This window comes from Chlamydotis macqueenii, chromosome 2 (assembly GCF_036417535.1).
Source record: "Chlamydotis macqueenii isolate bChlMac1 chromosome 2, bChlMac1.mat, whole genome shotgun sequence".
NCBI lineage: Eukaryota > Metazoa > Chordata > Aves > Otidiformes > Otididae > Chlamydotis > Chlamydotis macqueenii.
In genome coordinates this window covers 100,490,197-100,634,375 of record NC_141557.1, presented here as the reverse complement: position 1 = coordinate 100,634,375, position 144,179 = coordinate 100,490,197, and the positions used below count along the sequence as shown (strand labels likewise).

General features: G+C 43.6%; 1 protein-coding gene across 2 annotated transcripts; it reads right to left on the bottom strand.

The window, feature by feature from the left end:
* Positions 1 to 30,412: 30,412 nt before the first annotated feature.
* ZNF516 (zinc finger protein 516) lies at positions 30,413 to 140,705 on the bottom strand. Of its 2 annotated transcripts, XM_086740539.1 has the most exons (6): positions 140,583 to 140,705; positions 94,146 to 96,176; positions 44,746 to 46,224; positions 40,247 to 40,351; positions 39,279 to 39,346; positions 32,469 to 32,769 (listed from the first exon to the last, which is right to left on the bottom strand). In XM_086740539.1, exons 2-6 carry the CDS (start codon positions 96,049 to 96,051, stop codon positions 32,710 to 32,712), a joined length of 3,618 nt encoding a protein of 1,205 aa, XP_086596665.1. In that variant the 5' UTR covers positions 96,052 to 96,176; positions 140,583 to 140,705; the 3' UTR covers positions 32,469 to 32,709. The 2 variants fall into 2 exon arrangements, with proteins under 2 accessions (XP_086596664.1, XP_086596665.1); XM_086740538.1 differs by lacking the exon at positions 39,279 to 39,346 and having other exon boundaries at positions 30,413 to 32,769.
* Between the last annotated feature and the right edge of the window lie 3,474 nt (positions 140,706 to 144,179).

Genomic DNA, 144,179 nt, shown 5'->3' with positions numbered 1-144,179 from the left:
CAGTTTTTAGCTGGAATTTGAACTTTCATTACAGATAGGTACTTCCAGGTTAAACACATAAGCAAATGTCCTTCCCTCCTCCCTCTTCTGTGCAGCCTTATGGGACAGGGCATAGCCTAACCTTACTCCAATTTCTCTGTTTTCAACTGCTGAGGGACAGTGAACAGATCAGGAAGCCTGTTATTCCAAATCTGAAATTCCAAGTGCATTACTTGTTCAAATTAAGCCATGTGATACTGGTTTAGTTCATTGATTTGACAACTGTGACATTTAAAACAATGTTTCTGATACAGAAACTGCTGGAAAAGCAAATGAAAAATGTCCCAAAAGCAAACCATTGTGGAAAGTAAGCACAGCTGGACCGTCATTCTTTAATAAATTGGAATGAATATTCCCAGAACAGATTTTTAGTATTTAGCCATGTTTTTAAACTGCAAGACTTCTGAACTTGCATGACACCTGGAAAACATACCATCCTCACTCTCTCCCTACGCTGACTGTTTCAAGAACTTTTCTTGTCTGTATGAAAGAAAAGTCTGTAAGTTCAAGTATGATTATCCCTATTTTTAAGCATAGAGTTTCAAGCTGCAATACACAGAACTTTGAAATAATTGAAGCATCTAATAGTACAAATTTATTTACTGAGATTTTCAAAACTACAAAAGCAGCTTAAAATCCTCCAAAGGTGCCTTTTAAAATGTTCTTGATTGACAGCTTGCATCTCTACTTTCTATCTTTCCATCTCCTGCCTTCTCTTGTCCCATTTTCTCCATTTCCAGTCTGTCTTCCTTTGCTTTCCTCCAAATGCCAGACTAAAAACCACTTCACTGCTGCTTTTCCTAGCACATTGATCGCACCTTCCCCTGCATTTCCAAGACCATTAAAATACACGCAGTCAGTGAGGGATACTGTCATACAGCTTGATCACGTAAGCAACAATGGTCCAGTGTACCTGTACAATGCAAAGACAGCAGAAAAATAGAGGGGAAAAAAAAAAAGTAGTATTTTCATTCCTCCTAGGTGAAGGAAAAGCTTGGCATGTAAGCTCAGTTTTCAGACTCTCCCAGCCCAATTTGTTGGCCAGCCTGCTCTTCCTTCCCCACTCATCCGTGAGGAGTTGAAAAGGGCAGAAGCCAAGCAGCACGAAATGGGAGTGAGACTTGTAAAGACAATGAAACAAAATGAATAGACATAGGTAAAATAATCCTAAACCAATGACAGCTCTCTTTGTTGTAAAAACTGAGATGATAAAACGGATAGTAAAACTTTTAATCGCCTCTTTACCGCACTGTGCAAGACTGCTGCCGTCAGGGTCCTGCAGTCAAGTCGTGGCCAGGCTGAGCAGGGTTTTTAGAGTTTCATTCTTCATCCACAAATTTCAGGAATGAAAGGATTGTTCCTAGGAGAGGAAGTTAAAATTTAAATTGCCCAATTTCTTCCTTAGGCTGGCATAAATCAAAAGTATCAGTAGAGTTAGGCTGGTTGGAAGGAGCTGAATATCTGGACTGTAATCTTTAAAAGAAAATGCATTTCTATTGAACATTACTGGAAAATTAATTTTTGTTGCCTCCATTATACGAACATAGGAAGGGAAGTGATAATAAAAAGTTCAAAGTACTGTACAAGGTCACATGGTCTCTTTTTGGAGCATCAATCACTCATCAGTCCTAAGATAAGGTCCTCCAATGCTGCAAAAGACTCCAGCTTTTAAGGAATCCCAAAATTGTGGCCAGAAGCCCAGGGTCCCAACAGCTGACCAGGAAAAAAGGGCAGGCTTCCACCACAAACCTGTCAAACTTGAAACTTTGCCATGAAGCATTTCAGGTTAAACTAATGGTCCAGTTTTGAGTTTTGTCCTGGCTCTACTCAGCTGGCCTGTAGTGGTGCCAGCAGATTTCTGTAAGTGAAGAACAGGAAAGCCTGAATCAAAACCTTCCAATTTTAGATACAGATGATGTGCGAAGTGCTGTCAGAGCCTAGCCTGAGGGGGGTTCCAGCTCTTCATTTGCCATTTATAATTTTTTCCCCTACATTTATTTCAAAAACACAATCTTTCTCCTCTTTCAGTCTTGGATACATTTCATGAACTGAATGCCAGCTGCCACTCCTGCTGACTGACTGATGAAGCTTGCATCTATTTCTAAATTAAAGCTGAGAGTAGACTACAGCATGTCTGAGCCAGGCTAGGATGAGAGGGATGCTTGAATGAGAGGGATGCTTGAGGTAGAGAAGGGACAAGTTAGAGATTTAGGCTCTGTGCTTGTTCTCAGGCTGGTGATTTGGGACAGACCACCCTGCCTTTTACGAAAGAAAGAGGAACAAAATTACCCTTCTCCCTACTGGTCTGCTGCTCCATAACACAGGAATGGGGGAAAGAGAAGAAGGTATTTGGTTGGAGCACCCACCCACCCTATAGATCCTGGAGCCCACACCCCTGCGTTACACCCAGGCCATGCTGTGACATCCCAGTAGCAGCCCTCCTGGGAGCACAGGGGACTCCGGGCTGCGGGTGTAGGTCTGACAGAGCTGGTAAAGTAAGTAAGATTGATTTGAAGCTTCTCCTCCTAACACAGCAGGAAAAAACATTAAAACAAATGGGCAACAGGATGACTCGTACAATCACTGGCAATAGCAGCTGTAATAGAGTCAGCCTCGGAGCGAGCTCCGGAATGGTGATGTTGCTTTATTCTTAGTAATGATCAGCATTAACTAATATTTGTCTGCAGAATGCCTACAGGTCCTTGTCAAGGATCAGGCCCCCGCTATGGCTGGCTCTGAATAAAACCTAATAAAAAGCCACCATCCTCCAGAGCTTGAAATTGAAGCACAAGTCAGAAGACAAGAAGTGAATTCTGCAAAGAAACAGGTGGACCCCAGGGTAAGAATGAGACAAATGTGTGATGACATGGCCTGAAAGTGGCCAAACAGTTACATGCGAGAGGATGAGAAAGGCAGCTATTTCTGTTAATTTGAAGAGTCTCTCAGACAGTCTATCCGACTTAAAGTTGCCAAGTATTTTGATGCTTTTTCAGAGTTGAAGTCACCCTCCTGGTAAGCAGCTGTCAGGGAGGCAGGGAAGAGGTAGCCTCTCTCTCTCGAGGTGACGTGAAGTGAATGTAGGAACAGCAATGTTGATACCTAAGGCTAACTCTCTATACATAGTCCATTTGAACTGCATCTTCCAGAAGCCAAACCAGACTTCCCAGGCAGCTAATAAAAGGGATTTGTCTTCTGTACAAACTGGCTTCTGCCAAATGGCCACTGCGGACCGAGCAACCGGTCCTTCCGCAGGCTCGTGCTCTCTGGAAAATAATGATGGCTTTGCTGTCTCTGCTGACCAGCTCTGTACTGAAATGGGAAAGGCTCCATACATGTAATAGGAGCTCAGAGACCATGGTAATGAGTGTGGTATAAAAAATGATAGATAGGTGGATGGACAGATATCTCTTTATCGTTTCTCTGAGCCATCCAATTTCCCCAGGCACAGAGTACACCCCGGAGATTTGGGTTTAAGGCAGAGAAAGCTTTACACGATGGATTGAGTGTTGTGTAAATATGTAAATAAAGAATAGCTCTTTAATTTTTTATGAGGAGTGCATTTTAAAGCCCTGTTTTGGCCTCCTTACTCAGGCAAAATTGCTACCTAACAAAATGGCAGTCATACCTGAACAAACATAACTATGATCTGCACATAAAACATCTGTATTAAAAATTAACTAATGAAAAAATATTTGGATAATACTAAGAAAAGGAAAAAACTTGTGCTGAACATCCAGTGAAAGATTCCCAGAGTGAAACGTGCATTAGGCTATGGAAGATTCTCTTTACAGGCCACATGCTGCGTGCTCACATGCTCAAATACCAAATAAACAGGCTTTGCACGGGGAAGCTCATGGGGTTCAGGGGCAAGTGGGGTGTCAGAGTCGCCTTACCATCATGCGTGACGTGCCTTGAGGCAGTCTGCACACAGCAGCGTGTAGTGGTGGCACCATACAGGGATGAGCATCTCAGCAGCAAAAATGGGACCACAGCATCCCGAAGATGCTGGGCCCTCAGTATGCCTACAGGGCAGGACTGGCAAGAAAGCCTGAGATGAGGTTTAAGAAGACCAGCTCCCAGACTGGAAGCTGCAGTGCCCCACTGGCAGAGGGAGGTGGAGGGCTAATCCCCCCTCCCGAGCACCGTCTCAGCTGGCCTTATGGTGCTGGGTCCCAGGTGGGCACGTCCACATCTGGCATCTCAAATGGCCTGTGCCTTGGCACGCTGTCTCAGAGATCTCTGACATTACCCTGGTTTTTGTGGTTGAGTATACCCCGTACAACTGGTTTCCTCTGCCGTGACAGTGTCCCCGCACAATCCATTCTGCCAGCGTTACAGTAAGGAGACCTACATGGCTCAGCTCCCAGCTGCGCAGAGGGGCCAGCATGCTCCTGCCTGCCTGTCTCCCCGCATCCTGGTCTGTCCTTACACCCTGAAACTGGGAAGGGACCGGAGCCCTGCGAAGCAATAAAGGACATCTTGCAAGTGATTCGTGTGAAGAGTGGGTAGGGCAAAGCGATGTACATGACTGGGAACAATCTTGAGCTGGCAGGAGCACAGGTAAGAGGAGTCTGCTCATAATTGCTCTATTCCCCCTCCAGGATCTCCAGCAACATGTGAAAAGTTTCACTGAGTGATCACCGTCATTAAAAATAAATCCTTTTTTTTTTTTTTTTTTTCAGAGCTCTGGTTCTGGTTGCATTTACAAAAAAAAATCTCAGAGCTGTTTTCCTGAAAAAAAGTCCAATCATCCACCAAGAGAGACTCTCTGCCACTGAAAACATCCTTGTTTTGTTCATACCACCAAAGACACAGTGTTCTGCCTAACTAAAGGTCAGAAAACAGCAGAAATTTGAATGCTTCTATCAGCAATCCAAGAGACTTCGCATAAAGTCTGTAACCCATCCAATAAACATATATACATACATACATACATATAAACAGATGTTTATACGCACACACATACATATCATGAAGGAGGAAATGTTGCCTTTCATAACATGACCTTGTGTGGTAGCACTGTTTAAGAAACGGGTTATTAATGAAGTCAGCAGAAGCGCAGCAGCGTGCGTTAAGGCGGCAAAAACACCCTTTCCTCCTTTTCCAGCCGAGCGGAAGCCCTCGCATACCATCCACGCTCTTGCAGTGTTTAGGTGTGAATAACACCCGGTGTGTACAAAGCTCCCCCTTTCATATTCATTACTGTCATAGCTCTGAAAGGAAAAAAGCAGAGGTCATTTATTAGAGGTTACTTTTCATGCAAAACACCCTGTGGTTGCTGTCACTCAGAGCTACTTAGTCTACGCCCTCAGTCATCTATTAGCAGGGCTTCAGGTCATAACCTTTAGTGGCATTTGGAATCCCAGAACCTCTGATTAGTGCAGGATTTACATATCCTTCAGTAAAAAATGCTCCGCTATAGAAATGCATGAAGTGTTGTAAATTTGTTTGGCCTTTTGTCTGGAATACATATGAACTCTGCATTCAAAGTAGGGTGCATTAAACTATATTTGTTTGTCATGTTATAGCTCCTCTATTAGCGTGGCATCAGTTAACCCATTAAAGACGAACTGCCCTTTCAAAATGGACTCATAATTGAGCACAAAGAGGAGGTGAACGCCGGTGCATTTAATAGCTTCAGATTACATGAGCAACCGCTAGTGCTTCTTTAGGCCCGTTGTATTTTTCTCAGAGAAGTAGCCATGCCTGCACCAAGTTTGATTTCATGGTCTCTGCTGGAATCCATATCATGAAATTTTACTGGAAGGTGCGAGAATACTACGGAGTCGTTGCCTCGGCAGATGGTAGCAAGGTGTAACCACTCATGCACCTTTTGAGTTTCAGTACCACTGGATCATCATTCATTTACAATACAGGATCAATACACGTTATTTTTTTGTTGCTGGAATTTGGATATTAAGCCAAATTACACTGTTCTTCTAACAGAAATGTCATTAACAAGCATTAGCATGACTAATTGGTTGATTTAGCTCAGCAGGGATGATTTGTCAAACAATACTAAGCTGGTTTGCCAGATATGCAAGTACTTGGGGTGCTCTTCTACACTGTCATGAATTTCAAGGAAAACATTTTTAAAGGGTATAACATTCACGGTGCATGACTAGAATCATTCATATGTGCATCTGAGAGGACCTCAGCTGAACTGAAGTTCTCCAAGTCATACACAGTGAGAGACCATCTATGTTTTATTCAGGTTGGTTATGACTCTCTTACCTGGACGCGAATTCTAATAGCGACAACAAAAGTGGTAGTCTGGTGCAATAAGGGCTCCTCTGTACCATCACAGAGCTTCGCCAGGACGTCCTGACCTTTGAGTCAAATGAAATTCCAGCTGGAAGATCATTTAGCCTGTGGTCTTCCTGCTGAGGTAGTTAATTTGGATGTCAGTGAGTGCCAGTGAGGACACAGCAACCAGAATACTTGACAGGGGTATTCTCCACACACACATTTCGACTTTGGGTGGTTATGTATTCCCTCTAGCTAAAGCTTGAGACATTTTTGCACTAAATTTTCCAAAATAAATATTTAGGGTCTACATCCTTACACTAAATGAGTACATGAGGATGATGATGGATCTTTGGTCCCCAGTTCCTTTCAATTTACAACCCAACTGAGAGATGACATGCTGAACTAATTAAAAACAGTGAAAGGAGATGAGAAGCCAAGAGACAAGCAAGCCAGACACATAACAAACAGTGGTTAATGGTTTTAAGTGTTTCTTGCACCTATAAGTCAGTCTTAAAATGTTTTGTTCAAAGAGCAACCTCTGCCACCTGCCTGCCAAATCCAGCATTATTTCTGGATGTCTCAGTGTTTCATAAACTCAGATGTGAGAGGAACTCCTTGATGTCCTGCAAATATCAATGGGAGACAAAGTCTGGGGTGATGCTCCCTGCATGGACGGAGCTTTGGCAGATTGATCCGTGGTCGACAAAGCAGGCGTCACTTCTGCAGGTCTATGCCATATCTCAATGTACAAATGACTGTCCAGTTCTGTAGGTACTCTCTGACCTGCCTGCAACTAGTTGAGTATGTCTGAACGGCCTGGCCTTCTCTTAGCATATAACTTGGCTTTTGATGTCACGGCTGTGAGTTGTTTCTTCTGGAGGCTGCAGTTCTGGAGGAAAGAGGTCAAGCATTAGAACGTATCTCCTGGTTTAAATCAAACTCAGTCATAAAGGGCAGAGAGACTCCACATTTGGGTGATTTGCTGGAATGGCTTGGAACAAACCCACCCTCCAGGGGAGCAGAAGTACACAATCATCTCACCTGTAAATTGGCAGTGATGGGGAAAGACTGCCAACACATGAACTGTATCTCAGGTGATAGTACATTTGACTTTTTCAATTCAAGAAAGTATTTCAAGGCATTAGGGGCTGAAATTGAGAGCACAGATCTAGTCACACCCCAATAAGAAAACCTGACCCTTTGGTTCTTACCGCAGAGGAGCAATACCTTTTCAGTCATAAGAGACATCAAAAAGCCTATCTGTGGCAGGCAGAAGGCTGAAATACTTACTTAGGAAATGTCATTTTCCTGCAACATCAGGTTTGGCATGGGTACCTTTATTGATCAGGCTTCATAAGCCCCCAGGGTTACCAAACTCAGCTGGTGGCATTGCACATGCTTCATCTTATTTTACCTTTCACATATCCAAGTGCACAAGAGAACCAGAGGAAAGGCAGATAGCAATTTTCCATTCTGCAGGGTCAGAAGAGGGTATGACACAGAGCCAACAATCACATGAGCTCAGGAGCAAAGCTGAGGACATTTCCTATGAGAACCTGAGATGGAGAATGATCAACCACAGGACATGCTGAAAATAGCACCAAGGGTCTAGTCATGCCTCCCATTCGTGTTTTGAAAGCCCAAAATGCTACCAATTCTCCAACATTGTACTCAGAAGTCATAGAAGGCAGGACACTGCCAGGTGAACATGATATCTGGTACCCCTGACCCACACAGACAGAGCCTCAAATGCACAAGGAAGGCTCTCCGCCATTCTCACACAGATGTAGCACTGCCCCAGCACACATGAATACCCAGAGTAAACAGCATAGAAAAAGTGCATTGGTAGGTGTTAGGGTTGCTCTACGGGGATGCAGATGAGAGCTGGTTTTCTGAGCTTTCATGAGATTTCAGAAAAAAACTCATCAGTCATTCCCTGATGACAACAGAAGCTTCATGCATGGGGACAGTGCTCACCACCCGCAGAATAAGAGCCTTGGGGGACATATCAAGGGTAAGGAAGGATTAATAATGGGAAACAATGAAAAGTAATAGAGAATAGAAAGTCAGAAGCAGTAAAAGACGTGGAGGAATGGGATCAAAGCAGTAAAACCACTTTGAAAGCAAACTTTCTCACATGGTTGATGGAAAAGAACAGATGGCATACGGACACCCCTTAACTTATGAAGCTGTTTGTCAGAGCAAGTAAGAAGGTGAGCCCACAGATACCTCTGAGCCTGACAACTTCTGGCTGCCTGTGGCATGCACATTTATTCCAAGTTCAAATGGACAAAGGGAGCAGCACTCCAAATCAGAGATTTTTTTTTGTAATATAAAAAAAAAGAACTGGACTGACATTACAAAGTCTGTTCCACATGGGCCAGTGATGGAAAAGATTACGAGCTCCAACAATTTGTAAGGAAATTTGCTTTCTTCTACTCATTCAGCACTTAATCCTCATTATACCAACTTTAGGCTGTTGGACACCAACAAGTCTCTAGCCCACCTTTAGTTAAGCTAGAACACAAATTTTATTTTGCTAAAGTGAGACCCAAAGAAAGTGTCTGTTTACACAGAAATCAGGGAATGCTTTGTGATCACCTTCAGTGAGAGAAGACTGAATCCCATGTTGCATGGTTACAAATTGTATTAAAATATGAATTTAATTTAGAAATAATTTTATTAAGGTAAATGCCCTATTTGTGATCTCTTCTTCAAGTAAATCTTCTAATCTTTAACAATTTGTCTCAAAAACTGGTTATATGAAACTACAATATTCAGGAGAATATTTGATATATTGTTCACGTTTAAACTGAAGATGATAAATACATTCAAGAGCTGATTGGTCTCTGCTACTGAACGGGAGGAGCCGCTGTTGAGGTCAAGACTGAGACAATTTGCCACCCTATCCCTACCATATCCCGTCAGTTACTCATGCAGTTTTGATGTGCCAGACACCCACTGTGATTTAGTTAGACGAGATGTTTTAGCTTCTGTTGGAACCTGAATCACATATTCCCAACTAAATAAGGAAATAAAATGAAATATAATTTTGGTCAACTTTATACCATAAGTTAAAGTTTTGTGTCTGTATATAGACACATAGATGTCCATACAGGCACATGGGGTTTGGTGGATTATTCTAATTTTCTGCCTTACAGCTGCAGCACATTCTCTGTGTTTAAGAATGTGGTGACCTTCCCCTGTATAGGAGACTGTGACTGCAAGAGGAGGAGACACATCCGTATGCTCTCCCCTGTACTTTTCCCTCCTCTGCTTCAGTGCTCCCCCATGTCCTGACACGTGCCGAGACAAGACGGTCTGATATTTTTCCCACTTCGCAGGCTAACTCAGTTTATTACACCAGCATTCTTCAAAATCCGCCACCCCTGTCCATGTTTGCAGTGCCTGCGCCTTCAAATATAACTCTCTTCTGTCTCAGGTGCTTGTGCGTTGACCTTATCAACTTCCCTTGGAACGATGATTATCAACCGCAATTTAAACACCAGATTTATTTAAAAATGAAGTGATCAAGTGAGCACAGCACGGCCAGGGCTCAAGGAACGTGATTTTTATCTCCGGCTCTCTCACTGACTGGCTGCTAAGACTTCAGGCAAGTTACTGAGTTTCTCCGTGCTTACGTTCAGCGCTCAGACACGTCTCTCTTTAAACCTCACCGTCTCAGGGACAAGGACTGTCTTTTACTCCAGGTTTGTAAAATGAGCGGCACAGTAAGGCCTTGTGAATAGCTGGGATCTGTAGCTATTACGGCAATATCGCAAACGCTGTTAACATTTTATAATCAAATACTGCACTGCAAATGTATTTAGCGCCTGGCAGTCCAATAACGTAACAGGTCCCTGTCACATAATCAAGGTCAGATTTCACTTAAAACAGTAACACTAAAAAAGGCATCTGAGCATGGAAACTGGGGCAGACCTGAGATACATCCTCCGTGGTATTTTCCTGGCTTACACAAGCATTTTCTGCCTTCCATCTGAGCTGCCATGGTGTGACGTGCTTGCCCTCCCAGCAGACCGGCGTGCGGGTGGGTTGATCGGTGCCAGACAAAGCAGTGGCTCACTTGCCTGCCACGGCAACGAGCCCAGGCTCACGGTAGCCACGGGGCCGTTGGCCAGCCCAGTATGTGGGTAGCGTGGGTGCTTCTGCCTGAAAAAGGAGTCGTGTAGAAATAGCCTTGCATGGCAGATGAGTGAGAGGGAAGCTGCTCAACAGAGCAGGGTCTAGCGGAGGTGAACGAATGGAGAGAGGGGAGAGGAAATCACCGTCACCTAAACTGCCTGCAGTGCTGTGTCCGGCTGGGACTCTGCTGTCCCCTCCCGCAAAGAGGAGGTTGCAGCAGCGATGCAAATGTCTACCGCCCTCACTTCGAAACAGAAACCTGCAGCAGAGAGAAAGTAGGTGAGAAACACCAAAGGCATGATTTCTCAGATAAATGTATTTATAATTTGTAGGTATACACGTACGTAGTAGTGCAGAACATAAACAATTCATGTGCATTGTTTTTTGCACTCGACTCAAGCTATTCAGCTCACCTCCGACGTATCTTAGCAGAAATTTTTAAAAACTACCATGTGACATGAAGTTAAAAATCCCTGTTGAGCTGTCTCTTTCACGAGGGCCTCCACCTCTCTCGACTTTCCCAGTAAAGCATCCATGAGAAACACAATAATGCCACTTTCGATCATTGTCTTGTGTTCCAGCTGTTGGTAATGGACACACTTTGCCTTGGCCTGTAATGGTAAGACTGAAACCATGCTCTCTGTGTTTATAGGTCTCTGCTCTTTCCAGTGGTGACACCTATGCCCAAGTAGGTCTTTTTGACTACAGCTGAAAAAAAAATACACCAGTAGGCTGCTTAGCTGAAATGTATTTTGTCTCAAAGAAGCAAGAAAGATTTTTTTTTTTTAAATCCCCTAAACAGAATGGTGTCTTTTTATGATTTTTTTTAAATACTAAAAAAGCATTTAATTTATAAAGAAAAGCAAAAAAAAAAAAATCCCAATTCTATACTGTGTTTGGTCTTTCTGTATCATAGAGTGAAAATTCCTTAAATCTGTTTTAGCTGTAGGTGCTGCTCAGTGAAATATCTTCTAGAGTGGGTTGTTTGGGGTTTTTTTTGGGGGGAAGGGGCATGAACCCAGCAAATCCAGCCAGAACGATGCATTTACATACTGTGTATGAGCCAACCAGTGCTGTTGGGACTGAGACTTGTCTGGTGAAGACGAAGGAAAAGGCTGCAGCCTGCAGTGGGGAGGGTCCCTCTCTTCTGTTCCTGCGAGTCTCACACATTGCCGTGAATGACTGTCTGAAGGCTCTTCCAGAAGGACAATCCTTGATTGACAGACAGTAGGTGGCATTTCAAAACGGAGAGATGCCACGGTCCCAGCTCGATGGGCTCCAGCAACACAAGGCTGATGGAAGAACCCCCTCAGTTACTGGGTTGCACGTGTGACTGCCCTAACTTAGACCAGTAATGAACTCTCTCTCTCAGTGAGCCAAGATTTGGGAGACCTCAAAAGACAGAATGGAGTTGTTTCTGTTTCTGCCCCAGGGCTCCATGTCAAATGATCCTTGGCTGGAAGCCCCCTATCAACTTGAATAATTTGGAAGGTGTGCTACCCACCAGAGTTACCCCCTATAAACACTGATGCTATGGTTATGCCTCCTTGTTTCACTGCCCACAAGAGCAAGTACAATGAAAAACTTCCAACTCCTATTCAAAAGCAAAGAGCGATAATACCCAGGAATGACCCCCCACTTTGTTTTCCCATCATTATACCCGTCACAATGTGGATGACCGGGAAGTGGGGATGGGAGAAGAGAGAGCAGTAGATGTTTCCAGAGCTCCAGGCCAAGCTGTCTGGAAGACATTTCACATCTGGGAGGGAAAACATTCATGTATGAACTGCGGTAGCTACTTAATCCCTATACCCACAGAAAATTGGAGAAGAGTGTAAAGGCTGAGCTTGTTCCTATTGAAAGCCCCCGTTTTGGCAACCCAACACCAAGCCTAGGCTGAGATGTACCGTTTCCTTCTTACCTTGCCCCTCTCTCCACTCCCTCACCCCCAATTTAAAATGGAAACCAGTCAAATGTTTTTCTTAGGCCTGCAAGTCTAATTCTTTCTAGGTTTGAGTTGTTGAGGTTGTTTTTTTTTTTTTTCAAATTAAAATACCTAGTTATGTGTAACACATGGATTTTATAAACGTGGCTATGTATTAAAGGTGAAACAGAAAAAGAAAGAATGAAGTTTATTATTTTACACAGTGGAGTGGACACCCTATATGGCTAATTCTTGAGTTAAATGAGTTTTCCAAGAAAATGTTTAGTCTTTCATTGAACAATTATTTTAAATACTTGGCCACCAAGAAAGTAAGGCAGTGTAAGTTTTATGAACATATATTTTTTTCCTTTCACGGAAACATTTGCTTGACTGATCCCTTATAGTTCCAGAAACAAATATGGGTGCATTTGCTTAAAATAACAAAACCACACACAATACTTAACTCATTAGGATGATTTAGTGGTGGTTCAGTATTTCTTTTGGCTGCGTGCTCTGGATGAAATCCCATGTATACAGTCTTGTATTTTACACCAATACTTTTACTTTGGGTTATACAGCAATCTCTGTCAAACGCTGTGCCCCGAGTACAGTATAAAAAGATATCTGCTTGTGGAAGGTCTCTGCCAAAAGGTCATGTGCAAAATAGATTTTAAAAATTAAACTTGTTTAATGCATTACACTTTATGGGTGTTAAGAGAGGAGAATTAACTGAGATAGTAAACTCAGACTCCCCACCGCTTAAAAGATCAACACAGTCGCTGAGCAGAGGATATATTCACAACTATGAGGAAAAAATTTGCCTTCATTCTAGAAAAACTGTCTCAGATTGTCCTCTTTCCTTGTCATGCATAACACATGTAGAAATAAAATCTGTTAAACTGTAAATTTAATTAAAAGAAACCTCTTAAAATATATTAGTACAATGTCTATGAATACTCCTCTGTACCAAACTTTTATTGGCTTTCGTTTTTATGCACTAGAATAATCCTTTGTGAAATTTCTCCTTAAATATCTTTAATTTATATCTCTCTGCCTGGTGAGACCCACACTTAACACCCCTGTGGTATGGAGGCAGTTGACTGTAGCCTTGTGCATCGGGTGTTGTGGTGCAAGCTTTTCCTGTTGCTTGTGACCATTTCAGGACCAAATCGTTACTTTGCCTGAGGAAGGGTGACAAAATCCTGCCCTAAAGAGAAGCAAGCATTTGCGGGTCCCATTCTGCCATCCTTCTGCAGGTTTCCTACTGGCTTAATTAGAGCTGCAGGGGAGCTTCTAATTTTTCTGGTCACACTTTATTATCCTCTGATTACAAGCCATTAGTCTTCATCTTTCTCAAGGGTTGCTTGTTTTGGTTGTTGTTTTTTGTGGGGTTTTTTTTCTGTTTTAAAAACTAAAATTTAAAAAATGGCCAGGAATGAATTATATGTTGAAAATCAATTTATCCTTTTGTCAAAGTAATTGCTAGCTAGGATGATAATTTCTTTGTTCGGAGCAGATACAGAACTGTTGTCTTGGCCTTCTAAATTGGTACGCCATACCCCATGCTGTCTGCCAGTATCAGTATGGAGCCATGCACAGTAGATGCTGAATATACTATATAACGGAGGTGTCCCTGTCTAACAAAAACTAACTCTTTTTTTTTTTTTTTTTTTTAAGGGAAGAGAAATAATGAGACAACCGCACAGCATTTTAGTCCACATTTCTCTATTTCCTTCCCATAAAAGGTCTCAAAGAAATGCAAAGCACCATTGAAGAGTTCAAAGACATACCTCAGAATGTGACTGCACATTCAAGGCACACTGACATATTCAAGACTGGATAGCTCTATTGGAGGGGGGAAAAAAAAAAAAAAGAAAGAAAGAGAGAGAGAGAAAAGAAAGAAAAAGGCTCAGCATACAAAATACAATACACAATATCTAGTTCTACTGTGTGAAACTCACTGCATTCATTTTGCTCGCTGAGCAAACTAGGTCCCAGAGTATAACACATACAATAAATCTAGCCAATTTTTTCCATAGGAGCTGGTTTCTAGAGAAGCTAAAAATTACTTGGTGTAAATGATGCAGAGGCTGATGTAGCTGAATTTATAAATTGGGTTGAAAAGTTTGACATGCTGAATTAGATTATACCGTGTAATGCATCACTAAGTAATTGATATGTACATTACGTGCAAAGAAAGCCCCGCTAACTCAAGTGTAACTTTTTTTTTTTTTGCATTATTGTGCAACTTGGCCATCAGCTCATTGTCAGTTGAACAAATTTTCAAAAGGAGATTTAGTCCCTTATGAGCGGAATAAAAATACAATTTTGCTACATTCTTGTATTCTAAAAATAAAATTCAGGATAAAGACATTTAAAAAGTAGAAAAGAAGAAGAACTGTATTAGAGCATTTCAAGCCCTTTATGATGGCTTTTTTTCATTTTTTAGGGAAGTTTTCTCTGCATTTGTTCAAGAAATGTAAAAGTCCAGATGAAAGATGTGCAATACCAGCACCAACTGGAGAGGTGGTGGGAAGGGGCAGGGAAGGGAATGGAGACTATACGATTTGCTCAGTTAAAAGCAAACAATGCAATACAGAGTTCACAGGGAGGCTCTGGGAGCACAACAGAAATTTTTTTAAATCCTACCAAAAAGAAATCTCAGTTTTGTACTAGTTGTTCAGTATATTTCCAGTCTTCCACTGATGATCTGCATTTATTTCACGGAGATGAGAGCATTTCCCTCTGCAATTACCAGCATATCTGCCCTGATCCAATGCTGATTACAGCACTGGGTCTTAAATCTCTGTAATCTGTCTGAAATGTTATTAAATATTAGATTTCAGTGTGATTTGTTTTCTTATCACTTTACTTGTAACTTTACTGCCATTCACCGCCAAGAGACCTTGAACTGGAGGCTGCAGCTTTAATCTCAATTTGTTATACTAAAATGCAAAATTAAAGAAAAATGAAGAAAGTTTAATATTACCAAGGAATGTGATTGATAACATCGTGTCATTTTTGAGTTTTAATCTTATAAACTGAATTTTATTATACTCTACCCTAATAGTGACATATTTTAACATTTTAAGACTGGATATAATAATTTTATGGGACAAAATGGGTATTGTTAGAAGATTATACAGTAGTACTTTGTCAAATCTTTGTATATTAAATACCAAAACACCATGATAAAATAATGGTAAGAGTCTCACTTCTTCTCAGAGAAGAAAATCCATCCTTAGGTCGCGTCTCTGGTCAGTGAGAAGGGCAGCGTGCAGCACGTGCCACCGCACCTTGCTGCATGGGGGTAGTGGACAGCTCACATTTACAACGTACTGGCAGTTTTAATTTAAAAATGTAAAATAGGGGCATTTTTATATCCTGACAACTTCTACTTTGCTTAGAGGCAATTCCAGTTCAGGAGATGCCCAAAGGGCGCACACCGAAGGGAACAGGCATGAGTGTGCTTTCAGACAGCACAGGACAGCCAGGAATGGATCGCTTTGTTTTTCCTCCAGTGTCTGACCAATTCCCAGAAAAAGAGATCCTCCCTTCCGTATCACCAGCCAGGCTCAGACTTCCTTACACCTAAGTCGCTCGAATGCATTTCTGGCACACTGCTGATAGTGATGCTTGTTGATTTGTATCACGTTCTTCTTCCCGTGTTCTCTTTCCCTGACCCCTATCTGCCTTCCTCTCAGCTCATCCTCAAGCTGTACAGAACTTGGGATACAAAGGAATAAAATAGAAATAGAAATCCAAATCTGTGTTTAGAACGAGATACCTCACTCGAGTGTGGTAGGACACCACATCAATTGTAATGTTGGTACACATCTGTCGTAGTAAAAGACAGTGACATTCTGGATTGAGAAGAGGAAATTATTCCCTGCTATCAGGAGTCTGAAGCTCAGGCAATGTCCAAATCCACAATAAAAACAAAGGAAAAATAACTTCTCGATAGCAATATTAGGTGGTTTGCCTGCAGTATGCGATACACAAACGTCAGGAACTCTGGAGATGAGATATAATCATAGGTGCAGATGTACAAAGTGGGAGGATAGCAGAGGAATTGCAGCCACGGAAATCTGCAGATTGGGATATGAACCAAGCAATTCCATTGTGCTTTGTCTGCCTGAATCACTATTCAGCATCATCTAAGCAATGTTCCTCCTTAACAGTCTATCCTTAAAGTGCGTATAATAAAATGAGGCCGCTGAGAATTGTACATGGCTGGCTCTCTCCGCTGATTTTAATTCACTAAGTAGCAACGCTGCACAAGGTCAGTTTATGTGCAAAAATCCGTATCAGGAGAGGCAGACGTTGACCCTCCTTTCAGGAGGAAATGATGGGATTTCAAATTGGGTTTCCTGTACAGATGAGTAGGGCCCCACAATGAGAAAGGTGTCTACAGGAAAGAATAGCGACTGACATTTTTTAGATATACATATATAAAGGCTTTGAATAGCGGTGCCACATTTTTGTTGTGTATGTAGGTCTCTTTGGGGATGTATAAAGATTGTGCATTCACAAAAATTAAACATTTCAGAGCTGTCAAATGAAAAGTGTCAAATAAATGAGGTCTGGAGGCGTTTTCAAATCTGCTCTAACTCGGGGGAAAAGAAAGGGGAAAATAAAAAAAAAAAAAGGCTTATACTTTGGATGTCCCTAAATAAGAAAAGACAATCTAGCTACATGTGGTGTTCATAAAGGGGTTAATTTTAGAGCTGACTGCTCTGGAGGGTGTTACAGTTCTGTCCAACAAGCTCTGGGGCCAGCGATGTGGGCCCCTAAGCACGATACGTTATTGCTTAAATTTGTCATCTCTTACTGGTGAGATCTAGGGACAGAGTTCTTTCCCTAAATCCTCCCCACTAAATGCAGGTCAACAAAGGTCTTACTAGCTGGTGTGTTTTCTTAGCTTGCTTTCAGATTCACATGCAAGATGAATAACCTAACACCTCCACTGTCTTTGTCCCTCTCCCTCCCTGCTTGTTGCGCTTACACACAAAGTGAAACACTCTCCATTTCAGTTTGTCAGAGATACGGATTTTTTTAATTGTATTTTTTAATTCTAGCGAATCCCAGGATAGGCAAACTTTAAAATAAAATTTAAGGAAACTCAAGGATACCGATCTATAGCAAGAGAAATAAATTAGAGATGAGCTCCTCTGTTGTATTCAGTTTAAACCTATTAGAAACTTTCACAAATACTAATGACAAACTTAATCCAAATCAGAATCCAAATCCCTCCATCCATGGACAGTTCTGGAAAGAAAGGTCATGATTGTCTTCCAAGGGGAAGATGATCACAATATCATTTCCGAGATGTTAGTTTCAAAGAAACGTTGATTGCCCTGCCTGCAACATTTTCCCAGGGCTCTGTACTGAAGAGAAACGTTTATTTAAACATGCCAGCTTTGTTCAAAGTGAAAGAGAATTCCCCTAAAAATACTTTCAAAACAGAAATTAAGAGCAATTCCCCTCCAAAAAAAAATATATTCAGTCCACATTTATGGAACGAGAAGAGAAATAAAATCTGTCTGATCACACTGAAAAAGTACGTGCATGTTTTGTAGTACGAAGCAGGGAAGTGAAGCTGCATAATTTTCTCTGAGCTTTGCCCTTTTTCGTCTTGAAAAACAAAGGCGCCAAAAAAGAAACAAAAACCGGGGGCTGAAACGTGAAGGGAAAAGGAAACACCGGCTTGCAAGAAGACTCTAATTCCACCTTCAGCGGTGTCTGCAAACATAAAAAGCTGTGCCGGTAGCAGGACAAATCATTACCGATACCAGGAGCCCCATATTTTGCACCAGGCTGAGGTGCCAGGGGAGCCGTAAAGCCTGAGGAGGAGCAGCCGGTGGCACCGCCAAGGTTTCACTGCCCGGGACCAGGAGGGCAGCACGGGCGCTGGAAGGGGCCGGGGATGGCACCAGGCTGGGTTACCCATCTCAGCATAAGGGCGCTGCGGCAAAAGGCAGAGGACTCTGTGTACTTGCACGCTGTGGGATGCTGTTCTAAAAATGACTCTTCCCGACGCGTGATTGCTGTGACTTGGCTCGCTGCTCTATCAGAATAGAAAAAGAAAAAAAAAGATAACAAAACAAAACAAAAAAAAAACCCAACAAAAAACACACACTCAAAACCAGTCTTCTAGAAAAATTCTGCTTACATTTCAACCTGGAAACATATTAAGCAAAAAGCCCAAACAGCTAAGAGGTCTGTCGCAGAGCCGCAGCACCCCAGCAATAACGAAAGGGAACATTTTTTTATATTATGGCACAATGCAGCCTGGGTGTTTGGACTTGTCAAAACAAACAAACCATATTCAGCAAAATCTGCTGCACAAAAGAGCTAAACAAATTATGGGGTAAAGGCAAATGTGGCCACACCATCAGCATTCAAGACCTGAAGAAAAGCGTGGAAACTTCCAGGGTCTGAATGCGGGAGTGGAAAAGCTAATTGAGCACAAATGAAAGGATCTATTACGGCTGGAAGAATAAGTGAGAGTACAGGCAGGACAATACTCTCATTTATGATTCAAATATCCACGGATAGTGGTGTACAGCTTTAAATACAATTTACAGCCTTGATTACAAATGACTATGTGCATCAACTTGGAAAGAATGCGAAGACTGTGAGTGAGAGCAAGAGCCTGCCGCATCGGAAAGGAAGGAGAAGGGGATAAGCGAAGGCAGAGCGGGGCTGGATGCTCAGCAGCAATTGGAATGTGCAAAATTATGAAATAGGGCTTTTAAAAACCTGAAGATGAACTGATTAGTGGGCAAGAAGGCTCCCATTTAAAAGAACCGAATTGCCCAGTGATAAGATTATAAAGGGAGATTTATGCTAGATAATCACAGTGAGATCGGGGGGAAGGGAGTATCATTCTGTCCCTGTGTCTTCCAAAAGCAAAATATAAAAATATGAATGCAGTAAAAATAATAAGTACTGGAAATGAAGAGCAAGGGCAGGCTCCTACTTTTATGGAAAGCAGCAGCCGCTTTTTCCCTTGGCCTACAGGAGACCCAAACCCGGTCTGAAACCACCCAAGCTATGAATTACTTTCTACCCAGAAACCACCTGCATCCTCACTGTACTTCTTTTTTTTTAAAGTGGTCTTATGTTTTATGGACCAATCATTACCTCTGTTAAATTGGCAATCATATTTTCCAAGAGGCTGAAAATTCTAAAAATCTTATGAAAATTATAACGTGTTTGGGCAAGAAATTAGCACCAGCCCCTCATGGATGGACACTGGCACCACAGAGCACACACCCTGAGGCTGCCCAGGCTGTGTTCTCCTGCTCTCTATCCCACATTCGTGCCAAGCTCCTAGGGACGTTATGTACCACAGCAGCCAGCAGCAGTCAGGAAAAAGCCATCAGCCCTCCATGGGTCACGGCTTCCCAGTTCTCCCAGAGCCCACCTGAAACCAGCAACTCGCTAAAAGGCAATTGGTGGGAGCTACACCTCAGCAAGAAGGAGATAGGCACAAACTGAAGCAAACAGCTGGATGCGGTTGTGATCTTCACATCTGCAGGACACCAGTACCTGAGCACTAAGCCCTCCTACACTCTTTACTGGGATGGGCTATACAGTAATGCTAAGCCCATGGTAAATGTCTGTACATTTACCTCTTTCCCTAGGTGGCCCCAAGATGTTGTTTCTTCCAAGTGGAAATCGCTTACTCAAAGTGATCTGTGCATCAATGACTGTCAGGCTTAATTACTGGCAGTGCACCACACGCTCAGGAATGAAACCTAAATGTAAAAAGCCTCCATTGCTAGCAGAGGAATGGAGCAGTCCCTCCACTAAATAAAATTAAAGAACTGTACGTATCCCTGCAATATCCCAACCGGCTCCCACCCAACACTCTTGAGAATCGGTTTCCTAAATTTGCAGGTAGTGAGAACGATCAAACGTCAGGAATTCCCTCTCCTCTCGTAACCAAGAGCCGCTAGCTTCATGATTATGTGCATGGGAATCTACCACTGTGCAGCGAGGAAGAAAAAAGGAGAAGCTCCTTGATGACTAACTGAAGACAACAGAGCCCTCATCTATGAGCCCTAAAAGTAACCAACAAAGGACAAAACCAAAGTCTCCTCTGTTTTCCTCATCGTAACCATCCATTGCAGAGCACAATGATGCTGGGGCAAGCGTGTGTATTTTCACTTCTTTTGTAAGGGTTCAGCTGGCACCTTTCTCAAGCAAGGCAGTTAGCATGAGTAGCCAAACACAGTACCATTTCCCCACAATTATTCATTTTTTAAGGACATTGTTTTCGAAACGAAAAGAGAATGAAACTATATGGCATGTGCTCCCAGTCTCGGATTGGGTGTGGAAGAAAATAATGGCCACACACTGCTATACAATTAGGTCTGTCTTGGAAGGGAATTATACTGATGTTTTTCTAAGCAATGCCAGGTGGTTTATTCACCAAATAATGAGATACTAAATGGATCTAAAGATTCTTGGCAAGTGGTAAATGCTGACCTTGGACTCCTTAGCCCTCTCTTCAAGAAGTGGTTTGCTTTTCCCAAGAGTTTTCTTAAGCAGCTCCTCAGCTGTGATTAAAAGCAAATAACAGCAGACTGAAGGTTGGTTAACTTTTACTTGTTCAATGATACAGCTCAGGGAACTGTGAGGGCACATCAGATGTTTCTCATTGATTCAGTAAACAGCTTCAGCCATCAGAAGACCTTGTTTTCAAAGTCCATGATTCTCTTCAAAAAAACAAAACAAAACAAAACCGTTGTGGTTAACTTTTCTCTACTTGATCTCTGCCCCAAATCCTCTTAAAAAAAAAAGAAAAAGCGACATTATCAGCAAGAGCAACAAAAACATAGAGTCATTTTTCCCTGTGCTGCAGGAGGAGGGCAGAACCTGAGCAGCAGAGCACTGCTGGGAGCAGGAGGTGGCTGAGCCTGTGCCTCCGGGCAGTGTCACAATGAGGACTGGTGGTGGCCGTGGCCGAGCATGGAGGATCAAGGGATCCAGGCTCCTACCTGCCTCCAAAGGTGAGTGAGAAAGGCTGCATCTCGACAGGCTTATGGCAGCCTCCCCACTCTGCATCGACAGCAAAGCAAATCTCCTCCACATTGGGGAGGAGGACGTGAGCAGACCCAGCTCCAACATCTGCCCAAGCCCAAGCACCACTTGTGGGGCAGCCAGAGACCTCGAAGACGACGTCACAGAAACTCTTGGGGCCATCCCGTGTCTGGGGGCCCGTCTGGGGGCCCAGAGAAGCACCAGCTGAACCACCCCACTGATCACTGGGAAACATGGTGTTTCAATGACAGCTCTGTCCCCCTGTAAGTCCCCCTGCCCTGTGCTGCTCTGTCTTTGAGAACTGGAAAGCAAGTGCTCTAGCTGAAAAAAAACCCCTGACCTGGGAACGGTGCAGCTTGTGTATATATACAAAGCAACATAAGGAATAAAGCTGGGGCTGCCGAGGTCAGGGTCAAGTGTGGGCTTCTCTGTTCCACCCAGCACAGGCAGGGGTGGATAAGGTCTCATGGGCTGGGCTGGACATCAAGGTTGGGAGAAACACCAGCACCTATCTGGTAACAGCAGCTGGACATCACTCAGGGGAAAGGCTTTGCAGAAATGTGCTGTTTTGTAGCTACCAGCAGATAGCAAATCGATTAGCTGATGAATTTTGCTTCCCTTTCTCTTTGTCAATTTAGGGAGCAAAGCACGTTATAAAAAAATTAATGATGTAAAAAAAATGCTGAGAATAATTCTTCATTTATGGTTTCTCCTTCAAATATTTGGTATTTAGAATTAGTATTGCTTTGGCCATCTCTGTCCGAAGATCGCTCCCATTTCAAGAGATGACAATTCACAGTCAGCGATTCAAAATTTCATTGATGTGAATACAAATGGATATCTATGTAAAATCCTACGTCTCCAGTACATCTACTTAAGAGTCATTTTCTAGAATATTCCACAGAACTCTAAACATACTGAACACTGCAAGGCTTCCCAAGAAGAACTAATTACAATGCCCAAATTAATATTTGAAGAAAATCTTGAAGCAATGGCTCTGTTCTCATTTAAATATGAGACTACTGTCTTCATAATATGCAGAGCATTATAACCATTTATATATGTTCCAAGTGATATATTGCCGAGTTGAACCTCGTTTCCCCTTCTTTTGTTCTGGGTTCATAACCTTACTGTATTATCTTCCATAACTCTATAGCTTGCTAATGCATAATTCAAGCCTCTCTTATTGACAAAAGGCGGCAGAAAGAAAGAATATTTCAATGCCACTTTCCCACGTAGATAGTATTGCTTTCACTTCAGCTGGTATCATTTCCATACTAAAGCCAAATCTTTTAAAGTACATTAAGTATCATTTTCATTGCTTCTTCACAGTTGATTCACTGGGACAACTACACCTGTTTACCTCCATCTTCTGAGACTACTTTATTGCAAGTTTTTTGTTTGGTTTTTTTTTGTTTTCTTTTTTTAAAAAGATGGGTTTCTTGCTAAAAGAAGAAACTTCAGTTAAAATATTATAAGCTAATGCATGCCATCAGCTTCTCGCTGATCTTTGATTTAACTAGAGCTTGGCTTTAGGACTGGTGTCACAGTTTCCCCAGATGTGTGTAGGGAGCAGGACCATTTTGCAATCATCCTGTAGTCCCTGTTCTGACCCCTTCCCTTCACAAAATAACTATGCAAATAGGCACATATCAAATTTCCGTGCATCATTGACTGGAGGTCAAATTTGTCCTCAGAGTCAGGCATGCAACTATGCAAAAATCCCACTGGTGTTAATGCAGTTGCTTCAAATTCACACAGGTGGGGAGGAGAAGAGAGTTTGCCCTTTCTCCGTGTTGGAGAAGGATGGAGAGAACTCCAAAGGCTTTCAGTCTCTTCTCAGAAACAGCTTGCATCCTTCCAATGGTACAAAAGTGACATGGACTCACGGACAGATGGAATAATTAAAGACAACAATTAAAGGCTCTGCAGAAACAACAAAGTATCAAACTTTCCACATTGTTACCTCGGCAGGCTAAGACTGTCAATTTCTTGTGCCTCCACAGACCCTCAGCTCCACGTCCTCCCATTAGAGCATCTCTTGGAAGCATAAAAAGGACACAACATCTTTATTTACAGAATGATGTAGGGCAGTGAGCAGCTGCTCTACCTTTGCTCCGGCCCAGTGGAGAGATGGTCACTGCGTCCTTTCCAGACTCGCTGCTGTCTGAGGCTCAGTGTGCCGTACTACAGAAGGAACAGCAGGGTGAAGCTCCTCCATAGCCTCCCTGCACACCTGTGCGTTCACCTGAGCTGTGAAATTCCACTCACTCACCTCTAACCTGCCCTGGTAGGCAGCCTGGCCTCGGCCTGAAGCCAGAGCACTACACATTCCACGTGCCCTCGTGGCAAGCAGTGTCCATCGCCCAGCCGGCGTTGTTTGTTCCATATCTTGGTTGCAGTGAGAGAAGTTCAGGGCAGATTGATGGAAACCAGGAGTGCCAAGGCCCATCCCCATGGCAGGTGATGCCTTTAGAGCACCGTGTGTCCCCTCTGCGCTGCACCTCGCTTCTCAAAGCAGCAACTAGTTTGTCTGACAGGCAGATTGGAGGCACTCAAGCAGGTAAGTGAGGTGGGCAGAAGGTGAAGTTGCCCTCAAGCCCAGCTCAGAGTCACTTCTGCATGGCAACACACATGCAGTTTTTGCATCAGAAAATGTCTCTTACTGTACAGTGCCCAGCAGAGAATGGACACCAACCTAAGAGGCCCTTTATATAATAAAGGAAATTCTAATCTTACAAAGAAAATTATTCTGCCAAAAATAGTATGACAAATGATCAGAGGCCCTACAGAGCACCTGCAGTCCTTGGAGTCACATTTACCAAACCAGCCTCTGTAATAATGCGTCCAAGCCAACATCTAAGTAGGTTTGCAGCCTTGGTGTTTCTTCCCATGTCACCAGTTCCTTGCAAGTTCAAATTCCTGAAGCACTGTACTTCTGGCTACAGTCAAAACAATTTATCTAAACTTAGGAACTTGTTTTTCTTTTTCTAAAAACTCTCAAAGTCTTAATAAAGACTCATTTTCTGCAAAATACTCAGAAAATACAACTTGAGAAGCAAAATTCAGGTGGGTTTAATGGTGCCTCCAGCTGTGCCTCATTTTAGTCACTGTTTATTTAACAGAACCAATGCAAAGGAGAACAAACTCAGTTACCAAATCATTTAATGTCATGCTCTGAAAAAGCAGCAGTTTAGGATAGCAACACTGCTGCTGCTTGGACTATTCCTCTTCTACTTGCCTCACCTTAAAAGCCGTGTAATTTCTCAAATCGTGTGCTGTCAGAGAAGACAAAAATAACTTAAGTAACTTTGTAGGGTATTCCTTAGGTGTTTCTAACCCTGAAAGCACTAAAACTTCCAGGGGTAGTGTAGGAAATGGAGTAGCCCTTAAACAGTGTGCTGTAGAGTAAATCATCAGCCTCTCCAGCAGCAAGTGAAAAGCCTACGTCATTTTTGACACTTGCTCACTACCTGTCCTCCCAACCCTCAACTGGCAAACTGCTTTGTGAAACATCACATACAGCACTAAGCGAAGAACCAGATCTATAAAAATCAGCCATTAGATTGTCTCCAGCGATAACAAAGGGTGAATTCACTGGAATTCTCTTGGGTCTAGCGTTGCGGTCAGCCTAGCTCAGGAAGTTCCTTCGGGCTTCTCACAGGTCACTTCTGCCCATCAGTGACCTCTGGCCAAATGCTAGGGAGCCCTTACTTCCTAAGGGTGAACACAAGAGTTGCAGTGAGCCTTTCCAGAAGTCATTGCCCAGAGTCTGAGTCACTCACCATGCGTAGGGTCCTCCAGGGAGGCCTAGAACATCTCCCCAGCTAAAGGAGTTTGGGGTTGCTGGCTCCTGGGCTGCTCCCATTGCATGGCTGGTGCAAAACAAAAAAGCCAAAATACAACTGTGCCAAAGCAGAGATGCCCTCCTCGATGGCAGCACTCAGACCAGTCCCAGCTGTGTCCTCATGGCTCTGTCATGGTGGATGCGGCTCATCGGACGTGAGCGAGCAGAGCTTTCCCCTGCTTGCTGGCTGTGAACTGGAAAAGTAAGCAGGTTGGGGAAGGGAGCCCAAGGAAGAGCAACACACGTGTGTCACTGCTGAGGAAGTAGCAAGTGCATGGCACCCCACCCCCTCACCACCCCAGGGCCAGCCCAGGACAAGTGGTGGGCAGACAGCCTTGCCCTCTCAAGACAGGAATGGTGGGCAACCAGAGATGGAGCACTTGAGCAAATTTCCACATAATTCCACCTTCTAGTTAGTAAATTTCCACAGATCTGCCACTGTAAAGAGCTTGCTGGTAGACCTACAGTCCCTATAGATATAAAACATGCTTAATAAAATGCGCTTAGGTCTTCCAGTACCCAAAGAGGGCTTATAGGAAAGACAGGGAGAACATCTTTGGCAGGGCCTCTTGTGATAGGATGAAGGATAATGGTTTTAAAATAGAAGGAAGCAGGTTCAGACTGGACGTAAGGAAAAAAATTTTTACAATGAGGGTGGTGGACCACTGGAACAGGTTGCCCAGAGAGGTGGTGGATGCCCCATCCTTGGAAACATTCAAGGGCAGGTTGGGCGGGGCTCTGAGCAACCTGATGTAGTTGGAGATGTCCCTGCTCCTTGCAGGAGGATTGAACTGGATGACCTTTGAAGGTCCCTTCCAACCCAAACTATTCTATGATTCTATAATACCACATCTGCATCAGCCTTCCTCCAGACTGGCTCTCTAACAATGCAGTCCAGGAATGCTCTCTACTCTGTCAATATTTGAAAAAAAAAAAAAAAAAACAACCACTTGGGAAAAAAGCAATCATTCCCATATCCACAGCAAGCTTTTGCACATCATTGGGAGCACAGGCGCACAACTGATCTGCCATTTGACAGGAGAGGTGGGGAGGAAACCCCAGCAGAGGGGACAGGACTCTCGGCAAGTCCCTGATGTGCATTTCTTGCCACCAGAAACTCTTCCCAGCTGCCTGTTCCCACCACTGGTCTGGAGATGTCACCTCCTCCATGGCACAAGCAACCACCTGCATCTGTGCTCTCTGAGGGAGAAGGAGAGGAACAAGACACAAAGAAGAAAAGTCTGGGAAAACAGCAGCCAGCAAATCACTTACCATTTAAGTCCATGGTCCTCTGTGGGTGAGCTACCTGCAGTGAGCTCCCACCGCTGGCTCCTGTCTGGAAGAACAGACCCTGCAGCATCAGCATGACTCTCATGAAAACTTGTGGCAAAAGCAAGAAATGGTTCAGTCTGCGACCTGCCTTCGCTCAGGGAGACCCCTAGCAGAAGCATGTTTATCAGAGCACCACTCCAGCGCTCTGTGGCAAGCCATAGGTCTCAGAAACCACTAGTGGCTCGTTAATTGTCCCAGGCAAGGCACAATAGTGTCCCTTTTATTTTATGTCACACCAGACCAAAGAGTATTTAGAAGTTAAAATAAATCATTTTTCTCTGCTTAGAAAAATCTTCTAAGATTCCTGTGGTACTTAGGCTGATGATGATGAAATATGACATGCAGAGATTTTCACTTACGGAAAGAGAACATGGGTACCTCACATTTTTCTAAACTCTTGACAAGTAACTCACCTTTGTAGATAACACTGATGACACAGGAACAAACAAATCAAGCCATGTTTACCCATCTTACATGAACCACAACTTAAACTGGAGATACAAAGGATTTCACAAAGGAGATAGCCAAGTGTCTGAAGCCATTTTAGTATCGGGTATTTTTTCTTACCAGCTTTGAGCATCCCCAGCTCTTTCATCCAGCATACTATAAGGCATCTTAAAATATTCTGCATTAGAGAATGCTATCTGAATGTACCCTCTAGCATCCTCAAAGGATTGCTGCAGTTCAGCATCTGCTTGAAACACTATGCCTTCTCGCCTGCCTTGTTTTTTTATTCCCTTCCTGCTTGGGGCTAATCAGTCTGCTTGTTTCTCGAAAAGAGCAATATGCTTTTCAAAACCCCTTGGGTATTGGAGAGACCCCTTCAGTCCAGCCTCAGCTACTCATAATTATATTCCTAACCCTGGTTCATCCATCAGTCAAGATACTAAAGATCTGAAAAGGCATACCCTTATTTTCTGTCAGAACATCATTCAGACTCATGCCACAGAACATTTTTGCAGAATAAGATGATTCACCAAATTTAAATTATGCAATTATTTTCTCAAGTTTCCAATCTGTCTCCCCAGAAGTTGCCTTCACATCCCTCTTCTTTTCATGCAAACAGAAGCCCTTTGCAACGGGGTCTGCAATGGGCACAGACTTCTTCTGCTTACGTTTCTGCTCCATCTCCACATCCTTTTGATCTCCTTCTCTGTTGACTTTGCCTTTTTGGCAACTTTTCACTCTTTGGTGATTCTCCTACAAACCTCTCGCTCCACTCCCGGGTTGTCTTTGGTCCCATGCTCAGCTTTAGCCTTTCTCATACATTGTCTTCCATCTACTTACTTGAATTTCAGAGGGTCAAAACTTAGCCCTTTACTGATCTTTCATGTTTTCCCCATCTCTTTTTTTTCTCTTGCGGCCCTGTGGGCAACATCCACATCAGTACTCAAACCCATGGAGATGGGTCACACCAATTATCTTGATCCCCTTATTCAAGCCACAAAAAATCAATCCCCTGTTCCATGCCTGCTTCCTACTCCCAACACAACATGCTTTTCTCTACTAACAAGTGATCAATTTGGAAATAATGCTTGTTTATATCCAGCATATAAAAATTCTTTTTCCTATCTGTGGTTTGTCCTTTGTCCACTAGCTTTGAATGACAGGAAATTTTTTTTCTGGGGTTTAGGGTTGGGTTGTGTTTGTTGTGGGGTTTTTTTATTGTCCCAAAACCAGCACTAATGAACCTAAGAAAATACAGGTATCACTCTAAATAAATCCGTAAGAGCTACTGCCTACCTTGAGACAACTGAGGATGTCAAGGCGCGGCTACAGTGTTCCCAGGAATGCCAACATACACACAGCCCCACAGAAAGCAGTTAATAGGGGAGTACATCTATGCTCCCACTGATCTTCAACAGTTTTACATTCCTAGCTGCTCCAGAAACAATTGTTTCATAATTTATAATTAAAAACTACAGTGAAAAGAGTATTTATTTATATTAATTTACTCAGTTTAATTTTAGTTCCTCTCTAAATATTGGGATCAACCAGGCACTCCTCACACTATAAGCTCCCAGTGAATCCACACGAGCTTTGCCTCCAACTACTGGGTTGCCCTGAAGCGTGGGGCTGTCAAACACAGCAAAAGAGAAGGGAGAGAGACGAGGGAAGAGGACTCTGAGCAACTCAGTCCTTTGCACATTACTGCTGGCTTAAAAAATACTGGCTTGCAGGAGGAGTAGGAAATTATGATTGACTTAAAATGCAACCTTTCCTACTTGTAAGCAAAACATTTTATGTAGCAGGGACCTAATAAAGAAGTTACCTCTTGCTTTGTCCCGGGTCTTCCTGCCACAGATTAGTTTTTCAAAGAGAAATCCCTGAATGTGTCGATGAATCCCAGCAATCCTGTTGGAGCTGCTGAGATCTGCTTTGAATAGCTCAGCACAGGAACACAGCAAGGAAGGGGAACGAAACCAAACACCGGCCTGGTCATGGACCCTTTGAGCATGAAAATGAGCAAATGGAAAGATGCACTCCCACTAGAAGGATGTGATTTTTTGGAACAACATCATGCACGCTGACGCATCGTGTGGCAAATGTACGTGTGCACTCCACAGTGTGCAGCACTGCGCAGTACAAGGTGGTGACACATTCACAGAGATTACCACAAAATGTGCATGATGTCGATGCCTAAAAATCCCTCCCGTGACAGATTTTTAACTGATAGTCAGTCAATAACAGAACACTTTTTGCACCAACAGAAGATGCTATTTTCCAAAGAATAACTTTTTTTAACTTCTTGTTTTCATGTAAGCAGTCTTCCATAGGATGGGGGCAGCAATTTACGCAAAGGTTTTTCACTAAGGAGTTTTAAGTGGTTTGGAAATACAAAACTAAAAACTGTTCCGGCTTTCTAATTTGCTTTCCCTTTTGCAGTATGTACCGATTTATTCATAGCATTTCTGACAGAAGGCATTTTAGGAATGCGAACAGCATGATGGCAATGTAGTAGCTGATTAGCTCCGTGGAAAAAAGTTTCTCCAAGTTCGACTTTCGGTCAGTGCACAACATTGAGGATACAAAAATACTCTGGCAAGGAAGGTCTTTCTTTCACGTTAGCTGTAATAAAAAAGATCTTCTACGCTTCAGCTATAATAAACCCAAAAAAACAGAGAGAGGGAGAGAGAAAAGGAGAGAGAGAGAGAGAGAGATGGCAGATACACTGAGAATCTGCAGCATAGATAATCAAACCCTTTATTGTCTAAGTTACATTAGACTTGCAACACCATAAAAACCTGTTAAGAAGAAGAAACAGTAGATTGGTAGAGGTAGTAGAAAGTCCCTGTAACAGTCATAAAAGGGCTTTACAGGAGCATGTCATAAAAAAAAAAAACAAACTTATCACGTTGCTTAAAAGAGCTAATCAAAGCCCGTTGACTAAATAAATAAGGAACACAACTCATTTTAAATACTGTGGCCTAACTAAAATAACAAATCAATACAATACAATGATAAAGAAGAAAATAGAAATCGTGGGATTCACTTCTGAAAACAGATGGTCTTTAAGGTTGGCTTTCCCCCACCCACTCTTATTTCTTGTTTAATTAAGTAAAAATCTCATTTCTGTGCTATACACAGCATATGATTATTTAAACTGATTTCCTCTACTGTTGTTCTTCATGGAGCTAAATTATGATTGTAAACTTTGCTGATTAGTACCCTGGTAATGGCAATGACAGCACTAGCTTCTGTCAGAAAAGCTCCAGAAAGAAGCTTCTGGCTCTAAATATTAACTCAGATTTTCTAGATCAGCTTGCCAAAAAAAAATATAATTAAAAAAAAAAAAAAGAAAGAGAAATTACAAATGTACACTACACTTTCGTGCCATTTTGGGTACAGAAGAGTTTTTAATAACTAGAACACAAGCAAATAGGCTAAGCAACTAGCTTTTGTGCATTCCTGAACTGTCACCATTACTTTTGCTTCATGGAAAATATAACTCAGAAAAGCAACAAAAGTGAAACAAAAAAAACCCCAAAACAAAACAAACCGAGAAAGCTAGTGCAAACCCAAAATGATAATCATTAAGCAACACAGCAAAATATTTCATTTTTTCTTTTTTTTTCTCCTTTTTTCTTTTTTTTTTTTTTTTGGTGTACAATGGAATGTGCCTATGCGACCTCCCTCAAAATAATTTCACAGAACAGTTAATTACAGTCACTTGTAAGTATCTGCACAGACATTCCTAACTACACCGAGACTTACAGAGAACTCTGGTACACATCTGGTGTAATAGCGTAAGAAAAACTAGGTTTAAAAAAAATACATACGAAAGTTAATTTGCATTGTTGCAAGTGTTGCGAAGTAACAAAAACCATCAAGTAATTTAAAACAAGTAACAAGTAATATCCAGAACCAATTACTTACTAGATTTTTTTTTTAAAAGCCCCCCCGCCAACTGTTAGAACAGAAATATCACGCTTTAAGGTTTTTCTGCCTTTTTTTTTTTTTAAACAAATCTTTGTGTCAGAACCCCTTTTCTACAAAAACAGCACTATTCCATTATTGTATTAAGTAAACTGTTGCTCTCACCTGTATTAAAGGTTAGCATCATTTCTGTACATGTAAAATTATTGCTTTTTTGAAAAATATATTTAGCATGCTAGGTTTTTTTTTAACCTATTTCCTGCCTTTACAAAATGTTACAATTTAAAAAAAAACTAGTAAAGCTTTTGCAAAAAATTTCACAGAACATTTTCTTTCAAGGCAGCAGTAACTTTTGATAATGCATAAAATTATATGTGCAAAATCTGAAACTCTCAGAAATATTACCATCACACATAGTGTCACAGCAATAAGAAAAGAAAATATTCATATCTGTGGAATACATTTTTAATTGCTTACACTGCATGGTTTAACAACCTGTTATGTGCCACAACCCCACCTTGAAAACTTGCAGTTAAAGAGTTACTGTAGAAGAGGTATATAAAGCTTTTTTTTTTTTCTTTTTTTTTTTCCTAACACCACCAGTGATCACCAAGTACAAGACATGACACATTTATATGAACGTTAACCTGCCACCACAAAAGAAGTTCCTCGTCTTTCCACAACGTCACGGGGCCCGAGGCGGAGTGGCAGCCGGTCTGCTGAACCAAAGGCAGGAGCAGAGAGTACCTTATGGGCCCAGGGCTGCCTGAACTTGTTCAGTGACACCTTTTCTCTTCTAAACAAACAGATCAGCGGTGTTAGACAGCTGAGCATTTTATTATTTCTTTTTTTTTTTTTTTAAACGTGAAGACTTCCTTTGTGACCAGGTCGAAGAAAGTAGCCCTATTACAAAAAAAGGTCCTGAGAGTAAAAACACAGAAGCCTGTTTTTTTCTTAGTGTTCGACTAGCTTTTCTTTTCCAAAGCTGAATAGAAGCTTTTCTCTAGAAGTGTTTCAATTTCCATATTCACATACTATTAATGGTGCGCAGTCAAGAGCAAGAGCACTAGAAATGCAAGTGGTCCCCAAACTGTAATGAAACAAACCATTGCAGAATGACGGTCTTTCTCTTTAGTCCCTTTAATCCTTCATCAAGCATTGCTTTCTCAGCACCGAATGCCACCTTTTCCCCGCACCCCCCTTCTTCCTCTCTTTTTTTTTTTTAATTTGCTTTTCAGCATGACAGGCAGTGGCAGTTTCATTAATTAATACTTCTCCAGCCCTCGAATCCACTGCTGTTTTTCAAACGTATCAAATAGTCATTGTGAGCATCAGGGAGGTTTTTGTTACAGTGCTTAACTTCTTCATGCTGTCCAAATCACATAAAGTTTAATTTTTCCAGTGTCTCAAACTTCTCTTGATTAATATAGATGCCTTGTGCTGCCACAGTGCTTGCCAGCTCCACTGTTTATTATAAAGGAAATAAGGAACCATGGGACTGATTAGTACGTCAATTTATATATATCTTGTGTAGCATCTTCATTTATTTTAAAATGATTAACAGCGCAGAGGCACCCCCCTCCTTGCCGAGCGCCGGTTTCAGTCTCGCGCAGCGGCTCCGGGCAAGGCGATGGCTGGCAGGGAGGCTGCTCCGCAGCTGCCAGGATGCGGGGCGGCTGCGCGGGGGGCTGCCAGCACTCGTCGTCGGGGTGGGGGACACTGGCATGAAGGCTCCTCTGCCGGGGCTCTAGGTTCCCTTCCGGAGAGGCAGCGTGTGGGTGATCTCGGCACCGCCGTGGTCTCTCCCCTGCAAGAAGGATGACACAGGGAAAAGCTCATTCTCACCTCTGCTCCCACGCTCAAACCTCCAGCAAGCCCTGCTGGCATTCGTTACCCTGTATTAGCATCATGTGCATTCACTTTGGCCCACCACATCAGAAGCTTTTGGGGTTTTTTTAAAGCATCTCCAGTAAGGCAAAGTGTGTCAAGGCCCATATAAAGTCCCTGACGGACTAGATAGCATCTGATGGAGCAGTCCGGAGAAGGCTGAGAACAAGGAGGGGAAGAGGCGGCCTCCAAAAAGCAGAATTTTGAGCTAGCCAAAAGGGATTCGTAGCTAGATCGGCGTTTTAAAAAGGATGAAGTTTGAGGTCGCAGAGGCAGCTAAAAGAAGAAAAACTGAATTCTTGCATAGGTCTATCAAATGCTAAGCTAGCTTTTTTTCTGCCCCTTGTCATCTTCCTTTTATTTTTTTAGCCAATTTTCATGAATAATTACCATGTTGAAAAAAATAGCAGGGGTATTCTAAAATCAAGTGAAATTAAAGATAACATCATGAATAAGTGGAAGCCTGCAGCTCCCAAGAAAAGCTTTAAAATGACATTTAGAACATCACTGTCGGAACAATACGGTTTACAATTCTGATCCTAAAACAACATGGCAAGATTAATCTTACATAAATGCATTATCCTTAAGCTAAAGTCTTGATGAAGTGAAACAGACCATTTTAAATTAATGCAACATAAAATACGGCACCCATGTAAAATTCAAGCAAGTTTCAAGCTGTGCCTATGGCAGCCCTCGAAATAGCTAAAGAAAGCCCAGCTCTGGTTGACATAATGTATTAAGTGCATCTCTTTTGTTAATAGATTTAGAAAATTCCTAATTAAACCTGGCCCAAGATTCATGACATTTACCAGTCAAAGTTTGGTTTAAGTCTGAAAGATTTGCAACAAAATTAAAGAAAAAAAAAGCTGCTGTACAGACGGCAGTATATTTGAAATGTAGGAAACAGTAACTGAATGAGAGATGTGATAAAACTTCCTTAGTTGGATGCTGAATTTCCTGCAGTAAACCAAGAAAGATGCTTTACATTTTTGCACGGCTGCATCATGCCTGAGAGACAGAGCCACAATTCCAGGAGGAGGCATTCATCATTAAAATGTCTCGTATTGAACCAGCTCTACGTACACGGGGGAGCATGGCAGGGTTTTGCCCAGCCAGGGGAGGACAGAGGGAGAGGATGGCAGGCACCTTGCCCCAGTTTCTCTGGGTATGAACTGAAAAAAGGGGTGTAATCATGGGTCTTTTTTTGGGGGATGGATATCCTGTGGGGTGCTGGGTGGTGGAGGCATGCCCTGTGGGTCTGGGCATCACATGCCCATGGACCACAGAGCACTGGGGACCCATGAAAAGGCTAACCCATCCTCCTCCCACATGGCAGGGAGATGCAGGGTGGCCAGGACAGCAGGTGAGTTGGTGGGTGGGTGGTCCCCAATGATGCATGGCCACAATCCTGGTCTCACCAGGGAACAGCACCTCAGCTTTGCGCGTGCCAAAACCCATCCAGCGGCTCACCCCCTTGCACTCGCATCAGCTGAAGGGGCAGTCAGATTTTGAACCAGCTGATACATAGCTGGATTGAATTCCTCCTAAAGGCTGAAATATTTACCATTGTTAAAAGTAGGCTTTCTTCACTTTCAGCACAGAGAGGAAAAAAAAAGCAGAGATTTTTCATAAATGAAACCTACAGCTTCCATGCCAAAAGTTGTTTTCAAACCAATTTCCAGGGCTTTTCACCAGTTAACAGGAAAAATCAGTTTGTGTGCATGTGAATATACCGGAGATAAATTACTGTTTGACATTGAAATAAATCGCAATAATCGGTTTGGAGAACAGACACTTCTCCAGTTTGCTGGCAAGGAGAAAGTGTTGGGACAAGAACTACAGCTGCTCATCCTGTCCATAACGCTCACAAACAAACGGACATATAGTACATGCATACTACTCAAGATGCTGGTACAGCAGCCTCCACGATTCCTTGATTGTTTGCATTATAATCTCCATATGTATGAACGAGACAAATTAGGTTGCCATTTATTTGTTCATTATCTATTATTTTGATTAATGGAATTCTTGTTCTCAGAATAACTATTTAAAAATAACATTTGCAATAATGAGGACTGAACTATTAATCATGATCTTTAGAAGAAACTGCAAGGAACTGGGGCAAGACATTTCATATGAACAAATGTCATAAATAGGACCTCTAACAGACAGTGCTAAAATTTCAAATGCAAAAAAAAAGAAACCACAACCAAACCCAGAAATCGATGGTTTAAATAACTTTTTAATCTGGGATTTATTTTTTTTTCTCTTCTCCTCCCTTTTCTCCAAAGTTGCTTTAGGACAAGCAGAGCTGGTGCTGCTGGACTACAAAAACATTAGAGGTAACAGATGCCCCCAGCCTGTCCTCCATGCCCCTTTGCAATACATACATTGTTTTCTTCATGGTTCATTCCAGTCTGTCTATATCCCAAACTCTGACTATTCACATCTCAAGTACTGAACATGACAAGAAATATTTTAAAATAGTTACAGTGGAAAAAATGAGGTATTATGGACTCCTTAATGAAGGTGGTTTACCCCTGTCACACAGGACCTACTTACTACACACCTTTCTTTTCACTGAACGAGGCCCAAGAACTGTGGTGTCCACAGCTCTTTCACAGAAAAGGACTCTCACTGTCTTCAGCCAGAGACATCCATTATACCAATAGTTCTTTTCTTTTTTTTTTTCTGGGTTTAGCTTTTAATTGATTTCCTGTAAGTAAAGAGCTGTTTTTCCAGACAGGTCAAAGGCTGGAGTTTTGGGTGTTTTGCTCATTTCACTCACGCAAAAGGCAGAGAACTTGGTGTCTCTGGTTCCAGCACTGCAAATATTCTTCACATGTATATACTCTCAACTAGACAGAACTCTTCCTCATTGCCAACCAGTTAATCATGCCTTTTGAACACCCAGTTACTTGTCCCTTAAAATTTTTAGAGCGTACTGTCTGACACAGCACTGATAAAGGATAAACTGTATTCCTCAAGCAGGCCAAGTTTTTATATGTTTTTAAAAACATGACAGAAGTTAAACACAAGGCGTGTGTATCAGAAATTGCTGCCTCTGCTGTCACCATTCTGCGAAAGCAGGCTAGAGACCAACTCCTGTGCCACTGAATGCACTTGGGAATTGGGCTTCTGGCTGCAATGCTGCAGCATCGAGTAGTGTCTCTGGAATGACCCCATGCTTTAGGAGAGCTTTGCTTTCAGAGCTGCAGCGGCTTCGAGATTCATGTGGTCACAAGGACATTTCTGAAGGGAAGCCAGCTTTTGTCTGGCCACGTATAAGCAATCGGAGTGTGCTCCCCGAATTCATGCCGACTAAATCAGGTCTTTGGATGCTGCTTAGTGTATTCCAAATTAAGATACATATTCATTGTGGATAAGCAAGCTTAATTATGGATATATTGGGATATTTAGCATTTATAAAAATATTCAGAATATTCAGTATGTTTAATATGGCAGCGTTTCAAGAGAATATACATGACTTTGCACAGATTGTATTGACTCGGAGTACGTAATGAGCTTTTCTTGTCCTTTAGATAAAGAAGAGTAGGAAATATTCCAGAGTTCATGAGACATTAATCTGATGTAAAAATGTCTTTTTTTTTTTTTTTTTTTAAGCATTCTGGTAGAAGTACGAGAACACAGAAAATCCTCTTATGAAGGAGATGAACATCTTATTTCCTATTTTGTTTATATTTCGTTGGTGCTGAAGACAAAGCATGAAACACAGCCCAGTGCTAATATTATCAAAACTGGGTTTGTATGGTCTTCTTTACATGCCCCTATAGGTGGCCTGCTTTTCAGTGATGCTGAACACCTGCATCTCCAGTTGGTGGTTCATTACCCTAAAGTAGGTTTCTTATTTAGACATCTAAATATAGATTTAGCTGGCTCATTTTTGAAAAAGCCTGGCTGTAGACCTTGCTTTTAACATGCAGAATTAAAACTTTTCTGTGAGAAAACTGCTATAGAATGTAGCAGTGTTGTAAGCTACTATGCTGGGGGAATTTAAAAGCCCTACCTAACATTCTTTCATAAAGGAAACCTTTCGAGATGATCTTCTGGTTGACTACTGAAGGGAATGCGGGAGCTGTGAAATACTAATGTTAATATTTTTACTCTTCAGCACACTACTCAGGGGAAGATATTTTACCTGTAAGGAGGAAACATTATGTAAAGGGAATGATTTCCACTTAACATTAAAAAAAAACACTTTCATTCTCAAGCTACTGTACATGGTAACTATTGTTTCTTGCTCGAAGCATGTGCATGGCACTTCTGTAACTTGAACTGACTTTATACTGCAAACTCTCATGAATAGATCTGTCCCCAATTAAGAAATGAAATGAAGACACAGAGTGACAATGTTTAAAGTGGGAAATCAACGTTACCAGAATGCTGCAGGCATCGTTCTAGGTGCGAGCTCATTTCTGCGCTTCTAAAGGCCCCTACAGCTGGAGGTAGAAATGAGCATATTCCCTCCCTAATGCCCAGGGACCGTGCAGGTGGAGTCTTCTGGGAGAGCACAAAGCCTGCTTGCAATGAGAATGAGCAAAACAGCAGACAACTGAATAACACTAACCGGCACAGACGCTGACAAACTGAGACAAAGGTTGATACTAAGGAGCAAACAAGACAGAAGAAAGGGAACTATCTCCTGGAGAAGTGATCGTACAGCAGCTTCTGTGGAAGAAATACCGACTGGCAAGAGACAAAGTGATTCATGAAGCTAACCCCGACCCAGTATTCTGCTGTTTTGAGAGATGCTGTAATTTAATCAAATACTTTGAAGACAGATTGACATGGACTGAGACTGCAAGAGCAAACTACATTTGCCATGGAAGAAGTTAGTCAATAAATTCTGGCATGGCAGTAGTTTACAAAGACAAGATTATGAGTAAATTTATTATGCAGTAATATAACCCGAATTACAAAAGAGTCCAGATGTGGACTGAGCTGCCACATCTCTTTTTGAATAGATACGGCCATTTCAGAATTTTTTTGAAATGTATTTCCAGCTTTGACCTCACTTTGACTTTCAGAGGAGAAAAGCCCAGATGCCTTCAGAATCCGATCTCAGCTACACATGAGACAAAACTATGAGCATGAAAAGATTAAAGAGCATTTTAAAGATGCTTAGTTTTACTGAATCTACATTACGAAACCAAGGAGAACCAAAGACTAGTTGAGCTAGTTTGCAGAGCTGCAGTGTTTCACTCTGTCACATACTTCTACTGAGAGGGATGTCCTTGCACAATGTTATTAGATAAGCATCATGAGGAGAGCACTTTAATCTAGTTCTGCAACTATAGGATAACTTTGCTGCTACTACCCCACAAAAGCAAAGCAAGCATTGCCCAAGACAACTACTAAACTGCTATGCTATCTTGAAAACTTTATGGGGAGAGTTGTTGGCCCCTCCTGTGGCCTGATGGCAACCCAAGACACTCCTGGGCAGCGGCTGGGTTCCCCACATAGCCTTGTGCCAGGAAGACGGAAGTGCAATAGAGAAGGTGCTAGGAGTTTCCATGAAGGGTGCAGCATATGAACTATCCGATGTGGTGGTGTCCAGTGAGGATGTTTACTGAGCAAGTAGAAACCAATTCCGAAACTTCATGAAGGCAGGACTAACATGGAGATGCATTCTCTAAGCAAGACTGAAACCATCTGAAATCGTTTAGTAAGAGACAGGAGGACAGGAAAAGTGCTGTAGTCAAAATTAAACCAAAAACATGGATGAAAGGAAAAGTGAGTGATGCTGGAGGCAGTTCCACAACGAAAGAAAGAAAACTGCCCATGAGAAGGTGTGCCCTGAAACGCACCTGCCGAGCTGAAAGATGGAATGCGAAGGTCCAGGTTACGACACTGGCCTCCAAAGACATCAGACACATAGAACAAATTCAGTTTAATGGTTTTCTCTGTAACAGGAAACTGTATACTAGAAACAAGAAAGCACTCCGCCACACAGAGTCCACAGAAACTGGAAGATGATAGCCATTCAAAGGCCAGATACTCGATACCAGGGTACAAATACTCTTCAGAAAAATACAGACTATGAGTTAATTGTATTGTGGCAGCAGAAAATGTGTTAGCTGTAAAAGGAAATTATTTCTAGGAATTCTTTATGTACGATCTCACTATTACATATCACTGTGCATTACAGAGCTACCTATCCCACTCACTCCCCAGTAAACAGGTAACATGTTTATTTAAACTCTAACTACCTGCTCTACAATCAACTGACTCTCTACTTAACAAACTTTGATAAAACACTTAAAAATTTAAGAGCTAAAAAATCAAGCAACATCGTTACTATTTATAGATGTTATAAAATAGTCGGCGCTTTAGTGATGAGTATCACTGTGCAACTTTTTCCCAGCTACCACATTAAAAACCAAACATCCAATTAATTGTAAAACATACTTGTTTTGGGGCATCTGCGGAGGTGGTGTGAACTTCAGTACCTCGGAGTCCATTAGACTCAAATACCACTGTGGGAACAAGGGGGCTTGTTAACAGATGAACATTCAAGCTTCGTTAGTGTGTGTACATTATTTGAGACCATTACAGATTAACTACGTTCAAAAAAAGACACCAGCTACTAGCCTGTGGCCGGAAAATACCAATTTACCGTAACACTTACTGTAAGAGAGTGTGCTAATGGCAGCCTAGGGCCACTGCCCTTTTTAATTCAGACTTCGGCACTGAAGAAAGCAATCACTGACAACATTAATTATCAGTGTATGTGTAAAGGGACCCTCTTCTTGCATTACTTACCATTTGGCCTCTGTCATTTTGCATCAGACTGGCTTATGTATGCATCATTCACACTTTTCAGGAGGAACTCACTAGTCTCGCTGTCTCGTGCAATGCTTGGGAGGTCTCTCGACACCGGCGGCTTTAGTCTCCTACAGCCTCAACCACAGACCGCGCCAGGTTAAAAATGGCTGGTAGGGATTTCCCATTTTAGGGCTGACCGGTCTGTGGAAAAATCTCGTTTCCCACAAAAATGTTCCTGTCAACAGCAACGATGAGGCAAAACAAAGCCTTATGTTGTGCTGAAAGGGGTACTTTGATTTCAATTTGTGCTGGTGGCAACAGAATTCATTAGCATATTCATTTCTGAGTACCCTGCTCTCTAATTAAAATAAAACATTTGCAAACAGACTTATCTTAAATGCATTGCAATTTTATGGAGTTCGGGTGGGGATCAGGTAAGCAATATCCAGAGAACAAGAGCAGTAGTCGTAAAAATAAAAAACTTGTCTATTAGATTTAGGTACTGGAATTACTTAGGTTAACATGGAATGTAAAATTTAATTCTTGGCATTTTGTTAGCTGGATCTGAAAGCAGGCAAGCAGGAAAGGGAGAAGCAAGTGTGAAAAGGTACCTGCATGGGACCTCTGATGAGTCCTGAGGTGACTGGGTTGGGTAAAGCATTTTCCACATTCTCTGCAGACGCAGTCTCCTTGGCGTGTTTGTGTCCTGAGCATCCCTGTAGTCGGGAGGGAGGGAGGGAGGGAGGGAGGGAGGAGGGGGTGGCGGGGAGAGGAGAGAGGAAAGTTGAGAAGAAAACATTATGCCAGAAGAAAACATCATTAGTATGTCTAATGTGTCATTATGTGAGGCTACCTTCAGGCCCTGGATGACAACTGTCAGCCTTCATCTAGGCACTGGCTGACAGGCCAGGCACACACAGGACTGCAAGAATGCATAAATTACATTGAATTAAAAAATGCTCCCCATGATGTGCCCGCACCAGGACTGGCATGTCAGGTGTGCGCTTTTCAGAGCAGCTGGATCCACTTCTCAGCCATCACCCAGCTTTGTCAAGCAGTACATCAGGCAAATCAAAGTGACTCCAGCGTGGCGGAGACAAGTCACATGGATAATAGGAAGTGAGTAGGACCAGAGCCCGACTGTCCCCCCCGGGCTGCAATACCTCAGAGACAAATGCAGAGCGAGCGGAGCCATCACAGACTGATCAAACCTTTCGCCCCTGCCTACCTGCCTGCCGGTGCTGCTTTGACCCCGGACCTCTGAGGCACAGACGAAAGACATCTGTGAATGAAAGTGTCATTCCGGACATTTTGAGCTGGTAGCAGCGCAGCAGCCTTCCCCCAGCCCTGGGTAAACATGTTTTCTAGGCCATTAGCATTTGTGGAAAACCACTCAAACCTCTCCTTTTTCTCCAAAGGTCAGTTTACAGCATCTGACTTAAAGGGCTGGTCGTTGTCTTTTTGCAGCTGATCAAAAAAGACACAATTGACTTTTATTGGGCTTTTTTATTATTAAAAAAACATATATGAACATCATCTCTTCTATTTTGGTAAAACGCCCTCCTCGGAAGGAAAGAGTTGATGTTTCCATTTGCCACTGCAATACTTTGGCTTTTACAGAAATTCTCAGGGGGTTGTCAGCGGAAGTGAAGTTTCAGCTCTTCTTTCATTTTTTTTTCCCCCATTACAGCATCTAAAAATAATAAAATTGTGAACAAAAAGTGGCAACAAAAAACCCCTCCACAACTGAAAAATCAACTGCAGGATGCCAGAGAGCTCACCTGAAATACAGGTGCTGTACCTGAAAACAAATGGAAAAGAAGGCGAGCTGCCATTTACTCTGCTGGTACAGCGCCAAGTGTCCTGCAATGGTTTTTACCACAGCATATATTGAAAAGAAATGTCTGGCTGCAGAAAAAGAAAAGAAAAACCCCACGCACAAATTGTTTTCTCTTTTTCTAACAGCACCTCCTGCAGATGGCAGCACAGTCTGTATAATGTGGCTGAACACACGCACTCCCAACAATTAAATTCCTGGCACTCAAATACAAGATCATGATTTAAGGGCAAATCCAGACCATGTATACCCCCTCACATACCAAAGAAAAAAAAAAAAACAAAACAAAACTAAAAAACCCAAACCGGCCACCAGACAGGCAGGGACAGGCAGGGCAGGGCTCTGCTACCCGCAGAGTGGTTCCTGTGGAGCACAGAAGACCTGGGTTCCTCGGGTGGTTTTCTGCCACCTCTGCAAAGTCATTTAGTCTCTCTATACCCCAAGTGTCCTCCTGTGAAAGGTGAAGACGCTTGTCTCAGCAGCCATTATGGGCCTGATCCGACAGCCTTCATGGAAACACTGCTCCTGCTTGAGCCATGCATGAGGCAGGGTTGAGGATGCTGCTGCAAACCAACGTATCCTGTATAAATGCCAAAGACTAGCAAGTTCAGACTCTCATCTAGCCCCTGCCTGGCACTCACTTCATCACAGTTATTTAAAAACAGGTGGAAAAAATGGATTGCTTCCAGGTATATTTGCCATTGTTGCATTTCCTAAGAAGTACCATAAGCCTTTTGATAGTTCAGAGCTTTGAGCTAGGGGCAGCACTGCCGCAAGGCAATACCCCAATGAGTCATCACTCAGGTTTTCCTGTGTGTGTGAACAAAAGAGGGTGGATGACTACAGGTGTCAGTAAATTAGGGTAAATGAACATGACTCTCTGAATGGGAGCTCCTGCGAAACAAATGCTCAAAGCTGGTCTCAAAGGAGCCCCAGGGAAAGAGCGCATCTGCTGCCATAGCCCATCCTTTCCTAAGATGGCGATTCATGTAAATATCGTGAATAAATTAAATAACCACTATTAAATATAACAATTAGATTATCCCTACAAGCATTTGGGAAGACTGGGCTGTGTGAAACAAACCTAGCCTAAGCACAGCAAGCTTTGTGTTTTCAGCTGTACCGCAACAGTACATACAAGTCTCTTTTCCAAGGACACACTGGAATAAACACAAACGTGAAAGAAGGATCCCAGAAATGAATCCAGTCATTCTAAGGGAAGTTCAATACTGCCACACCACACACTAAAATATTCTACTACAATCCAAGATGAGGTAGTATACCAAACATACAAGCAAAGCTTATTGGGAACATTAAATTGGGAAAAAAAACCATGTGACAAATACTATACCTAAGTGGGATTTTTGGTTGTTGTTTATGTCACAATTGCCATATTCACATTGCCATATTAAGACTTAATTGTATGATGCATACTGACTCAGAGGGCTCAGTCTAGGGCTGTGTGTTATTTCAGACAAGGTTCATTTATCCTCCTCTTTTCGCAGTTGGTAGATCTTGTTCCTTTTGCCTGCAGCAGCTTTTTATTTTAGTGCTATGAAAAACAGCCATCATGCCACTTGGTTCAGAGAACCATCAACAACCTGGAAGTTGTATATAAAATAAAAGACAAGCTACATAAAAAACAAAGTTTCAAATTCTGAAAACTTGATTGCTGTAAAACATTTGGACTGAAAGAAGAGATTTCAAAGCAGAGATGGGCACTAAATAACTCCCAGTTAAAGTGTCTCTGGAAATCACTGCCCAGCAAAAACATTTTGGCAGTAAAATCCCTCTTTTAAAAAGCAGGTAAATAGAGACCTCCTTGGAAAAAGCCTGCCTCTACTTTACTTTGGCCCAACAGTAACCATGGTTTTTCAGGTGCCTGCATTCGCTAAGTCAGCTTCTGGTTCCTGGCTTTTACTGTTTCTCTCCATCCCTCTTAACACAGCTGGGAGCTCACCTGCTCAGAGAAATCTTACTGATGATCAAGATGTTATTTAATACCACAAGCTATTTCAGCTGGATTTTGCTTTCCTGTCTTCTCCAAAAGGCCTTCAACCAAGCACTGTCCAAACACTGTGGCTCCTTTCCTGCCTCACAGTTGCCAGAGCGGTCAACTTACACCTTCTGGGCACCAAACCAAAGCTGTTCTTAAGACTACCTGCTTCCACATGTCCTGCATTTCATCCCACTTGCAAAATGGGGTCATAAGCATGCAACACATGCTTCTGAGAAAACAGAGACCATGATGTCTGGTGAGGACACCAGAACATTGGTCTGGAATGTCTGCTCTTTCCATGTGTTCAGTTCCTGTACAACTTCTACAAAGAGAAGCAGCGTATAAAAAGATGAGATGGTTTACAAATTGTGAGAGATCTGGCTGCCGTTTTTCCCCCGCAGACACACACCCCCATCTCAAGAGTAATAAATCAGTGTGATTTTCATTTTCCACTGAGACAAACTAATTCTGGCAGGTAGTTAGAAGAGTATGGTTTCAAATGCAAATACATACAGTCACTCTTTTTTTTCCCTTCTTCTTCTTTTTACGTGGCAGTTGACTGGCCAGAGAGAAAAGGAGAGCTCTGATATATTTTTAGTCTCTGAACTTTTAAGGTGGCTTATTTGCACAACTGCCTTTCCTGTTTATGTGAATCAGCAGGCACATATTTGGCCCTACCTCTTTTTAATTATAAACATACAAAAAGATCAAAAGAATAATTTAAAAAATAAGATAGCAGTCTTTGATACGGACAAGGAAGATCTTAAGACTTCTGTCAAGAAAGACAAAGGACTCTGACAAGTGATTATCTCTCTCTGTTGTCGTAAGTCTTGTTCGCAGACAAAATTGAACAAAACCTCCAAATAACATCACAGATAAGCCCCAGAGGATGTTTATTTTGCCCGAAGCAAAAAGATGATGATGTATGCCAGCACTAGCATATCAGGGGGATCTTCGTGTGACAGCACATCTGTGTAACTCCAGCCTGCTTGAAGCGAGGGGACAAAGGAACAGTAATACTCCAGGTGGAACCAGACACATTTAACCTGCAACAGAAATGTCACACAGTGCATGAGGGGGGATGCTGCAATGTTAGAGATCAGTAAACAAACCTATTCAAGCCTATCCAGAAATGATAAAAAACAATAAACTTGTAATCCCAGCCGTCAAAGGGAGAGAAGAAGGAAACAGTGCAACAGTGTGTCGTGGCTCTGAACAAAGCAGGAACAAGCAAGCTGCGTCCTCAGCTATGGAAGGGCTTGTGAAAATCTTACCTGCATGATCCAGGACAGGGCTGTTGGCACCGCAGGTTTGGTACAAAGAAGCAAGGTCCTTTGGAATGTACGTTTTAAAGATATTTAAAATGTCCAAATGTTTCTCATGCCCATCTGATCCTGGATCCTGTTTGCTGGAGTGCAAAGCCGGAGAAACTCCCACGGCGCTAGGCTGGGGCTGCAGCAGTGGACTCCCTCGCGTTACCGCTGTACAGTTTGCCAATGTCCTCACCTCATTCCCAGCCTTCATGTGAGACTCCCTCTGAGGCACCAATGGCTCTTCGTGTTTAGTGTACTGTTCGCTTTTACACAGAGGATGATACTGCGGCAGTGGGTTGAATTTGGCCTTCATGGAGTCGGACACACAGTGCTTACCTGGAGGGGCAAAACTAGTACTTCCTTGGGGAACCGCGTACTTTTCCACCTGCTTACTGTTGTTGGGCTGTGTGCTAGGCCTGGATATCACCGTCTGAGTAGGCGTTACGCTTCTGCTATAGGCTCCCATTTGCATAAGTTTGGAATTTGCTTCATATTTACTTTTTTGTTGTGCTGCTATGCTGTATGGCTCCTGGGAATGGTTTAACTTGGGCTGTCTGTACCCATCCAGACCTGGTAAGCGTGGAGCACAGTGGCCGAAGGCATGACCGTCCTTTGACTGATGCGTACTCCCAGACTTCGCAGTCACCCCGACAGAAAGAGAGCTGCTTTTGGACCCTGGCGATGCACTTGGCACTTGAGTGCGCGTAAATCTAGCAATGGGCAAAGGCTGGCATTCCTTACCGCCGAGAACAGGAGGGGGGCCGGTACGCCCACTCTTTGCCAGAAAGACCAGGCTGTTTTTAATACTCTTGAATCCGTTCTGTTGAACCCAAGGGGGGACCATCGCATTACAGCTGATTTTGTGCAAAATTCTTTTGTGCATCCACAGGACTTCAGGGTAGTAGGTCTTGTGACTGCAGAAAGGACATGGGTAGACAATTAAAGCACCCTGCAAGGATGTATTCAGATTTTTATTGCATGAATTATCCCTTGTTGATTTTTCACTCAAATCGAGTGGAGCTACCTCTTGAACTTCAGCACCTTTTTCTATCAGAGGATGCTCCCTGTGTAAGTCTAGCAAATTTTCTCTAGCACGACTAGCCTGCACTTCAAGTGACGTTTTTAAGTCCATGACCATGTTTGAAGATGTCTGGCACACATCTGAAGCAAAGCTAGCAATCCGATTGGAGCAAGGAAACCCTTGGCTGTGGTGAAATGCTGCCATCTTTATGTTTGCAGAACCTTTTAGGTCTTGGTATTTCGAAAAAGGCTTCTTGATGACACTCTCCAATGCTGACATCAGGGCAGGAATCTCTGGTTTAGATTCCCTGGCCTCGTTTTCTCTGGCGTTGCGGCTTCCCAGCTTTGGGGGTTCATCCAGCTGAGACATTACTGCTGGGGTTTCCTCTTCAGAAAAGTTGCAGTGGTATGGCTTTTCATCTGAATGGGACAAAAAAAAAAAATCGTTGTCAGTTTATGCAGAAAGATGGCCAAAAGACAAAGCAAAATTCAAGACTAGAATAAGATAGCAGAAGAAAAAGCAGACTTTGGTACTGGTATCGTAATGACATGCCACAGACTAAATGCACTGTATAAGCAAGAAAATCGTGAAATAAGACACAACCGTTCAATTTACTTTTAAAGATTATTGTGAAGTCTGGATAAACTCTCTAATGCTGCATGCTCACGACGTTTTGAAGAAAGAACAATTCGATAATATACCGATGTTAAAATTCTGGGACTGTGAGAAAAATAAACAAATACGCAACCATTTAATGCTTTAACAAAAACAAAGATTATAGAGCCAGATAAGACTGACCTAGTTAAAGGTCTGTCAGCACTCCCATTACAAGCCTCTATTTTCAAAGGGTTTATAACTCTGCAATAAAAATTGGCTCCACGCAGAAACCAGGCATATAAGCAGGTACAGCATACAAAATAAATCGCTCACTTAAGAGGGACTTTTGCAGTGACCAAGTATAAAAGATGAGTTACCGAAGATGTAAATTTTGAATTTTCCATCGATTAGTTTAAAGCAGATACATTTTTTTTTTTAACATTCATTTACCTTTGAGTCAAACTTTAGGAAAATTTTATGACCATTTGATCCACTCAGAGATAAGGAATTCAACATTTTTAGCCATTTAGATTACAGAATTCAAACCAGTCTTTCAATTCTTCTCACTTTCTTCTTGCTTCTCAGCTCTCCAGACTAAATTTATGTACCTAACACATGTCCTGGAAAGGGAACATACTGGGCAGTAATTAAAGCCATTTAGGGGGAAAGAGAAGAGTAGGATTTGTTTTGCTGGGAGCGCGGCTACGTCTGCCTGCTCCCTCGATGCCGATCTCTCAGAGCCGCTGATGAAGCCATTGAATCCCTCCAAATCAGTTCACAAATCGATTCCACAGAGATTTTCATCACAGCAGTAATGCTTACTGCACTGAAGCCATTTAACATGTAACTGAATTGAATCATCTGACAAACTTTCAGTTTCAATTAACATGGAGTTAATGAGCCACGAGCAGGCAAGTGTTAGGAGACCATGCTCCATCTAAAATGTCACCAGTCCAAAGTGATCACTGCATCCGTAGGAGGGGTGAGAATGGGAAAGGAGTGAACTCCTCAAGAGCTGCATATCCTCTCGCATCAACTCATAAAAGCCAGCACTTCAGAAAATCAAGTGCTGTTCGTTGATAAAAGCCAGCACAGAGCAGTGCCATGGGCAATATTCCACACGGCGCAATGGAAGAATCATGTCTTCATCTGGAGTTTCACTGCAAATAAAGTCTATTTAGCCTCGCCTTCAATTCAAGCAAAAAAAAAAAAATCTTAAGTTTTTCTTTAACTCAAGGTAATTAGGTTAAAAATAACCCACAGATTTGCAGCCTTGCAGCGCTGAGTGCTCTGCTAAGATCCTTTTCCTTTCAAACTCTCTAAGGGGGCAGATTCAGGGGGGAAAAAAACCCCACAACCCAGAAACTTGTTTTTCCTGTGTTGCAGGGAGCATGGCTTTGGGAAAGCACATACTAGCCAAATTTACAGTTTGAAACAAAGACACTGCATGCAATGGTGAAATCTGAGACTGCACATCTGTGTTATTTTCAAAGCACATCTGTCAAAGCCCAAAATATTTGTGCTTTTAAATAAGATTTTAAGGCTTCTCTTTACGATCACAAGAAGTGGCTCCTTTGATCATCGTGGTAAATAATAAAGCAAAGCAAAAACAAATCATTTGGTCGTAGCAGCACTTGTCAGAGACCAAACCAACCTACTGGCTATGCCGGGCAAAGGAGGAAGGTGGGGGACCACCGCCAGCCCCGCTCTCATAATCTGGTCCTGAGGAGTTGGGAGGCTTCAGCCACTCCCTGGTCCACTTGCGAAACCATGATGAAGGGGAACATCAACAGACGCCTGCAAGTCCCTGGTCACTCTGCGTACCTCAGACACTCCTTGATGCTAGAAAGCAGAAGCCTTGGTCAGAATCTACCTACCGCGCTGCTCCAGCAAAGAGGACAAAGTCAAACAGGCTGTGAGGTGGCACAGGTTAGGCCTGGGCTTGGTCTTTAGGTCCAGAAAGTTCAGTTTAGGTCTGTACATGAGGAGGGGAGGAGGAAGCTGAGAGACAGACCACAGTCTCATGTGCCCCAATAATCACCAGTATAAAGCCTGGGACTGCAAACCTAGAGGTGGCTACAGTCCTTTCAGCACTATTGCTTTAGTGCAGCCATCAAAGAAAAAGGGGTTTTCCAGGTGGAAAATGTAGCACAAAGTAGGAAAACAATGAAGGCATTTCTGAGATGTATCTAGGCACAGTCCACAGTTGCCACAATGCTGAAGGCATATGCTGTCAGTACAACACATGAAAATTTGTAAGGTTATTACAAAACGTAGCTTCTAACATCTCTTCATAGCATCTTGCTAGATTAAATTCCCCTGATGTCTCACACAAACAGTACTGAACATACTAGGAATTATTTTAAAAGCTTAGATCAGGAACCTCAATAGCAATTTTTGTGTTAATTACTCAAGCTGCACTCCTAGCAAAAAAAAAAAAAAAAAAATCCAAAACAAAACCACATCCCTATCCCCCTTTCCCGAAGATTTGGACTGACAGGCTTTTCACCTGCAGGCCAACTCACACTTCTTCATCAGCACAAAGCCCAGCACACAGCCCAAGCTTCTCCCTAACCCCATCCTGCTCTCCACCAGGGACTCGACGCTCCAGATACCGATGCTCAGGCTGAAACGCTGCCACGTGCCATCCTCCCCGCCACGGGTGGTGGTCCAGGCTGGGCTGCCAGCAGATAACAAAAGCCAGGGGGCGAAAGGGGATGCAGGCAAGATCTAGTTGGAGATGTCGTCCCTGCTCCTTGCAGGGCGGCTGGACTAGATGAGCTTTAAGGTCCCTTCCAACCCAAACCACTCTATGATTCTAAGATTCTAAGAGGAGACGGTATGTGACCGACCCAATAATACAGGCAGAGCCTCTTCAGAAAAACAGATTAAATTTATTTCTGCCGCATCCCAGACACTTGCCCTATCTGGAAAGGGGTACTAACAATCCTTTTAAATCACTGGTATAAAACATGGCTCTAACCAGCACAGTGCAGGCATTTCTGTCACCAGAAACTTTCAAGATTTTATTATGGCCAGGTCAAAGCAAAACGTCATGAATGGGATGCCTTTTGCATGGTCTCCAGGGACTATAACTCACATTCCCCATTGAAAGAGTTGTTGGCTACTCATGCTCTCACTTTCTGTCCTACAGTCCCTGTCATTTCCTCATGTTTGCCCTAATTCCTTTGCTTCTTACCCAAAACTGCCATTTACCTGTTGCACTTAAGAGTGAGAAAGGTCGTTTTACCGCATCCCTGATGTGTTACAGTTTTCCTGTGCCACAGATACCTGGCCAATTGCTGACATGGAGGAATTTTGCTAGGCGTCCAAGTTGGAGGTGGCTGCTTGATGCCATCTCGTGCCTCCAGTTAGGCCATAGCTTCAAATATCAATGGCATTGCAGGCCATGGGACAGCACATAGCACTTCACTATATGGGAAGCCATGGTCTAGAAACACAGGAACATTCAGGGATTCAATCAGTTCTTCAGAAATATATGTAACTGCCATCACTAAGTTACATGTCTTACACAGGCACACAAAAGTGACTCCCTTTCTCCTCACACATGCATACCCCTCTTCTCTCTTTCTCCGCCCAACATGCACCAACTCCACTTGTTTCCTCCTCAGCTCTGTCCTCTCCACAAAACTGAACTTCAGAACAGGTTGCACAGCTGTTTTAATTCATGAGGCTTCCTATAAAGTAAACCAGGCTACAAGCCTGAGGACAATGAAACCATGATTTCTGTTCAGAAGAGCAGAACTGGCTAGAAATTGGCCCCTTTTCTGGCTAGTCTTACAGCACTAGGAGTGGAAGGGAAAGGAGCAGATGTGATGTGTTTGATTTTCGTAAACATTTGATAGTGATTTGCACTTTGCAATGAATGCTGTGGCTGGATTTTAAAACTGGCTGCAAATAAATCATGATAAAAGCAAAGGATAACATTGTGAGAAGGTGCAATATTGCTAAGACCTGTGTTAGGTCCTATTTCACTTGGTATTTTCTTTAATGATCCAGAAGAGACTCTAGACAACATGCTAACTTAAATCTCCAGGAAATAGAGTATTTGGAGGAGCTGCAAAAATAACAGGGACAAGGAAATAATGTGCAGGGACTTAGAGAGAATAGAAATGCAGTCTGAAAATAATCAAATGAGATTCATTCTGGAAAAAAAGCAGGCTAAGACAAGTGAAGGGAAACGATCCAAAAAACCCCATGCAGTGGGAGGGCGAAATCTGGGAAGCAGCAATGTTGAAAATAACAGATGTTACAATAGACGACAAGTTAAATATGAGTGTACTAGGTGAGGTTCTCCAGCTTAGCTTTAACTAATAAAAGTACACCTTATAAAAATAAAACTAAAACTATCCCTCTGAAGAAGACACTTACATGATGGCCATGCTGGTCACATTATTTTTATATATACATATAAAAACCAAAATATATACACCACAGTCATGGGTAGTATGTAAAAGCCCATAGTAAGTACAACTCAATGGGATGCAGCAGGGAAAAAAAGGCAAAAAACAAGTCTGCAGCAGAAAATCGAGGTGAAAGGAAGGTCCAACAAACATACTCCACACCCCTGGACTATCTGTGCAGATCTGCAAAAAAAGACAAGTCAGAAGGAGCTCAAAGAACTGCAACAGAAAAGTAACTGACCAGAAATTAAAGATGGAAGAGTTAAACGCCCCTCACATGGCTGAGGGAAGATGGGAGAGTGACAGGCTAACCGCCTGCAGCCTCCCCAGGAGCACCAAGCTCCAAAAGAGGGAACTATGATGTCCTCAGCACTGGAGTCTATCACAACAATCAAACATAACTGCATGCAGGAAAACTCACGATGAATAGAAAAAACCTCCAATTACGTGTATTTGCAGCTTGCACAATAAATGTCAAGGGAAGAGGTGGAACACCACTTGGACTGTAAAACCTATAGGGATTATCAATGCATGATGAAAATCCATCATTTTCACGGGGAGGCAGGAAGCATGACCTACTCCTTCCCTTTGCTCTACCAGCACAGCAAAACAAAACCCCTCGTAAGGTAATATCCACACATGACAACTGCATGGTAGGCATACGCCAAAACCAGCCTTCGTTTCATCCTAACTCCCTATTTGGCTAGCTAAGGAAAGGACTCCTGCAGCACTCAAAGGTGAGTCCGTGAGCCTCCTTAGCAGCGGGTTTATCCTCTGCACACAGGTCAGGCTGTGCAAAGAGACCTGGTATCTGTTTTGCAAAGGATGATTTGTCTTACACCAGCCTGTTCTAGCTGCTTGCTCACCTATTTTTTATACTACACGTGCTATCCACCACCTCCTCTGCTTTCTGTTCCAGCTGCATCACCCAACAGATCCCCAATGTGATGGCAAAGTGGATGCCAGGTGAGAGACAACTCCTACAAACCCTTTTAGGTTTCTGTACAGCACAAGGCCACATCCTGCAATGAGATACTGGGAAAAAAAAAAGTTACGCTGTTTTGATACAGGATCCAGCTTCTCATCTGCAAAGCTCATCTTGCTTTACATGTTGTTAGATGTTTCCAGACACAGCTACACCACCTCCACAATTACTGAGAAAAAGAGATGACCAAGGATTAGATTGGAGAACTCAGTACTGCAGGATGGGGCAGGCTAACAAGGAAGAGGGTGATGCTGATGGGTAGAAACCACATGAGCAACTAATCTCTCTGCTTCTCAGACTCATTTTAGAATTGGTAGTGAGTGTTTTTGGCTGAGGTTTGAGGTTTTTTAACAGGGCAGAAACCCAACACAGCTCTAGAGGTTGAGATGCTGGCTGATACTGGTTTACCAGTCCCGCCGCCCACAGAGGTTTCACTGCAGCTACGCAAGGGGAAAAGAGGAGTAACGCTGTCCTGCGTCTCAGCACAGGAGTGCACAGAAAACAAGTCCCAGGCGCTCCAAGAAGTCCTGCCTTCATCTGGTCACGAGTGAGGTGTTTCTGGTTTATACTGCACTGCTTTTCCTTATTACTTTTCAGCATTTTTTTTTTCTCCTATCTTTTTTGTGGCTAGATGTTGGGAAGTTACCTTTTCACTTCCACGCCATCAGCTGTGTATTTTTAACACCACTACACTTTCGTCTTTAGCAAATAAAGCCTTATCATAGGAATGCTTAATTTTTCTTAATATCAACATGTTATTTTTAACATTCCTACCAGAACTAGTTTGCATTCATGGTCTCCATTCTCCTTTTCTACATCTAAACCTTACAGATCCTAAAATGACTTCTCATTGACTTTTTAATCTCACGGCTGACAATTTCAGGGCAAAGCTGCACGACGGCCACTGTCAACTTGCAACCAAATACTTCTTGGGAAAGAATGCCAACTACAAAAAAGCATCATCTCACAAGCAGAGAGAGAACTGCAGTTTTGTATCCCTGATTTTTGGCAGTGGGCCCAAGGAGGGGAAATTATTATCTGACCAAAGCAATTTTAAGGCTTTTAGGCACCTTAGAGTAACAAAATTTCGCTTTTTTTCCTTCCATTCTTTTCTTCCCAAACGGTACTACTGTAGTTGCCATGATGACCAAATGACTAATGCTTGGAGCCCTAAATTCAACATTTTTTATGACCGTGACAGTTTTCAGCTGGTTTTCTTGCAGATTTGTTTTCAAACTTCCTTCTATTCCTGGAACAACAACATACAGATTTATTTCCAAAGTCTTATTTGCTTCATTTCACTAACTTTACCCTCCCCAATTTCTACCTCTACCCGTAAGTTACTTTTTATCCTCGCCGCCAAATGCTTAAAACATCACACCGCCATGCCCCGAGCGTACAAACAGTTGAAGGGCCCCGCTGCATTGCTTGTCTCCTTCCCTCTGCAGAACTGGAGGACATGGCAGGGGATGAAAGTAGGACAGGCCAGCCGAGCCCACCACTCCTAACGCTCCCCGGTCCTCATTTGACTAATCTCTCTGGCATTGTCCCAGAGGACACCTGCTGCTTGGGAAAACAAAACCCACTGAGCTCTTACAATCCCGGCAGCAAAAAAAACAGGAATAGGCAACCACCAAACTAATTCAATAAAGTTTCTTCAGTTCTGGATTGCACATGTTGAGGTTTTTGAATTATTTTAGATTATTATTGTTATTTACATCAGAGATGCTGATTGCCTTAGTTTTGCATTTTGGAAAAAAACTGAAAGGTCACCAAAGTGATTGGGAAAAAAACATACAAAAACTTTAGCTGATTAAATTTGAAACTTAACCGTTTAAGATGAGTGAAATCTGAGTCTGAGAACAGTTATGGTATAGCACACAAAAGATCCCTTTTTACAAGGTATTCCCTAGCTCAGTAAAATTACAAATTCCTTTGCACAGCAGAAATGCTTTAGAGTTATGTCACACTTCAAGGATCACTTTTTTTTTTAAAAAAAAAAAAAAAAAGAAGAGAAAGAAGGCTTGAAACCACCCCCCATCCACGCAGCCACAGATGCAAACACCAGTAGGGTTACTGGAATTTCGAAGCACAATCAGAGAATAGGCACCAGCAAAGTAACTGAGGAAGTAGGTAAAAAAAGAGTATCAGGTCCAAAATCTGTCAGGCTGAAGTGCACATTGTCAGGTACCAGAGGCATGATGAAAAACAAGCCTGAAAGTTTACACTAAACTTTTCTTTCCAGCTCCTTGTATATAATTTTTCCTTAAAGAGTACTTAGCTTTGTTGTTATGTAGGGTACCGATGCTATAAGCTTCCCAAAGGCCAAGTCACTGCAAGAGCAGCTCCACGTGCAAATTATCCCACTCTCCCCTCACGTAGTATCTTTTCATCACCCTCAGCTTCGCAGAGGTGCACCTCAAGTGCAAAAAACTTTGTGCTAAAGCCCAAACGCAAACTCTCTTCTACCACCTGGTGCTTTGGGATCTGTCTCCCAGGTATCAGCCCTTCCAGAGCCAGCAGAGACATTATTTGAGGGTGAGGGAAGGAAAGCATCCAGGGCAGAGCATGTAATGAAGTGAAAGTGCACGTGTGGGTAAAATGGCTGCTGCTGGCAGCGTGCCACAGCCAGGACACTTCCAGTGCTCATCACGTCTCTCCGTACGGCCTCGGTGGGATTTTTTTGTAAGTCATCATATACATGGTGCATAGGAATTTGGGGCAGCGGCAGAGCTAGCGATGACTTCTTGACCCTTTCATCTCTGTATTCCTCACCCAGAGGTGCGTGAGGGTAACCTCTGCCCAGCAGTAGGGGAAAAGCCCCATGAAATAATGTGTATTTCTCTGCCAGAGAAGGTGTAGCTCCTGTTATCAGAGTACTTCCAAGTGCCTTTTTCACCTTCATCCAGACCTGCTCGACCCAAAGGTAGTTAAGACTTCAGCAGGGCTTTGGCCAGTTGAGAAGAAGGCCTGTCCTTTAAATAAGGAGCTGCGAGGAGCTGACACTGGTCTGTCCAGCCTCACACAGCAAGGCTACAACTAACACACCTGATCCCTTTGCTGTTGCAACATCCTGCTCACATCCCCACCATGGTCCCTTCTGGGACTGGGGACTGGACTTCCCAATCGTGCCCCACAGCCCCTCTTTGCCCCGTGAGCTTCACGAGCACCACAATGTCGTTCCCATCTCACGTGGGGCTGCTCCAGCTACAGCCGGGCAAAACACAGCACTGTGAAACCGAAGGGAATCGTCCACATTACACACAGCTTTTGCACCTCTGTCCCCACCTCACAAAACTGCAAACCTGCTTTTCTTCCCTTAGGAAACATAACACCGAAGTGCACAAGTGGAAGCAGAGGAAGGGTCCGTCGGTCCCACTCACAGAGGGGGAACACGGGGACTGAACCGGAGCATCGGCTTAGAACATACAGGTATCTTCACAGTCCCGCATCACCATCTCGATCCTGGAAGGTGGGGAGGGAACAGTTGGAATTTATCTATAAACTACTGGGAAAATAGAGGGAGAGATGAATACATACTCAGGACCAATAAAAAAACACTTGCAGCGACTGCCTGCCAAAATGAAAACTACAATTTGGCATTGTCTTAAATGTTGCTGCTCATAATATACTTAAAGAAAATTATGGTATACAAAACCCCTGGAATGCTCTGCAAAATTAGGAAGTGATTAGACCAGATGATACCAATTTGACTCTACACAGTTTTGTTGTAATTCCAGAGTTAATAGCAATGCAGTATGAACCGGTCCAAACCCCAAGCGGAGTACTTCCAGTAGGCTCTGTAGCTGCTACGCATTTCTGTCTGGGTGGCCCTGCCCGTTAAGCTTGGTGCAGGCAGGAGGAGGAAAAAGAAAGGGCATAAGACCATTAACAGAGCAAGATACATAATTAAATCTGAGAGGGCTGGATTTGGGTAGCAGCTGGTGTGTTTTTGGATTTTAGTGGTTGGTTTTTGGTTTTTTTTTTTTTTTTTTTTTTTTTAAGTTTAAGGCACAGTGCAATTGGTCTGCATACATCAAAACTACTTACAGAGAAGATGGAAAATTATGACTCAGATTTTTTAACTTTTTTTTTTAAGCAAGTGGCAGCCTGCCTGTACAGCCACTCCAAACATAGACCCAAACAACTGTAAATCTTCCTGGAGATTTTCCCTTTCATTGCAAGTCAGACTTGCCACAATGTCTGCTCCAGAGCATCTTCTTCACCACCACCTGTTCCTCTTCCTCCAACTGCATTAAGGAGAACGGCTTTCCAGGCCAGGACTGTGGACTGGCAGCCGCCTCATAGAGCTTACCATTCCTCATCCAATATTTCATTTCTCCTGTCTTTTGTTAAGCATGGGTAGCATATTGCCATAGATCATAAAGCTCACTACCAGAGCTGCTCAGTCTAAAAACAGAGGGTACAGCTGTGCTGCAGGCTAGTATGCTGCAGAAATACCTAAGCTACAGCCAGCAAGCCCAGCGTGGTAACAGAGGTAGCACAGCTTTGGAAAAAAAGAGCTCTACATGACCTAATTTACCTTGTTTCTCCTGTTGACGGCCACGCTACCATGGCCAGTGGCTCTGTTCACAGACTTAAGGCATGTCAGCCACATCAAATACGGCGGCACATCACGGAACAGTGAACTTAGATTATAAGTATTATAAGTATTTAAAGATTCACTAGTTATATAGTACTTGGGCAGAAAATCTGCTTCCCTGTGTTAATGATTTTGTTCAGGCTTTCAGAGGAAAGACAACTTTGGAAAGGGAGTAGGTCTTGGTGTTGTAGTTTAGCCTCAGCGAGAGTCAGACTATGCAGTCTCTCTCTCACTCCCCTCCGAGAAAATAGGGAGGGATAATATAGGGAAAAAGGCTTGAGCTTTGAGATAAGGACAGGGAGAAAATCCTTAAAGTTACTGTTACGGGCAAAACAGACTCAACTTGGGGAAAACTATTCATTTATCGCTAAAAACCAAGCAGGATAATGAGACAGGAAACAAGATAACCTCCCCCTTCCCTCTTCCCAGACTTAACATTATCTCTACTACCTCCCTCCGCACTGAGCGGCACAGGGGGGAAGAGGGAATGGGGGCTACAGTCAGTTCATCATACGTTGTTTTATGCCGCTGCTTCGACGTCGGGGAAAGAACTTCACACATTCCTCCTCTGCTCCTTCCTGGGGTCCCTCTCATGGGCCATAGTCCTTCGTGAAACTGCTCTGGCATGAGTCATCTCTTCCACAGGGTGCAGTCCCTCCAGAACAGCTGCCCCAGCGGGCCCTCCATGGGCCACAGCCTCCTTCAGGCATCCACCTGCCCCGGTGCGGGGTCCTTCATGGGCTGCAGGTGGATCTCTGCTCCTCCGTGGACCTCCATGGGCTGCAGGGGGACAGCCTGCCTCACCATGGGCTGCACCACGGGCTGCAGGGGAATTCTGGCCAGGAGCCGCATTACTCCTCCTCCTCCTTCTTCACTGACCTTGGCATCTGCAGCCGTTCCTCTCACAAGAATAATTCTTCAAAACAAGCAAGCAGACGCCTCTCAGAATCTCTTTACATCTCGTTCACATCTCGTCTCCTCTCCACTTCTTGCAGCCAGGCCGGGCCAAGCTGGGCCCAGTCGGCTGCCCGTCGGGAGGCCAGAGGGTGAGGCCTGCAAGGCCCACAGGGCTCACGCCTCCCCCTCTCTGCCCCCGCTCAGCTGCTTCACATCTTCTCCCCTTTTTTTTTTTTTCTGTTTTCCCCTTCTTAAATACGTTATCGCAGAGGCGTTATCACGGAACATTCTGCTACCAATCGGCTCAGCCTTGGCCAGCAGCAGGTCCGCCCTAGGCCTGGCCGAGTCCACTGAACAAAGGGGAGCAACTTCTAGCAGTTTCCTACAGAAGTCATCACCTTAGCCCCCCTCACTAAACAAAACCAGAACACTTGGACAGGAAAAGAAGCAAGTCAGATGACATCCAAGACAAAAGCTGGACAGACCGAAGCATCACCACTGGAAACTAGATGCCCTTGGTGAGGGGTGACATTGCTGGACCATAATTATCACCCTCACACGGTGCCGCAAAGATACAACCAGACAGATATGGGGTTGAGCCCAGCAAGGTGTAGGATGTCAAGAGTTCCCTCGAAGTACAGCAAGGCTCTAAGCTACTCATAGATCACAACAGATTTGAACAGGTCTGTTCAGATAGACCAAAAGGAACTGGACCTCCCAGGGAGGCATGAGGACAGCCTCTGGCCACGTGGCCAAGGCCACCAACTTAGTACCAACTGCAGCTGAACTGTGCCAAACGCACTGGGCACGTGCCACGCAACATACAGCCCTGAGCCAAAGGCCTCGAGAGAAGAGGCTCGAGGTCCTGCCTGCCAGACCCAGCTCCCCTCCACCCAGCCTCCAGCTCACCACCGGTGGCATTTACTCCTACTGACCACCTTTGCTCCTATTGAGGGCGCAGGGCAGGGGTATTTGAAGGCTGGCTAATTGCTAGGTAAGTAGCCTTTCCTTTCCCCTTCCTTTTCTTTCCGGTGTCCTCTCTTGCTCCTTTGTGTAGGAACAGAGGGAACGGTAACAATAACTACCAGAGGCACTTCCAGCAAAGTAAATGGCCTTTCAGACCTGGCTTGAAACAACTCTGTGACAGCCTCACGCAGATCAGTGAAGACATCAGCCATTTACTGGCAACTTCCATAATCCCCTTGAAGAGCTAATAGACAAAGCGGGCTGGAACCTACCGCCACCAGCACGGCTGCAGAAAGGGCAGCTGCCCGCAGGCAAAACGCGCTCTAAAAGGGATTTGGAGTTTTGGCATTTTTCCTGACACTTTTCCTTTTATACTGAAACGTAAATTTGAGAGCTCAAGAGAGCACCAAAGTTACGGGCTTGCTTAAATTCTTGCTTTGTAAAAATGAGTAAGAGAAAAAAAAAAAAAAAAACAACTTTAAATATGTAAATAAATTCCAGCATCTATTCATCTCTGGTGTGTAGGCTTCCCATTTCAAAAAAAAAGAGGAAGCTTTCTGTTTGGGAAGGAAGTCAGATGAGAATCATCCTACAGTGCATGATGTAGCTCAGAAAGGTCAGGAGACAAGGGAGTGTCTCAAAGATGTATTGAAAAAAAAAAAGAACCAGCCGTAAATGTGTTTTAATTAATCTTTCAAATAATAGAACCATTGTTATGCTGAAGGAGGATGGGGGGGAGAAATCAAATCCATTTGAAAACTGCCAATAGCAGCACATCACTTTTAAAATAAGCTTCATAGATAACGAAACAGTAATTCTACACCTGTGAGTCATGACTATTTATATCACATCCTCATTTTAATAAGTAAAAGAGCTGTGTTAAAATGCTAAAATGTTATTAAATACTGAAAATAACTACTCCATGTAGCACACAACTTTTCCAATTAGCACCAAGGCTTAAGCTTTAAATGCAGCAGAAGTAAAAGAAACGCTGAAAAACACTGCCACAGGCTGGCTTAATTTGGAATTTCTCCTTTTCAAAACAATTTAAAAAAAAAAAAAAAGTGAAAAAACCCACATCCAGAAGAGCTGGAAAGTACTTCAGATTTTTTTCCTTTCCTCAGCCCTTATTCTGTTACACACCTTACAAGCAAGTAGGAAACTATGTTTAAGGGCAACTTACAAACTTGGTCTGATAGAAAAAAAGCTTCTGCATGTGTACCTACAGCAGCCTGCAAACACCATTTTGGGCAAAAGGCTCAATTAACCTCACTGACATCTCTTGCCTCCATATTGAGAGAGAGGTGTTAGAAAGCAGCATGAAAAATCTCTGTGCCTGCCGTGGGATTAACAAAGGAATATTTTTAAATGTTGATGAGCAGCTATCTATATGAACTGTCCTTCAACAGAAAGATGCCTGCCACTTTAGTGCACAGCTTTTCTCCTCAGACATGCAAACCTGTCAGGATGGAGGAGCACACAATGGGGTACAAGGAACAAGCTGCATCGGTTCTTGGGTGGACTGGATTTGCGTGGCAAGGTTTTGGTAGCGGGGTGGGGGCTACAGAGGTGGCTTCTGTGAGAAGCTGCTAGAAACCTTCCCTATGTCCCATAGAGCCAATGCCAGCTGGCTCTGGACCCACCACTGGCCAAGGCCAAGCCCATCAGCGATGGTGGTAGCGCCTCTGTGACAACATGTTTAAGAAGGTGGGGGGGAGAACTCTCTGCAATCACAGCTAGAAAGAGGAGTGAGTATATGTGAGAGAAAGACCTCTGCAGACACCAAGGTCAGTGAAGGAGAGGGAGGAGGTGTTCCACGCGCTGGAGCAGATTCCCGTGCAGCCCCTGGTGAGGCAGGCTGTCCCCATGGAGGACCTCCCCCATGGAGGTCCACAGAGGAGCAGAGATCCACCTGCAGCCTGTGGAGGACCCCACGCCGAGGCAGGTGCATGCCTGAAGGAGGCTGTGACCCTGTCAGAAGCCAACGCTGGAGCAGGCTCCTGGCAGGATCTGTGGACCCACAGAGAGAGGACCCCACGCTGGAGGCAGGTTTGCTGGCAGGACTTGTGACCCCGCAGGGGACCCATGCTGGAGCAGTCTGTTCCTGAAGGACTGCACCTCGTGGGAAGGGACCCACACTGGAGCAGTTTGTGAAGAACTGCACTCCATGGAAAGGACTCATGTTTGAGCAGTTAGTGGAGGACTGTCTCCTGTGGGAGGGATCCCAGGCTGAAGTATGGGAAGGGTGTGAGGAGGCCTCGCTGTGAGGAGAATGGAGCAGCAGAGACAGCGTGTGATGAACTCACTGTAATCCTCATTTCCCATCCCCCTGCGCTGCTGGTGGGGAAAGAGGTAGAGAACTTCGGGAGTAAAGTTACGCCTGGGAAGAGGTGAGCGGAAGGTGTTTCAAGATTTAGTTTTTATTTCTCATTATCCTACTCTGATTTAATTGGCAATAAACAAAACTAATTTCCCCAAATCGAGTCTGTTTAGCCTGGGACGATAATTGGTGAGTGATCTCTCCCTGTCCTTATCTCGACCCACGAGCCGTTTGTCATATTTTCTCTCCTCTGTCCAACTGAGGAGGGACAGTGATAGAGCCACTCTGGTGGGCACCTGGTGCCCAGCCAGGGTCAACCCACTACACTGGGCAAGGGCTGCGGCCTGGTGCATTTCTGCAAGAGGCAGTACTGACACCTCTACTCCTGAGAAGCTTAAGTGTTAATTATTCCCCAGCATTCAGGTTTTATGGCAACTTGATTTTTTTGGAAACTCAGGAAGGCCATCTGCTTTCCCAGCAGCACATGATGGGTCAAGTCAGGGCAACTTCAGCAGGCTTAAAGAACACACCGGGGAGGGATGAGGGAAATTGAGGTAACCAAATCACCTCCCCGCTCCACCACCCAAACCCTCTATAAGTTGCAGGGTCTGTTGTTACACACATAAAACTCCACAGGAAAAAAAAAAAAAAAACAACTACAAAAGATTAAGTTACAAATAAAGACAGAGCTCCTCAGATCACTTACATCACTTACTTGCCATTTATCCACACCCTCCTGTTATAAAACACAGGACAGCCCCCATCACAACCACAGCTGACTCCTTAAGACTGCTTCCACACAGAAATAAAACTTGCCTAAAGAAAAAATGGGCTTAAGAAATTAATCTGGTTAATTCAGATTCTTGAAGAGCAGAAAATCATACAGAAAAAAAGATGTTGGCACAGATATTTCCAAAAAGAAAGAGGTAAACAATTGCATGGTGTATTTGTGTGTCCCCAGTAGGACCGTAAAAAGATATACGTACTAAGTACTTACACAACTACTCTCACAACGATACAAGATTAGGCCAATGTCAGGAAAATAAAGCGTTTTGAAAATCCTACTCAAAGTCAGAGCCATTTTACATCTATTCACTAAGACGCATTTAATCCGTGACTTAATCTACCCGCACACCTAACGACGCACAAGGTGCAGGTAATAACCAGTTTTTACAGCACTGACATTGCATGAAGCTGATTTCCATTTTTGTTCTTCCATCAAAAGCGACACACAGCTTCCGAACTGACTCAGAGCAGCGAGGAGAGAGGTTACGCAGCTAACGGAGTGACCTGTCCCCAGGAGTTAAGGAACGCTCTCTCCGCACCACTAAGGCGTACTTCACCTTGGCACCTTCAGCTGCGTACAGGTAACGCTCTTGGTTAAGATCCCGCCCTACAAATTTATCATCACGTGCAGTGTGTTTGACCTTTCCCTGCCGCCAGCTCCTGCATCCCACAGAGCACTGCTACGCCCGATTTTGCCAGTGCGCTGCCCACAAGGGAACGCTGGTATTTTCACTGTCATTGAAGGCGCTGCTGTTTTCCCCGCATGCCGATGTCAGCTCAGCAGCAAGCAGGGACACGGCAGCTGCGGACTGCAGCGCTGGCGAGCAGGCCGGCGGCGGCAGGAGGAGGAGGAGGAGGAGGAAGAGGGGGGCGGTAGGACTCTGCTCCGGCTTCTCCACCCGCGGCCGCCAGGTGGCGCCGCCGCACAACGGATCAGCCCCGTGCCGCCCGGCGCTGCAGCTGCCGGGCCGCCGCGGCCTGGAACCGGTTTCCCAACCCGCACCCCGCCCACCCCTCACCCCCCTCCCCCGCCCCCCCCCCCCCCGTCTTTGCGTTGGGCCAGTCGGGGTGCTACCTGGGCCTCCTGCTCCGAAACGCTACCCGCAGCGCAAAAACACGTACGCACAAAAAAAAAAACAACAAACGGGGGGGGAACCAACCAACCAAAACAAAACAAAAAAAAAACAACCAAAAACCACAACCCACCAAAAAACCCCGCCACAGGTGACAGCACTCCCACAAGGGCTGGTCCCTCCATGCGCGTGCACCCCTCAAGTTGCCATCAGCACCCGTGGCCTCAGCTGGGTCCTCTGCACCGCAATACATCTTCTTGAGGTGGGCGGGGGGAAATATTATTACTACACTAAAAAAAAAAAAAAACTGAAACAAAAAGCCAACCAAACAAAAAGGGCTTATGCTGCGGAAGTACCTATGAGGTACCTGTCCTATGAGGACAGGCTGAGAGAGTTGGGGCTGTTCAGCCTGGAGAAGAGGAGGCTTGGGGACACCTTATAGAGGCCTTCCAGTACCTAAAAGGGGGCCTACAAGAAAGATGGGGAGAGATTCTTCAGCAGGGCCTGTTGTGATAGGACAAGGGGTAATGGTTTTAAAATAGGAGGAAGCAGATTCAGACTGGATATAAGGAAAAAAAAAAATTTACAATGAGGGTGGTGGCACACTGGAACAGGTTGCCCAGAGAAGTGGTGGATGCCCCATTCCTGAAAACATTCAAGGCCAGGCTGGACGGGGCTCTGAGCAACCTGATCTGGTTGGAGATGCCCCTGCTCCTTGCAGGGTGTTCCACTAGATGACCTTTAAAGGTCCTTTCCAACCCAAACCATTCTATGATTCTCTAAGCATCCCTAGGCAACAGCAGTGCCACTTGGGTCGTTGCTCCCAGGTGAAGCAGCCCTCAGTGGGATTCCTCCCTGCTTCACCACCTGCTTGGGGCAGCCCCATTGCTGCACTGAATGTGAGTGGATTACGTGGACCATGCTGGTCGAGTCACTGGCGTATGTGTGAGCGCCCACCACCACACTTTTGAAGGACAGAGATGGAAGCACCTTGCAGCACCAAAAGACAACTAGCCATGGGACCAGTAAGGGACAGCCAGCATCCCACAGATCCTCCCATTACACCTCTCACCAGCTGTGAATTGGGGAAACTTGCTCCCCACTCCAGAGAAGTCTCTGAGCTGAGCTACCCTGCCATCCATAACCAAAACCATACACACCCTTATACCTCTGCGTGACGGGAACACAAGTCATTCAGTAACCAAGTGTGGCATGCATGCCAGCACTGCGGGGCCAAGGGGGGCTCCATCCCCTCAAATGACAAACACTTCCCATGGGACTGAGGTGTGCAAATGAGCAACCCCCCCTAGGTCAAAGTGTTTGTGAGTACGAAGAAAATAAAGAGAATAAAAACGTTCTTACAGCCAAAGCTGTGTCTGGCATGGGGAACTGGGGTGTAATTAGAGAAATACCAGGAACAGAGACAGGACATACTGGATTTTGATGGGCTTTTCTACATAATGTACTGTATTATACCTTTTTTCTTTTTCGTTTTCTTTTTTTTTAACCAAAACTCCCTTGAAATAAATCGGCCCCAACAAGCTAATCTAAGTCACTTTATAGGAAGCACCATGTTCACAGATGGTAGAAAAGTATCCATTTTAGAGGAAACAAAACCTCCAACACAGAGGTTTTGACTTTGGTTCATTGCTCCTGCTATGTAGAAAGATCTCTGTCAAAACAGGCCAGAGTTTGGGCAGTCAGCAGTAGGATGAGGTAACGCCAATCTCTACCTTTCTTTTCAGAGTCGTTCTTGATGCATGGTAATCAGTTTGCCCACACGCATCTCTCTGCAGGAAAGGATTGCTTGAACTTTCCCAGCGCAGCCACTGAGGAAAATACAGAAATGTGGGAGAAGAAAATACAAAGCCTTCATAAATGCAAAAACCTTTGCCTGCCGAGCGCTAATTAAGAGAACATTTCTGAGATTAAGAAAGTGCTGCAGGAGTGGGAGAAGCTTCACTTATAGACAACTAACAGGAAAGTGAACCAACGAGCAGTAACGTGCAGAAGTAAACAGGTGTCTATGGAGATGGTATCCAACATCTGCAACCAGTCATTTTTTAACTACTCCAGACTGCTGGTTTATGGTCAGAGGAGAACAAGCTAAGACGCTTCAGCAACACATTATTAAATTTAAAATATTTAGAGAGGGCATGTGAATAAAAATCTCCAGATTTTGCCAAATGTAGTGAGGAAAAGAAAAGAATACATTTTTATGTTCTGAATTCAACTTCAAGCCTAAGACAAAGACCTGAAGTAGGATAAATGGAGCCAACTCTTTATTCCCAGCAAAAGAAAATCAAGGATTTAGGGGGAGGAGTCTCTGATACAAAGGCCTACGTTTGTTAAAGTAATAAAGGATTTGGGGTACTTTAAAGTAATAAAGAATTTGGGGTACTCCTGTTTTTCAGCATTAAAACATATTTCATATGCTTTCATTCACAGGGCACAGCTTTCAGAAGACATTTTCATCATTCATCACATTCTGAAAAACGTGCAAATGCTACCTGTCACCAGGCACGCACGTACACTTAGTTCCTTGATTGGCACCTATTTTCCATTTCAATCTATCGAAGAATGAGAGCAGACCACTGATTCTTCCCTGATGCTACACTTTTCCATTTAGATTCTTTGGGAGCTGAGAGCAACAGTAGCAAAGTTAGAACATGCAGTTTAAGGATGTTTTATTAAAGTTTAACAAAAAGTGTCACTTTCAAGATAAACACTCAAAAAAATTGCCTGGTTTAAAGATGTAGGTTTAATTCACTTAATAATTCTTCCATTATTACAGAATAAAAGTTCCTTTAAAAAAATCAGAACATAAATGAGCACAGAGCTTACCAGGGACTTTCCAAGCCTCTTTCTTAATTTTGTATATTTGTTGATGAAACATGGGCTTTCCCAAGCTCACTGTCAACAATTTCCCTCCCTTCCCCTCTTTTTTATTTTAAAAAGAGTCTTTAAAGTTTTGTGTATGATTAAGAAATTGTATGCTATGAGACACCTCTTTTAATCTTGTTTGGGGTTTGCAAGCAGACTTCCCATGATAAGGGAATCCTTTCTAGATTTCAGTGGTCTGTGTTTCAGGTCACAGGTGTGAAAGCCACCCTCCATGGCAGCATGCAGAATTCGGCAGCAAGTGCCTTCCACCAACTATGAAGCAGAGTCAGCCTTTCAATCTCTCCCACAAAAGGACTTTACCCTAACACTTTTCTCCTTTGCCCTTCCTGTTTGAATCTTCTTGTCTATCTTTCTGTATTATCAAGCCCATGGAAAAGCTCATTACACCTAGTTTTGCCTTAGTCAAAACCATAAAGAAGCCTTCTGGAGCCCTTTCCCCAACACCTTCCAGTATCTCAAGAACACGTACTTCCTGCTACTCCCCAGGACTCTTTCTCTGTCCTTTTGTCTTGCTCCATTCTCTGCTTCACAAGAGGAAAAAAAAAAAAAACCAAAAAAAACCAAAAAACAAACCCACCAAAAAACCCCCACCAAACTGTATCTCAGAGGGTGGATGGTTTTGTAGTTGAAGGCATCCAAAGACATTCCAAGTTACAGTTTTCAGTTTTACCACATACTTTAGTACCATGAACAACCACGAGAAAGTTTTCAGTCCCTCTGAGATCAAAGCTGTCTATCCTCTGGAAGAAGAGCACTGTTCCTCAGAAATGAGAGTGCCTCTTAGCTCCAACTGAGAAGATTTGTCCTCTACCTGGTTCAACGCTCCACATAAAAGTCTCTGCCTTAAGTTCAGCTTGTTCCTTGACCACCTGCCCTAGCCAGGACAAGGAACTTAATAAACTCGTATACCACTAGTTTTTGAGTATGTAATGCACTGAGAACAGCCACACTGATCGTAACTCCTCGCCATAGCCAGCCCTTGTCATTTACTACAACTGCATATTTGGGTTATTCTCCCTTTCCACTCAAGTTAACTCACTGCAGTGAAGCTCTAAGTAATTATATAAGGCAAAAAAAAGTTGCAGTCATTATGGAAAAAAAAAAGTAAATATAAAACAAACAAACAGCACTTTACATTCTCTTAACCTTTCTCCTTCCCTCAACATCTTTAAACCCCACTCTTCAGTTTTTCTCAACTTTCTTTGTACTTTCAGTGTATTATAAAGTAAAAAAAATTCCTTCAGGCAGTAACTGTTGCCCAAGAAATTCATACTCCCTCAACCTAAACATAAAAATCAGACTTAAATTAAACTACCAGGAATTTCAGACGACTGAATATTACTAGCACTTGCATTGTGCTAGACATCTTCTTGCTGCTTAGTGTTGGACTTCAAAGCAAAGTGGAGTTTTACTCTGGAAATCTTCTCAATAGAAACAACTTAAAAACACTTAAGACTATGGACTACTTTAAATCAAAGTGCAAGTACCATAGCAGCTCTTCTAAAAAAGTCTCCATTCTGTTTACCTAAAAAAAGCATTGTTACTGCAGTGTTGTACTCCTGTACTTACAACAAGAAGTGCCTTTAAAATGGAGCTGAATTATCCTATTTTGGTTCAAAATTGATCCACTACTATTGCTAGCAAATTTAAGCTGTAATGTTAAGAACATAAAACTCAATTTTTAATAGAAATTGTTTCCACGTAACCTAATTATCCAGGTTACTATCTGAGTCATCTTGTTACTAGGCTGAAAAAAAAAATCCACAAAAAACAAAGCAATACTTTGTCTGACAACATTACTGAATCACAAGAAATGAATTATTTTCTGTGGGAAGTAGCTATTTAAATGTTACAATATCACAGTGCTACAAAGAGTACTTTCAAAATAAGCATATTTGGATCTTACACTCATTTTAAGTAGCTTTCATGAGATTTTTCTAGCCCTCATTTTAAAATTAAGTATGAGAAATGTAATGCATCAGCACAAGCTCAGTTAAAGTTGCTTCCACGTTCTCAAACCCAAATCCTTGCTGATGTGGTTTTCTCCATTCTGCAAACTCTCTCTGCAAGAGATGGCTGCACCGTCAAAATGGAGATCCACTACTGAACAAGTCTCACCTCTGAAACACCCTCTGAGGAGGTTTTCCATTCCCCCAAAGCCAGAAACATACTACCAACAGCCCCTTTTACTGTGTTCATCTTGTTGAGGGTGGGTGCCGACCTCCCTCTTCTATCAAGCTCCTTCCTGCATCTAAGAGGATCTAAAAAAAATCCCTTATTTGGTGTGGCCCGTCCTCTAAGACATGAAGACTCAGGGTGATAATGGGTCAATACAGTCTAAAGATAGATCAGCCTGCCCTAACAGCTTACTGGCTTGTTACAGGGAGCTGTAGTGCTTATTAAGGCAAAGAAGAACAACTCAGCTCCTGTGAGGTGCTGCTCACAAGTGCTGAGAGTGGCACGCCCCAGCTTGGCCAAAAAATAAATTTAAAAAAAAAAAAAAAAAAACTCAAAGAAAGAGAGAGAGACACAACTTGCGTTCATCATCATTTTACTGCTCATCACTAAGTCAATCTCAGAGCTGACGACAATATCTGCACATCCCAGATGCAAAGCCCACGTTTCCCAGGTGATGCTGGCCAGAGATGGAAAGGATAAGTCACCTCTGCCCTCTCACTCGCTGAACTGGTACCAGGACAGGCTCTCTACCAAACTCCTGGAAATAGATGCCATCTCCACCACATCTCCTGATCATCAGTTTAAAGGGAAAACAGGAAAGCTGTTGGATTGGCAGCTCTTCCCCTTTGCCTTGCTGAACTCCAGCACCGGATCACCAGCTTGGCAGACGGTTAGAGGTGTTCACCCAGTCGTAACCTATGTGTCTATCAAGTGCTGCCAAGGAAGAGCCCTGACACCACGCTGCAGCCTTGGAAGAACGCAGAAGCTCAACCTTCTTAATTAGTTAATTCCCCAGAAGGAGTTCATTCCATGAACATCTGTTCTTCCAGGGAATGTCAAGTTTTGTTGGAAGAAGCAAAACCAGTAACAAATCCACAGTATCCATAGGACTGGCATTTTAAAATAAAACTTGCATGACAGTTACAATAAGGGCCTTTTTCTTTAAGTGAACTTGCCACAGCCCACCAGTTTAAGACCCCAGAGGAGGCCCACCTCTCCTATCCAAATCGGCACTCTTGATGCATACCATTTTCAGACTTGAAAAATCTACAGGTCTGTATTTTGCAGGGAAAAAGTGACAAAAGGCAGGCTGTTGCAGGCATATCCTAAAAAAAAAAAAAAAAAAAAAGAAAAGAAAAGAAAAATGCCAGTACTGCTAGATCACTGCAGTGGTTGGGTTCCAACTTCTTTCTCTATTAAAAAATATGATGATATTTTTGATCTGACAGGAAATAACCAAAATTGCTACAGCGCTTCCCCTGTGAGCAAAACAAGCCAGGAGCAGAAACGTATGAGCCACTGCCCCAAGTGCTCCAATGGTACTTTGAGGCGCATCAGACTGTGCAGAGCAGCGAAGCATCCCTGAAGCGCTATAACTTCGGTTAGAACTTGTAATTCAGAAATCTCCCAGTGACCCCATTATCAGCATAGCATAGAGAAAACAGAGCTGCTCTTGGTATATGAAGGCAATGGCTATTCAGGGAGCTTTAATCAGAAGGAATTTAACTGAACAAACAGCCGTGCCTCCCAGAGAAGGGCTGAGTACTTTTAAAAATGGAAAGTAGCTGATTGCATGCTTTAGAACAATAAGATAAAATTATTACACTAGACCCCTTTAATTAATGCATGCGACAGAAGCTGTGATTTTTAAACCCTAATCTCCCTGTCATTTCAGTTTTTAAGAAACAGTAAGAAGCACCCATCTGCTCAAGCTGCCACCCGAGGCCCAAAGTTCTGTTCTCACACCAGTTTTGCGCCGGATGTCTCAATAAATTTACTGCTTATTTACATCAGCCAAAATGGAGAAGAAAGCTGCTGATCTCCTAAGTTTGCCCTCCTACAGAAGCGGCTGAAACACATCTTGCTATTACACACAGCATTTTTCCCCCTAAAAGCAGGGGCTTGTTCCCTCCCTCCCCCAAAAAAGAAAACCCATAGGGCATGTTGAAAACCCTGACAGATGTTTAATTACAGAGGCACTAGCAGGCATTATTTTCAGAAGGTCAAACACAGAACAACTGTAGCTGACGACCAAATGGCTAAAGCGTCTGCCGTACCACTAGCGAAGCAAAAACTCTGCTAATCCACATTTTGCTAATTCAAACACCTAATAATTCACGTGCAAGCAAAAAGCTGCTGGTAGCGCAACACGTCTGAATAACCATTTAATGGCAGGTATCGGTGGTGCGATCTCATGTTACTAGGGGTGTATTACGAAATACAGCAAGCAGCAGTCAACGCTACGTTATGAAATACCAGATCGAACCCTTACTCTCAACATCCAAGAACAAATTTGTTCCCCTCCTGCACTTATTAATTCATGAAGTTCATTCATTTAAATAGGTCCTTGAGCCACTGATGTAAATGAACAGGGATCTACAGTACATCTGTGGGCTGTGTGGCAGGCAGAGAATAGAGATGGCACTGCCTTCTCTGCTGTTATTTCCAGCTGTTCCTTAAAAAGGTCTCACTGATTCCCTGGAAGTTCTCACATTGGGTTCCAATTAAAAAACTTTCTTTTATTCAGAACGTTAGAAAATCCTATTTCGACCTATCAAGAAAAAAAAAAAAAAAAAACCTGAGCAAAATCTAAAAATACACACACTTGGACCTGAGACTAAAATTTCTTGGATGTGCCTCCAAATAGAGGACCTGCCTCTTCTTTGCTGAGTCACATTCAGTAGCGACCAATCTTCATCCCTTATCCACCCTCACAGCTGAGGGCAAGGTGTACGCGCCTTGCCGTGTTGTGGAATTGTGTACTGAGCGTGCAGCAACATGAAATACTGTCCTAACAGATTTAAGCATGCCTCAAAGCACATTGTTCTGACAGCGCCTGGGTCTCCATCATCACTCTTGTAACTATCAATGATTCCGGTTAATTTTACAATCACAAGAGGTACAAGCCTCCATCTGGTTAGTCTGCATATTACTGCAGAGTTAGAATCACACTGATCAACAAAATATGCTGGCCAGTAATGCCTTATTAAGATGGACTGGTGATGGGAGAACAGCCCTACTTTCACCTTCGCTGAAGACCCACTGTGAATACAAGGGAGCGGAGCACGAGGAGCAGCATTCCCCGAGGAGAGGTGCCCAGTGCTCCAGGGCTGCCAGGGGAGTCATTGCAGCCGGACTGGGATTCAGGCAGGACTGCCTGATAGCCTAACACATCGGGTTCAGCCTCCTGAACGCCTGCGGTGCGTACGGCAAAAAGCCTGTCACAGCTCTTTCCCTGGAATGCAGCTGCAAGGAAGAGATTTCCCAGTTTAATTCCTGCGACTGAAGCAACCACGTGAACACAGGTGGCACGGTTTTCAAACACCTTTTGTTCTCTGCTTGCGCAAATGCCAAGCACAACAGCACCCTGACCCACAACGGAGTCACAGCTCAGCTGTTACTACAATGCAAGCCACCACCTTCCTCATCACCCCTCGCCTTGCCTCACAGCTCTAATGGGCAGAGCAGCCACGGTGCCACTGAGCCACAAGTTCCAAGGCAGCACCTGCACCAGGAACCAAACCTGGACACTCGCAAGACTGTCAGCACGGATGCAGAGATCCCAGCAAGGCTGCTAGTGGTGTCGTTACAGCCAAAACTCCTTTCCTCTACACAAAACCCAGTTAAAAGTGCCACCCGGCTGACATCGCTGCATCTGCACTAGGGGTCCCTTCCACCAGACCTATACTGGTCAGGAGGTGACATCACTATAAAGCCTAACAGACAATTCGGCTGGCATCCAGCCAACGCAGAGTGCACCTAGATCTCCTGTGGAAGAGATGCTTCTTTCTCATCTTCGAATTTTGGGTTCCTTTTGGCTGTTGTCACAGACTAGGACTCCCCCCATCCCCTTCTGTCTTCCAGTGCAGGGGCCAGTGATGACTTCTCCCAAATCTGGCTGGATTTTATTCTTACACCTTCTAAATATGTCCTTTGTGAGAACTCCTGGTAAGCAGCATGTTCAAATGCAGAACTGCGTTTCCATAGATCTGTTCCTTCAGCACATTACCAAACAAATTAGCAAAAATCCAAATTACTGTGCTTAGAAGCAATGTACTCCATAAGCAAAACAAAGCAGAATTAAAGACTCTGTACTCATTTTGGACTTCAGAAAACACTTCTCCAGTAGGACACTGAGTAAACTGATTTAAATGCTCTTAAAACTTCAGCCCATTCTGTAACACTAAAGAGGCTCTTCACAGCACAGTACACATAATGTGCGATTATACAATGGAAGTCCCTTATGCATACAGTTAGGAAGCAAAACACCTCAACCCTTGTATTGTTTCAATCTATTTTTTTGTATTAATCTACCAGGCAAACAGAAATAGGCCATAAGCAAAGGGCAAGCATCCCTTCTTTTCTCTGCTTTTGTTGAGGAGAGCTCCCGACAGCTCTCCTCACATCTACTTGCCATGAGCCACAGTACAGAATCCCCTAATCGCATTTTATTTCATTCACCTAGTATTATTCTAAACATGTACAAGCAGCCTGTTATGAACCCATTGAAGTCACTGATGATACTACTATTAACCTCAAAGGAAGGGGAACTGCTCCAAAGAATATAAATAGATAATAAGCCATAAATTCAGAGCCTCTCCCAGCTCTGGACAGCTGGAGTTATTAAAAACCCAGTGGCTCCGTAGCATAAGCAATGAAAAACAGGTTGCAGAACTCAGCAACAGGAATTAATAAAAACAAGCAAAGGTCATCTGTAGTCTATCAATCACTACATCGTTTACAGTTCATATTACAGTAGAAAGGTATGAATGTTGTCAGTGCTGTACACTGGCTACTCAGATCTATCATGAATAATTGATAGAGGTTATCCATTTGAGTCTCAGCCTATTATTCAAAACTCTAAACCTGCTGTTGGTGAACAGCAAAGAGCACTGCAGATGAGGGATGGAGGGGTACTATAGGGAACTATTTTCAGTGATGCAAGCAGCGATGAGGGAATGCAGATTATCTGAAAACAAAAGCTGAATTTTTCTGAGACTCTTTGCGAAGCAGCAAAACAGCATGTCATGTCTACCTATTTCGCAAAATTCACTGTCAAGAATAAAATACACCAGCTAAATTTGAACTTGACGTTTCAGTCTTAAATCTCTTAAAAGCTTGTTATTCTGAGTTATATGCTGAGAAGTGCATTTCTCTCACATTCCCTTACATATTTTGCACTGAGCATCTAGTATGCATCTTCCTGATAAAGTGACTTTGACCTACCAAAAAGAAAGAGCCGTACTGTTAGGGACCAAGGTTTTGATGTTACTTTAAAAATAAATAAGTAAATAATAAACCAGGAATAGCTATATTTACAAAGTACACTGGACACCTGAGGAACTAAGACTTGCAACACGACCTACACTGTATCAATCCTGACACAGCCGTTATCCAAGTAACTCACTCCACGATGGCATCAATTCCAATGGTAGCAAACAGCAGCACACATTTGAAATTTGGAGCAAGGTTAATACACCAAATAAGAATCTATAAACCATTAACAGTCCTACTAACTAGTGCTTTGTAAGATGGGGCAATTTATTTACAGTACACCATGACTGAACTGAAGAATCACCATCTCGGACTCTCTAAGCCCATACTGCAGGGTGCAAAACAGAACGTAATTTCATCTTAGATTTATGAAGGTCAAGCTCACTGAGCTGCCTTTGTATGGTTTATAATGTCAGAATAATCCTTTACTACAATGACAGCCTGAGACATTGAATGGGATTGTCTGAGAACAGCAGCCCCACTGTTTACTCCTTACAGCAGCAGCTCATCAGCAGCATTCGAATAAGCTACAACATAGTTAAATCCTTTGACAAGCAACAACCTGAAACCTCATCAAGAAACATCCCAGGACCCAACAGAAATGCAACATTTTTTCCATTACACATGAGAGGCAGGTAGTCAAAAGAAAGACTTCTCTGCAAATTTAGGGACATCAGAGCCTGCTTTTAACTTCCTTTGCTGAAACACAAGGCCCTGTCTAGACACCAGCCTTAAGGCGCTCTCTTTGCATACAAGACAGGCCCGGCCATACTGGAAGCGTAAGGATCGTCAAAAAACCTGTTTGGGCTTTGGCAAATTAGTAGTATATATTCTGTAGACAGCACAGGCTTATGTCTGAAATGAGAAAAAAAAAAAAAATGCTAGTCTTTTTGACAAACTCAAACTTCCCTTGCCAAAAGCCATCCTCTCTCCAACTGGGCCTGTTAGGAAAACAGCCTGAAGAAGGCTTTCTTCAACTCTCAACTTCTTCCTACCAGGAGATAAAGTGTGTTTATTTTGACCGAGTTTTGGAGCCTGCATAGTTTGGTCTGTAGACTCCAAGATCAGTAATACTGATTTTGTATTTGACTTCTTACAACCTCCCACTCATCATTTCCACCAACTCCATGGTGCCACATTTTGACCAGAAACTAATTAACATCCTGCCTGAACAAAACGGCGGCACCCCTGCTCTCACACTTCATGTAAATAGCAAAACCCAATCCTGCTCCCATCTTCACTTTGAAGTATTTTTCTCATGGCGTGTGTATAGTGGTCAGGCTGTAGACACCATACACGCGTACAGCTGGTGGTTGCTTTTGACGGGCTGGATTCTCAGTTTTTCCACTTCTGAGGCTTACAGATACAGACTTCCAGGCAAGTGGATGAACCCAGTCTGAAATACCATTTTGGTGACAGGACAGCTGAAGAAACTGAATAGTTTTCACTAAGAAATTTACAGCTGAATTGGCTGAGCCCTCCGTACGGTGGCAGGGTGAGGAAGACAAAGGGTAACATTTAATTGCACACAATTTATCACTAACTTAACTCTGCTGCTTCCACATAATTCCTCAGCTACTTAGAGAGTCAAAAGGCCTGTACAATATTTGACGTGGAGAGGCAAATACAAACAATATTTAGTAAATCAATTATGAAGATTAGCTTTGCCTTAAAACATCTAAGCAGAATACAAGATCTAAAGTTCAAATGAACTTCATAATGTAGGAAAAAACTAATTGCACTTTAAAGCAAGCTTAGTAAAATCACTGCACAATCAGAAGGCAGTCATTTATTCGTATGTGATGATTGTGTATTTCTGTTCTTTTTAGTTAGGCTCAGATCTGAAGTATGAGCCTTATATGGAAAGAAGCTTTGAAGAGAGTCATTTATTTGGGAAAGCTTTTCCAGCCTTTCTGTTTTGCACAAATGATTTGAATGTTTAAAGCATTTAAATAAATTAATATCTAGGTATTAATAAAGCTATGTTGTCTTTTCCATCTTCTATATTTTTATTAAGCTTTTAGTGAAAATGCAGCTGCTGACTTATAAGCAACTCAAAAATAATACATATAGAAGCAGGCAGCCATTTTCACAGTCTGGCAAGTAACACATTTCCATAAATAACAAAGAATACAGGGTCATGATATCAACTGTTCAGAAATCTTTAAAAGTCACAATGCCTCTAATTTTGCAATAATTATTTGCCAGATTGTTTTTATTTATGGCTTGAAACTGAATTTAGAACTGCTTTCCCTGAACTTTAAACACCATGCTCCCAACTAACTGGCTGTCTCTCTGCTGTTTTCTCACTCCACCTCCACGTATGGGTGTCCACACTGGCCCACGAACCGGGCTTGCAAAGGTTTGTGAACATCTGAATCTGCTCCTCAGACATTTGTATGCGCACCTTGCAGAGACGCATTAGGTTATCTGTTCACATACAGAGTCAGCTGCCCTGGTACCTGGCTCTTCAGGCACATAACACTAATTGCACTGTACAGCAGCTTTAGATAATTAGGCACAGCTGTATGTTTGAAAATAGTAACGCGCAGTGGGAAATCCTGCTGGAAGATTTTGGTCACAAATGCTTTCATAGTTCTCAGATATACTATTATCTACTCCTTAACTCTCTGTTTTGATCCTTGTTTAAAGTTTTCTTTTGCTTTTCCCTTGGGGAGCTTGCTGAGCATTCCACTTGAAAATGATTCTGTGACACTGTCACTCGGCTTCTTTCTAATAGAAAAAAATCATATACATAATTATGTGAAAATACAAACTGCTTCCTTAAAAGAACCAAGGAAAAAAAAAAATTTTAAGCAACAGAGCTGAGGGACAAGGAGGAGTTGTTATTTTTTTCTTTTAAATGGCATATGAAATAATGCATTTCACATATTTCTCCTCCCCCAAAAAAGCTGACAACTTTTCCAGAAAGACAGGAAGCTCCACTTCTGGGGAAAAAAAAAAAAAAAAAAAAATCTAAACACACACCAAAACGGTCTCAGATCTGCTCAGTTAATCTTCTTCCACAAAGGTAAGTTACAAGCCATGTTAGCTTAGAAGCCAATTTTGACAATTTCATTACCTCATGATTGAAGTGACCAAAAAAAAAAAAAAAAAAACCACCTCCACGTTGTATTTGTTCATAAAAACTATGAGACAATTCTTGTTACTTCTCATCTGAATATATACACAAGACAGGTCTCGGACATCTTGAGAGTATGGCTTGTTTCATTTTGTTGTGTTGGAGGGAGGTTTAAAAATAAAGGGGGAAAAGATTATACTGGTGATTGTAAAAGCACGAAAAACCAGCAGCCACAAAGGCATACATAGAAATAAATACAGCAAAATAAAAATAAATGTTTATCCAATCTGACTGCCTACAGTATTAGTTTTAAAAACATAATCAAGAGATTTCTTTATTGGTTTCAAGAGTCCAGATACAGAAAAGAGAGAAGCCTCTATGAGAAGAGCCGTGATAACATGTTAACTCCAGAAATTAGAGAATATCCCTTTAATTCTGATTCATGAGCTAAGATTTTTTTTTCTTCCTTTTTTTCTAACTGTCAAAAACTGTATTTCTCTGGTCTTAGGCTTCAAGTAAGCACCAAGCTAGTAGGGGATTTCCTAAGTGGGATTACCCATGTTTCTTCAGTTCCTGCTAGCTGCTTACAGTTGTACCTGTGACAACTTAACCAAGCTGGCTGTCGACAACCAGCAGCCAAACGTGAGGCAACAGCAGAGAGATTTAGAAGCAAAGCACGTGGATGAAACATAACCTCGGGGTGCGATTTCTTCTTTTGGCTGAAATTGGTAAGGACTTCTAATTCCTAAAAAAGAACAGAAAATCTAAGGTAGCCTAAAAACTTCCGCCTTTTTGTCAAAAGAGTCATTTTTCCATTCAGCTTTTGCTGAGGTACAGTCACAGTGCAGAATATGATTAACCCCTGAGTAAGTAAGGGAGGAATGGGAAACCAGTTTCCCTTTTCTTCTCAGGAAAAACCTTTTGGGGTGGGGGTCAAAACAGAACAGCACCACAGCTTAAAGTAAAGAGAAGCATAATTAAGCTTTCAAGCCACATCTGTATGACATTTGCACATGCACTCACTTCCAGGGAAGAGACAGACATCAAAACTAATGGGGAACATCCCAACTCTCCGAATGCAGGAAGAATGCTGTAGCCTTCCCAGCTGCGCTCTCAGGACTGCAAAACAAGAGATCGGCAAAGGAGCCTGTTTTCTCCTGTATGGCTTTCACTGTTGGTTTTGGGCAGGTACTGTTACAAAGTTCTTAAACAGATTTACCCTACTGCTGTCCACGTACCACACGAGACTTACATACATTGATGCTACTGGAAAACAACGGCTACAGAATAAGCATCATCATCTTCTGGTTGTTACGCACAGTAATTGGTTCCAGGGTCAACACTGTAATGTCGTAACAAAGGGCTATAGCTTCAGGGTAAACAGCAGGAGTTAATGGAATTTGAGTTACTGTATAAATGCTCCTGAAATAAAAGGAGGGCAGAAAATAAAATATTCTGTATAAGCAAAACCGATTATGAATCCAACATACAAGCTTAGCTCTCAACAAGCTGTTAATTTTATTAAAGGAAAGAAACCTAACAAATACTTTCAAGTGTCTGTCTAAGAAAACAACACATTAAGATTTTGAAGCTGTTTTGACAAACACGTTGCTTGCCATTGGTGCCAATTTATTTGTGTGAAACGAGGCAAAAAAAGGTATATGGAATCACAGTATTATTCATTAAATACCCAATACCAGGGTATAGGCAACTTTGTTCAAAACACCATGTGTGATTGCTCCACTGAATCTAAACATCTGCAGCAAGTTATACATCTGGCTTTAGTGCCCTGGAAATGACATGCTGCACTTAAGCCAAGAGGTTCAGCCACACCAGTTTTAACAGTCATGGTTTCAAAGTCCAGCACTTCATCATTTCGAGTCTTCCCATTCAATGACACTTTTGATAAAAATATATTTATTCCATTTCCCCGCACACTGGGGAAGCGAAATAGATGTAGAAGAACTGCAAATGTCTTCTTTCAAAGTGTTTCTCCAAACGTAACTATTATCTCCCGACACTCAAGCACTCTGATGAAAAGGTACAGAGGAATACAGTCCTCCTTGGGAATTACCAGGTGAAACACCAGGACACGCAACGCATCAAAACGGAATCCCTCATTCATATACTTCGCTGTTATCACTTCCCCTTCCCTTTTCAGCTTCTGCTGTTGTCAGGATCTGAAAGAAACTTTCACCTGGTTTTCCTTCAATGCTCTGCCCCCGTGCACAGCTTCGAGCACTGGGACTGCTCACGCAGGGTGGTGGCAGGGGCACTGTGTAACCCCCTGCCCCGATGCACACCCGCACCCTAACACGAATAGGATGATGCTCAGCTACGGCGCCTCCGTCCTTGGTGCTCTGCTTTCTCTCCACATATGCTCCGTGGTCACTCATTTCCTTCCTTTGAGCAACACTCATTTTCCAAGCACCAGCTGCGCCTGCACAGGCTGATGCCCTGCAGCATGTCAACCTCTCTGGGACGTGGTGCTCCAGGCCTTGGCCGTTCTCGTGGCCCTTCTCCTGTTAGTGAGCTAACACCATCACACCACTTACTCAAACACAACGCGCTTACCTCCAGCTTACTTCCTTATGCCACTGATTCAGTTTTTTTCCAAGGCTACTCCTAAGGCTCCCATTTGCTACCATTCCTACATAAAACACCTATGGTTTGCAGTGACAAGAGTCTGAATGCAGACCAACCCCTTCAAGACAAACTCTTCTACCGCTTCCTTCAGTCACAACTGTGTCGTCGCAACGAGCTGGATCAAAGGGAAATGCCCCCAGCCAGGTCCCATCTGGCACCCCACGGCACCCCAGCTCTTGGCAGCACCAGCCCAGGTGTCTGGTTCACCCACAGCACTGCTGAGATACGTCAGGAAAGGCACTTTGTCACAATCTAAATTCAGACCCCCACAAAAGAAATGTAGATTGGTTATCTTAGAAGGCACATGCTGCATGACGCTTTCCATACTGTGCATCAAACCAAACATTCGCGTTAGAAAGCAAAGATACAGATAGGGCAGTTATTGTGAAAGACCATGTTCCTGGTTTGCGCTTTTGCCTGCCCTCCGTTCCCCGCTACAAGAGGGATCTGAGGATCAGAGGTCTGCCTGGAATTATCAGTGAGCTTCCAGAAGATGTTTACATCATTTGGACACATCTCTAATAGTAACACATCAGCCCTTTCCCATTTATAGATATTAATTTATATTTGTTACATGCACTCACACACTTTCTGAATTTTGCCTTGCCTCTCAAACTTTTTCAGCTTGACAGAGTTTTTAATTACATTACTTTTTTGGCCCATTCCAGCCTTTATCTCTCTAGGTATCATGTTTCTTTCCTTTTGGCTTCTAAAGGCCTCAAAGAAAGTTGCAAAACTGGAATTTGAGTAAATACTGTATGAAGAGTACTTTCCATGATGCCTTGGTTGAGTGAACTCAGTATTTCAACTTACTGAATCTATCCTGAGAGATTTTTTTTTTTTTTAAATCTTGCTCTAATATAACTGATCAAGAAAGGTCGGTTTAGTAGAATATTTTAACAGCACATAAAAATTTCATTATGCATTAATAATACTTCATTTCCATTACAAGCCTTAATATTAGGCACTTTTGCATGCTGATAACACCAGAGATAAAAAACCCTAACAACTTCTCTTGCAAAATAAAGTTATTATGTTTGAATTATAACTAATGTCATATCTGTGTGTATAAACTAATGGAAAAAACAACACCCCGTATTTCCACACAACTAACAGCACTGAGACTTCCTCATCAAACTTATTTAGCATTACAGCACCAAGTAAATGATCCTCACTTACATGCACTCATTTTGTTGTCCCAGAACAATTCAAGTAAAGATTAATTTTTTCCTGTTACAACTTTACTTGCCATTCTATGTTTGACTATTTTTTTTTAAGGCTTCTCCAAGTTTCAATAGTACTTAAGATGTTCCTGGGAAATTGCTGTGCGTGTGGATGCAGGCATGTGTAAGGACAAGAAACTTCTGCAAAGTATTATTAGGGGGTTTAGGATTAATGTGTTCCATGTGCAGTGTAAGCTGTACTTCCTGAATTCTCTTTTAAGAGAAGAGAAGGATGTATCTGCTTCATTATCTAGCAAAAAAAAAAAAAGCTTTACTATCTACTGAATAAAGGCTAAATCACCGAAAACTGAACACATCTTTGGTTCACTGCTGCTACACACCTTGCAAAACATGCAAAAGGCAAAGCCCACACGCAGCATCTGCTCCGCTACCTTTGGGTACAGCAGGGATGGGAAGAGATGAAGTCTTTTACATCCCGATTCATTGCACTTGGTCTTTCACCATCATCACACTGGTGTGCAACCTCTACTGTTAAAATACATAGAAAATGTTTCATGGAGGAGGGGGGGGGGAAAAAAAAAAAAAAAAAAAGTCGTTTAGACCTGAAGTTCACATTTTCAAAAGAAACCATATATTTCCCTTGTGGTTGTGCTTCCCCTCCCCTCCAAATATTTAGTTTTTGCTGACAGCAGCTTGCCTCAAATGCTATTTAAGCAGTAAGACATCACAAGACATATGCTATCCTGAGATAACGCACACCTCTGAAGTGCTGTTAGGTGTAGCTGATGCCTTCAACTGCCTGATGAATTTGTTATCTCAAAGAAACACAAGGTTTGGGAGTGTGTTATGTTACAAACTAAACCCAAATTTAGTCTCAAAAAAAAAAAAATTTGAAAAATAAAAAAATAAATTAAAAAAAATCAGTGATTCTGTATCCTTTCAGGAGGAAAAAGAGAGGTCTGACTTGGAGTGACTACCCCTAAGTTATGGGCCAAAGAAGGCTAAAATTACAGCTGTGAAACAGTTAAAAATCATTTTAATGGCTATTTATTTTTCTGTTATTTGAAGTAACAGAGATAATGAAGCCATATCTGAAGTTTGAGATTATCAACCTGGAAAACAAAGTTCTAAAAAGTAGGAGGACAAATGTTCCCCCCTTGGGTCCTGCAGGAGGAAGAGAATCTCATGCTCTAAATCCATGTTAAGTAAGCACTCATATCCAAGCTACAATAACATCAATTGAGAAGGTACTTTTGTCTTTCACATGGACACTTTCTCAACAGAGATTCCTCACTTTAAAAGGATGTAGTGTTGGATTTTTGCCCTTAGCATCACTAAAGCGTAACCGAATCCGTTAACAGAGTATTCACAAAGGACAGTTCTAAGACTTGCTCCTCCCCTATGTCTTATCCCGTGTGAATTCTGTATGCTACAGTACATTCCAGGATATGCCATTTACACTAGCGTCGATTACAGAAATGAAAGATTTCTCTATTCTTCTCTAACCTCAAGCCATGAGGTGCCAAGTGGTTCAACAAAGCAGTTAACAATTATTCCAACCTGACTGCTCATATGCTTAAAATCAAGCCAGCAGTTGTGAGTTCTGCTGGATCAGGGCCAAAGCATTCAGCAATTTGCCAAGTTCAAACCCATGCTGTCCATAAAGAAGGAAAACAAATTCACCACAAAAAGAAGTTCCCTACACATGTACAAATTCACTCCAGGCATTGAAAATAATGTCTAGATATTGATCACAAAATATGGCACAGTAGCAGTCACACACCAAGTGCAACAAGGATCCAAAAGTCTCATTCAAGGCGCTCACTGCAGGGCACTGAAAATTATAATGAAAAACTCGAAGTTTTCCTCCATAGTTTCCATAAAATTCACTATATGCTCTTCAGCTCCCTAAAAATCCAGGTTTTCTAGGATCCGGGATTGCTTGTAGCCAATCAAGAGAAAACTGAGAATAAAAAAAAGTTATTGATGCTCCCACTGCAAAGAGTTCCCTTGATTGTAGATAAATTGCTCTTCACTTTTCACTAGAGCCATTCAGGCCCATTCAGGTTAAATCCAGGGCCTGAATGAGATTACTGGGTTAAAAAGTAATAAAGTTAAGTCAACTGACCTACTAAAATTTGTATTTGTAAAATTCACCTGCAGAAAAAAAAATTCTCTGCCAACTTTAGGCCAAACCATGCGTTACTCTTATACCCTGTGCAGCCCTGGGACTCCATCAGGTTTCAGCTCCCACAGAATTTAGCCCACCGTATCTACCAAGAGCATCTACTGCCAAACTTAACGCACTACCAAAGAAAACCTGACTCTTGGTTTAAGATGGGTGAAGGGCAGACTGTGAACCATAATGTTAAGAGCAGCAAAAAAGATTTAACATCAAAGACATCTACACAAGTCCCTCGTTAGCAGTCATTTACAGATTAGCAGCATCCCACTAAACACAATATTTGGAAATCAGATTAAAAACACTACCATTGCCATTTTCATTGCCTGAATCTTGTTTTACTAGCTGAGGGGAGGGAGTCTTTGCTCACTAATCAGAAACTGCTAGAAAATAAAAGCACTACAGAATGTGATCTTATGACTATAAATGTCACAAAGCAGTATTTCACATGCTATAGTTTGATGTAATAGAAACATCCGACACTAAGGAATACCAGAAATGCTAAACTGGCTTTTACAAGCCAGCAAGGCCACGGGTAGGCATCAAGAAGAGAGTGTTTTGAGAAAGCTGAGTTACTGTGCAGCTGGATTCCCAACTGTGTCTCCCTACAGACAGATGTTTACAAATAATACTTGCTGAAAAAAAAAGCTAAAAGCCTACTATGAAAACTAGAACCACTATGGAACCAACTTAAATGTAAAGGGGTATTTTTGAATGCACAAACTGGCACCAAGATGGCTAACAGCTTTCTACACCCTTGGAAATATTTTTTTTAAATGCTAGTGTTTAGTACGCATGGAATGAAGATTGGCAATCCAGGCAGGACTAAACATAGACACAAGCAATTCTCAGAAGCAGCCCTTGTGACAACACTTCCAAAAGCTGCAGAAGAAGTATGAAGAACTAACCTTGCACTGGGCATCTCGCCTCAGCTTCAGGGCAAAGTTTATCCTACTATCATGTACCTTTACCAAACCACACTCACTTCCTTGCTTTCTAACTGATAAAATAAAGGCTGCGTAAACCTATCTCACCCTTAGCATCTCAGTACAAATTTTCTTCCAAGCTGAGCTATGCTTTGGTCGCTCATCTCACAGACATACAGCTACAAGGAACTGTCTAAACAATACTTGTGTCTAATTGTGTCTCATTATTGTATATGGTAACCCGCAATAAAGGATCACTAACATTTAAAGCTAAATATAGTGGAAGTATCTTTGATATGCTGTATCAAAATACTCTGCACAAAATTCTTCAGTACTTAAACAAGACCTCCACTGAAATGTTTCCTTCACTGAAATGTTTGCAAGGAATAAAAGCAGTGCAACAGCTGGATTAATAACTTCAAAATGCTGCAAAAGAAGTTCTTTCTGAGCAACAACAAAGGCAGCCTCTGTCATGAGAAGTCATTCATCTGCTGAAGTATCTCAAGCTCTGCCAGCAAGTCTTAGTTCTGACTTGAGCTGACTGCGTGTTATCTGTTCCTCATCACCCTGCCCCACTGGGAGAGGAACTTGAATTACTGTTTAACACTCTTGCTGGCCACCCACATTACGTGACACGGAGTAAAACAGGACCTAGTAATGCAGAGGATGGTAACCAGGAACACAGTGGAAATTACCCAAGATGCCTACAGGGCAATCGTTCAACGTTCCTCAGCTGGTATGGTGTCAGGGTAATACAGAGCATGAAAGGGTACAGATTGCATTAACCCAAAGCACTGCCGCCCTGTTCCAGTCAAACACTTTTTGCATGAGCTTCTTAAAGCACAGTTCCCACCATCAGCCTAAAATAAAGAAGGGCCAAGAAACTTTACCTGTGTACATGTGCCAAGGGAGGTTTTAACCACACTGCTAGATCTTCTATGGCTCTTCTCTCTTCCTCTCCCCTCGACATACATTTCAGAGATTCTGGCTGCCAGAGTTTTTTTTGTTATCCATTTCCTTGGGATGATGAGCATCATTTCTATTCTGTTCTGTTCTCTCAGTTGTTCTTCCCATTCATATCCACCCATAATTAAATGAAAGCAAAAAGCCATTGTTGATGGCAGCACCACAGGGATATAGCCACACATAGCAGACATCCTCTGCAGCCCTGCGGAGCATAGAATTGTAGAATGGTTAGAGTTGGAAGGGACCTTCAAAGGTCATCTAGTCCAACCCCCCTGCAAGGAGCAGGGACATCTCCAACCAGATCAGGTTGCTTAGAGCCTCATCCAGCCTGGCCTTGAACGTTTCCAGGAATGGGGCATCCACCACCTCTCTGGACAACCTGTTCCAGTGTTCTACAACTCGCATTGTAAAATTTTTTTTCCTAATATCCAATCTAAATCTACCTCCCTCTATTTTAAAACCATTACCCGTCGTCCTATCACAACAGGCCCTACTGAACAGCCTCTCTCCATCTTTCTTGTAGGCCCCCTTGAGGTACTGGAAGACCGCTATCAGGTCTCCCCAGAGCCTCCTCTTCTCCAGGCTGAACAGCCCCAACTCTCTCAGCCTGTCCTCATAAAAGAGGTGCTCCAGCCCTCTTATCATCTTCGTGGCCCTCCTCTGGACCTTCTCCAACTGGTCCATGTCCTTCTTATGTTGGGGGCTCCAGAACTGGACACAGTACTCCAGGTGGGGTCTCACCAGGGCAGAGTAGAGAGGGAGAATCACCTCCCTCCACCTGCTGGCCACGCTTCTCTTGATGCAGCCCAGGATGTGGTTGGTCTTCTGGGCCGCAAGGGCGCATTGCCGGCTTATGTTGAGCTTCTCATCCACCAGCACTCCCAAGTCCTTCTCCTCAGGGCTGCTCTCCATCCATTCTCCACCCAGCCTGTATTTGTGCCTGGGATTGCTATGACCCAGGTGTAGAACCTTGCACTTGGCCTTGTTGCACTTCACGAGGTTGGCACAGGCCCATCTCTCCAACCTGTCAAGGTCCCTCTGGATGGCATTCCTCCCTTCCAGCGTGTCGACGGCACCACACAACTTGGTGTCATCGGCGAACTTGCTGAGGGTGCACTCTATCCCACTGTCCATGTCGCCGACAAAGATGTTGAACAGGGCTAGGCCCAACATGGACCCCTGAGGGACGCCACTTGTGACCGGTCTCCACTTGGACATTGAGCCGTTGACCACCACTCTCTGAGTTCGGCCATCCAGCCAACTCCTTATCCACTGAGTGGTCCGTCCATCAAACCCATGTCTCTCCAGTTTAAAGAGAAGGATGTTGTGCGGGACAGCGTCAAAAGCTTTGCACAAGTCCAGGTAGATGGTATCCACTGCTCGTCCCTTGTCCACCAATGCTGTCACCCCGTCATAGAAGGCCACCAAATTGGTCAGGCACGATCTGCCCTTGGTGAAGCCATGTTGGCTGTCACCAACCACCTCCTTGCTCTCCATGTGCCTTAGCATGGTTTCCAGAAGAATCTGCTCCATGACCTTGCCAGGCACAGAGGTGAGGCTGACTGGCCTGTAGTTGCCCGGGTCCTCCTTGTTCCCCTTTTTAAAAATGGGGGTTATGTTCCCTCTCTTCCAGTCATCAGTGACCTCACCAGACCACCATGATTTCTCAAATATGATGGCCAGTGGCTCGGCAACTTCATCTGCCAGTTCCTTCAGGAATGGATCTCATCAGGTCCCATGGACCTATGCACCTTCAAGTTCCTCAGATGTTCCCGAACCTGCTCTTCGAGTACAGTGGGCAGTTCTTCATCCTCGCAGTCCCTGCTTGTGCCTTCCACAGCTTAGGTGGTGAGACAAGAGCCCTTATTGGTGAAGACTGAGGCAAAAAAGTCATTGAGTACCTCAGGCTTCTCCACATCCCGGGTAACCAGGACACCGGTTTCCTTCCGGAGGGGGCCTACATTCTCCTTGGACTTTCTTTTGTCCCCTACATATCTATAGAAGCTTTTCTTGTTGCATTTTATATCCCTGGCCAGATTCCATCCCATCAGGGCTTTAGCCTTCCTCACCCAATCCCTGGCCACTCGCACAGCCTCTTTGTAGACCTCCCAGGATACCTGTCTCTGTTTCCACCCTCTACAGGCTTTCCTCTTCACTTTCAGTTGGTCCAGGAGCTCCTTGCTCATCCACGCCGGCCTCCTGGCTTTTTTGCCCGACTTGTTCTTCATCAGGATGCACCTCTGCTGAGCTTGGAGGAGGTACTCCTTGAATGTGGACCAACTTTCCTCAGCCCCTCTTCCCTCCAGGGCCGCCTCCCATGGCACTTGGCCCACCAGGTCCCTGAAGAGGCCGAAGTCCGCCTTCCTGAAGTCTAGGGCAGAGAGCTTGCCATGTAGTTTCCTTGCTGCCCTGTGGATCTTGAACTCCACCATGTCGTGATCGCTGCAGCCAAGGCTGTCCTTCAGTTTCACATCCCCCACCAGCCCCTCCCCATTGGTGAGCACAAGGTCAAGCATGGCACCCCTCCTTGTCGGCTCCTCTATCGCCTGCAGGAGGAAGTTATAGTCCACACAGTCCAGGAACCTCCTGGACTGCCTGTGCCCTGCCGTGTTGTCTCTCCAACAGATGTCAGCGTGGTTGAAGTCCCCCATGAGGACCAGGGCCTGTGACTGCGAGGCTGCTCCTATCTGGCTATAGAGCGCCTCATCTGCTCTGTCCTCCTGGCCAGGCGGCCTGTAACAGACCCTCACTGTAACGTCCCCTGTCCGTCCTCATCCTCTAATCTTGACCCCTAAGCTTTCTGTCAGCTCCTCCTCCATCCCCAGGTGGAGCTCCACGCACTCCAGCCAGTTGCTGACATAGAGAGTGACACCCCCTCCTCATCTCCTGTCCTTTCTAAAAAGCCTATACCCCTCCATGTTGACGCTCCAGTTGTACGAGTCGTCCCACTACGTCTCCGTGATGCCAACAAGGTCGTAGCCCTGCTCGTGTGCACGCATCTCCAGCTCTTCCTGTTTATTCCCCATGCTGCATGCATTGGTATAGAGACACTTCAGCTGGGCCTTTGACAAGGCCAACTAGCTGGCTGGAGCAGCAGGAGTTCTTTTGGACCACAGTTTAAGTTCATTTGCACATACCCAAGATCCTTCCTCAGCTTCTGGACCCTCGGTGCTGGCACCGGTGCCATGCTCACAGCAGTGGGCTGAACTGTGCTCCCCCTCCCCCAGCAACACCAGTTTAAAGCCCTCCAGACAAGCCTGGCAAGTCTTTGTCCAAGCACACTCTTCCCCTTCTCAGTTAGGTGCATGCCATCTGCCCCTAGCAGCCCGGGCTTCTCAAAGCAACCCCCGTGGTCTAGACACCCTGGCTGTAGCACCACTCTCTGAGCCACGAGTTAACCTGCCAGATACGTCTAGCCCTTTCAGATCCCTGCCCTTCGACCAGGAGGATTGATGAGATTGATTGATTTGACTGATTGACTCCTGCGCCCCGGAGTCTTTGACTGTTGTACCCAGAGCCCTGAAATCCCTTTTGATGTTTCTCAGGCTGCTGCCGGCTGTGTCGCTTGCACTCACATGAAACACCAGTAGTGGATAATAGTCTGTGGGCCATATGAGGCTAGGTATTCTCTCAGCAACATCCCTGATACAAGCCCCCGGGAGACAGCATACCTCCCGAGAGAGCGCATCGGGGCGGGAGATGGGTGCCTCCGTACCTCTCAGGAGGGAGTCACTCACAGAAGAGCCCAAAGGGGAGAGAAGAGGTAACAAAGGGCTGCTGTGGAGATACACACAGGCCAAAAATGATGCTCCAACCTGCACTGCTTTGCAAAGAAGCTTCAGATCATGAGAAAACACCACACCGCATGTGGCTTTGCTACGCACGTGAAGCCTGGACTGTGTGTGTTACAGCAAGGTAGATTTAAAAGAGAAATTTCTGACTGGTACTATTAGGCGCGCTCAAACTAGGTAGCTGATCTAGTCCTGATCCACCAAATTTGCTTTAAGGAGCAGTTAAAACTTTGCAAAGTCCCAGACAATGCCTAATGGATCTTACTTCTGCAAGCACAGAGTCCTTGCCTCTGCCCAACTTCCCCTATGATCTGAATCATCATGCTGTATTTCAAAGTCCTGGCATTAATCCCACTGGCATTAACAACCAAAACAATTATCTGGGGTTGAAAAGTTGAGGGGGTTTTTATATTCCAACAACCATTCCTCAGCAATGCCAAAATTAACTAGTGAAGTGTGTAATCACAGGGTAACATTTTTATCTTTGTGGTAGGGATCTAACAGAAGCCACCGAGACACTGTTCTTCCTTGAAACTGCCTCACTTCTTGGAAGCCTGGGCAGTAGTTATCAATTGTCCAGGACTGAAACATTCTCCAATTTGTTGTATTCTTATTCAGCAAAATAAATGTGCTAAATAACTTCAACATACTTAAGACTGTACATACAGAACTACATCTTCATTTGGTGTAAAATGTCACAACAGCACAGCCTTCAGTAGCATTATACTGTGAGATTTACAGCAAGTGAGAATCTGGCATGAGAAGTATCTGAAGTGTAATTATTTGATTTTTAAATAGTGGAGAGGACTTCCCTTGCTCACAGAGGAACATTTTTTCATATAAGCAGAACAATGAAGTCCTGGTACTGGATACTGGCAGCTGTGTTTCATGCACTCACTTTGGCAACAGAAAACATTTACTAGGACTATCTTTCTCTCTCTTCTTTGCAGTTACTATACATTTTTATTTTTCTGTTTTCACTTGCTTAGCTGTTTTGTTCTTACTGTTCCTCCCCTCCCCCATATTACAGCCTCATGATTTTTCTGGAAAATTAAAGCAACTCTGGACAGTTTTTACTTTTGATTTATTTTAAATCAAAAGCCTGAAGAACTTAAGTACCTTTGACTAAAGTTCCAGCTCTTGGATTGGTTATAATTTATATCTGAACATAACAAAGTCCAAATTTATGCTTCATAAATCTCTCCTACTCTTCTTCTTTTCACAAAACTTACTAATGTTGCTACGTTTCTATTCAAGCATTCGAATTTACATACAGGATTTTCTTCTAACATGCCTGGGATAAATGGTATACATGGGGTATAAATGGGGTTACATTCCCCCAGTTTGTATAACCTGTAAGCAATTCACAAGTAGTTGTCTCTTCTTCAGTTTACTAATGAAGATACTAAATCAGTGTCTGACCATGGATTTCTAAGAGTTTTTAAAATGTAGTAAACACAAAAAAAAGAGCTCCAAAACCAGGCACTGCTCCTCTTAATTCATTTTGTTTTGGTTTTGCTCCAGTTAAAACCACAGAAGGAGCTGAGAGTTCAGAGTTTTCAGCGGATCGGTAACAACAACCCAGTGGGTCCACTGACAGGTGTGGACAAGGCGAGCTCCTGCTGCTGTCTCCCATTCATGTGATCACTCCAGACCTTCTGGTTTTCATACAGTAATCCTCCTGGTGATACTCATCTCCAAGTGCGAGGCATCATGAGCCCTCATGGCTTCCATACAAGACACCCAGCACCCTGGCACTGCCTTGGAGAGTTTGAACCCCAGCACCAGCCCACACCTCTTTTCAGCCTCTCCTCCTCTTTGACACCTCATCACACAGCACAGCTCCCTTCACCAAGGTCCTGCTCCTCTCTGCCTGCCCCTATTCCCTTTTCTCTCCTCCCTGCACCCAGCTCCCATCTCTTGTCTCGCCCCTTCACGGAGCTCATCTTCTCCTGAGCAAGTCCCACCATACTGCCAGTAATTCCCAACACAAACCAAATGCAGCCACATACAAATGTTTTGTATTCACTGGTTTTGGGTTTTTTTTTAATATATTCGTGCAGTCTAGCAACTTGTGTTTGCCTCATCTGTTCAGACTATGAGCTCCTTGGGCCTAAAGCTGTGTTTGCACAGGGCCTAGTGTAAAAGTTCGCAATCAGCTCCTTCCTGCATTAGCCAGCGTAATAGAAACAGCATATGTTGACTAAGAGTGAATCAGTCTCTCCTTAAAGCATTTAAAAAATCCCAAAGAGTCTGACAAAGGGAAAAAAAGAACAAGAAAAGGGAGAGAAGAGGCAGGAGAGCAAGGAAACAAAACTGAGGAGATGGTTTTCACCAGAAGCAGCATTCCTGCTGAGGTCCTCTCCTGTCACTGCCATCCTTCCCCAACAAGGTCAGGTTAGAAGCAGCATTCCTCTCCTTGATTCCTATATAACGCTCCTTTTCTTTTTCTTTTCTTTTCTTTCTAGATTACTTCTGACATTTACTTCCTGCCCAGTCTGCTGCTTACATGCAAAAAGAAGCACCTTTATGGCACCCCCTTACTGACCAGAGTCACAGGCCTGTGCTCTTACTACGCGTTTGCCCAGCACCGACTGGCATTTAAATCGTTTTCACTTCATCTTCCCACCTGCCAGCAGCAGCCACAGCCTCAAAATTTACAGTTCCTTCTTCATTTCAGGACTGAAATAGTTCATAGTGCCTAATGTAACAAACTAACAACCTCACGGCTAAACGCACCATAGCAATGAGGGGCGGCCCACGCTGAGGCTTCAAAATACCAACCACCAAATGCACACAGGCTGAATTATTTCTTTGGAATATCTAAAACTACATTTTAGTTGAGAAGTTGAAAGATTTTATAAAATAGAGTGCTTTCCACTCTTTTTCCACTCTTCCAGTTTTATCAACACATGTATAATCCCCCTCTTCTCTCAGTCATAGCTCTGGGGTTTTTTTAGTTATAAATGAAAAATACACACACACAAAAAAAGGCCTCAAGTTGGGAAAGTGCTGAGCAACAATTCACAAGTGATTCAAACAGCTCTGGACGCAACTCAGTGAAAAGTCAGGTACAGTCTGCTAGTGGCTTGAATGTCAAACAAAAACGAAGACTCATCTAGGGCAGGAAGACCTTGAAAATATTTAAGTCTGCTTTTAACAGAGCGAAATGTGCTCTGTGCCCCTCTTCCCACACAGGTGTCACATAAAGCACATATACCTCATGCATATATCTTTGTATGACAGGTATCACACGGTACACCGTGGTAACTCTAGAATACTAATTTTTACCTTCCTTTCAACAAGATGGAAAGCATTTTGTAACCAGCTAGCTTACCCCCGGCAGCTGATAAGCTGAGTTTGCAAACACTACCCCCCTGCCTGAGAAATCATTGTTTCCCTACACAGATAGCAGAGACAAATTACCAATGTGTTAAGAGCAAAGAAGTGTCCATCCTGGAGGCCCTCAATCTCATTTCATATGCAAAGTGTAATTCTTGCTCTTCTCCCAATAAGCCATATCAGTACTTCCCAGCCCTAGTCACCTTCAGCCCCAAATTCTTTTGGCCCTAAGTGACCACAGAGCTGCACTGCTACCTTCCCTGCTGCAAGGACTACTCAGATTATTAAGAACTAAACACATAAAGAACTAGTTTCAGCTGAGTCAACGCCACAACGTTCAATACTTGGCAGTCTCAAGGCCATTTTCTCACCCAGGATAACACAGTAATGTGTCAATGGAGGGAAGAAAAGTAAAGATATGAAAGTAAAAATTAAAAAAAAAAAAAAACAAAACCAAACAAAAGCAGATATAGCCTTATGAGTAGCACAAGATTTTCCTGACCACAGCCTGAGTAAAAATAATATCGTAGAAGAGGCATCAGGAAGAGGAACCGAGAGCGCTGCTTGCCCGCCTCCACTGGGGAGGGATGCTGTCCATGGGGCTGGAACACGGCTCTCAACAGAAAAGCTTCACCAGCAAGAATAACTACAAAAAGCTGCAGCAGAGGATAGCAAACTGTAGCACTTCTAGGACAAAATGTGCTTCAAGACCGCACCAGAATACCTGATTTTAGCAGGAACGTACATGAGGGCAGAATTTGGCCCATATTCTGCACACACATTAAGTTTCTGTTCATAGGGGAGGGAAAGAAAGCCTCTCAAGTTAAAGCAGCAATCTGCAGAAGAGTAAAACTAATCCTACAGCCTGCTGGGCAGAAGGACCCCAGTCCCTTAGAAAACAATATAAGGGCAGTGTCAGTAAATCTGCATACCAAAACCAGAAAATTTAGAAACTTAAGTCTTGAACATTGACCTATGAAAACTCCTTTTGAATCAAAAAAAATCTGTCATTTATAAAAAATGTTCACTTCACTGACACAGTGATTTTAGCTAAGTAAACTCTATTAAGAAGCAAGAGTCACATTTCTCTTAGTTAGAAGATTAAAATGTTTCTTATTAGCCAATTAAATACTTGATTAGCTCTTCAGCTGTGATGTTAGCGAATATAAAATGCAGCAGCCACCCTCTCCCAGCCCATCAATGCAAACACATCCCTTTTCCAAGATGCGCCTTTATGTAGGCCCATCAGTTTGCTGCTTCTTTACAGTTAAAGAAGAGAACAACAAATTTGGCACTCAAACAAACGCGTTTCCCGGTGTTGGCTAGTGACATTGGTTAAGCAATCACCTTAATTCCTGTGAGAGAAACTGCTGTGTGACTTTAACTCTCACCCTTCACTCCTGCAACAAGGGCTCAAAGCTTGAGTCGAGGTAAGAAGCGGGACAGGCAAAGAGATGGGACAGCTCCTCTTATTAGAAATAAAAGTGCTAAATACAGAGAGCGTGTAAGAACAGCTTTCCTATTTGAATACCACATGAAAAAAGTGTTTCAGTGTTTTCAGCCTGTCTCCAGAGAAATGGTTTTCCATCACAGCAGATTCCATAAGAGCACTGTACATTAGACTGGTAAAGCATGGCAGCCCCATTTAACTCCAGACAAAGCCGCAGTTTTATCACTGCATCTTGTGTCAACTGTACCAAGGTGTTTCAGGTAGCAGCGGACGGATTTTCACAGAAAATAACTATGTATGCTCCCATAAGGAACTTTGTTTAAGTGTTCAAAATCCAACAGCAGATTGGGAAAGCCAACTTTGAGTCTTTCAAATGGGCAAGTAATCATAATAAAAATATTTAAGTTAACTTGTTGCTAGGACTTTTTGGAGTTGTGGTTTATGGAAAGGGCAAGAAAGCATCAAAAAAAAAAAAGTGGAGTTCTTGGTTTAATTTACATTTCTGTTCTAGTGTGCACCCAATTTGTCCACTGGGGACTTGATCCAAGTTGTAGCAAAATTAAGTTTAGGATCGTTCTTGTCATTTTAAGGACAAACAGATGGGTTTAATTTTTTACAATTTCAATCCTTTGGAGTTCTCTTCCCCCTACATCTTACGTTTCAAAAGTTATATTGCCAAGTAGTGTCAGTCCCAGCTTTAGTTGTCCTAAAACCACAGGACTTTCACGAAAGAAACTTAACGAAAAAAAAAAAAACCTAACATTGCCTCAAAACTTTATGAAAAACATGTAACTATTAATACACAATTCTGTAAACTGTTGCTTTGCTGCTGCAGGGACTGTAGCCAGGAGAAAGCACAACATTATATAAAATCCTGAGAGAACATGGCTAATTGAATAAAACCACCCTCTTCCACAATGGTGCAGATTACTTCATCCATGATGGTCTTGAAAATGTGTTGGACTCTACAGATAACTATGTTCTTCATAACAAAAGGAATGAAAATGAGAGGAAAATGCTATAGTTTGCCAAACAGAAAACAAACAAAAAACCAGTGCAAAGCTAGTAAGGAAAGAATGGTTAATCTCGTATTTCTAAAGGGGTATTATAAACAAAATGGTGAACAACAAAAATAAAATATTAAAAAAAAAAGATACAAAAGTGCTTAATGGTGCTCTTTTAAATATTTACTTTGCTGCTGTTTGGAGAATAATTTGTTCCATTTAGTAGCGCTGGGCTCAAAGGACCGCTTTAATCCAGAGAGATTAATTACAGCCTTTGGAGTTATAAACACAATTTGGGAAGCGAAGCAGAGGAGAGAGACGCCTCTCATGCCGGCGATTAACAAGTTTTTGTGCTTTGGGGCTACACCACACAGCCTGTGCCCCTGCTACACCTGCACGCTACAGGCAGAACAGTGCACGGGACGCTTACAAACTGGGGAAAAACAGCCCCCAAAATGTCCAGGGAAGATACCACCCTACTCTGTAGCATTGCTATAGGCAACTAAGATACTTCTCAGATGTCCTTCACCAAAACACAAGTTCACTTGCACCCTGTGAAGAGGTCCTCTGATCTCGCTTCTATTATCCACGCCAGATACAATGAGTTGCCATGCCGAGACAAGCGGGCACAAGACCCCATCCACACTGCCTTTAAATCTCTCACGTGCTTTCACGCATCTCTCTGCTTACCGCCGTGTCCCGCACTGGAAGATGCGGCGACCAGCGACAGCAAGCAGGGCAAGGCTGGGAGCAATCTTACCTAGTGAGGGGTTGGCTGCTCCCTCCTCCGAGCTCTCCTCAGCTGCCTCCTCCCCCAGGCCAGAGGTGGCCGAGTCCTCTGGGGCAGATGCAGAGCCGGGGGTGCTGGGCCCGCTGACAGACCCCGAGTCCCCTTCCTCGCTGCTGGAGCCATAGCGGTCGGGCTGGGCGGCTGTCCCGCCCTCACCACCTCTCCGCCGCTCCTTGCGGTGCACCCGGGAGTGCAGCACCATTTGGTGATAGGTGCGGAAGATCTTCCCGCACTCAAAGCACTCGGTGGACTTGTTCTGGGCAGCCCGCCGGCTCTGCCGCGAGGCAGGGCGGTAGTCCAGGTCCCCCTGGGCAAGTGGGCAGCTTTCCACCAGCGGGGCACTGCCGGTTTTCTCCGGGCGCCCACTGGTGCAGCTCTTCTTCTTGGGGTTGCTGGAGGAGCTGGTCGAGTCCTGCTCTCGCTTGCGCTTCTCCTGGTTGACAAGGATATACTCTCTCTTATCCTTGTCATAAGTCACATCCGCATCTGCCAGGGCCTCATCCCATCCCAAATATTTCACATACTCCGAGGGCTCTACTACTTTTCCTTTGGTGGCCAGCTGCCAAGCTTGGTAGCTACTGACTGGATCCAGCTCGGCTACTCTTTTCCCAGGCTGTCCTGCTGTAACTCTATCCAGCCCTGCAGATGGCCTTAGATTGAGACACTGCAAGAAAAACTGCTTCGTTACCGAGGAGCTTAGGCTCCCATCAGTTAAGCCCTCGGCTTTATTCCCAGCGCTGCCCCGCTGCGCCCGGTAGTGAACAGCGTTATGCGCTTTCAGGCTTTCCATATTTGTAAACAGATTTCCACACTTGGTGCAAACTTCATACAGAGACAGGCCTGTCACAATCATCTCCTCCTGTATCACGTCATTGATAGTGGCTATGAGATCCAAATCATTTTTTGGTTTGTTTTTGCTCCCACTCCTGGGGCCATGCGACTTCATGTGGTTTTTGAGAAACCAGGGCTCTTTGAATCTCCTGCCACAGATGTGGCACCCGTGATCAAATGACCCCCTGTGTTTTTTCATGTGAGCTTTCAGGAACCAGGTTTGACTAAAGGCCTGACCGCAGACCTCGCACGGAAACTCGCCTGCGCTCAGCTCGCTCTTGCAGTTCTCGGCATAGGCCTCCCCATTTGGGACCTGAGCTGTTACATGGTCCTTCTCTACATGGTTTAACAGCGTCTCCTCCCTCAGGGTCATGTAGCTACACAACCTGCATTTGAACGGTTTGTGGACGTGGTGCAGGTGTTGCTCCAGATCCTTCTTCCTTTCAAATTTGTTTTTGCAGAAGGTGCATTGGTAAGAGGTCAGCTTGCCATCCTCCTCAGCTGGCATTGCCTCCACAACCTCCTTCTTGCTGCTTCTCAACAAGATCTTGCTGCTATCTACCTGAGCGGTACCGTTCAAGATCTTGTTGCAGGCAGATGTACTTTTCGTGGGGCTGGTGCACCCGCCGAGGCCCTCCGAAACGCCCATCTCCCCCAGTTGCGCCTCTCCCATCTCCGCCTCGTGCCCCTGACTTAAAGTGCCTGTTCTGTGACTACGGATGTGGATCTTCAGGTTGCCCTTTTGGGAAGCTCTGTGATCACAGTAAGGGCATTTGTAGGGCTTCTCGCCCGTGTGCTTCCTCATGTGCTGCGACAATGAGCTCTGAAAAGGGAAACTTTTACCGCAGATGCAGCAGCTGTGGCACATGGTCTTGTCAGCGTCCATGTCACTCTTGCTTAGCCTGCCTGGGCTGGAGGATCTCCGTAACTCCATTTCTGTCTCTCTACTACGATCCATCTGTGTTACTGCAACATCGGGCAAGCGGGGCAGGAGGACAAAAGCATGTCCGGCAGCAGAGGAGGGCTGGACCGTGTTTTCAATCATACGGTTCTGCAGAGAGATGTTTTATTGCTTCATTCTCAGGGTAACGTTTCTCCTTTCAGCTGCTCAACAGAGTCCGAAGCGCTGACTTATTTCCATGTGCTCTGTAAGCGGACGGCATAGATCACCTGAAACAAGAACAAAATCACACAAGTTGAGTGTACAGAAATTGTGTAAGTAGATGCTTAAATAAACGTAAACCTATTAATATTTTTATTTCAGCAGCTTCCGCCACTCGCCCCACATTCAAAAGCATACTATACTACAATTTATTGCACTAAAAAGCAGCACGTTCTCCTTTTGTTGACATTCTAGACTTCAATGGTAAGCATTCAAAACACCACTAATAAACAAGTAAAATCCAGAAAAAGAGCAATCATTCATTTCCATACACTGTCATCACAGTGTCTTTTAAAAAGTGCAAACTTTGAAAATATTTTTTGTTTCAGAACTAGGCAGAAGTGGCTAAAAATACACTTTAAGTGAGGAAAACATTTCTTGAGGGGGCTATTACACTTTAAATCTGTGGCTTTACCATCATGTATAATTTCATGTAAAATACTTGCTTGCCAAAGATAAAAGGCTTTCCTAGAGACTTCAGCAAGTATCATATTCCTGCTGGCAACTGCATTACTTTGTGTCTCAGACAGCTCTGCTGTGCTTGATGTGGCATGCACAGAGCAGGCGCAGGCGCCGAGGACGCTCAGTACTTTTATTAGAAAGAAAACAAGAATCCAGAGCCTCACAAAGCATTCAGGAAAACTAAAAGTTATTTCCTGATGGATAATGAAGAAAAAAACCCCTCAAAGTGTAATATTTAGTCTCAGTCTAACAAAATAAACTGGTAATACAGGTACGTATCAAATAATCTTAAAAGTGAATGACTGATGTCAACAAGACATACAGGAAACCACAGCACCACCCACGGCAAGGAAACAGAATCTTAATCATAAACAAACAAACAAAACAAGAAACAACTTTGATCAACAAAACATTAATCAAAGTTTAAAAGCTTTGGTATCTTCTCATGATTAAACGTAAGGGTCAATATCTGCCTCAGCAATGCAAGATGCAACACAGCAGCAATTCTACACCTTGTATATGGCAAAAATCAATGGTTAAGATCTCCATAGATTGTTTCTTTTCCAACCATCACACTGTAAAAAAATTTACCCCCTTCCTATCCCAATTAAGTACTACAAGTACCACACAACTAAGATGAAAGAATACTGTATTCTCTAATATAGATAACCAATCTATTACTACATTAACAAAACATCAGCTTCTTAAAACGTAGCTAAAAATATGCAGAGCAATAACGAGACTATATATTCACACATCCATCACTTGACATCTATGACTCAATAAATAAAGAGCTACAGATCTACAGTTGCACATTTTAAAGTTTCTCATTGGACCCACCTCTGAGTCTTTTTCAATATGTAAATAGTCTGACTACATCATTAGTACAAGCCTAACAAAATGCAAGGTAAAACTGATGCAACGCTCATCTCAGTTACACACTGTAGAATAACTTCATTATGTTTAAGTTAATCTAACCCTCTTGCTTGGTACAAGACCGTTTATTTCCGGGGTTTGATGTTCTGCATATCTAGTACACGTGCAGCATGTCAGGAGTTAGCAGCAGCATCTACCCAAACCACCTTTTCCTCAGAGAGCTGACAGGAATATCTAAGCAATGTGTTACAAATGCTATTTCATTTCTTGCATGAAGCATTTTGATATTATGACTAATTTATTACAACTTAAAAAAAAAAAAAAAATCACATCAGATCACAAATTCAGAAGTCCACATGAGCAGGAAGCTCACAAACAAGAGTATCTAAATTAACCTCAGAAATTAGCCGTTTAAAACCAAACTGAGGGGCAGCCTCAGAAGAAACTCCCTGGGTGTGTAAAGGATTGCAGCCACTGGAAGTTGTGGCTGTACCAAAAGGTACAAACATGCCAAACAGCAAATACAAATGCAGTTTACACTGCATACTGATGGATGAAACAATTCAGAGTAACATTTATTGACCTGTAATCTAAATCTGCCAAGTAAAAATCCGTATCATTTTATAATCAGACTTAACCTAAAACTCATTAAATCTTAAAAAGAAACTCCAGGGTAACTTCTCGCTTTTAACACAACAGTATACTTGAACAAGCAACAGCCTCTTCGGAAATGTTCTGCACCATTGCAGAAAAAAAAGATCACAAGCTTTGCGGACAGATTTTTCTAGGTATTAATACAATGTTTCCTACATTCTGCACTTTCTACAGTTTACACCAGTGAGAACACTGCCTAGCGGTAGGCTGACTTTTAGACTAGAGACTTCTTTTACTTTTTAAATGTAGGTCCTATTTTAACTCAACTTTCTACAGTGTTTCCTGTCTGAAAGTTCAAAAGAGCTTTAAGAGCCAAACCAAGACAGGAATGCTGTATGCAGCAGTTCAGGCACATATAAATCCAAAGCTTCGGAGTCCCTTTGTTTACTTGGCCCCAGCTTCCCCGTGCTTAGTCTTGACATATTTCACTTTAACTATTTATAACATTTTCATTAATGAAACTTAGTTATGAAAATGAGGATATGAAGAAAGCATTACTTGTAAGAGGGATATTAGCCACTCACAGGAGATCCCCCTAGCCCTATGTTAAATTAGGCCTGAGGGGGGAAAAAGCCGGAGTGAAAAAACTACTGAATTATTTTATTAGTCTAAAACATTTAATGGAAGTGTTATCATCTTCACCAAGATACTCTTGAGAAAACTGTTTCGTCTTTATTACTTCAGCTTGGCCAATGCACTGCAACTTATCACTTTAAGAGTTGAAATAAAGTATTCCTGGACTGGAATTGTTTTAATTCATACACATTTAGGACTCAAATTTCAAGTCTGATCTTCCACAAACAGAAATTTCAGTAGGAGGAAGGGTGTGAAATACTCACACCAAATCCGAGTTTGCTTTACGCAGTGTGTGGAGGTCTCCCTTAGGCTTTGGTCAATCGACTCTCACAAACACATACGAACAACAAACTCCCTCCTCACATCATCTGAGTGCCACTTAAAGTAATTCCTTCAGAGGGACTCTTCACAGAACAGCAAGGAAAGAAGCAGCAAAAATGAAATAAAAATGACAACTTTGAAAAAAGCTTTAATTTGGAACACCGAGTGTACAAAATGAGGAAAATAACACTTGTAAAGAACATTACCACTAGAAAATATAATTTTGGCTTAATAATTTCCACCTCAGTATTTATTATTAAAAAATTATTTCAACATCAAAAATGGCACAAAGGATGGAAGATGTCAACTGGCAAATCAAACTACACTACTCTTCTGCTGCGAGTAAAATTTTGCCACCGCTGTTTTTGTTTCTTTCTGGCTTACTGCGATGATTAAAAATACTTCTATTTTGAAAGAATTACGAATTGAAAGTATTCCAAAATAATTCTCTTTCGGCACACATGGAATGTGGCCACCTCCAGCTACCCTCAGGCTACTTACTAATAAATGTTTCAACCCCCAGTAATTTCAGGTGGTAACCGGTAAGCTTTCACCGCTTTGGTCCAAGTTCACCCTGCAGTTCCTTAGCACCGGCTCGTCACACAGAATCCAGAGCAGAGTCACATCCAGCCTGCAGATTTCTCCCAGACCGTCACAGCACGGAGATCCTCACTAGCACAGAGGCAAGCCGTAAGGCAATGCAAGTGAATGTAAACTGTAAATTAAAACATGGTCTTTATTTTGGGTGTTTTAATGGCACTGCAGCCTATGCCAAATGCCATGAGGGGGGTTTGATACTGCGTTGTAAGGGGCACAGGAATCAGATCCACTTCTTTGTGTTGAACTAGGCATCAGCAGTTCATGTAAGAAGCCGCTGGGCCAGTGTCTGTGAGGCATTTTCAGCCCCTTTAAAATATACTGAGGCTCTTAACTTCATCACTGTTACCATGCAGGTTTGGGAGATAAAAGAAGGTGGAAGAGAACCATAAGCAAAGACCCAAAAGGAGAGGTGGCGTGCCAAGAAATGCCTTTACTCCGCCAAGTATTTTAGTTACAAGGCTTGCTCCTGCACCCACTGCCTCACAGAGAGTCTTTGCCTTGACCTAGATGGGAACAAATACAAACCAACCTTTTTTTAACTCCCCCCGTAGAAGGGAAAATAAGCTTTCCCACAAGGTTAAACCAAGTATTTATCAGAATTGACTCTATTTCAAACATTTAGGCACCAAAACTAACTCTGTTTTTTAAAACCAACTCGGACAAGAGTTCTTGGCCTGACAAAAAACACATTTGGCCAAAGTGACCTGCTTTCACCACGAAGCCCCGGTACCTTTCCCAGTATCAGCCGCGGCTTCCTCAGAGAGGCCATGGTAGCCCATTCCCACCGGCAACACGGCAGGTACGCCACTGCATGGCTGCATCATCCTCACAACTTCTGCAAGACCCTCATGTAGTCTTGAAGCGAAACATGCTTAAAAGTACAGGGGAACAGCACTTTAAATAAAACAGGAGCACTCTGAAATACCTATTACGCTTCCCCTCATGCCACCTGCTTGCTCTGGAAGAGGACCAGGTATGCTCTGAGGACTCCTCACAGGGCGAGACAGACCCTCTTAAAGACCTTTTGTACCTCTTGAAAAAGAATTCATATAAAAAGAAATTGAAAGTAAATAACATAAGAAAATTGAAGAACAGAATGCAAAAGAGATCACATTGAAAAAGTAATTGCAAATTCATCTCTTACATACATATACCCTGTGTGGTGCTGACCAAGAGGAAAACATACAAGAAAATGAATTCCTGTTCCAACCTACAGAGGACTATATGTTCTTTTTAAATTCCTCTTCAATTAAACCTGACTTAAAAAAATCATACTGCATGGGCTGTAGTTGCAAGAAGAGAAAACTCTTCAGCAAGTAATAGGCAAGAACATACAATCTGGGAAGCCACACATAATAATAGCACAGCGTGTATTTTAAAACAAACTGCTTTCACTTTGGGTGTGAGTACTTCAAGTCCCATCTGAAAGACAAATGCACGGGATAAGAGGTTTGAATATACAATGCAATCACTCCATTGTGTTCCTTTGCCAAAAGCAATAATTACTTAAAAAAAAAAAAAAAAAAAAAAAAAAAAAGGCGTGATCTTGTGGAAAAAATATCTTACTGAAATTCCTTCTGGATGACGAAATGATATGACATATCACATAAATATCTAGGCAAATTTGAGAAAGTTGTATCTTTCAAAGAACAGCAACCTGGAGAGCTGATGTCTCCTGATTTGAGTAGGCTGAGGCTGCCCCAAAAAGCCAAAGAGACTTTGCTGTTCAGAGTAAAGAGGCCAGAAGAGAGCAAAGTGCAGGAATAGACTGCACAAAGAACAGAGAACGTTTTACAACGGCCTCGCCAGCCTCCATGCTCGATGAACCGCAGAGACCTTTCTCCCCCTCTGCGTCCTCTCCCCAGGCTGCAGAGACACCATCCTCCACACACACCAGCTTCGCTCTACCTGCACACTCTTCTCCTCACTTTGGGAGGAGACACGGCTTCTTTGGAACACCTGGATCCCACGGGAATCATCAGTTCACCACCCTGATTAAAGGCTTGATCCTGCCATTCTCATTTATGCACCAGTCCTACAGAAATGCCTCTTAGGGACCATGTCCTAGAGACCCTTTACTGCCTTCAGACTACACCAGAGGGTAGAAGAGTGAGCGTTATCTTTAAATAGTAAGCCCATACTTGAATTTGCAGGAAATCCTGGCATTCTGCAACCTATAGACTGAACGCGCCATTAGGTAAAGGCAGCTCAGCTCCAAATTGATTTTCTGAGAGTAATGCAAACTAACCCAGTAAAAAGCTATCCAAATATCCGGAGCCAGCTGTGGAAGACTGTCACATTTTCAAATGTATTCAGTTATTAAAAGCGGCAATCTTGACAACAGACCTCCTGAAGTTTGTTTTAAGCTTGCCAAAACTGACACAGGACTGGGAGGGAAAAACAAAAAGCTCCTGGAAAAACAAACAAGGAATTTCTATTAGCCTATTTCCGCTTGGGCTTTATAAAATCCTTCAGCAGCATTTTGCCATTTTTTTTTGTTTAATTATTTTAAGCCAGCTTCCCCCTGCAACTGGGGAAGCTCTTCCCGTTTGAAAAGTTTGCTGTCTGAGATATTATTTTATCTCCGAACACATCATGTGTTTTTTGTCTTTCTCCCTCCATGAGCAAATGGCATTTTGCAGCAGGCTTCAGAGCGGCAGCCAGGGCCGTAAAAGCAGAGTCAGGCCTTTCTCAACCGACGCCACACCCTTAGCAGGGGAAAGAATACACTGAAATAAAGATAAAAACGTGAATGCTGAAAAAGCTGGAGAAAGGCATTTACAGCAAGGTGCTCTCTCTCGAAACAAAGTCCGGAAAACCTCCGTAACCCAGATTTTTTGGTGGCTCCTCAGGAAGCAGTTCAGGAGCGGAGGGGCCGAGGAGGGGGGTGTTGCTTTTGTGCTGCTACAGAGTATGTTGAAAAACACAGAGCTGTCACCCACTCAGTACATATTTTGTGTTTTAGTATACTGTGCATGTTTGTCTTCTGGGAGACAAAGAAATGTACTTTACTAGTTACACTGTAGTATTCTAAGCAACGAATTGAAATATATCATTAACATCCAGGACAAGCTTTATCTTGCTACCAAAACAAAGGGACTATTCTTTGAACAAATTGAGGGGGAAAATCCCATAATGACAATGAAGAGTTCCTCTCCCTAAAAACTGCGCTGCACAAGAGTAACAATTACGGGCTTATATTCTACAGACTGGGGTTGCGAATAGCTGCATGAAGCGATGCATTCACTATTGGGAGAGTAAGTACCATTGATGACAAGGCCTTGGGGCTTCTGCTGTTCGCAGACCAATCAATAATCCATTATGAACAAACTACATTTCCCCCTCTAATATGAAGAAATGAATAAAAGGGAACCAGTATCACTAGTACTTTCATGGAAAACAACAACAATGCAGAAATCACAAAATGCCACCATCACAAGACTTAAACTAGTGGTGATGTCTAACACTGGCAGAACTACCCACAATAACCCTTTATTTTACAGCAGTTGCTGAAGACCGCTAGGTTATAATTTGAAAAAAAAAAAAAAAAAAAAAAAAAAAAAAAAAAGCTTATTTTAAAGGCAAGATATTTTTTCAAGACTACTTATTCTGGCTGCAGGACAAAACAAAAAAAAGCAACATTAATCTTTCAAGGCAATCACGAGAAAATTAACTAACTTCATTCAAATATCTACCAGTTTGCTTCAAACTATTTTCTAACCCAACGTAAATAAGAACTTCTAATTAGAAATAACTGTCCAAACGTGACTGGTCAACCATAACAAGACTTTATTGCAGCAGCTGTGTTACTATTCAGACACGAGACCCTGAAATTGTTGTTCTCCCATTGTCACTGTCACATGCTACAATACAACCAAGAGAGGATCCATTTAAATAGCAAAACCACAGCAAACCTCAGCATCCTCAGTCCAGTTTCTACCTAGACCTCTGAACATAGCATCGGAAGGTAGAAGCAAAAATCTCTCCTAAGAAATGACAGATAAAGTATTTAAGTTAAAAAAGAAAAAAAAAAAAGTTACTCGTTTTTTGCTGGGTAACAGTAAATGAGATCCAAAGGAAACACTGAGACCGATATTATTAATGCATAAGGCAGTCTATGTCCTTTTTCTGAAATATAAAGACTAGTAGTTAAAGTTGACCTCGCGAGGTGGGGGGCTAAGGGGGAATGAATACACAATGTGATTATTGATCAGCCCTAGAAAAGCAAAGAACTGCACTAGAGCAGATGTGATTTTTTTTTTCCTAGGGTCATTAATGATACATGTTGGAAAGTCAAAAGCTCTTATTTTGACATTCTACAATAGTATCACTAATTCCAAATATAAGCAACATCTTAGGTTCAAAAAAATCTTTAAAAAAAAAAAAAAAAAACAACCAAAACCCTCCATTTTACTTCAATGTTAACAATAATGTTTTCCTATTTGGCCACACCCACCAAGTGAGTTAGTTCAGTGTCTTAGCATTCTCAAGTACTAAAAATTAAAAGTTGAAGAAACAGCCACAGTCCTGATAGTATCAAACAAAACAATAAGTCAGTTACAAACACAAGCAAAGTCACTTCCATACTGTCTGTTACCTCCTTATGGAAATCAATGGCATTGATGCTGTCTATCCATGCATGTATACGGAAACGCACACACACATGGGCAGCACAGTATTTTCCCAGCATCCAACAGTGCTTTTATATTTAATGATCCTGTTAGGGTTTCCACTGCAAACCAAATTACATGGAGTTGTAACATGGTGATCTTAAATTTGCAGCACGAGGGCCAATTTCAAACTGTATGGGCAGGGTATTTTCCTGCTAAGATGCTCTGTTACGTTTTGCTCAGTTTTTATCTTAAAATGGGGAAAATGGGTATATTTTTATTTGCAGTGTCACGACAAGGAAGTACTTAGTTTTATTATTTTTACACCGTCTGCAGAAGAACTGGGACTGGATCGTCAGCTGGTATAAAATGCTGGAGTGGAGTACGTTGCAAAAATACACACCCAGCCCTCCTCTCTGCCTCTTTCATCAGCCCCATGAATGCAAGCTACACACAAACCACATCCTCAGCTGCCGTAAGTGCACGCAGAGCCACGCGATCCATTTGTATCAAATAAGAAGCTGGATCACTATCTAAAACGGGTGAATGCCTCTGTGCTGTGTAAATCAAGACCTGAATGCAAGAAAAACATGAGCATAATTAAAAGTAAACATTTTGAATTGTTGATTTCCTACCCCAGCAAAAGACACTTAAAGCAAAGTTGTCCTAAGTGCCCAAATTCCTCCCTGTCACAACTAACAACCACCCCACGGAGGAGTGAACTTCAGTGCTTTCGTGCATACATACAGCCCTGTAATGACCTGCCCGTAGCAGACCTCACATGCAAAAAGCTGTTACGTTTAATACCAAGCAAATTTACTAGCTACAGCTATGTGTTCAGCAGGTCAAGGGAAAGTAAAGATTATGTCTATGGTACGTTGCTATGAAATAAGCTGTGTGGAGAATTTAGAAATTCAATGTAATAAATTCTTTTCTCTTATACCTGATATATCCTGCTCCTCAAATTGCTACAGTAAAATCATTCCCTTATAAGTGCTGCCAATCGTTACCTGTTAACAGATTTAGAATTACAGCACTGTTGTTTAACTATTAAAGCCTTACTGTAATAAAAAATTACTTCTGAAGTAACACCAGCAAGATGTTTGCTTACTTTTCATCCCCCTCACAGTTACATAAAGGAATTGCAAAGCACTGAAACAAGCTTTTGGGCTATGCTTCCTTACCTCTTTTCAAAATCCCATTTTTACGGGAGTAAAAAGACTGCATCAAAAAAAAAGAAGCAGGGGGAGGGGAAGAGACAGAGGGAGAGAGAAAGGGCAGAAGGGAAAGGGAGAGGAACTGTGCCCTGAAATGCAAGGAGGGATCATCGTATGCAACAAGCCATAAAAGCACTCTGTTAAACATTACTTTCTGAGGTAGCTCTGTTTAGCACTGAGAAGCAACACAAAACTCATAAAACACACACACCACCAAAACCTCATTTTCAGTTATTGGGTTACTTATGTTTTTATATACATAAAAAAACTACTTCACTGTAAGCTCTTGAAAAGGACAAAATAACACGGACGAGCTCTATTTTAGGAAGCTTTCTTAAACGTTTAAGAACTTAAGCAGGTAATTAAGACTTTCAATCACAGTTTTTCCATTCTCTGCAACATTTCTGAATGTCAAGCATGCAGACTATGCCCAGGCCTGAGCGCAGACGCTCGGCACTTCAGAGATCCCAACCAGCCAAGCCGAAGCTCCCTTTGCTCCAGCTGAGACTCAGGACCTGCCACTCTCCTAAAACCACACACAGCTTTGGCTCGGTGACACCAGCCCCAAAACGGCAGAGGACAGTGCTGAAGGCCAATCTGTGGATAGCCAGTGCCTCAGAAATGCCTTCATTTCACCTGCTTTTGCTCAGGTACACAGTGTCCCTGAAGATCACTTCCTCTACAAGTATAAGATGTGATGAGGAGCTTATCTTCCACTTGGTAATAAGACAGGTGATTGCCAGTAGTTTGAAAGAGGATTTCATAAGTTTGTAAGTTCACCAGCAGTTTTAAAGATGAGATGTCTACTGTTGCCTCCTTACCCCATTAATTCATTTTAGAGTTTTCTGTAGGTCTCATCATTAAAAGCTACTTCCACTACGTATGTGATGAATACAGCTGTGAACTACACTCAATCTTGCACTGGCCCACCACTGTCAGCATAGAAAAGTAAACAGGTACAGCCAGTACAACAAAAGTGATGTTACTATAAAGCATAGCTTGACTTAACACAGTAGAGCAACTACTTTTCTCCTCTTTTATTTTTTTTTTTAAACACAAAAGGAAAGAAAGCAATAGTCCTGTATATCGAATGAATACAAAGCACAGGATGACTTTTTCTGGATTTCAAAGCTCGCAGCCAAGAGAAGAGAAACTAAACCCAAAATCAAATCTTTCAGCTGCCAGTTGATCCGTCTTATTTTGGTATGAAGTGCTGAACTATCTCTGGAACATCACTGCAATGCATCATCCAAAGACACAAACAGATTCTATCTACTACTTATAAATCCCATCTCAAGGCGCATCTTACCAACACTGTTAACTTTGCTCTTATTACTGCACAATGCATGCTTCACATTTTGGCAGGTCTGGACATTGTGAATATCACAAGATAAACACTGACAACTCTGTTCAGAACTACTCCACTTCCCTTACATGAACAGGTACATGTACGTCCCCTTTCCTCGCCATTTAATCAAAAACTCTGAATCTTTGGGCTAGATCCTCACCTACAGCGTACAAGTCTTTTCCCCAGAATCCAAAGACGGAAATTTACCCAAGTGCAAGAAATTATTCTGTGTTACATCCTCCATGAAAGAGAAGGGTCTGGATGGATCTCCGTTCCCAAAACCACTGCTGAGCTCAATGCTGGCCTTGGGAACAGGAAGGCAGAGCTAAGAGCAGGAAAAAAGCAAAGGAACAAAACCCACTCCCTACTTAGAAACTCTTCTACAGCCTCAGCACACAAATGCTGAGCAACTGCTTAAAACCAAAACAAAACAAACTCCCTAAAATTATCACTCAAAGGAGAGCAAGCAAACAAGCCTGCAAGGAAGAAAGCTCTGCTGCACAAGCTACTGCCGGTTTGTTTGTTTTTCCATACACAACAACTTGCAAGACAGATCTATCAACTGGTAAGACAAACATGAATTACACACATCAAGAATATAAATCTGTTTGTATCACCAAATACTACAGCTAGACTTTATTTCTCCTTTCAAAGAAACATGGCTATGTACCACATACACACCAACACCCTCCTTTCTCACACACTCCTCGTGACAGAGGACCCAACGCACCCTCATCGGCACATACGCGTTGCTTCATCTTCCACCGCAGCAAGTGTCCCTGTCCACCCCACTCCTGCGGCACCAACCTCCTCCCTTCCACTCTCCTGCCCGGCTCCGCTCGCGTCCACCACGCACGGTGCCCCTGAGCGCCAGCAACCCACGCACAGCGCCTGCCTGTCACATCCCTTCTGGATCACCTGCAGGCAGCTGCCAGGTGCGCAGTCCCCTTCCCTGGCCATCGCCATCCCGCAGACGCTGTTTAAAGGCCACTTCTTTTCCCCACTCCTCCCCTTTCTGTCTGCTCACTCTTCAGCCTCTGCTTTCTCCATTCTCCCCAAGGCTTCTGCTTCTTCCAGAAGCACCTTTGCCTCCTTCTCTCTCTCAAATCAGTTGGGGCCCTTTGTGACTAATTCCTCCATTTGGGCTCTCCCTCGCTTGCACAGCTTCAGTCCCTGCTCACTGGCTCCCCTTTTGCCACGACATTTCAGCACAAACTTCAGTGCCTCTTCCTTGCCCCTTCTGCCCTCTTCCCTGAAAGATGCCCATTCTTCAGCCTCTTCTGTCTTTAGTTACTACAGAGTCACCTCTGGCCACCAAGCTCATAACTTGTTCCCCTCTGGTCCATTCAAGCAATTCTGCTGTTAATAGCACAGTGCTCTTGCAAAAATCAAAGGATGCCAACATGCAGATCAAATGTCTGGCGTGTTAGGATCAAGTGCCATTCTTCTCCTTCAAGGACCTCCACAGTTCCACCCTACTCTCTTTTGTCTGGGCAGTGATTTACTCTCCTTAATGCATCTTTTGTATTGGTTTCCTACTTACGATCTTGCGTTTCAACACTGCATTTAGAACAGTTTTTTCATTACTTTTTTATTCATTCTTAAAAGCACGTTTCCATAAATGACTCAAAATTAGTCTCCAAAATGAAATCCATCACTCAGTTTTGTTGGGCTTTTTTCCCCGAATGCATAATACGTGTAGTATATATTGCTATGTTCTAATTGCTACGTATACTCCTCACGGGAGGGACTTGAGCTTTTTTATACATGCTCTTTTATAAACTTTTATACAGTGCCAAGTGTTCTGACTTCAAATAATTTCTAAGAGCAAATTATCATTATAAAGTCAAGCTTCACCTTTTCAAAGAGTCAAAGTCCCTTTTTTCATCAGAGGCACAGCCAAAAGTTGAGAAACAGAGATTCCTTCCCATGAGCCCCAAAAGTAAACTAATCCCCTCTCCTGACTACCCAGCGTTCACCTCTTAGTGAAAACCAAAAGGACCATCAGAGGGTAAAGAAATGACCAAACACAAGTTTCCAGCCAATTTTATCAATTTACAAGATATTAATAACAACAAGCAAGAAGCATAACAAGAAGTAAGTTTCAAGTGCCACGTACCACCAAAGGAAACGCTTCTCTCTCCGTTTCTTCAGTTCACAAGCAACTGGAAAAAAGTGGGCTATGCAGAACATCAAATTAAAGTATCAGATCCCTCACGGTGAGTCTCACTTAAGTGAGGTATTCTTCTTACAGGGGTTACTCCCTTTCTACACCTGGGACTACAAGTCTGATTTAAAAGCCTTCCAAACTCATTTTCCTCCAGCAGGTGCACGCTGCTTTGTATCACACATTTTACCGTTCTGCTAATACCAAGTTACTCCTTTACTCCTCAGGACGATGCTGAAGCCAGTAGATTTTCCACCAGAGAAGCAGAAAGTAACTGTGACTCTTCAACAAGCGCAGAATTTGAGCCACACTGCTAAGTCCTTAAACCTGTTACACAACAAATAAGCATGGATTACGGCGTGGCTGGTTCATTATGGGATGTTTTGTGATGCTATTCCTAACACACAAACGCCGTTTGTCTTAGTCACATACGTAAAGACCATTCTCCTATTTTTCATTACGCATCTTTTTTATTGCTTTCGCTTTTCTGCATCTCACCCATTCATTACTCACCTAGTCCCTATTTAATATACTTTTACACCATAGAGAGTGTTAAATAACCACGGTGTAACAGCACAGTATTGTACTTGCTCTGTATATAAACAACTGCTCGCACTACAGTTACTTGACACTTCTCACTATCAAAACAAACCCTTTGTAACCATATATTGTCTTTAGTACTCCATGGCTATTCCACTTGCAGCATTAAACACAGAGCATACAAATAAAAGGAAGAAAAAAAAAAGCAATCTACACTGAGGAAGTTTTTATTTCAGTAGAAATATCAAGCAGAACTAATAGAAAATGCCTGACTAAAAGTAAATTTTCAGGCATGTGTAATCTAATTTTGGCAGGTTTACAATAGTCAGCTACAATGTTTGCTAACACTTTAGAGGATTTGGGATTTCATTTTTTTTTAAAACAGGTTTAGAGAAGCACACCTTTATTTACTTCCTTAGGTAATGGATACGTTTATCAAAGTCACTGTTTATAAGCTGAAGAGAAGATTTCCTCAGAAGAAAAAAAACTTGCCATATTAAAAAAAGAAAAAAAGAAACCCAGCGTCACACCTTGACTAACAGTAAAAAACACATTCTTGAAAGAAAAACACACATAGCATTATTACTACTGTGTGTGGGGTCACAAGTACAGCACCTTATCTATAATCACGTATTTTCTAAACATAAGGGAAGTTTTTTCAGAAAACCCATGTATCAGGATTGTAATCACGTAGAACAATTCCTTTCAACATAACAACTCTCAAAATATTTAAAATACAGTTTTCCTACTAAATGCTAAGTATCGTTCCTCATTCTGTTGCATGTCTCCCACTGACAGGCTTTCAAGTACCCCCTGAATTTCCCACATGTGATTAATTCAATTAACATATAAAGTCAAGGTGTTACTTTAAAACACTATCCAAAATTAGGTATGGTTAAAACTTGCACAGAAAGCACAATAAAAATGGTGATTACAGTTCTGACAACTCAGAGCACTGAACCTCATGGGTCAAGCACTCCAATATCACAATACATCGAAGGACACAGGAGAGCTTTTTGAACATAACTTAGCTGTGGATTCTCTTATTTGTCTTTTGAGTCATGTCTCAAGCTTCTTCCAAGAACCGTGAAGCCGAGAACTTTTTGTTTTTAGAGGCTTACATCTTTTTGCAACCACTGGACTGCAGAAAAAGAGGCTTCAGGAAATTATCTCTATCTTCTCCACTGACAAAATCTTAAGAAGTGGGAACACCGTAACTGAAGCAAACAGATGTGGTATTCCCTTCCTCCTCCACTTCACCCATGAAATACTCCTCAGAAGGCTACGGCAGCTTACCTATAAACGTCTAATGCAAGGAGACAGAATAATCCCTCCACATACTCATGTGGTGAACGGTCAGATGTACAGTGCATGTGTAGCCTCCACTTACTCCACAGGATTTACACATAATCCAAAAATTAGGCAAAAGAAAACAAACTATTTTATTTGGTTTTGAAAAAAAAAATACTTGATTTACATATATAACGTTTGAGATGTAGGCTTATAAATATTTTCCTCCATGCTTTCCCCTAGACTTAACAAAATAAAGAACACTAAAGATGAAAGTGTTAAAAACGTCACAATTCGATAAGCCTGTATAACCACAAAAAAAAAAAATCAAGGTACCAGCTGACAGCCACCCAGTGCCATGTTCTCCTTGGCCCCAGCTACTTCTCCTGCAGGACACAAGTCCTTTGTGATATCTGCCAGGTGCCTTGTGGTGCAAACGCGGCACAAACATTATAAAACCTCAAAGTGTACTAAAAATACCTTGACCTTCTGCCAGAATGTTTCTAGTAAACCATGACCCTGAATATAAGTAGAATAGATGGTGATTATACTATTTTAAGACAAGATAGCTCTGAGGGAGCAGACAAACACCAGTGTGTCTCACTGGGTCTGTCGTTTGCAAAACTGGTTTGTCTTGGGTACAGCTAAAGGCAACTGCAGCATCTGCTAACACCGAAACCAGTAAGAGGAAAGGATTGGGTTGTTTCAACCTAAATTATTAGGTATCCTGTAAAAAATAAGGCAACAGGCCAAACCTCTGATAGTCACTAATAATGCTGGAAAATAAAAGGTCGAGACCAGCACCTCTTTCACCATCTTATTCTCTAGCATATTATCACCTTCAAACTTGTGACTACGACGTTCCTCCCGTTCCGGTTTTGTTTATTAAGGGGGGGCCTAAGGTGGTAGCTTCTGTAGGAAACTGCTAGAAGTTGCTCCCCTTTGTTCAGTGCACTCGGCCAGGCTTAGGGCGGACCCGCTGCTCGCCAAGGCCAAGCCAATTGGTAGCAGAATGTCCCATGATAATGCCTCTGCAATAACATATTTAAGAAGGGGAAAACAGAAAAAAAAAAAAAAACGGAGAGAAGATGTGAAGATGCTGAGCGGGGGCAGAGAGGGGGAGGGGCGAACCCTGTGGGCCTTGCAGGCCTCACCCTCTGGCCTCCCGACGGGCAGCCGACTGGGCCTCACCCAGCCCAACCTGCAAGAAGTGGAGAGATGAGAAGTGAATAAGATGTAAAAAGATCCTGAGAGGCGTCTGCCAGCCTGTTGTGAGGAATGGCTGCAGACGCCAAGGTCAGTGAAGAAGGAGGGGGAGGAGTAATACAGCTCCTGGCCAAGATTCCCCTGCAGCCCGTGGTGAAGACCATGGTGAGGCAGGCTGTCCCCCTGCAGCCCATGGAGGTCTACGGAGGGGCAGAGATCCACTTGCAGCCCATGGAGGACCCCACACCGGGGCAGGCAGATGCCTGAAGGAGGCTGTGGCCCGTTGAGGGCCCGCTGGGGCAGCTGTTCTGGAGGGACTGCACCCCGTGGAAGAAGTGACCCACACCAGAGCAGTTTCACAAAGGACTGTGGCCCGTGGGTGGGAGCCCACAATGGAGCAGGGGAGGAAAGTGAGGAGTTCTTCCCCCGACAACAAAGCAGTGGCATAAAACAACGCGTGATGAGCTGACCGTAACACCCGTTCCCTCTTCCTGCCTGTGCCACTCAGGAGAGGGGGGAAGGTAGTAGAGATAACGTTAAGCCCGGGAAGAGGGAGGGGTGGGGGGAGGTTATCTTCTTCTCTGTCTCATTCTCCTGCTAGTTTTAGAAATAAATGAATAGTTTTCCCCAAGTCGAGTCTGTTTCGCCCGTAACGGTAACTGTAAGCATTTCTCCCCGTCCTTATCTCAAACCTTGAGCCTTTTTTCTTATATCATCTCTCCCTATTCTCTCAGAGGGAGGGGAGTGAGAGAGAGACTGCATAGTCTGGTCCCAGTCAGGGCTGAACTACGACATTCCACATGCTGCAGACTACCAACCTAAGGTACAAAGGGTGATCCCATCCTGCTACACAGATGCCTCTTCATGCCGTCTCCTACATGACATGTCTGCCCCAGGCTGGTCCAGCCTCTGAAGCAGCGTTTGGCCACCTAGAAGCTGTCCTTGTTCTTGAGTGGCTGTTAGCAACAGCAAGGTCAGTGCAGGTCAACATCCAATGAGTAGGAATCTTGTTGTTACATCCCTTTTCTCACTCAACCCTGCCCAGAAAATGCCTTGCACAGGGAGCACAGTCAAGTGGTGGCCCTGGGGCAACATGGTACCTCTTGCATGAGGCAACTGTTCTTCGGGAACTCCTTTACAGCAGCGTTACAACTCTTTCATTCCACGAGGATCTCTCACCTCAGGGGCTAGCAGAGAGATCACTGGCTCACAGGAGGTTTAGGCACACTCAAGGTTTTCTTGGTTCCCAACTGCCAGTCAGATTCTGACCTGAGTCAGACGAGTGTCCAACTCTACTTACTGCACCGACTTCGGTGGAGTCACTGCATGCTTATATCTACACGAGAAGGGAGATGCCAGACCCTCTGGCTTTCGTTTTTAAGTGCAAGGCTGGCATTTATCTTCCTTACAGATTTAGAATTATTTCCTCTTGCACCAGACTTCTTTTTAAACCCTGCCTGAGCCTATGAGGTGCAGATCAGCTGGAAACCAAGGTGGTCAAAATGATAACATTCAAGGCCAGGTTGGATGAGGCTCTGAGCAACCAGATCTGGTTGGAGATGTCCCTGCTCCTTGCAGGGGGGTTCAACTAGATGGCCTTTAAAGGTCCCTTCCAACCCAAACCATTCTATGACTCCATAAGAAAGTTCCCAGTTCACTTAGCACCTCGCCACTACCAGACTGATTCAGACAGGGCTCAAACTTTGCAAATGGAAAACTCATTAAAAAAAAGGCCCATCCAGGGCTAAGAAACCAAAACGACACTGAGGTGACCTCTGGCTTAGGAAGCCACTGAGCTGCAAGCTGGTCAAAACCAGGTGAGTATCCCAGGAGGAGTGACCACCAAAAGGCTTGTCCCACTTCTCATGCTCTTTGCCCAAGCGCCTGCCACCAAGTGCTGTCAGAGGCAGGATACTGGAGACCAAGAACCTTCAGCCTGACCCAGTTCAGACCCTCTTATGTTCACCATGACATAACAAATCTCAAGCCATCTGCTGCTCTGCAAGAAAAGGCCGAAGGCCTCCCTGAGTTCAGATCTTACAGACCAGCCACCTCCAGTCGAAGGGTGGGGAGCCATTCTTATGTGGCCACAGAATTTCAGGACAAGTCTTATCTTCCACGGCGAATTGCAAAATGGCCATCGCTGCTGCCACCCAGAGCGCAGTAAGCATCCCCGGCAGAGCAGTGGGAACATACCTTGCCGAGGTAAAGCTGACTCCCTTCCCTGCCTTTCTACCAACATATGCGAGAGGTCAACAGCCTCCAGAAAAGCTGACAACACAACTTTCAAGCTGGGAAGGCAAATAGTGCTGGTTCCCTAGGACATTAAAAAAAAAAAAAAAGCCTTAAAAACACACACATCTCCTCCCACTCTGCTACCTGCTCTGTCTCTGTGTCTCACAACGTCCCACTCCACAGGCTGTCAGGAAGACGCACGGCATCTGTACTGCAAACCAGACACTGCCGGAGCTGCCTACAAGGAGCTTCAGCGACATCCTCGCTGTGCCTCCATCGCATGGACTCCAGCGACCAACCCAAGCGTCTTGCACCCAAAGGGAAGGAACAGAAATCAAGGAAAAAAAAATTCGTAATTAATCAGAGGAATTTTGTTTTCTTAAACAATGGAATTTTAAAAGATGTCATAAGATTTAAAGGGCTTCAGCACACATTTCTTGAGTGAATGGCACACTACTATGAAGAGAGAGAGGACATTATCAGGGCATTTGCACGCACGCACCAGCCTCCACAGCTTTCGCTGTACGACCAACAGTTTCTCTGTTTGAAACAGTGAAACTCCTCTGTAGAGATTTTGTGGCTAACAAGCATTTGATTTCACTTTCCAGCAACAATACAGCCATCATACTGCAAACACCATCAAATGAAATTTTAATTATTTACTAAGTCACTTGGTAGCTGTTAATGAAGGCAAACTGTTAGGGAACTCCTGCCAAAAGAAAGCAATGACCAGATGTGTATCAGTGCAGCAAGGTCTCAGTTAAGGGAATAAAAACTTTTAAGTCATTAAGAAGAGTCAGACCCATCTATTGTCAGCATTCATCCCCACAGTCATTTTAAAGTGTTTCTCCTAACCCAGAATCTATATAAGTCCTGGAAAAAGTAGTTTAGAAACCACAAAACATAGGTAAATATCTGAATAAGAGAAAAAGCAATAATTTTAAAGGCTTTCCCATTTAAATCTCAAATTGTTTTCAGTAACTCCTATTAACCTCTCTTAACAGTTTTTTCAGAGCTCATAATGTTTCCTGCAACCTCAAATGAAACAAAATTGTAGAGATGTCAGAAAGTTACAGACGCTCACTTTCATTACCCTGCGTTAAGAACGCATGTCACCTACATCAACGTTGTACACGGAAACCACATGCACAGATTCAGGGATCTGCTCGCAATCGTTCGTAGCCTCTGCTGCCGCACCTGCGCGGGAGCGATTGATTCGGGCCGGGCTGATGCGGAGCTGTTGCTAGGCTGTCGGATCCCACGTTGTAACGACTTGCACTGCCAAACCAGCGATTTATAGTCTGCATAGCCTTCACTGTGCAGCGTGGGGCTTGGAGAAAAGACTCCCATTTCATACTGGTATTATGAGACGGGTATTTTCACAAAGTTGAGGTGAACTGCGTTTCCCTATACGTTAAATAACGGGAAAGCGCAACTGAAGGGACAGCTTGTATCACCTTACATTTCCTTGTAAGGGATCCGCAACCCAAAAATATTTAAACTACTCCAATAGTTCTCTGACGTAAACACACTAAACTCCACTAAAACCACAACATATCTTCAGCACAGCACAGAAATACCGACTCTAAAAAGCTATTTCATTTGTAAACGTTTCTTTATTAGAAGACTGCTTATTGCTTCACTGGTTCATATTCCCACGTCTCTGGCCTATTGAGCAAATAAGTGAAACAACATCAACATTTTATAATTAAGTTATCTCCACATTATTGTTCATGTTCTCCACTGGAGAAAGCCCTAGAGGAAGAAACGCAGCTGCCGGGCACCGAAGACCCTCCTCATTTCAAGTACCTTGCAGAACAAAAGCTGAAGCCAAAAGTTGGTCTCATTCATTTAGCAGCACAAAGTCTTTCCAGGAAGTCTCCCCACAACGATCAAATATCCATCATCAAACATGCATAAAATCATAGTTCTTCACCTATCATTTCTAGCATCCACAGGAAGATTTCCTGGGAGTGTTACAATTACTTTTATTTATCATTATTTGAATCACTTCTCAAAAAAAATGCAACCAACAACTGAAAAACTACACGTAAGGTTTTAATTATTCTCTTAGTGTCTTGATAGGAAGTTTGTTCTAACATTTTTTCAGCTGGCCAAGAAAAGCAAACACGTGTTAAAGTCAAAGAGAAATAGTTGGTTCTTGCTTCATCTGAATTCCAGTTCTGGGCAACAAAAAAAACGGAGCAATTTAAACAGGAAACTGGCTTGAGAGTTCTGAATTCAGCTTTTCCATGAATGAAGAAGCAACACGCAGCTCGTCTGCCTGCTCCTGCTTGTTTCATCACTGAGGGAAAGAAAAAAAAAAACCACCATTTTTTTTAAAAAACCTCAGATTTGGTCTTGCTGGAAAAGATCTGCAAGCAGTGGCTGGTCTAAAGAAAGCTATTCTTCAACAAAGCACATGAGATGTAAACTGCAGAGCAAAGTGGTGTGTTGCTTTCCTAATACTACCGTGTTTGCTTCTAATATGAACTGGAGTCTCTGGTACAAAACATTTCTGAAGGTAATCAAGTGCAAGTGCCACGAGGTCACCAGTCACTGTCAAACAAGCTAGTGCAGTCTCATTGACATTGCAAACTCTCTGTGGCTTTACTTCGGCTGACATAGAGCTTAACTGCTGCATCAGTTTTTTAAAAATCAATTTTGTTGGAGTAAAAAGCCATTTTACGATGTACACTGTTCATATTTGGTACCAAGATAACAGAGCATGCATAGTCATGAGAACATTTCTTTAAAATTTGAGCGACTATAGCAGTGACTCATAGGAAAAAAAAATACTTTTTCTAAAAACAGCACTATTAGTTCCTCTTAAGAACATGCCCCTAACTTTAGAAGGTGCAAAGTAATTCTGAAATAGGCAACAGCATCCTTGTTCAAAAATGTATCTTCTTGACTTCATGCTTTGAGCAGCTCTCTTATGCCCTAAGCCGTATGTCATAACCCCTCCATCAGCCTGAGCTGTCATGTTTTACTCTGATAATACTTTGGCATAGCGAGTTCCACTGATGAAACATCTCTGAGAGGTCAGCTCACGCTTGCACTTGGCCACACAAAGACGTCGCTCCAACTCCACAAACTGTTACAGGCAATACTGGTTTCGAATATAAGTTCATTGTAGAATCCTGGTAAAACAACCCGAGCCTAAAGCAACCTTTCCTTAATGCCTACGTTTAACTCGAAAGAGATGTTAGGCCAGTTTTACAATACAGTGAATTTTATGTACTCTTATGTGCACAGATGCACAGCAGTTAAATAGACAAAGACAGAGGCGTAAATTGAAATTTTCAAAGTAGTCAAACAGACTTAGGCATCTTATTTTGGAGGCTCCTTTGAAAGCTTCAGCTGTGCTTTTTGCAAGTCTTCTCATCCGCTTTTTTGTGTAAGGGTTAATCAGATAATTTACTGCTAAGTACTCAAGAATGTATACCCAGAAAAAAAAAAAAAATCTCTTGCACAGAGGAGGAAAAGGTGGGGGGAAGGGAAAAAAGAGAGAGACAGGTTACAGAGTGAGTTTGTGAAGGAAGTACTTTTTGGTCTACCCTTTAGTGCATGGGGGTTCAGTATGCTTTAATCGCTGCTTTGAAAAATGCCCTATTTTGTCTGCAGAGCAAGCCAAACAATTGTCTGAAACAATTAATGTTCCAGGTACTACTCAGAATAGCTATTTAAAAGGACACATAGTGAATCCTGTTTAAAATTTCATAACAAGAAGTATTTTATGTTGTCTGAGGAAATCCATGATGTTCTGAGCCTCACGGCTTCTCCAAACTGTATGGCAGTCTTACAGGATATATTTAAAACTGCTATTTTATAAATATACTTTCCTAAAAGATGTAGTCTTAGTATTTTCACGTTTTGTTGTATACTGCCAGAATAAAAATACCCGATGCACATAAATGATAGTGTCCTAAAGTGGCCTGCACTGGAGAAAGCCGCATCCATCTCCTCGTTTCACATAAGACCATTAAACTGCTCCAAACAGTAAAGTCAGCATTTCATAATTATAACTTTAAATTAAGGCTTTTGTGTAGTTATTCTCCAGGGAAACCTGCACCTACGTTTTACAATGAGAGGAAAAATACAAAGCAAAATACATCTTACTAAACGTTTATGAATGAATCCATTGTATCACTGATGAAACATGCATAAATCCGATCTATTTCCACATTACTTCTACAGGAACAAAAGTTGACCTAAAATTATTTTCCTTTCTGAAACCGAATGCAGATGGTGGGCTGTGCTGTAGATACAGGCTTTTCAGACATCTTAAAAAAAAAAAAAAAAGCTATTAAGAACGGAAGAAAAAGAAACTTAAGTCATTAACTGAAACTTTACACAGGTCCCAATTCTGCAAACAGGCAACTGCGTAACTTTGCACACATAAATAATCTGATTAAGTCCAATGGGGCTACTCATATTTTCAAAGCTACTCATAACTATTAAGTGTGAGTAGAATCACGTCACAGTAGATATAACAAAAAGTGAAATTGGAGATTTCAGTGTGAAAAGTCAAAATTTCTTCTGAAAAGGCAGCACTTAAAACTTGATCAAATTCTACTCATCTGCTCTAAGCAAAAAAAAAAAGTCACATTATTTAAAAATATGTAAAATTAAACCTGAAATTTCCCAAATGATGTGCAATTATTTTTCAAATAGTTAATCGGCTCTGGAGATATTAACTAGGTTACTAATTTAGGCAAACACTTTCCAAGTCTCAGGTATCTCTATAAACCATCACGTTTAAGAGCTTAACAAGGAGAGCTTGCTTTTCAAAGTGCTTATTACTGCAATTCCCCTTGACTGCAATGGGATTTCTAAGTAGTCAGCTCTTCTGAGTAAGGGAATACTTAATACCAGGACACAGCAGTGCAAATTTAGAAATCTGTAATTAGGTCATCCAGATTTTACAGGTTTTGTCTGAATAACTAATTTGTACCTTGTTCTAGAGATAATAAACTATCACACACACAAAAAAAAAAAAAAAAACCCAAAAAACAACCAACAACAAAAAACCACCACACAACAACAAACCCCAAAATCCCAAACTCTAGAAATTATGACACAGTAAAATAAAAAGCACACACTCTTTCAAAGAATTGTGTGAGAGGATGCCAATAGAAGACTGGAGCTTTGATCTTCTTTGTAACAATCACTCATACAGTGGCAGAAGTATCCTTAACCCTCCAAAACATATTCAGCTAACACTGTAAGGTGCCAGCGCTTTCTCAACAAGCATTAAATAGAGGATGATTTCACCTGAGAAGTTCTTTAATCCTTCCTGTATTACTTTGTTGTCTAGCACACAGCAAAAACCTCCTCATTGCACCTCTCCCTGTGTCTGCAGATGCCATTCTCCACAACTTGGACCCCATAAGCTGCAGTTCATTTTTCAAATGTAGAATCAATACCATTAAGTGGGAATCTGGGGTTTTTTTTCCCCCTTGTATGAATGCTTGTAACCATTATGGAATCGTTTCTCATCTGCTATCTTGCATAATGTCAGCGTTTGCTCTTTCAACTTCTGCCTTTGTTTCTGCCGCACCTCCACTTTCGGAACCTGCTTCCAGACTCATTCTGGAGGCACTGAGTCATAGTAGGGTTGGAAAATCACTTCCTTGGGATGCTCACTTTGTGCTGTGTTAAACAAACAAACACAAAAAAGCACAGCAAACATTTAAAAAAAAAAAATCACTTCCTGATACTTCTATTGATTTTTCTTCCCCTCAATTTTAGGGTGCTAGTGAGTCAGCTCGCAAATTAAATCAATGCTGGAAAGCTGTCAGGAAACTATTTATACCTTGCAAGTTATTAAGTGTTGCAAATGTTTACACTTTAATTTAGAAAAATTACCTGTTACCAACACTTCAGCCCTTTCAGTCTCCGACTTCCTATCGTACCACACCCGTAACCAAAAGACAGATCAATACAGGTTTGATAATCACCGAACATAAATTGCCCATTTATAGTATTGATCAGCAGCTTTTTTTTTTTTTTTTTTTTTTTTTTTTTTACACGTGCAATAGTTGGAGGGAATAACAGGCACTTGGCAGTATCAACACCACACTGACAGAACGAGAAACTGGCTGGCGCTCACGCAACATCATGTCAGTAGATACCACGTCCATCAACCGCTGACAGTTTGGCAGATCAGGCGCTCTCTGCCATAATGTCATAATGACTTCAATTTACTTCTCCGCAGCACCCAAGGGCTGCGATTTCATCAGCCGTCCAAGTCTCTTCTCTTCAAGAACAACTCTCTTGCTTTTTACATCTTTGACAGCTCCATGTATTTTCTTAAAGTTTCCTAGCAGGCATAACCAGAACGGTAAGGCACACTAAGCTGTCACTGCTTCCCTCATAATTCATAGGAATAACTGAAGTCTATTTAGCGACCATGATTTCACGCTCAAAATTCAAACAAGGGCAAGTTTCAAGTGCTGAAGAATGATCAGGAAGAGAAGAAGGAAAACCAGTGAAACCCGCCAGGGTAGCGATTTTTACAAGCTCAAGGTAGGTAGTGCTGCCTACTTTTCTAACTGAAGACTGACACACCAGCATTCAACGTCAAGAGAAGTACTTCCATCCACCAAGAGAAGGCAATAACCGTTTTAAACGAGGACAGGCAGCAGCGCAGAGACGAAGCTTGGCATTTGCTCCTCTCTACCTGTGGATGGAGAAAAGCACCAGCAGCTGCATGCGTTCAGGCTCCCATGGGAGAAAACAGGAGCATCACCACACAAGGTCACCAAGACACCACCAGCAAACAGGAGATACTCGGGTATTTCCTCACAGTTAGTCAGATGCTGCAACTGGGGCAGTGATCATGTCAATTAATAGCTGAAATGAAATGTGTCAGTTCTGGCATAAAAATGTTAAAGGGTCCTTAACTCCACTGCACCATTACTTTTGCGTGGACAGGTATCTTGATCTTCTCTTCCACTGCCACCTCCCAACTCCCTCAGATCTCGTCTGCTGGTCAAGTTGATTAGTTAAATATTGTACATGGTCTTGAATAGTACAATTTGCATTTTTAAAACTTAAGAAGTGAAACAAAAAGAAGTGCATCAAACCTTTCCTTCTGAAAGAACAGAGAGACTCAGAACTGAGAAATCAAAGAAGGGTTTCTGCACGCAATTTGTGTTCACCATAGGAAACATTTTCTTCTCGTAAAGCACAGCAGCTAAACCCACACTTCTGGTAAAGTGTAGGTAGAAAAACCTACCCACCTGAAAGTGAAGACAGGGGGCCAGGAGGCAGTCTTTCTACCAGAAGGCTTCAAAGCACTCCCCAACTCAAAGAAAAACACCTCAACGCTTCCAGCAGAGGTGAGCCACCACCTCCATGCCACACCTCTGCCCCCCTCTGCCTCCTCACAGCTACGACGTCTCCACCTTTCCCCCTCTGCCCAGGCTCTGCCTTCTACTCCACAACCGCTGCGATGCACGAAGACACCACACCACAAGGGACAAGGGCTCTTTTTTATGGGGTTAGGTTGCTCAAGAAGCCCGGCCCGTTGCGCTTGAAAGGATGGATAAGTGACCCACAAAGTATCAGGCACTCCCGCAACAGGCGCAGCTTCCAAGTTGTTGGGCCAGCACAAAGCAAACGATGCTTTCACATCGGTTTGCACCACTGCAATGGTCACATTCTATGCAGAGAGGAAAAAAACAGCTTGATCTTACCTTCAAATTTTATTTAAAAAAAATAAAACCAACTTTTCAGGCACTTAACAGCTTTTAAAAATGAACTAACAAGAAACAATCCTAAAGAAAAGTTTATATAAGCTACCTAGCATACACCACCACAAGTGATTGTTATATAAATACACAATAATTACATTTTAATCTCCTGCTTTAAAAGACGATCTTGTTAATCTGAAGGAGTCTGCAAACTCTTTTTGTTACGCTGTAAAACCTCTCCAGATTATTAAATCAGTAAGATCAGGTGCTGTGTGACCCAGCTCAAACATGCAGGCGCCTGCTATGCTGCGGGGTGCCTCACCTGTCAGTAACCACAGGAAGAGTAACTAAGCACAGGAGAACCGAATCTGACTGCACCCCGATGATTGCATCGGCTTGGCCTTACCACATTTAAGCACACTTGCCAACTGCTCCATCCCAACCAAATCCCTTCCTCCTCAACCTTGTGAAGTTGCACAGGATCATCTAGCCTGTTAATGATGTCTCTCAGCAGACCTGGTCTTCACAGGTATCGATGTCACAACCACAAAAGAAACAGTGCACATGGATTTAAAAAAAAAAATAAATAAATAAAAAAATAAAATAAAACCAAACCAAAAAAACCAAACCAAAAAATAAAAACCAAAACCCACACCTCTCTTGATATCGACTCAGCCATTTTCACAGCAACCCTCTCCTGAAAGAAGGGGTACAGCAGGCTGAGGAATCGACCCGGCCTAGGACCTCTGTTACGGTCACCTCTCCACCAACAGGCACAATTAAGTGCCATCACCATGCCCAAGTGCCTATACCATTGCGATTAAACAAAGAATGAAAAAAAACCCCACATTTCTACTTTTAGCTGGGCAAGAGGGACTATTTTTTTCTCTCTGAAGACGACCTTGGAGTTTCACCTTTGCTTTGAAAGCCTGGAAGTTTTTCTCCTTTCACACAACAGGGAAGATTCCACATCCATACATGTCCCCAGGTACTGACGAGAGAATCCAGTGAATACATCAGTCTTGCTCACGACCTCAGTATTTGCACATTCCCACTGAGACCAGACAACTAAGTAAAACTGCTCGCCTATGAAGAAGTAGCGAGTTTTGGGTAAAATGGGTGCACCTAACACTGCAGCAAGCACTTCCTAGAACATGTTAAAATACTACCTGGGATTAGCCTAAATTTTTTAAGCTTACTTATATGATGTCCTTCGTCAGGAACTTTCTAAACCAAGTCTGTCATATTAAAACAAATCACCTCTCCCCAGATAAACACAATGTTCATGTATAATTTCCTAACATTTACGCTGTTTTCAGGAGGATGAGTTAGCTCCTTTTTTCAGAAGAACGAAGAATTCTCACTGAGGGCTTTGCCTCGGAGTCTTCCAACCGCCCACCAGAGAAGACTCATCATTGCAGTGACACCTGCAGTGACTCTCTCTCAGAACACAGCCAAACAGGCAGTGTCAAAACATGCTTCCTGAAGAGATGCCAGAGAGAAATTTTTGGCCAAAAGACATCTGTATAGGGGTTCCAGCACGAAAACTCTGGGAGGGGAACAGTGACGTGCTGTCACGATGGGGCATGTGAAGCAACGGGGCAAGAGGATCTCACCTCTGCTATGTCAGCAGCACATTTATTAAATTGTTTCACTCACCCATGTTGGTATTCTAGCTTTCCTAAACCTTCTTCCACCTTCTCCTCATTGCTTTTAGAAAAATCCATAGGAACAAACACTCTTGCCTGTTCCTACAGTTCCCAGCATCCTGCCATCCTGCAGGTATCCCAGTGGGAGCACACTGCTGTGGCGTTATGCACCCAGCCAGGCTCTTAAGTCACCTTGAAGATGACAGCATCCCCCCCGAGAATAAGGGCAATGCTATCATTTGGGCTGCCTGAGACCCCTCTGATTGAGCAGCTGACTTGGGAAAGGTATCCAGCACCTGAGAGTCTTGAAAACCACAGCCAGTGCGGAGCTGTAGGGATCCAGACACTTCACAGATCCAAAAACTGCATCCGAGCGCCAAGTGTTAAATCCAGCGCTCAGGAGCACTGCGGATTTGTGACACTTCCAGGAAGACTCTGAAGCCATAAACTAATGGATGGATTACGCTGATGCATAAATACAGCGGTTCTGTTCAATAGATAAACTGTTTCTCCTGCCACTGAATGTAAATCACCTGCTTTTACACCCTAGTTACGAACGTTTCAAAGAGAAGCAGCGCTTCTTCTCTTGAATAAGCACAGCAATTATTTGAGCTCTAAAACTAGGTAACAGTGAATTGTTAACTGCCTCTGAAACTAAACCCCCAGTTGTACACACTGACCCACACGAGCAAATCTCTGCAGTCAGTTCGATAGGTTTCCTGGCAGCCACCAGCATCCTGCCAGACCAAAGACGAGTGTGAAACTGCAAGCTTCGTACTCATGGCAAGTACGTTGATTAAATAAAGAAATAAAGTTAGATCAATTTTATTATTGGCAGCACAGCAATCCCGTCCAAAAACTTCAAAATCTACTTAACTTTGAGCTTACTCTAATATTAGTTTAAAAACATCAAATCAATAACATCCTTTAATGTTTAACCGAACAGCTACGGTTGTCCCTGGTTAAACTCTGCCAACACTGGAAATGAACCAGAGATTAATTTGGTTCAATGAATTTGGCTTTTCACCTAGACAATAAAATTTACTTGTATAAAAGCTCAAATCCCAACTGGCAACGTAAGGATGCCTTAGGGTACACTCTGGCTCTTGCCAACACCACATACCCACCTTTATAGTTTTAAAATAAATCTGTGACTTTTGTTTCCACATGTATAGGCATATACCATGCTTACACTACAAAAAAAAAAATTAACACTGACTTGCAAGGGTTAATAATATAATGCTTGCTAACATAATACCTCAAAACTATGGAGGACTACAACCAACCTACTACAAAACTGGAAGTAGGGGAAGGGAAAAAAAAAAAAAAAAAAAAAAAAGAAATATTTTGGTCTTTACCAAGAGAAAGAGAAGCAGAAATACTGAATGACTATAGGTTTCTTAAGTCACTACATTAAATCGCATTCTTACCTTTGGCATTAACTCTATCATCCACTTAGTGCTATTCTAGCAAGCAAGTGCAGTTTTTAACACTATTTAACAAAACATCTTCTGTCATATTTGAGGAACTACAGAAAACAATCTCTGTTTCTAAAGTCATCACCATGATAATATTGCCTTTTTTTCCCCACTACCTAAAGATTCATGTGCCATTTTCTCTTAACAACTGAACTGTACTTCAAACAAACGTATTCACACAGCGTGCACCTTATGTCCAGTATACGGAGAGGACCAACTTGGCCAGCCTTGCACTCCTGAAATCTTCACGTCAGCGGGTTGTGATGGCAAAGAGCCACGGAGAATCCAGCCCGCCAGGATGAAGAGGAGACGAGAGGATGGGAGCGCATCACAGCGTGCTAACATAAACACAAACATGACATCATGAGCGGCCAAGGAGGCACTGGCACAAAGCTGTAGGTACTCTGTCTTGAAAATATGAAAAATGCCACATTTTTCAAGTCCTGGCTTTTTGTATGTGTGTGCACCCAGGCAATGCCAAGCTCAGGATGACTGAGTCATAACAGCAGCCCATGGGGCCAGGCTGGGTAACCATGGCTAACACTGGCAAACTCTGACAAGAAAGCGTCTCTGAAGTCAGCGAGACTCCTCAGATGAGTAAGAAGTGCTCGCTGATGTCAGTAAAGATTATTCAGTGAGGGCTTTGAAGGTTTTATTTCACAGCAGCGCCTGTGCATGTGTGTGTGTGTGGGCACATGCACAGGAGCAGACATGACTACCTAAAAGCTGTGAATTCATCACCAACCTACAAGGCAGTACGGGTTACAGATAAAAGCAGTCAGAAAGTGAGATAAATGACCTTATGCCCTGACCTCGAGCTAGGAATCGCCTCAGCACAGGCTGCACCTACCTACACCAGGGGTAATGGTTTTAAAATAGAGGGAGGTAGATTCAGATTACACACTAGGAAGAAATTTTTTACAATGAGGATGGTAGAACACTGGAACAGGTTGCCCAGAGAGGTGGTGGATGCCCCATCCCTGGAAACATTCAAGGCCAGGTTGGATGGGGCTCTGAGCAACCTGATCCAGTTGAAGATGTCCCTGCTCCCTGCAGAGGGATTTGACTAGATAGCCTTAGAAGGTCCCTTCCAACCCTAACCATTCTATGATTCTATAAACACAACTCAGGGAGTATAGGGTTGAGATGAAGTAGGCAGAGGCACAAGACATGTGCCATCAGCATCTCTGCTTCCGCTGGCTCAGTCCCCTGCATAGGTAGCACACCGAATGCCAACCTCTAGTCTCATGTATGCTGATGCAAACTTAAAACTAACACGACTCATGTCAGTGGAGAAACACCAATGAAATGCAGAGCAACTGAGCAAGGCTTAGTCTCTGGGGTCAAGCTGATACAAGGTCCTGAAGCAATGGAATTCGCATCATTTTCTGACCAGTGTCTAGAAGAAATTACAAAGCCATTTACATGTCCATGGGATACGGCACCGCTTTACTCCCAGCTGCACTGCTCAGAAAGCACATAAAAGTGAGCTTTGTATCTGAGCATATCTGCTGCGCCACACAGCTCGTACTAATAAGCTGAATGACCAAAACCAAGAAGTTGCTACTACTGTTTGCAAAAGCAGTGTATCTCTGCAGAGGAGGAAGATTGCACAAACAAAACCTTACCCCACAGACGAGTGCTGTGCACGTAGGAACACACCCAAACTACACGGAATGCCAAATTTGTTCCTCTGTGGCTGCTCTCATCTCTTGTGTGACTTTTCACTGTCATCTTCTCACTACTACCACTCTGCAAAAGGCTGACAGAGGACTAACATACAGGTGAGCCACTCTCATTTTTCCAGATGGCTGGCAGGGTAATTTCTGGGATGACCCAGATACGCTGGCATTGACCACATTTCCAGGCACCCACGGACCCAATGTGGAACGGTAGCCCCACAGTGCTGTTTTCCAACAAGCCTGGGGCAGGACCCAGGCAGAAACCAGTCGCATTTGGAGGAGAGCAGAAAGCGCTTCCCCAGCATCAACACACAAGCAGCCTTCAATACCAGGAAGACTGCCGCCAAATTTTTGCCTCATATTTGTGGAGACACATTCAAACACCCGCTGAGGATCAAATGCTGAAGTTGGCTTCCCCCCTACTCCAGTAAAATCCACAGTAAATTCAATTGTAATAACTTCTTATTGCAAAGAGGGCTGTGATAATTAACAGACATTTATTTGCGTGTAATTTGACAGCAGATATGCTTTGAAGAATTTTAATGACCCATTAATGGATCCATACAACCACATGTACACACAGAAGATACAATCAAACCCAGGGACCAATCCCTCCTTTGTGTTTGTACGCACCCCAGAACAACAGCAACAGATCATCTGGGTGCCACCGTATGACAACAGCTCTAATTATACCGTCCTGATAAATCATCACCTTCCGTAAGCCTAAACCGCTGACTTTGTGTCAGATGAAAACAGATGCCTGGCGCGTTCCCACACACCTTTACCTCATCATCGTGTTGTCGTTTGGTTTGGAGGACGACTGTTAGCACATGGAACAGAACACAACAACAGAAGTTTGGAAAAAGGAACTGCTGCGTGTCCTCACTTCATCTCCTTTGTAACACTTAAAACATTATTACGTCTTTTTAAGAGACCAGAAACATTACACTCAGCGCATTCTTTGTGAAAGTAATCGGAGTTAAGGTCGTACCATGTCTAGAAAATGTGCTTTCAAGACAAATTCATGAGTGTTCACAGAAAAGATGGGGGATGAACAACAGGCTTCCTAAGTGCTTTTTTTTTAAAAAAAAAAAAACCAACCTAGCTAGCCCTAACAAATTCTATTAATTCACAGGAATTTCTTTGCTCCTTTTTTTAAGGAAGTTTATTGCCAGTGCCAAAAATTAGTCAGCCTTAAGGTGGCTGTCAGCATCCTGTCTGCCACCCTCCCAGCCCTCCTGTGCTAAGTGCCCGGTTTCTCGGCACAGCCCCGTCCTTCTCACAGGTTATTGCAACACTTGGATCGTTCCCGTTTTCATCCCGAACGCAAACCTGCTCCGCTTCATATTCCTCCTCCAAAAACTCTCATGCTCAACACGCCACATCCACCCACGTGCTGCAAGCCTCCATCACCTCCAGGGTTTGAATGCTGACACCAGCTCAAGTTCAGGAACGGGCAGCAGCCAGGAAAGGGGGATCACAGAGCAAAGCAGATCTGGGGGGCAGAAAGGCAGGAAAAGAGTCCACAACAAACAGTGATCCCTGCAGCGGAAACCAAGCCTTAAGTCCCTTAATGTAACTACACATAAGAAAAATTCCGTTACTTTATGCATACGCAAACATATGTGCTTGGTCAACATCCCCTTCTCCTTCTGCTTAACTTTTCCTCTCCACAACTCCCCCCACCACCATTTCTTCACTGTAATTTTTCCAAGGATCCCTGGTGATGGAGCAGGACCACAGATGCCAGGCACCAGACAAACACCAGGTGTCTCCACAGAGACAGGAGAGACCACCTGGCAGGCCGGGGCCACCAGAAATAAAACAGGTAATATCTCAGACCACGTTAACTCATCCCAGACAGCAACATCCAGCGACTCTGGACAGGGACAAGAAGACTCGGGGAGCTCCAGCCGCGACCTCAGCCTTACTAGTCATGAAGAAAAGTATCACCAAGGGGCAATGATACTTCTACTACCTTAACACAAATAACTCCAGACGCCTGCCACAGTGATTTCTGATGAAACCAAGAACACACCCACCCACCAACAGGAACCCAGTGTCCCTAGGTACAGGGGAAACTGGTTTTCCACCTTCAACAGTCTTCCTGGACATCCACGGCTCCTCCAAACACCCATTTTTTCCCCGCTTTGTGTATGGTCTTGTTACATCCTACTTTCCTTTAAGGCTGTCTTCAGCTCCTCAGGTCCCGCGTTGTCCTCTCCTCCAGCTTTTGCCATGGCTGCTGCCCACACCAGCTCCTCCCTGCCTCTGCGGAGACTGACGCCGATGTTGACTGTGAAATGGCTGAGAGATCTTCACAAGCCAACCAGCTCATCCTCGCACAGCTCCGCTATCCCAAACTCAAGGTGAAACCTTGGAGGTGGAATTACACAAGGAGTAACTCCTTGTATCTGGTCTTCAATAAACTTCACAGAGCTGCTTCAAGTCTCCACAAGAAAACCTGAGTTACAGTAGTCAAAATCCACTGGATCCTAACAGCATGGAAGTGAAGTAGGGATGACTGTGTGAAGAGCATTCACAAAATTACTTTTCATACGTTTTTTTCCACATTCACATATCTCTATACCTACATAGATATTTTCTTTTTAAAAGATTACTGAGAAAATCTAATATGTTAAGTGAAGTTTTCAAGTTGAGGCACTGTGATTTCAGCCCTTCAAACACTGTTCTCTTCTCCAAAGTGTAAAATACACTAAACAAAGCAGAATAAACTGGGTTTCTAAGAACAACAAAAATCTGTTTTGTGTCTAGCATCTTCTTAGCTGTCAGACTCACACTTCTGATCATCTTGTCCCTTTTCTTAAATGCTGAAGAGTTTAGTTTAAGAGAGAGTGCGTCCTCTTCCATGGGGACAACAGGGGACAGAGATGCTCCTGAGTGATGGGTTGTTTCTTTTCCTGTGCCGGGGAAGTCCCAACTCAGAGGGCAGTGTTACTGGCCCAACCGAGGCCGAGGGACCACAGATGGGTCCCTACACACTGCAGAGCAACCTGCGCTGTCTACACAACAACCTGCAAGAGAGAGGACTCGAAGCAAACTTCAGACAAACTTCTCAATCCTGCCACTGCCCTGGGCTGCCACTCATCCTTCACCACGTTCTTCAAACGCTCTCTCCCATCTCCCACCCTCTGGGAGCACAAAACTCAGGCATAGAAGAGCTAAGTGAAGGGGATAACTGTCTGTCTTCCTCTCCAGTCTGATGACACAAGCCTTGACCCCTGGACACCAGCCCCAGAGCCTGAAGTAGGCTTGGACAAGCTTTTTGCAAGGGGAGAAGAGGATCTAGTCTCTAGAAGGGTAAAGAACTAGCCTGACTTCTTACATCTCAAGGACTCCATCTCCTTCCCTTTCCTCAGCCTGCCAGACCAGCCAGTCCCCAGTGGATTCTTCTTCAGCTAATATCTTCCTCTTTCACATCAGTTTGGCATTTCTCTTCTTAAACTTTTTCTTCTCCCTCTGATTTTCTGGCAGAGCCATGGAAGCGACAACAGTGACAAGTCTCTCCACGATTCTTCTCCAGCGCTCCAGATCTAGCCAAACAGTTGCAGAAATCTTCTTCTGCTGGCATTTCACTTGGCAAGTACCAAAAAGTCAATAAATGTCACCAGGTTATCTCCCGTTGTCCACCAGGACAAGGTAGCAAAGGGTGTGAAAGCCACAGTGTCTCACCAGCTAGACAGCAGGAGATAAGAGTAGCAGGTAAAGGACTCCGTCATGGCTCTCGTCTTTTTACAAAGACTCAAAGGGGATGCCCTGGTTGACAATTCTATGCCCAGCTCAGAATGCATGACCTGCAACATACAAGTGGGAGTTACAAGATTTTTGCTACGCACGGGTACGCAGGAAGATGACTTATTTGTGGGTTAGAACAGGATACACAGAAGTCATCAGTCTATTGCACAGACTGCACATCATACATATTATCATGTCCAAAAAATGTCCTAGGTTCTGCACAGGAACCATCGGAGACATAATGGCAGACAATTCAGCAACAGGCATTTAAAATTTAGCGCTTAGTGGCCTGCATGAATTTCACAGATTGCCTTACTGCTTTCGCTCTGCTCTTCACCCTGTTAAGAAGCCAAGCCACCCCTTTACAACACCCAGGCCCTTCAGACATCCTCTTCAGGGCACCAAAACCCGGGGGAAAACGCTGCCTGCAGCCCAGAAGACACTTCTGAGCTCCAGCCAGCCTCCTCTGACATGCACAAAACTTCCCAGTGAAATATTAGCAATCCCAGCCTTTGCACTGCTTACTTTTTCGTACAAATACACGGCAACCTATAATCCCTAATCAACCTAGAAAATAAATGACTGATAAACCAATCTGCTTGTAACCCCATTAACAGATTCTGGCTTCAGTACCAACAGGGTAATTTGCTGAGACTATTTTTAATCCTGGCTGCTAAACCATTAAATCCCACGATTTCCACATAGTATTTCCCCCCTCCCCTCTAAATTTACCCAGGGTTACCAACAATTTGGCAACTCATTAAAGAGCAGACAAATAAATAACATTTGCAAATATACACCTCCTGGCACCGGAGGATGGAGAGACTCCAATTACCCAGTTGATCCCGTTAAAGCTATTACTTTCTAATTGGAAGGAGTCATTCAGAAGCAAAGCTCTGTGTCTGGCATGTCACTTGACACCTGCTATGTACCGCTCATGATAAGATGAACTCTCCAATATGCTTCTCGCGACGAGAAGAAGTGGGTTGTTTCACCCTACCGCCGACAGCCACAGCTCGTGCTCTACCAAAATCTGTTCAAATTTAACGGGACCGGGGTTATCAACATAAATTGTCGTGTTTTCTCAAACTGGCATTAAAACATTCTCCAAGTATCATTATTGATGTCAATATAAATTATGCATTGAAGAACACAGCATTCATTACAGAGGTAAAATTTATCTGGGGGGAAAGAAAAAGAGACAAACAGAGAAAACCTAATTAAAGTAAGTATTTCTAGATTTTGTACAGCTTTTCCCTGTAGTGATGAAAACACTTCTTTAAAACAGTCTTAAAATAAGCATTCGCAGAGTGATTAAAAACAGTACCAAGGAAGTATTGTGTTAATCAGCTAAAGGTACAGTTATGCACAGGATGTTGCAAAGGGGCTGACGTGCTAATACATGAGGCTGGTAGTTTATCCAAGGATGCTATCAATGTGCTAGCACAACAATCTGGAAGACAGACCCCCGGTTTCTCGTGAGCAGCTACACACAGGAGGAAAAGCTGTATTTAGTGTTAGAAGGGTGGCGTTTAATGCTCCTTTCAAGTTCTATAAATTACAACGTTAGCCATTCCTAATTGTTACACATTAGTATTCAAACATCACATTGAAATCAGAAGCTCAGCAGTTTTTTCGGTACACTTATAGACACTACACACAAACACATGAATAACCTCGTTGAAATATTTCTGAATTCCAAGGTTAAAAGAAACAACTTTAAGAGACAGATGGCGAGCAACTGGTATCTCACCGAGGAGTGCCACCAACTTTTGGAAGTTCTCACGTGATGCGCCGTATGGGGCTAACTCCCACTTATCATGTCCCTTGGGACTCCCGAGCAGAGCCCCATCTCCTGAAGCCTCGAAGATACACATGGGTAGGATGGCACAGGAGAAAGCAAGCCTAAAAATACAACTCCCAGAGGCTCCAAATCCAAAGGAAAAATAAAAGACTTGATTTCCCTAATTGCATGGTTTAGGTTAATCCTGAAGCTGCCTGATTCATGCTTTTATCATACTTGTGGCTGCCAGTACTGGTACCAGCTCACCAACGCAGGTGCCCAACAGTCTACAGCAAGGAAAGCCGGGACGCATCCATTAAAACAGACAGCTAAGCAACCTCCCTGCGAAGACCGGAGTGGGAGGGGAGGGGGGAGAAAAGTCTTTCCCAGCGCATCCTCAACCGTCAAAGGAGCAGCTCTACTTTCAGCCAGCAGAGACCGTAGCTCCTCGCCCCGCGATCCTTTTTACAGCGCACTGTGTCACCGGCTATTGTTCATAACTCTTCCCACAAATCATTTCAACATTCAGAGAGCGAGTGTTTCTTAAGGAAATAATTTCAGAAGGACAAAAAATAAAATAAATAAAATATGCTTACTCATGAACCTGGTACCATTACAACAATGAGGCAAAACCAGCTAAAGACACAGTTACACTGCACAACCCTAAAGGCATCATTTATTGTACTAGATTTCAGAAAAAGAACATTCTGAAACACTAAAATAAATCAGAGCGTAAATGTGACTTGTTGTCAGCTCATACAATACGGGTTAAATGCTACCATATGGTGAGCGCACACACGTTACCCTTTTAAAAAACAAAGGACATGGCTAATTTCTTTCCCAAATCTATTTTTAAATAAACAAACGCGATCATTTTAAAACGAGGCTACAATTGTGGCTAAAATACCTCAATTTCCACCAGTCCCTCTTTACTGAGAACTAATGCCACTTCACTGCTCACCATCTTTAAAAAAAAAAAAAAAAAAAAAAAGACAAACAAAAATTACTATTGAGTCACCTTTATCCCTGTAAGAAGCCAACATGAGCATTTCCACACAGCGTAAAAACAGCGACGAGTCGACTCACCGTTCCTCCTTTCTTTTACCTGCCGGAACAGCAAAGCACACGTGTGTGTGTCTGTGTGTGTGCATGCGATACGTTAAAACTCACTGACATACGATCCGATTTTCAGCAAACACTCCCAACAGGACCTGCCCAATAGACAGAGCTCTCATTTTCTCTGCACCAAAACACACAGTTTCAGTATACTCCCAACCAAAAAGAACAAAAAAAAAAAAAAAAAAAAAAAAAAAAAGGACCAAGGCAAACATGTATGAAATATAAGCAGGGTAGCTGGAGCGGATGCTGTTGGTTTGAAAATTGTCTGTCTAGCCTCCGTGCTGAGTATTTGTTTTTATCATTATACTATAAATGAAACATGTCAGGAGTCTAAAAATAGCTACAAATTGTAATTACATACGCTTTGTAGTTTCTGTTTTAGTTTGAGAAGAAGATTAAAAGCTAGATCGTTTTAGAAACTGGCCTTAAAGATTTGGGGAGCCACAAAATTATTCTACTTTGCAATTTGGAGCACGCTGCTGGAAAACATTTCCTTTGGGTGGTAAACACGATGGCCCCGACACAGAGAAGCGAGCTCCCAACTCCATACAGCAAGATGGCAAGGAAGAAAAGGCAGGAGGGCGGACAAAGAAAATAAGTAATTTCTTAGAGATTGTAAGAGTGCCCTGATTACGGATGTAATACTATAAGCTTTAATTAGGAGCTAAGTGCTGTGTGCTAAATTCATCCCACGCACCGCCCTGTAAATTCAGAGTCACTCTACTGAAGTTACCGTGGGTTTACGACGACCACGTAACAGCAACGCCTGGCCTTGGGCTCCTGTAGCAGCCCGTAATGAAACACGGATTTTGTCGAACAAGCGCTAAGCCACGCAATATCCTGCCAATAGAAATTAAACTCTTTTCCATAAGCAGTCTCTTTAATGAAAGGCTAGCAAAAATGGATTTTAAGTAGTAATCAGAACATAAGTGCTTTTGAATCCAGAGCAAAAACCCTCTGTTCCTCTGTGACATAAACAGACTTACAGCAGTTCAGACCCGTGTCCTCGCCAACACGTGACGTTGTCACCGCGCAAACAGCCGCTGCCCCAGCGTCCCCACGACGGGCACGATCCGCAATGCTCGCTCGCCACTCGGGAGCGGCAAACAAACGCGTTACCTCACAGCAGCCCGGCACTCCTGCTATCAAATACCTGCTAGGGCTTCTTAGGAAATAAAGAGTTTGGCAGCAGCTTAAGAGGTGCAAGCGTTGTCCCTCCGCACGCCTATTTAATCTCGGAAGACACGCTGAATGCCCTGAGTCGGTTTGCACAAGCGCTGTTGCTGTCATATGGTTTCAGGAACGCAAGGAGAAACTGCTCACACCAAGTGTGCAACAACGCCAACGGGCCTCTACAGATAACCAAGACGTAAACAACACCGAACAATTCATAAGCCACGTTGAGTAATCATCACATCAAAAAAAAAAAAAAAAAAAAAAAAAAAAACAAGAGAGCTTGCCGGTTTCACACAGCAAAGCAGGTTCAGCAGATCAAGAGGCCGAACATTTGCTGACTAACAGTTAGGTAACCGAAGTAAACATCTGCAATGAAGTCATCCTCCTAACGAAGGCCACGGCCACGCTAACTACCTGGGCCGTGACCGACCAGCACGTCTTAGGGCGGGCTCGCTAACATAATATTTACTAGAATCGCTCCTCCTGGAAAAGGGCAGGAAGCCTCACTCACTTTTAACACAGAAGGGACAATCAAGAAACACCACTCTTCGTGAAGCCTTTCTAAGTCCCAAGTACTGTCCCAATGACACCTCCAGGAGCCACTGCGCCGTTACAGCTGGTAACCGAAAAACGGGGTTTCGCCTTCAGTGACTGAGTCGGAACAGCTTTATCCTAGTGCTGAAGTGTATAAACATTTGCAACATGTAAGATGTCTGCTTTGAAAAAGCCAGGTTGCTCCGAGGTTCAAATATTTATATTGCAGATATCTAATCAAATAAATGCGACTTTTTTTTTTTTTTTGACATGCAGTGATTAATTATCTGGATTGAGTTTATGGCCGCAGGAAAAAAATAAGCAAGAAGAAAGAAAGAAAAAAAAAAAAACATCATGAGTTTTAGTTGATTAACTCCTGATATCGACTCGCATATAGAAACTGTAATTGCACCCCACAGTCAATGGGAGCGGCAAGCGTGCTTATTAGGGGACAGCGCTGGGCTCATGAGCAACAAGTCAATTTAGAGGATGGCTGAACACACTCGTGCCCAACTGGGGAACATTACACAGCTATGAAAAACAGTAGCAGTGCATTTCCCCTTTCTGCACAGAAATCCAACACCCATTCAGGCTGAAAAGGTATGTCTCTACAAATTCATACTTGTGTCTCAAAAACCAAAGCAGGCACATATTATTTATAAAATTTGCAAGCTCGGACAAAATGCAATCACCTTGTATTTCAGCTTTCTATTTTGATGACTTTAAGAAATAATACAGTCAAACCCAGCTTTCCAGTTCGAGTACACACACACAGACTTAGTCACTGGTCTCACTAATACTTATGCATTGGCTCATTTCTCACACTCAAACCCCAGAGAAGTCCTGGAAGTACATGCCATGAATTTAAGTCTTCACAGCAGCGAGATCTTTCCAAGTTAACAGGTTTTGGATCATACTAGAGATGCTCCCCACAAGAAGGGACCTCAGCACAGAAGTCACCAGTTCAGATCACAGCTAATTATAGGTAACTCCGTTGAAGTCACCTGCACACAAAGACCTTTAAAAAAAATAATAATAATAATAAACAGACTGCCCAAAGTTTGCAAGAGTTGGTGAGTGCATCACTGATGGGATGACACTCTTCCAGGCTGCCCACTCTAGTACCAGCTACACAGGCACCCACAGCAAGGTGCCTTTTTCCGTCAACTGAAGCCAACGTCCCCCTCTTTCGAAGCAGAACTGTAAAGTCTTAAGACATAAACATCTTCCTTTGCTAAAACGAGGAGTGGCTGCACTTACAGGTAGTTCAACAGCCAGAGATCCAGAATGATGGCACAACTGTTTTCACCCCTTCAATGAGCAGTTCTCTAACTGTTAACTGCTATTATTAAATCTTGGTGACAGCACCACACTATGACCAACTATAAAAACACATGATGAACCTCATTTTTAAAGCAAAGACATTAATCACCGTCACAGGAAAACTTTAATCCACAGAAGTCAAATGTCACTGCTGTTGCTCCATGCCAGCCAGTGATACTGGTACTTGCAAACAACAATAGGTAGCTTTCGCCCTTGTGATGTAAACTGCTTTCTCTCCTATGACCATTCCTTAAGACAATCTTCTCACCGAAGTTTAATTTTTTAATTTTTTTCTTCCGTAAGCATTATCTTTGCATACTAAACCAACAGTTTAGAGAGGGGTTACAAGGCCCTACTGTTCACACAGAGCGCGTAGCACTTATCACCAACTGGGTGTCACCTCAAGATCACTCGGCTTTATCGGCCTGAAAACAAATCCCAGGCAAGAACTACTAAAGATACCTGAAAAATATTTCACAACAGGAGCTAGAAAAGGTGCACAGCATGCCAGCACCATGAAGCTGCACACAAATCATTTGACGGCACAGAGCTCATTCAAGATGGCCATGGCAGCCACTCTCGAGAAACTGAAGATGTCTCCTGGAGTAACGGCACCCGAACACTGACCACACCACAGGTGCTCCTACACAACTTCAGCTTCCCGTTTTACCAGGGGGAAAACCTCCGAAACCCACCTCTCCTCACCGCCCAGCGCATGACCTGGTCAGCTGGCAGTGGGTTTGCTGTGACGGAGCTGAAGGACGCGGCGGCAGGAAACAAAGCGGCAGCACTCACCAAGCAACGACTCGTCCCAGCCAGCCACCATGGACAAAACTACAGGAGTGAAACTCTCCAAATATTCCCCACCTTGATGAAACCTTCAGTCCCATCACCACCACCCCTCCCCTGGTGCTGTTCTCCCCTGAAAAGACCCAAGAAAGCAATTTTTGCAATACGGTTATTTTTGGCCTGCTAGCAACAGCCAGCCTGGGGGCAAAAGTTGGGGGGCCCTCATCGTTGCCTCAATGAAGCACCCCATCCATGTCCCCACACGCATGCACACACACACGCACCCCCTTCTCTCCCTCTCGGCTCCACATGCACCTGCCAATGCCCCCCAGCATGTACATCCCACCTACACACCCCCCTGGGCCCCATCCACAGGGGGGACACAAAGAGGAAGCAGCTGCAGGTCACTGCCCGCCCTCAGGGTCAGCATCCTCTGGCCACGGTCCCCTCCAGGACAGGCAGGGAGCCTTGATGCGCCGCTGGAAAGCGATGGTCAAAAAAAAAAAAAAAAAAAAAAAAAAAAAAAAAAAAAATCAAGATGCGCACACCCCATGAAATAAAACTCTTCGGTATCAAACCGCCCACACGCCATGCACAGGGAGGGGGCACAAAGGAAATGTGACAGGAGAGCTTGACAAACAGACAACCCCCCCTCAAATCAACCCACATTTTACCATTCAGCTTCTGCTTAAAATTATGCTTTTCTCTTTTTTTTTTTTTTTTGGGGGGGGGAACCAACCAAATACACGGTTGCCAAGCCGAGTTAATGAAAAACCCTTTGGCTGTTAACTCATTTAGTGCAGCAAGCATGAAATAAAGCCCGTGGCAGGGGGCCAAAGCGCAGCGGCCCTTTGCCGGGCAGGCTGCTGGGACCTCTCCCCGACCGCCGAGCCCACAAATTCTGAAGAACCGCGATTCTCCCCTAGAAATCAGTGCATCCGCCTCAAAAAAAAAAAAAAAAAAAATTTAAAATATTGACGGAACCTCCGGGAGATTTTTTTTTTTTTTCCTAACGGCACTTTTGCATTCACTTCCAAAAAAAAAGCCCCACCCCACCGCTGCGAGGGGATACCGGCACCGAGGCGGGGCGGAGGAGGCGCGCGGCGGCTCCCGGTCCCACCTCGCCGCGCCCCGACACCCCGGGGCCGGGCGGGGCGGGGCCGAGCCGGGCGGCGGGCGGGGTCTCGGGTTGGGTCCGCCCCCCGAGGGGCGGTACCAGCCAGCGGGCGGGGGCTCCGCGGCCCCTCTGTCCGTCCGACCGTCTGTCCGTGCCCCCAGCCCCTCCCCGCCGAAAAAACTTCTCCGCTCGCAAGGACGGAGTTCGGCTCCTCAAGGCTTGGGGGGGGGGGGGGGGGGGGGGGGGGGGGGGTTGGCGAGCGGAGGGGCGGCGGGCGATGGGCAGCTGGGGGGGGGGGGCGGGGGAAGGAATGAGGAGGAAGAGGAGGAGGAGGAGGAGGTGGCAGCGAAAGAGTTGCGCCTCTCCCCAAAAAAGGGACTTTGACCCCGCACCGCTCGCCGGCGGACCCCAAATTACGTATTTTTGTCACAGGCCGGACCCTAACGCGCATCGGCACAGCGTCTTAATTTACGAACGCATCAGCCTAATTTCATTATTTAATCATGCGCCCAGCAACCGTGTTTCCTTAAGAAAGGCCTGACCTATTTTTGGCTGGAGATAAACGATCATGTTAACAGATGTTAATCTTGTAATCTGTTTTTCCTGTAAGCACTTCGCATACCCACGTTTCAGACATTAAAAAAAAATAATTAAAAAAAAATCTTTCCCAAACGACTTGACGTCACGATTCAGTTCTTATTAAAAAAAATAAATAAATATCTCGCAATGGTTTCAAAGACATTAAATCTTTTTCGCTTTATAAATGCTGATTTGTTCTGCCTCAACTCCCACAGGCTTTTATTTGCATTTCAAATTCCACAGGTTACACCAGTCGCCTTTTCAGAAAATGTAAACCAACAATAAACGCAGCGAATGGGGGGGGGAGAAAGGGGGGGAACCGTGCATCTGGATTAAATAAAGACCAGAATTAATGCTCAGAAAGCAGTCCGAGCCAAATTATATCTGCACGCCCCGTGCCCGACCGCCCCCGTATCCAAAGGGGGGGGGGGCACACACAACGCGCGACCCCCAGAAGCTCCCTTGCCCCGCTCCCCGCTGCTGATCAACGCTCCCAATAAACCCGGCCGGCTCCAAACCCACACTTTTTCCGCTTAAAACACCGCGGTTCGTCTCCAGCAGCCCATCGCCGAGGTTCTAGGGAGAGGTTTGGGGGGGGTTGTGAAGCACCGCGGCCGGCCGGCCCGTCCCACACGCCCCGCCCGTCCCAACACCCCACCTTGCCCCCCTCGTCGGCAAACTTTGCCCAGCCAAACTTTCCTCCGCTCGCCCGAGCGCTTAAATTCGCGTTAGGACCGGGACCGGGCGAAGATAGTAACGAGGGAGGGGGAGGAGGGGGGCGAGGAGGAGGAAAGCTTTTATAGCACAAAATGTCTGGAACTGCATTATTCTTTTCACTCTCTCCTTATCCGCTTTTTTTTTTTTTTTTTAAACATACACACTAAACTCCCTGCCCTTCTCTCCTCCCCCCCCGACCCGCACCCACGGGGCTATTTCCCCCTTCTGGCGATAATCGCGACGGAGACATTGTCCTCCGACCCCCCCTCGCCGTCCGTAGGTGAAGAATTGTTTTCTCCACCCAGCCACCCCCCCACACCCCGCAACTTCCTTCGCTAAAACCGTGCACGCCGGCAGCGGGGAGCCCCCAGCCCGCGCCCCCCGACCGGGCGGGGAACGGCGAAAAAAAAGGTGGGGAGGGGGACACACGACACACATACACACACACAACCACACACCGGGCATTTCGCGCACAGAATCAATACTACTAAAAAAAAAAATAAATAAATTAAAAAAAAAAAAAAGAAGAAAAAAAAACCCACAACACTTAAATAATTTAAGTGGCTACTCGGGACTCGAGGACGCTTCGCCCACCTTCACGAGCCCAAGTATTTTACTTTGCAGTGAGGCAATTTGTTCTTTTGTTTCTTAATGGATTAAAATCGCCGTCCGCCCCTGACGGAGGGTACAAAGCCAAAAGGCCCCCAGAGTCCGCCAGCCCCCCCCCCCCGCCCCGGCACCACCACTGCAGTAACACCGACCTCCTCGCCAAACACTGCAAAGTTACCATTTTGGAGCCACTCCGATGCCCGCGGGGACAAACACAGACCCCCAAGGGATGCGAAGTTTTTTTTACCCCAAGGGCGCAGCCCGAGGACCCCAGCCCCCCCTCCCCCCGGCCGCCCCTCACCTCCTCGGCTGCCGGCGGCACCGCGTGGGGAAGGAGCCACCCCACCGCCGCCGCCGCCGCCGCCCTGCCCGCTGAAGCCCCACCGCCGCACGCCAGCGGCCGCCAGCCGCACATGGATCCGCCGAGCGGCTCCACTGGCGCGGGCGGGGGCGGCCCCGCCGGCCCCCGCCACCCGCCCGCCGCGCCCGCGCGCGCCGCCCCCGCCCCGCCGCGCCCGCGCGCGCGCGCGCCGCCCCCGCCGCGCCGCGCCGCGCCCCGCCCGCCCCGCACCGCGTCCCCTCGGCGGCCGCCAACGGCCCGACCGGTGCGGAGCCCGCGGCCCGGCGGCTGCTGCCTCCGCCCCGCAAAGTTGGGGCGCGGGGTGCCGCCCTCCTCCCCCGTCAACCCCTGGAGGCCGCCGCCGCCGCCCCCCGTGCTGCTCGGGGGTTGTGCGGGCGCGGAGCCGCGCTTCTGCCCGCCGCCGGCCCGGTTCCCACGTACGTCCGCCGCGGAAAGGTGCGGGCTGGTGTTGCCCCAGATGCATTTCTATTAGAAACTTTCTTTTTTTTTTTTTTTTTTTACCTCCTCTCACTTTTTTTTTTTTTTTGGCGAATTCCACTGGTAAAATATTTATGGATCTATTGAAATGCGCAGAAACAACATTAAAGTCCTCAATCAAGATCAAAGAGGAATACTGTTCAACAGCCACGCTGGGGAAGTTGAAAGACCTCCGAACAAATCAATCTGCCATATGGCTTTTTTTTTTTAAAAAAAAAAAAAGAAAAAAAAAACAACCAACAAAAAAACCAACACCGCTCCTATGTCTGAAAAAGTTCAATTCTTGTTTTCCTGCGTGTTTGCGGATCTCGGCTTAATCACGCCAAATATGTGTGCCATAGGCGAGGGGAGTATGTTTAGTCTATGCCTGGAAAGCCTAATTTAATCTGCTAAAGCTCGCTACTAGACATCAAGGGTGTGGAGGCTTTTTTTTTTTTTCCTTCCTCCCCCCCTACTCCCCCCCCCCCCCCCCCGCCTTTCTTTCTTTGTCTCGTAACGTGCGATGACGTAGAATTGACACGGAGGACTTTTGACGGAGGGTCGCTGTGATCTCTACGTCCCGGGCTGTCCCCCCCACCCCGGACCCGGTGGAGCCCCCCCACCCCCAGCGGGCACCCCCGCTTCGAGCCCCCCCAGCCCCGGGGGCTGCCCCCCGGCCCGGGCGCAGCGGCCCCGCTCCTGCCTCCCTCTAGCCTCGTCTTGCATTTGGGACTCAAACCCCTCCGGCACCGCTGGCAGAGAGACGAAAACAAAATTGGGGCGGGGGAGGCTTTAAATCCTGCCCTTTCCAGCGCTTCTTACCAGAACCCTCGGAATAAAGGAAAGGGGCGGGGGTGGGGGGCAGCGAGCGAGAGGGAAAGTTGGTAATGAAGGATACACGAATCATAAAATGTAAGCTATGTGTGATTAATGATCTGCACTAATTTGAATAGCAGGCGTGTTAAAGGTCATTGACAATTGTTGCTGCTTTCAGCATGAATGCCCGAGTGGGATGTGTTTGGGACAATCAAATTTAATTCTAATTCGCAGGGAAAAAAAAAAAATATATTATCGGACATCCGTAGCAGCTGGCCAAAACATAAAGAGTGCGTGCTTGAAATAAATGCACTTTTCCTCTCCTTCAAAGGCAGCTTCGTTACGTTAAGGTAGTATTTTTAAATGCCTCGATAGTAAATAATGTATCTGGAATGTCTGAATTTTGTTCCTTATGCATCAGCATCTTTCCTGCACGCTTTTTCAGTCGCCGGCCAAATGGTGTTCCCAGTGACTTCGGACGTGTAGCCTTTTGTGGGAATTGCGAGTTTGCTGATGCCGGATTTACCTGCGGGTGGACGGGAGCAGACAGACGTCACCTCTCAGAGCTTGAAGAATTCACCCCGGGTGCACGCCTGTAACACAAGAGCGTGGATTCTCTAATCACAGTTTGTATAGTAGTTTAACGTTTCTTTACACAAAGAGCAAGAAATCCGTGATAACTCAGCATTCCTGGGCAGTATTTAGAACTACAGTATTAAGCTAATAATTTCCATATGGCGAAAATTGACAAGTCAGAGCAATGAAAGGTGCATGAGACTTCCCCACTCCTCTACGTTAGAAATGCGATTTTTACGACCTGCTCCTTTTCTCTCGTACTCTGCATAGATTCTCTTCCTCAGACAGTAAAACACGAGAATACACGACACAGTGCTTGCTCTGTTACTTGATCGAGTAATGCTTAAAATGCTTAATATTTTCCATATTTGCTTCCATAAGGCCCAGTCTTGCACTCTTTGTTCCCATAAAAAAAAATAGGATACTGAGGCTACGGGGGTGAAAGGGCTGGAGAACCCATCTCAGGCTTAGGAAGGGAGGGATATTCTGCTTTAATGGAAAGGCAATTAAAAATTCAGAAGGTGCAGAGACTTTAAAAACAATCAAGCGCTATATTAATTTCACGGAAAGTCACTAGCAGAGTTCCTCTGTCCATGTAATTTTAAATAGGAGATTTTCTCACATTTCTTCTGCTGAGGCCAGCACTTCTGGCTTTTAAAAACAAAACTGGAAGAGCGTTAAGAATTTCTAGACTTAGAAGATAGGCAAAACGCATTTGCATGATATCATCAATGTCGTTAGAAATTTCAGGTCACGAAGATATTCTTAATTTTCAAATGGTTAGTAACGTACCATTACCATGGGTGATTAATATGCTGGCAGACACTGTTTACCCATTTTATCTTTGCCAGAAATCTTCCAGGAGATGTCCTCCCGTTTCAGATTCTTTAAATTACAGTATTTTGTATGAGAATGTCAGCGATATTAATGGCTCAGTACGTGTTTTGCTATTTATAGGCTCGCATGTATAATAAGTCTGGCTAATGAAATACTTCGAGCAGGAAAACATTTATTTACTTTCGCCACGGTCTAATAAATTATTTGTTCAGCATTTGGGACCGGGCTTTCCCAAGTTAAGGAAACCAGCATTTTGATGAAAATCTGTGCAATGACTTGTCTGCATAACTTAGCCTTAGGAATGACTGGTGGAAGTTTAGATAAGAAAAGGTTCCCAAGAAACACCATCGTAGAACGGCGAGGAAAAAAAAAAAGGCCGTCCCTCTAAAAGCAAAGCTGAAAGCACGTGTAAATACTTCATGGCAGGCAAACAAGCCAAGTTTGGATTACATTCTACATACGTGCGCGTGCATGTGTGCATGCGCGTGTGTGTGCATAGACACGCCACATACACGGATACACTCAGTGAGATGTAATCTAGGGGAGTCGGTCGCTTCGGCTTTCGCTGTACGCTTGCTCAGAGTTACTCAGGTTTTGTGCGGATTCGTTTTTTTTGTTGTTGTTATGAACCTATCTGAAATATAGAGACTGAATCTAAATAATGCTCATTCGGGACGGCTTGAGGCTTTAAGGAATCTTAAATTCCTCTCTGTCTCAAGACTGGGACTAGCATTTTCCTTGGGGTCTCCCATCATTTCTCTCTCTCAACGACCCTTTCTAAGCACAGCTCTTAGCTTTATAGTTTTTGTTCTCCAGCTCTGCCAATAAAACAATATATATCTATTTTATCTA

Coding starts and splice junctions, on each gene's coding strand:
- ZNF516 (XM_086740538.1), bottom strand. CDS start 96,051: ATGATTGAAAACACGGTCCAGCCCTCCTCTGCTGCCGGACATGCTTTT. Junction 40,352..44,745: donor CCCTGTCCTGGATCATGCAG/GTAAGATTTTCA, acceptor TCCCGACTACAG/GGATGCTCAGGACACAAACA. Junction 32,770..40,246: donor TCATCAGAGGTCCCATGCAG/GTACCTTTTCAC, acceptor TCCTTCTTGCAG/GGGAGAGACCACGGCGGTGC.